We start from the raw sequence: 143002 nt of genomic DNA on the forward strand, positions 1-143002 counted from the left end.
TTGAACCCTCATACTACTACTCTCATCAGTATGCAAATAAGCAATGCTAAACTGTTTACGGGATTCAAACTTTAATCACTGACCCACTTCAACAAATGAGGAATGCCATCATGCTCCATGTGAGGACAGTGAATACAGCCTCTTTTGCGACTCAGTTGAGCAGAAGGCTCTCGAATTTCATGTTATATGCTCAGAATAGAAATGAGTTTCTTCTTGTCTGAAGCTTTATTTCTGGAAGATTGAAGACAATTAGTCATAATTTTTTGTTCAGACACTACCCTTCTTTATTAAAGATACGTCTGAAATATAAGGAAGAAAAAACCTGCATAGATAATCTGTTTGCATGTTTCAACAACAGAATAAAAATAAAACGCAGGTCTTTAGTCCGAGTTCTACAAAGCGATCCAGTAGCACCACCTGCTGCTCACAGGGAGCATTGCTGTTTTATAGATACACTACATAATACTTCTTATATATAAATATAGCTATTCCAAAAGCATCTACACAGTTTAACCTTTCCGAATGGATATGAAATGGGCTTCTAAACGGCTTTTATGCTTTCATAAATGCCATTGTAAGTGTTCTTTGTAGGAAGGACTTAGCGATAGACTTTTTGCAATGTAGCCCATAATATTTAATGCCATGAGATACATTTATTGGAAAAAGTCTGCTTAGAGGTCTTATTATTTTATTTGTGGAAAACACTTTGGCAGAAACGTACATCTTCTCTGCAGCAGTAGATGGTCTGGTAAACTACAAAGCCATTACACTGATTTCAGTGAAGGAGAAAATCAAGCAGTGATATTTTCGTATGAACTAGTGTGAATAAAATCCTAAAGCATTTCCAGAGATCCACTTGAGGTTGCATAAATGCAAATTAGTCATAAAATTCTCTGCTAAATAAGCAAAGAAAACGATTTTTTTTGTTCAAATCAAAGTTCATTTTTAAGTCATTAATGAGCATATAATTTGTCCTTTTCTCTTTCTCTGGTCCTCTTCCCTCTTGCCTTGGTGCTGGTAATGCATAGCTTTCCAGTGGGTTACTGGATTTTCCCTGTAGCTTTGAGCTTGCCTGGCATGCGGGATCCCCAGGAAAGGGCAATACCTGCCAGTGATGTCGCAGAGCAGAGATGCCCCACAGGAAGGCACCTTTGCCAGGCAGCAACTCTAACGCCAAAGCCCGCACCTTCCTCCCTGTCCCCTGAGCATCTCCTACACCTCCCCAGCGCACAGGTGCCATCTCCCCTCCAGCCTTACAACGCGGCACAAAGTTTCCTGCTTGTGGAGTTTATGGAAGAGGAAAAGGCCTGAGTCAGTCACTGCTAACCTTAACATCTTATGCCTTTCATTGAGGCTCGATGTGGACTTTTGCCTAGTTTTGCCTGGGTAGATAAAAAATTGCCAGCCTGCTGTTCAGTGTCTCCTGGGTTTGCCCAGAAGGCAGGTGGGTCTTTCCTGGCCTCTCTCACTGGGCAGGTACAACCTCTCACAAAAGCAGGCTCTGGGATTCATTGCCCTACTGTCATTATGAAGTTTTAAACCTCCAAGAGTAAAGGAATTTCAGCACTTACCACAGTGGGCTTTAGAAACAATACATCCTGCCAAGCACAGTCTACCACTGTCATTGACACAATTAACTAATTACAGCTGTAGGAACCCACAGCGTGCAGGAAACCCCTGCCAGCATGAGCCCTCACCTGGAAACGTGATGGGGTCCCTGGGTGTTACACCACCCCGCTGCTACCTGGAAGGGCTGGGCTGGCTCTGGCTCTGCTGAGGCACCATCGAGCACAGGCTGGACTGGTTTGCATGGACTCAGAGAATCATTTTGGCTGGAAAAGACCTTTATGAACATCAAGTCCAACTGTTAACGCAGCACTGCCAAGTCCACCACTAAGCCATGAGCCAAAGAACCACATCTACACATTTTTTCGAACACTTCCAGGGATGTTGATTCTACCACTTCCCTGGGCAGCCTGTTCCAATGCTTGACAACCCTTTCAGTGAAGAATTTTTTCCTAATATCCAATCTAAACCTCTCCTGGAGTAACTTGAGACCATTTCCTCTTGTCCTGTCGCATGTTACTTGGGAAAAGAGACTGACCCCACCTGCCTACAACCTCCTGTCAGGCAGTTGTAGAGAGCAATAAGGTCCCCCCGAGCTTCCTTTTCTCCAGTCTAAACAAACCCAGTTCCCTCAGCTGCTTCTTATAAGACTTGTGCTCCAGACCCTTCAGCTGCTTCGTTGCCCTTCTCTGGACGCGCTCCAGCACTTCGATGTCTGTAATTAGTGAGGGGCCCAAAACTGAACCCAGTATTCAAGGCGTGGCCTCACCAGTGCCAAGTACATCACCTCCCTAGTCCTGCTGACCACACTGTTCCTGATACAGGATGCTGTTGGCCTTCTTGGACACCTGGGCACACTGCATGTATGACATTAACCTGCAGTTAAGCAGCATTATCCAGTGAGAGAAGGCATCGAGATGCATACAAGGCAGTTAGAACCAAAGTGTGGTTAGGTCTGAAGGAACTCAATCTATTGCGGAAGAAGTTAGGAGATGGAGAGAAATGTAATTTTTAAATTGTGACATGTAGCTTCAAGTTTACTGATGAGAAGACAGCATCTAGCATGAATTGATGAACCGTGTCATTAGAGCCTAGCAGCACTTCAGTCAGAGAGGACGCCTTTACAGGAGGCAGAGCAGGTGGCAGAGCAGGTGGCACAGCTGGACCCCACCACACTGGTCCAGAGCACCCATCATCATAGACTAGCTTGGGCAAAACAGAGGAGGGCAGAGAAAATGAATTATTAACAAAGATGGTATTTTGAATGAGCCCACATCTGCTGCTGGTTTTTCTAATGTAGGAGCCAAGACTCAAAGTAGGAGAGGGTTTTAGTGGAAAGGATGAATAACTACAACTCCACTGCAGTAAAAGAGAGTAGAAAGACTTCAAAGACATCTCTAATGAGAGATCTAGACAGCCATCTCATGAATGCTTGTAAGGCATGCAAGAGTGCAGTCAGTATTTGCATCACTGATGCAAGAAAGCACCAAAGAGAAGTCCTGGATACTCATTAGCCTGTGAGAAAGAAAAATCCCCTGTAGCTGTCCCTGCATTCAGAATGAGTTACATCAGTGGAAACTGGCAGTCAAAAGTTAAAAAAAAGTTGATGCAAATGCAAAATTATTGAAAAGGTAAATAAGAACATGTAACTTGGTCAAGATAAAAGCCTGATTACAGAAGGAATGATGATTCAGCGTACTACTTCAATGCTGGGCTGCAACTGCACAAAAGCAGTTTCCATTGGGACTCAAGGAATAATATAGCACCTTCAAGAGCCCATAAAGTTTAGTGAAATAAAATTATGTGCAAAGGCTGTACAGTTTTATGATTAGGAAACCCTGAAAACAAAATGTACATGTACCATCTAATTCAGTGAGGTGTAGCAATTTCCAGCACAGCATTCTTCCTTCCTTTAATAATTAGCCTGAGTAATTCCATGTCAGCATATCACTGAAGCAAAGGACCTAGCTGTGTTTTCCTGTAAGCAACAACAGCCAGCTATAATGCTGAACATTTTAAAATGAATACAGATGCTCTCTGCCCAAAATAATTTATTGGAATCAGTTTGCAACAGTCACCAACAAAACACAGCATGGATTCTGCTCTACCTTCAAATTTTTTTCTGGAGTTTCAGCCTCCTCACTGCTACAAGACTTGGCCTGAGAAATGCTACATACAAAATCATCTTGTCTTCAGACAATCTCTGACTTTTTATTTTGAAGTTGGTGATGCTGTCCACTGCAGAAACCATGAACCTGGATGGGATGGACACGCTATGATCTGATCTACTGAGAGCAACCACATGCCAAATTTAGAATTAAGGAAAACTGGCAAGTTTAAAACTGAAGTTGTAAAGCTCTACTTGGAAACACCAGGTTAATAAACTGTTGTAATTTTTAACACTTTTTTTGAATACTTGTTAGACACTTTGCTTAAGAGCTGTAATATCTGGCTTGTTAAGACTATAGGGGTTACTTCAGGCAGCAGTTAGGTCATTATTAAGACCTATAATTAACTCTTCTCATCTGAGCCTATTACCTATCTGGCACAAAAAGCTGTGTGTAAAGAAAAAAAGGCAGAGGGCCTGCTATGTCCACCCTAGGCCCATTGGCTCAAATCACCCTCCAAGAAGCAAATTCGTAGACTTGGTGACAGACTTGCAGAGTTACTGAGTTTTTCTGCTATAGTCCCAATAAACTCCATAAAAAACCCCGGAAAACGGTAAACTTGCTTTTTCCCAGATTTTAAAAAAATCTATGCCACAAATAATGCTTGCAATTTTAATACTGGAAACTGCTAGCAAAGGCAGAAATGCAAATACTATGTTAAAAAAACCCTTCACATTTTGGAATAGAGCTCATGTCTGAGCTTTCATTGCCATTCAAGACCTATAGTGGACTTTTGAACTGGGTGGTCAGTCTTACAATATAGTGTTAGCAAAGAATTTGTAGTGACATTAATGAAATTTCTAAAATTGCCAAATCACGTAACAACTTAGTATATAATTTTGTAAATCACTTTAGATCTCTTTTTTAAAAAATAAAAAATACGCAGTTCAGAGAGGCCACCTGGACAATGTTAGCTGTCCAACAAAATTGGACTTTGCATACTAGCAACGTTTCTAGAGAATACAGGACAATTCTTGTAATTTCAGAGCACACAAGGCAGAACAGGTGTGTTCTTTTGTTACAGGGACAGTACTCTGTAACAAGAGGGGAAGAACTGAGCTGGTCACAGAGTCCTGGTAAATAATTGATCATATTACAGCTGACCTTTATCTTCTTCAGGAGTTTTCCCAAACATATCCTGTGCTTCGAGCCTAAAAGAAGTTAACAAGTTGAAGGACAAAACAAGCTTACTGCAGTGGTTACTGATACAGACTAACCTCTTACAGCACTTTGCTTTAGCAGACCAATATCTAGGCAGCTACTACTCTGAGCCTCAAAAATGTTCTGACATTTGACTAGTTTGCAGTTTATCTAGTTAGAGGCCAGCTTTGAAATCACTGTTGCTTGATCCTCAGTTCCTTATGAAAAGATTATCAGAACACTTCAGAATGTTTCTGATGGAGAACACAGGTTAACAGACTGCAAAGGAACCCATTTGCTCCAGTCCTAGACTGAGCTGGTGGTGGTGGTAGTGGGGACACACTTTTTAATATTGGAAAATACATCCAAGCCCCTCAAGTAATTGAATCATGGCAGAATAGAACAGACTAGGTCAGTTGAAAGGGACTACCAACGATCACCTAGTCCAACTGTGATGTACAGTTGGACTAGATGATCCAGTACTAGTACAAGGAACTCCTGATCTGAACAGAACACAGAAACAGAAAGCATTTAAGCAAGCTAACTTCCCTCAAAATGAACCGTCAGTACCTTTCTACTGCAGTGGCATCCTGTGCACTAGAGAGTTTAAAAAAAAAACAACAAACCAATCAATACAGGGGAACAGATTTCTACTCTTGCAATTCCATTTCTTGAAGAGTAAGACATACAAAAATAGTGACCCAGATTCTGCTACTTTCCCTAGCAATTTTCTCTGCAAAGAATTATCTTCTGCAGTATATTAACGGTATATACACAACCCAGACTGCAAGATGATCAATGCTGAGTAGATAGCACTCACTGAATAGTTAGAGCTTTCCCTCTTACTAACCAACAAAAACATCACTATTTAGTATGGTTCTTTCCATTTCAGCTGAATCAATGAAACAAAAAAAAGCTATGGACCTGTTCACTGTAATAATATTCTTAAAATAATTTTTGTTTGTAGAACTAAATGAAAAGCAACACCTTTTACTGCAGAAACAATTTTAATAAGGTCAAAGTGTACAAAAAACTACCAGAACAAATATTAGATAAACAGAAGATGAAAGAGTAATTGCGTTCTTACTGGACAATGTGTATTACACACCTCATTACTCATTTAAAAGAGCATTAAGACACTTTTTTTAAAAAAACAAGTTCATAATTGTCCATCACAGATGCTTATTCTGTCCATTCTACTGCTGCCCCAAATGCTGGAGTTGCATGTTTCAGGGGAGCCTGCAGCTAGAAAGGTTTAACTTATCTTTATTGATTAAATTAATATACTTTTTAACAAAACTTTAACGTGTTTAGATTTTTTTAAAGCTTACTTGCAAGTCACGTTTTATAGGCAATGTTCTTCCACCTAGCTTTGGTAGTGATTGATTTAACATTTTAAAGAATATTTGCTATTCACACAATCTGCATTAGATGTCTAAAATACCACGACTGATACAGAAGTTATTTTGTCCAAAAGGACTGTCAAAGAGGCTAAAAAGATATATTAGAACAATCATTGAAAGCCTTTACTGTAACATAGTCACCTCGAGTGTTGTAAAGCAGTTTTCTACAATCTTCAACTTTTCTTCAGAAAGCAGGTTTTCTTGCTTCAGTTGTCCAATAAGAGCTTCCAAGGATCTGAGTCTCCCCAAAGTTTTTATCTCCTGCATTTCAAGTAGAGTTATCTTAGAGTGCAGCTTTGAAATTTTTTGCCAAAGGTGATCTCTGTCTATGTCTTGTTTGCAGTATGAATGCTCAGTTTGTAATACTTCACTTCCACCATATGCATTCATATAGACAGGTTTATCTGTTTCTGTCTCCTCTGTGTCAAGAAACTCTTGCTTAATAGGCAGGAAAGTAGTATTTACTATTTCAGGGTCTTCTGGACTCTCAGCTGGCACAATAATAGCGATGACAGATTCTTCACTTCCGCTGAACTGTTCAATAGTTTGTGTGACTGTACTCAGTAAAACTGCATTTTCACTTGTTGGTTGTACTTCAAGCGAGCAACCTACCCCATGAGAGTCAGGATTTTCAACTGCATAGTCAGTAATTGAACCTAAAGCATTTTTCAGTTTCAGAGATGAATTAATGTAGTCAGGGTCTGTAAATTGCAAAACTGTAGCTGTACAACCTACTGGATCCTCTACAGAAGAGCAAACACTGGTAGCTTCCATGCTTTGAACTGCTGCTGCCATTAAAACAGGATTAGGTTGATGTATATGCTGCTTAGATGAACTATCAAGAGCAACACTGTCTGCCTGAAAGCCTTCTCTGTTTTGAAGTTGCAGGTTTTGAATTTGTAAAGGTTTACTCAAAACAGCTGAGCAAACTACTTCTGCTTCTTCACCTACATTTTCTGCACTTACAGGATTTTTCTTTGGCGTACAGGGTTCAAGTGATACAGATGCTTTCTCTGACACGACCTTTGTATTTGTTTCTTCTGTGTCTTTTGTCTTTAGCTCCTGTGGGCTGTTCTGAGAAAAATCTTTCTCCTGGAGGAAAAAAAAAACCCAAACATTGTAACTAGGAAATCACTTGAGCGTAAAAATATATGAAGCAAATCTCATTCTACACTATGGTACTGCATAAAGGATAATTTACATGAGCACTCTTTAAAAATTACACCAGAGACCTGAAAATTCAAGTATCTTCCATAACTTTGCTTTAGGTCCTAACTGTTGAAATAGCATTTTAAATCTCTAAAGGCAGTTAAGACGTCCCCCCCACCCCCCCCATTTTCAAACCCTACGGAACTTTACCAATTTACACAAGACAATGTAATTTTAAAAGCACTTCAAGAGAAATCTGTCTGACAAAGGCTAACATCCCTTATTACCACCTGAAATACTGTATTAAATATATGTCTGTTAAATATCAACAGTACCAGACTTTTGCATTAACGATGCAGTAACAGTGTTGTTTTAGAAAGATATAGGAAATTCTTAGTCATGCTGTCTACCCCACAGGAAATTTAATAAAAAAAGATTATGAACACAGGCTTGCTGAATAGTGAAATGTACTCATGCACAATCACATAGGCTGATTTTTAAATAAGCAATTAAGTTCTGACAACTAATCTTTGTAATGCATAAGAATGGAGAACTTTTTTTTTTGGATGGACAGAAATCTTAGCAGCAGGATACAATTTACACAGGACTTTAAACAGAAATTATTACTGAAAGAGGGACAATTTGAAGCTTATCCTTTTTTAGCCACCTTCTTTTCCCTTCCTCCACATAAACTACATCACCACATAGATGTTAAGATCAGTATCCAAACAAGCTTTTTAGTACGTTTGTCAGTGAAATAAAAATACACTAATAGTGAGTGCCTTATTTTTTTCTAGTAGGCTTGATTATGAAGAAACCAACCTGTGGAACTTGTACTCATGTTAGGCCTGTGGACTAAAAAACAAAACCAAAACTGCCCTGAACAACCAAACAGAACAAGAGTAACTTTAGCTTTGTGAACTAAATACAGGCCAAGCAAAAAAAACCAAACAAACCCCAAACCAAAACAGGGGGCAAAGAAGAGTCCAGGCTGAAAAAACAGATGATGATGCAAAAGATCATTTCAAAGTGTATATTCATAAGTACGTATGTAGTCTGAAGCATCCAAAATATATTAAACCTTGTAATTCAATTGTATATGAAACTTCAGTCTTAAACGGACTGAAAAAATGTATTAAAAAAATAGGATTCATTTTGTTATCTTTATCTTTTCAGAGGTAACACTTAATACCACATCAATCTTGGGGATTTTGAGAGAATTAAGTATTTCCTTTTCTCCATTCTACCAGCAGCTGAAAAAAGCCTTCTCAGACTAAATCTTTTACCTAGAGAAATCTCTTATGAAATATATCAGGGAAATGTTCCCCAAATCCTTGCCTATCAGGACTGCCATTAAGGCTGAATGAAAGGCACCAAAACACCCCTCAGGATTGAGCTGCTGGAAGACAGACCTTTACTTTCATTGAAAAGCTTCCTTCTCCATAAGCCCCTGCCCTCACACTCTTATGACAGTCTTCAAAATAAAAATCCTTGCAAACTAGTGTAGAATGGTTACCAATATTGAAATGCAGGCAACTAATACTGCTCTTGTATCACAAACATTCTTCATTTGGAAGAAGAAATAATATGAAATGTTTCCTGAAGAATCATTAAGCGTTTCTGAGAAGATACTCTTCACTTGCTCTAAGATACATAAAGCAAGATGGTGGTGAAATATATGCAAATATAGTTTTGATATATCTTTGATCAAAATTAGGTGCCTGTGTAGCACAGTATTTTGATGTAAACAATAGTACAAATCTGTGAAAGATGTCCTGGTTTTGGCTGGGATAGAATTTTCTTCATAATAGCTGGTGCAGTGCTGTCTTTTGGATTTAGCATGAGAACAATGCTGGTGGCACACTCATGTTTTTAGTTGTCGCTGGGTAATGTTTACACTAAGTCAAGGGCTCTTCAGTTTCTCAGGCCCTGCCAATGAGAAGGCTGGAGGGGCACTGGAAATTGGGAGGGGACGCAGCCAGGACAGCTGACCCAAACTAGCCAAAGGGATATTCCATCCCATAGAATATCATGATCAGTATAGAAACCAGGGTGAGTTGGCCAGGAACTGTTGATTGTTGCTTGGGGACTGGCTGGGTGTTGGTCAGCAGGTGGTGAGCAATTGTACTGTGCATCACTTGGGTTTTTGTTCCATTCCCTTTGGCTTTTATTCCTCTCCCCTTCCCTCTCATCCTTATTATTACTACAGTTTTTATTTCATTCTGATTATTAAATTATTCTTACCTCAGCCTTCAAGTTTTCCCTTTTTTCCACTGATTTTCCTCCCCATCCTGCTGAGGGAGTGGGGGAGTGAGCGAGTGGCTAGCTGGTACTTAGTTGCCATCTGGAGTTAAACCACAACAAAGACAAGATGTAGTCTTTGTGGGCTATGTTTAGCAGCCTACTCTCCTGAGCTCTTAGGTGTCAGAGAGGTTAGGGACAAGAAAGAGAAATGAGTAGTTTGAAACTAAAACATTCCAAAGCCAGTATTAATGTACAGTTAATAAAAAGCCTTAAAAGAACATTAAAATATAAGTAAGAGTAATTGCACAGGAAAAGCTTCTGTAGCTTCCAGATAAAAAAAGATACTGAACTCCAGGCAAAGTATGGGATGTTGTCTTCCTTTACACTATGGAATCACATACTCATATTGTGTCAGTCCTGCTGACAAAATGTTTTGATGGACAGGAATTCAATTTTTAAAATAAAATATGGATGTATTACAGATAATTAGAACATCCGTATTACATCAATAGTTGATTAGCTTTGTACTACAATAAGAAAGATAAGAACACATTACCTCATCATCTGGGGAAGCGAAAATTGTTGGTACAGCAGTATGTTTCAAGTATCGTATACCCCATCGCACATCAAGGGAATCAGGGGTAAAATGATCACTGCATAGAAGCTGGTGCTTACTTGGAGTCCATGCATCTCGTTTCATATTCCGTAACCATTTCTCCAGTCTCTCTTTATCATGAAGTGGAAATCTTTTTTAAAGCAGTTGAAAAAACAAAAAAAAAAACCACAAACAAAAAACCTGTTATTTTTTTCTCCGTTCTTTCTTCTTTTTAAACAAAGAATATCTCATTGCTCCTTACAAGGTAGTCTTTCCTTAAGAGACAATTAAAATAATCCTTTAAAAAAATTTAAATACTAATCAGGATGTCACTTACATGTTAATCCAATAATTATCCAAATTATTTCTAGTTAGATATTTGCTCTAGAGTTCACAGCAGAATTTCTGTTGATTTCTGCTAGTCGAGAGTTTCAGAACACATGGCCAAGATGTTTTGAAAGGTTTGATCCCGCAACACTTGCTCAGAAAGCAGTTCTGCTGAAATAAGATTAAATACTCTGACTTAATTTTCAAAAGTTAGGTCTGGCCCTCATTTTAGAAATAGTATTTGTGGGGCTTTTTTGTCTTACTAGACACAACTAGTAACAAAATCTTTTGTTACTGTTTTTTGTTTAACAGAGTACCTTTTAATACATCTCATACTTCAGTTTTTCTGGTAATTTTGAAGAGTGACTATTTCCAATACAGGAATTAAATTTTGTTCAAAAAGTAAATACATGCAAATGCAAAGCATTTCTATATTTTGTGTTTCAGCAATAAAGCTTTCTTTCAGTGCTAAGAGCCCACACAATTTATGTAATCTACAACAAACTTTTCAACCATCTAACCTATTTGAAGAGGCAAACGAAGAGTATAGACATTCATAGAAAAAAATTAAATTGGTTTTGAAAATATATGCAGTCAGACAAATTTCACAGGAAAAAGAACTAAAGTAAAAGAACATGGGTGAATATTTGCAGTTTACTTATTGAATTGCAAATGCAAAGGGAAATGAAAGGCTCATCATGATGCATATACAGTCAAGCAGTTATGGTAATGGCAACATGTACATTCAGACCACTCTTGGCTCTCATTTCTTATCAGACAGATATCTAGGTATTTGAAACGTGCTTAAGATTTCTCTGGTGCATATCAAGTTTATTTTAACTCTAGCATATAACCACATATGATACATGAAACATAACTTGAATACTGAGCAGTGTTAAATGACTACCGTTAAGAAAACAACATTCTTCAGAATCACGAAAATTAAAAAAATACATCTGTTTTGTATACATGATACTGTAAGAGACAGATTCATGTAGTCATTAAACCTGTTCTGATTGTAACTGTAGGATGTAAAAAGTATTCACTGTTGGCTGTATGATGGACAACGGAACATCCAGATGTGAGTAAGTGCCTACAGCCTCTTTACAAAAGCCATTTTGTGTTACTTGCTAAATAGAAATGGAGCATTCCTAATGCCATTTGTCTTCCATTAGCTCTTTTTTCCTTTTAATTAACAATCAGTTCCTTTGGTTGTGCTTATTACTATATATTTATGGAACTTTCATGCACACAAAAAAATCATTCTGCAGTGAGGTATTCCAACACAACAGAAGCTGGGGAGAGAGCCTGGAGTGTCACCTGAATACTATGAAAGGCACCCGTCAGGCAACTTCTCGGCAAGCCCTAGATCCCACCTTCAAATCCCTGAAGCTGTAGGCTTCTTCCAAAAGCCATACAGGGCAATGACTCTTAAGCAAGCCCACAGCGTTCCAAAATTGCAAACTCAGCTCATTTTCAGAGAAAGACACCTGAGATTCACAGGATAAAGGTGCCTATCTTCACCTCTACCCCAATCTTGAATTCACTGCCAGTCAAGTTTTCAAATTACCAAGGAAACTGAGTAAGGTTTTGATGCATCTGGCTCTGAGTATCTGCAGGAATGAAAGGAAACATGCTGGCAAGAAAAGAATAACCTGTGAAGGGCAGGTTAGAGGTTCAGGCTTTTCAAATCCTGACTACTTCGTGTATGCCCAACAGCAGCGTTACATATATTACAAGCATGCCCTAGGAGCAACAGAGCTTAGCCTGGGATGTTACACCCTGTCCAGGAAGGTCTTGAGAACATTTGCTTCCACTGCTGTTACCCTTGCAACATAGCACTCACTGCTTTCTCCAGTCAGCCAGTTTCAGATGGAAAACAAAATAGTCTGTAGTGACAACGTCTGACAGCAAAATGTATTATTTTAGCTTAAGGGCAACTTTGCCAAAACCTGCTCCTGCTTCAATAGTCCCCCTTATTCATCAACAGAATCTGTTCTCTGGTGTGAACATAACACACACACACACACAAATGGAAAGAAGTGGACAGAATTTACTCAGCAGTTGCCCCCACTGCACAAGTCAGAGCGGTGTAGAAACAAAACGAAGAAGCGTACTTAGGCCAGTTGAGATTAGATTACAATTAAAAATTTCAGAAGGGTCTCAGACCCAAACTCACAGAGCACCAAAGGACTTCTTTGGGATGGTAAGAGGCAACAGAATAAATCTTGCAATTCATGTCAGTAGTAGTTGCTAATGTAGGCCAGGAGAGCTCTATAAATCAAGTCTCAGCACCCTTTCTACAGGACCATTATACTCGCCATGCAGCACAATTCAATGGCTAGATAAGACAGCTGTGTTTTTGCAATCATCTTTATACCAATGCCATTTATGTGAATATGAATATTTATCAGCACTGAAACTTGTTTTGATCATCCATGTGGCACATTCTCTAAAGCAATATAAAAAAATTATTTCCCCACATTTTCGTGATTGTTTTATGATGAATCACATATTAAAGGCATGCTGGGAAAAAAGCTTTCCTTCAATCTAAACTAAAATCCCTTTCAAGGCAGTCTTCCTGTGGGTCTTCCTACATACCCTTCCTGATCTTGGAATAACAAAGACTAATCAGCAACTAAAACAAAACTTAGTTTGAGGCATACATTTTACTAAAACAGATTTTGAGGCTAGTCATAAAATTTCTTCACATTTTTCTTAAATGCTACAAAATTCCTCTTGTTGACAAATGCGTATCATGCTTTTATTCAACAGAAATGCATTAATATTTAGTTACCTGCACTGTGCTCCTCTCGGGGTTGTGAAACCCACCCTTCTGGGAATCAACAACCACACAACTGCCAACAGCGCAGAGGTCACTGCGGGCCTGGGCCGGTGACCAACCAGTTGGGTGGCCGGGGAATACTACGCGGCCACCATAAACCGTGTTTTGGCAACCGAGCCAGGCAGCTTCCAGCCAGCTCAGCTGCTTCCAAACAAACCCGCAATGCCTCTGTTCGCAGCGAAGGCACGACAATTCTAGTGGGAATATTTCATTTTAAAGAAACAGTATATGTTTCCTTTCCTGCTCTGTTGCCCTCCCCTCAGCTTGCAAGCTGTCAGCCACAGGACACGCAGCTCCCTCACCACTGAGCCACTGCCCCACTCGCGCCCGCCCTGCTAACCCCCTGCACAGCGCCGGCCGCGCTCCAAATACACGGGGTGACCGGTGCTACTCAGCTCTAACAGCCACACAGCCTCTGATTAGAAGCGCAAATTTTATTTCTTAGTCGAATCTCTTAGCTCTTCACTTCATTAATCGGCTGCGTCTATTCAATAGCCCTTCGGCGCCGCAGCACTCCCGCCCCACCCCCCGCAAGTACCTGCCCCTTCGCGGGGGGTGGGAGTGGGGGGGACTAAACACCCGGCCTGCCGACCCTTTCTCCCCACACCTTTCCCTTCCCCTCTCCCGCAGACAGGAGGGCGCCACCTCCCCTCAGCGCCTCGGCGACTACCAGCCCCAGAAGTTAGTCCCTCGGCCATGTACCCACGCAGCTCCTGAGGGGCCGCTGCGGGCCTCGCCGGACTCGGAGCCGGCCCCTTCGGCGTTCACCATCCCTAGGGCCACCCCCCCCCCCTCCCAGGCCTCTATCCCCGCCCCCCCCCAGCCACTCACGGGTAGAAGCTCAGCTTGCGCTGGTCCCTGGCGCTTTGGCCCCCTCGGTTCTTGCAGCAGGACGCGGCGCAGTACCGCGGCATGGCGGTGCACCGCAGCCCGGCGCGGGGCGGAACCACCACGCGGTAGCAGTGGGGCCGCGGCGGACAAGAGACACGGCGGCAACAGCCCCGCCTCCGCCCGCCGCCCCTTGTGCCGGGGGGGGGGGGAAGCCCCGCCCCGCGGCGGCAGCTGCAGCGGCTGCCGCTCGCGTGCGCGGCGTCACGTGGGGCTGAGCGGCCAATGGCGCAGCGCTTCGTGTAGAAATCGCAGTCGGGGCGCGGGGGAAGCTCTGCGCGAGCGCTGGCGGCGGTGGGGCGGGAGCGGTGCGCGGGGCGCTGAGGGGCAGCGGCCTCTGTGCTGGCGGCGGCGAGCGTGGGCCGAGGTGAGGGGCGGCACGGAAGGGCTGGGGCTGCTGTGGAGGGTCTTGGGGAAGGTGGAGGGATGCTGATGGGGGAAAGCGGACGCGGTGGGGCCGGAGCGGTTAGGAGGTGCTGTGGCGGCTGGGGGAGGGGAGCTGGGGGCGGTGTGGGAAAGGGAGGACACACACGGACTCGGTCTGGTGCCTTTATTTGCCCTTTGGGCTCTCCCTTCTCGCTAGGCCCGTCTGCTGTGGTCTTTTGCAAGCCTGGTCGACTTGGAGGTAGGGCAGCGTCGCTTAGTGTCGCTGGTATCGTTTGTCGAGCTCTGGCTCGGCCTCGCTTTGTGGTACGGCTCTGGCGAGGTTCAGAGGGGTCTGGCAAGGGAGGATGACGCCGGGGAGGCTCTGTTTCGTTTCCTTGATCTCCAGAAGATGCAGGAGCCTTCTAGATTTGCTTTCCGGTCAGTATAGGAAGCCAAGAAAAATACGAGCCCTGGACTTTGACAGACTCCTGTAGTTAGCTGTGAACTAGGAGACTTGCTTACTCATCCAGTTAGTCGTGATATGAGAAGCATTGGAGGACTTGGTAACTTTCTTACTGCTAATAAATAGCGCGTAAAAATAATCATATGACGTCGTGATCCCACTGGATAGTGCATTGCAATTCCTGCAGTCAGAGCAGTAGTGATGCTGTGGATTTTCTGAGTATGAGACTTCGTGGATATAAGCATTTCTTAAGATCTTTGTTAATTACTTTTAAAGAGGGATGGAATCGGGCATTTGCATTGCAAGATGGACGTAGAGTCTTATTTTCTATGAGTGACAGATTTTATTCCTAGTACATCATCCTTAAGCATCACTTCGGCATGCAGCTATTGATAAATGTTGATAGACTGATAAAGAACTGATTATCACCTCTATTATATTTTTGATCGTCGTTAGACAGTATACTACTTACACTATAAGCTGTTGTAGTTGAGAACTGTAACAACTTATTCAACAGAGTTAAATAGTTGATCTGTGTTAATAAAATCTCTAACTTTATTCCTAGATGTACCTAAATAAAATGTAGTTCTTTATAATTGTTAGGAAAGACGTTTTGTGGCATGAGCTGAATGTCAAGAAGTATACAGAATTAATGCATTTTGTAATGTGTTTGAAGTAACTACTGTACATAGCCTGGAAAGTGAAACTTACCTGTCCATTTTTGACTGAGAAACCGAGGGAGAAGAGGCATAAGCAGAATAAGTGTGTTTAAGAGACTTGATTTTGAAAGGGGTTGTGAAAGTAATTAGGGGTGGCAGGGCAGCGGTCAGGCATTTAACAGATTAGTTAATGGTAGCAGCAGTTAAGATGCTGACAGCATAATAAAATAAGTGTTTTCAAAAATGTAAATTGAATAATTGATGATAGTGTCAAAATATGACAATGTCTTTCTGATCATGTTATAAATTTAAAATTCTGTTTATATTGGAGTTCTGTTTGTACTTGATTTTCATTTACGTTTCATTGAGTTGTTCAAGGGCAGCATTAAATCTACATTATTTTAAAAAATAGTGAAACTTAAGTACTGATTATATTTTTTTTTAAGTATGGTTTAGAAATCTAGTTAAAACTGGGGGAAGTATAGCATAGAACTGTGTTACAGAAAACCTAATGTAAAACTGTAGAAAAAGGAAAACTTAGGTGTAATTCACTATCAAGAATAATAGAAGTTGAGAAGGTTAGGCAGAGCACAAAACTTTGAAGGAGTGACTTGATGTTCTTGGGCTTCAATTAACTTGGATGTTACAAAAGAGGATTTGGCTCTTAATGAAGGGCATAAACTACTCACTTTTTTTTTTTTTTAGCTTTTCATTGTTCAATAATAGTAGAAGGAAGTTAGCCGTTAGAGAATGCAGCAGGTGATTATACCAGCATGATGCAGGTGTGAGGTAATGAAGTAAAATAAAAACGATATTATGGGTGAGATAAAGACAGGCCTAAGTCTGTATCTGTAAAGCACATAAGGGAATAAAGTTCTGAAAGTGTGGAAGGATATACATGTGTGTAGTTCCTAGTACCCAGCAAAGTTTCAGGTTTGTGAAGAGGTGCGAGAAAATACGGGTAAAAACCTTGAAAAGGCATGTACTAAAAATATGTCTGTTATCATGCATGAAGAATACCAAAAAGAACTGTCTGTTTGGTATCTAAGTACGCTGACCAAAATACGATTTGTTTCAACTGCTGTTCCTTAACACTTGATACCATGCAGGCTGCTAGCCAAATAAATGCTTAAGAGGGCACGGGTACGTTAATTTTATGAGCTTTTTGCTTTTGCCTCACAACATTTACTTTAGCCCCCTGACTTAACTGTTAGAAATTGGGGTTTTTTTCCCATTTTTGGTGCTTGGGGTTTAATTTTCTTTAGAGGATATGGACTTCTGTTAAAGGCTTAATTGTCATATGTACCTGGTATCCAAAGGTTTTGAAATCTGTGACGAACGTTTGGGCCTCATACTGTCTAAAAGTATTCTAACTAATGGTCCTCAGACTGTAAGGTTAGCTTATTCAGCTTTCAGGAAGGTAATACCATTCATCTCTCCGAGTTGTATGGTATACTCAAATCAGTGTAAGCTGGTCAAGGGGACACGTTACTTCTGGCATGCTCAGGGCCTTGTCATACATTCTGCTGGTTAGATGACAGCCAGCATTCTGTCTTCGAACATTCATGTTTCTGTACTCTGCGTTTTAAATACATGCACAGGCCTTGGAAAATCATTCAATATTTTCTTCTGGTAGGAAGGGCTCACTTTGTCCTCGGAAAAAAATCATGAGAGATCATGTGGCTATGTTTTTTATGACTTAATTTATGCCACAGCTTTTCCCCTGAGTTCCAGCATCAATTTGTTTCAAGATACAACTTTTTGACAAATACATTGCTGAAAAAAAGGCACAATTTTAATTATTGTTGAAGCTGCTTGTCTTGTGTAGAAGACTCCTTTTTTGAGTTCAGTTTAGATGTTGAGAGCTTCATATGTAAACCTTTATATGCAATGGTACTTATCAGCTGAATTCTTTGATATCAAAGTTATGGTAGGTGTTTTTATAGTACAATCTAATACAAAAGCCCAGCCCATTGTAAAGGAAAATGTGCCCTACTTGACTGAACTCCGTACTCTAAATGAGTGTTTTACTTTTTATCATGTTCATGTTAGGTCAGTTAAATGACCTTGAGAAGCTGAGCATGAGCATGCAAGTCTTGTCTTCCTGCACTCACAGTTGGTTTCTAGGCCAGTTGTGTTTTCAGGCTCTTGTTACTGCACAAGGTAACTAGTCAATTGGTTTTCAGTATTGAGCAGGTGTTTGCAATCTGCACTTAATTTAGAGCTGCTGTGTTTATGGTCCTAGAACTCAAGGATTAGTTTAAAACTATAGTTCAGGTATGCCAGCATGAACTGTTTGACACAGTGATACGTATTGTATATTTAGCGGCTCTGTGGGAGAATGTACAGTTAAGAATAGGTGTAAAACAAAGATGAACATGGAAGTGCGCATGTGATGCGTATGAACTATGAATTTGTGGATTTTTAATTTACATATACTGATTATGAAACTAGGGGAATGGAGTTTGTGTGAAACAGTGGGCTTACATGTCTGTCACTGAGTGACTCCTGAAACTTACAGGTCTTCCTCTTCTGGCTTATGGTTGTGTCTATAAGTTGTGGAATGTGAATAACTAGCTCTTCAAGTATATTTTGGTTTTGTTCTAGGAACCAGAGAAATGGCCACTACTCAATCTGTCTTCACATTTGCTCTCTGCATTTTAATGATAACTGAATTAATACTGGCCACAGAGAGCTATTACGATATCTTAGGAGTTCCAAAAAATGCATCGGACCGCCAGATCAAGAAGGCATTTCACAAGCTGGCTATGAAGTACCACCCAGACAAAAATAAGAGTCCTGGTGCAGAAGCGAAATTTAGAGAAATTGCTGAAGGTAATATATGCTAACCTTAGTCTTAATAATTCTATACATGACTTAAACCTGTGAGCAAATGTGATAACTTGTTATACTCCTTTTATGTCTTATTCCGTGAAAACAGATATTATTTTTTTCCTTAATTCTACTTCTGTGCTGTCAAATGTCCAATATTGGTATCTGACTTGTTCTTGTGTCCTTGCACATAGGCCTTTTACACAGTTTATGTATTCCTGCTTCTTAGGCTTTTTGGTTTATGCCTCTTGGCACAAAATACACTTGGCAGTAGGACAGCTTTAGCCCTGGGAGGTTAATTCTTATCTTTTGATCTGTCTAGTAAGATGTAGCTCAGGATTACTAGAGCTTCAGGGGGACCTAACAACAACCTTCCAGTAACTACGGGGAGATTATAAAAAAGACGCGACAGGGTGCTTCAGTGGTTCATGGGGGGAGTACAAGAGACAACAAGTGAAAGAGGTTCAGAGTCATTATAAGGAAAATATTTTTCACCTTGAGGATAGGCTAGTGTTGGAACAGGTGCTTAGAGAGGTTCTGCAGTCTCCAACCTTGGAGATATTCCAGAAGTGAGTGGATAAAGCCCTGTGTAACCTAGTCTGGTAACTGACCCTACTTCTGAGAAGGTTAAAGACCTTCTGAGGTCACTTCCAACTTCTGAATTATCCTGTGAGCCTAGGAATGCACCACTCATAAGTGTTCTATGATAAAACGTAATGATGGAAGCGAATAATCAAACACAGAAGACAACTTGCTGAAAAATAAGGTGCTCCTACTTCTGCTCCCCATATTGTTACAACGTGCATCTATTAGTGTAGTTCTAACTAGGCTAATAATATTTCTGGGTTTTACCTTCTTGTCTGCAGAAGAACTCTTTTGAAAGAAAGGTTGTCATTAATGTAATGAAAGGGAGGGACAGTCTCTTTAGATACTTACTGCAGTTGTTAGCTCCTATTGCAGGAGGAACTGGGAACTCTTTAAGTCAGCATTGAATATATAGAATAATTGCAAGCCTTTGACAGATAAGAAAATGGAAGTGTTTAAAATTCTTAATGTTACCAGAACAGGCATATTATCTGTTTGTACCTTGGAACACTAGTAGCTGTAGTTCTGGATCAAAGGTTGGATGAAAACCTAATTCCATTTCAGGTATGTCCAATCACAAAATACAGGTTTACTATTGAACTTTTGAAAAAATGGTAATTTGGACATAGGAGAAATTAATTCCCTTTATCTCCTTGATATTTATCTTGTGGCTAGTTGTAACTGCGGTGTAGTTGGAACTCACTAGCTGGCTGGCGAGTAGTTTTGAAGACATTTCACTGTGTTTCTTTGACAGGAATGCAGCAGGCAATTAATTTTGTTAGGATGAGTTAGGAGCTCTGCCTTCCTCCTTCAGTCTTTCTGATTGTCATGTATCATTGCTGTTTTCTTTCAAATATAAACACTAATCTTTATTGCTAGTTAAACTATGTTTTATTACTGTGGATATTAAATTTTGAGGATATAATTTGCCCACATAGTATAGCTATTTTTATTATAATAAATAAAAAGTTATTTTGAAACAGCTTATTTTAGTTTGGGGAAAGTTGAACAAATACTGAGCTTGATTAGGCTTGTGTGTTGAATGAATGTGTTGCTTGAAATTTGTCCTGTTAACGGAGTGGAAGAAAGCTGTTCTTTGTCTTTGTGTATTTTTTTGTTTGTTTTAAATAGGAATGTAAATAAACTTTTGAAACTTTTTTTTTAATGGAAATAGCATATGAAACATTATCAGATGAGAATAAACGAAGAGAATATGATCAGTTTGGCCGTCACGGAGGACAAGGAAATAGTGGAAGCCCATTCCATCAGTCATTTAATTTCAACTTTGATGATCTGTTCAAAGACTTTGACCTCTTTAGTCAAAACTCACGGTCAAAAAAGCACTTTGAAAATCACTTCCGAAGTCATCGGGAAGCTCACAATCGGCAAAGACGTTCTTTCCAAGAGTTCTCCTTTGGAGGTGGACTGTTTGATGATGTGTTTGAAAATATGGAAAAAATGTTTTCGTTTAGTGACTTTGAAAATGCACACCGACATGCGGTGCGAACTGATACCAGGTTTCACGGATCCAGCAAGCACTGTAGGACTGTCACTCAGAGACGAGGAAACATGGTTACTACATATACGGACTGTTCTGGACAATAATATTTCCTTTTCATCTCTTCTCTTCTTTCAACATCTTCGTAATATTTCTTGGTTTTGTGCTAACATGGAAAAATTCTTCAGACTGTTTGTTCTAAAAAACACTTAACTGCTATAAAGAAATTGTAGATGAAACTAATCTTCAGAATAGAAAGAACAGGCATTTGGGAAGTAAGTGTCTCAGTAACTACCTAGAATGGGAGAGAAATAATCTCATATGACAGAAAAAAATCATATATATTTCTGTTTAGTTAACACTTTCTCTAAAGTTGAACTTCAACACAAGATATATATTTTTAATTTCAGAAATGTAATATAATTTTTTTCATATGCCAATTCAGGACTGTTTGAGTTACTGGTGCATGGATTGCAGCAGAGAAGATACTTTAATTTTCAAGTGCTGCTTTTTTTTATCATGTCTTTCCAAATTTTCACTTGCAGTTTTTACCTGATGGGGACTTACTCTGCAAGTTATCTAATTTACTCAAAATACCAGAAATATGATTTACCTGGGTCTTAGTTACTTTGTCCAGCATTGCAAATGTATTAAAAAAAAACTTTTTGAAGTTGGAAAACAACGAGAGGGAATATGTTAAGATTGTGCTTCACCTGGGAGTATGATGTAGGAATTGCTTTTACTTCCAAATAGCCAGATTTCATTGGCCTGAAAAGATTTTAGGTTTTGAATAACCCTTGACATATTTAAGGGATGTTCATGTATGTAATTTTGTGTGCATACAAGGTTTTGGGTTTTTTTCTTTCAAGATACAAATACCTCTTTAACAAGGTTTGGAAGAATATAGAAAACACTCTTCGTTTTATGCTTATTATATTACCATGTGTGCAGTGTAGTTTCCATAGCTCAGTTTATTGAACTTAAATACTCCTCTGTGCTCTTGTGAACTTAAGATAAGCTTGCCTACAGATTCCTAGTGTTTCTGGAAGGTTCTAAATAAAATACAGATAGATTGTGTTTAGATTGACAGGCTTATTACCTGTCAGCAGGAATTTTTCAGCATTGTGATTTGAAAGGTAAATTCTTACCATAAACACAAGATAAACCTGAGAATTACAATTGTATTTATCTAATGCCTTGTGGTGCTTACTTTGCTAATCAGGACAGTACTAATGGGTATCAGTTTCAGCACCATGGAAACCCATAACTTGTCTATAAACTGTTTAAAACTAAAAAAAACCCCAAACAACAAAAAACCAAACAACAACAACAAAAACACCAAACCAAAACAAAAAAACAACCCACAACAAAACTTCTGAACACTTGAACTGCTGTCAGTCCAAAAGTTTGGGTTTATTTTTTCACTAGTAATACAGGCTTAGTATATTAAATAAGTTCCCCTTAGAGTTTACTGTCACCCACCTATTCCTGTCCCTTTAGAACTGTGAGATAAGAATTTACCTTTCAGATTGATTGGATGAGCAAAACAAGCATTTTAAACAGCAGAGTTGTAAATAGGCTTTGAGTTCTTAAAATCTTTATCAAAAGAGGTTTAACCCTTTGCTTCAAAAATGGATTTTGAAAGCTGCCTATTTGCTAAGTAACTTTAACCTTCCCCTCAAGGGTATATATTATTGCTTGTTCAGTTTTCATTCACTAAATACTTGGAATGGATTGTTGCATTATATTAAGTGCTTTTTCTTTTCCATGTTCTTCTTTATTTATTAATAGACTAATACCTCATATATGGTCTTTATAAAAAGCCAGTAATTTGTGCAAGATTATCGGAATGTGCAATATTCTTATAGTAGGAAAAGTGCTGGAGTGAGTGTGTTTTATTTCCACCCTTTTTCTGTGCAAGTAGAAATTTTTAGTTTCTTCTGTGTAATTAATGTATGATTCAACCAAAAGTTCTAATTCATGTAGATTTCTGCATTTTTTAACATACATCAGTCCTGTGCATCACGTTATCTGCCTGATTAATATCATATGGGCATCCAAGTGAACAAATTACTGAAGTTCTGAATTACTTTCACAAATACCAATTTTTTTAGAGGGCATTTCTGATGCATTTGAGGAGAATTTTTCATGCTTTATCAGCTTTCAAAAGGTGGTCTTTAGTATGAAATGTAAGAGAGTATTAGCAAATGTGACTTGGGTATGATTGCTGGAACTTAAGAGGTGAGAGGCAACTCTAGAAGGAGGATGCAAAGGTAAAATGTTAATGCCTTTATTAATCTAGTGAGTATTTTCTTATATGTGGAAACAGCAGAATGAGCAGTTTTTAAGCGTGGGAGAAGGAATATTGAAGTTTCTTCTAGAAGCAAACCTTTGACTTCTCCAAAGGTAGTTTTCTCCAGTTAGGAACTCGGGTCCATTCCCTAATCTTGAGTTAGAGGAATAACAGCTAAAATGAGCACTGTAAATTGTAGGAAACACAGCCGCCCCCAAGACTTAAGTCTGTTTTGAGTGACTGTATGAGTTCACCATCTTTTAGGCTAAACTTTTAGGTAAAAATTAAGGGTTCTTGGCTGTTTCTAGGTTAGCTTCCTTTCTTTAAGCATGATTCAAACTTTATTCATATAAAGTGTACTTGTTTGCCTTAATTTTTGAAGTTAAAAGTATGAAATGGATAATAAAATGATAGACCTGCTAGTTTTCTAGCTGATAGTACCTTAAAAAGACTTCCGCCTAGTCTATTTTTATCTGCTTCCATATTAGTTCTCTTCATGGCTTGTCACAGGAAGACCAACAAATACTTCCTATTACTCCTGTGGCTTCTCCAAGTGACCTTTCAGCTTGGTTTGGTTGTTGATCCAAGGTCAAATCTTAGGGAGAGCTTGCCATTAGTATTGCAGAGTCTAGTGTATGGCTATCCGTATGATTTTTCTATGATTGGTATGCTTTGAGTAGGCTTCAGGTGAAGAAATTTAGGCAGGCTTTCCTCCGCCAGCAGTCTGCAGTTTCATGGCTATCAGAACAGAAGCTTGCAAAATACGTTGCACTTCTCACTTATTCATAGCTCTTGCACATTCTTCTCCTATTTATAGTGATCGCCTCATGGCAGGCTCGCCAGCGGAAGTCTTGATACAACCTTCTGACATCCCTGACTTCAGAAGCTTAAGTGCCATCTTTGATCTCCTTATCTTGTGAAAAGACCCAGCAAAACCTATTTTTTTTTGTGTGAGGGTGAAAAATACAATTAATTTTTTAAAGGCATTTATGCATATGTAACTCCAAATGGTTGAGTTTCTGTAACTTTACCAAAATTAGTGGGTTTCTTTCATGTTTGTTTTTCCCATTATGCTTTTGAAACACAGTATCTAGTGGAGATGAAAGTACTGTAAACTTAATTAGGGTACCATTACATTAAACATGTGACAACTGTTTGTGTGTGATGTCTTTTTTTCTTTTTTCTCTTCAAGATGTAGACAAAGCCAAATTCAAGTGTGTTGTGTGACACTTGTGTTTTATGGAACATTTTGATCACTATATTTTCCCTGAAAGCGCTGATGGGGTTGATAGGGGGGAAAGGAGTGAGGCTGAAAGAAATTGACTTAATTTTACCTGGTTTCATGGGGTTTTTTTAGAGATGTTGGGAATGGGTTGGAGTTTAGGTGTTACGCCTGTAAGTCAAGCGGACAAAAAGCCTGTGCAAAAGGAGAGGCATTTCTGAGAGGCAGTGGGTGTAAGGCCTGAAAGCCTCTGCCTTGAACTGCCCTGGCTCTGCCTGCTGTCTGTGCTCTGACTGCCCTGCTGAGATGCAGGAGAGCAGTACAACCAATGTGGATTGGCCTGGGTTGCCACTGAAAAGTGCAGCTTCTGAAGCCAAGGTTTGGATGCTGTTGTGCTGGTGTGAAAGCTGACTCCCAAGACTCTTGCTTTAAAGTTCCTGTTTTCTGGGTCTGATCCTTAGAAGGTGGAGGGTATAAAAATGTTGGGGTTCTGTATGTCTCATTGGGCCATTTCTCATTAGAACAGTCTTCTCTGGAACCTAAGCAAATCTGCCATTTTAACAATGCAAAGCTACTTTCTCCAACAAGTTTAGTCCTCAAAATGTGGAAGATCTGTATTATACTTTCATGCTGAGGTGTGTAGCGTTTTTTTCTAAATATTTGTAAAATGAAAACTTACATCAGAAGTACCTGTCGGCGTTGAAACAGAGGCCTTGTGCAGAGTACCTTGACTGTGCTGTGTATGGGGCTCATCTCATAATAAATGCTGTTGAGAGGATCATTTTGCGCTGGTGTCTGATGTGGTTGAGCCTGATGGGTCTGCCCTTGGGTAGCGAGTGATTCATACAGCCCTGCTGCTACCTTTGGTATGTGGGCACCTGTTTCTTTAGGGACTGGACAGAGACCAGCTGCTTAGAGGCTACTTAGCAGTTGTGGTATCAATTGACTTGTCAGTCTCTCCTAGCATGAGTCTGAATCAATTGTAGGTTAAGGCTATAATTCATCCTTGATTTCAGTTTGTTAAAAAAACCCCAAACCAAGCAAAATGCAAAAAGCCTTTGAAGTGATGTACTCCAAAGCTCAGGCACAGTGGAAACCAACATTTTATGTGGGGCATGTTACCTACGGAGCAGTGGCGTTAGATTCAATAGCATTTAATTTAAGAACAATGGTAACACTGAAACTAACGTTACTGCTTATGTCATTCCTGCTGTAGTTGCAGTTGCACCAAAAGGTGCTACAGAGGAGTTCCAGTTGGTAGGGATGACTGCAGTGTTCTGTGAAGGCTTTGAGACACTAGCTGGAGATGGTGGGACATGTTTTCCAAGCAGTTGTTCTAGGACAGTCCAAGGAATGAATGTACGCCTGGTATCAATTTTTATGTATATATATATTCACTTTTTTTTGGGGGGGGGGAGGGCTTTTATTTATTTCTTTTGACTTGTGTTGTGAGTCAGTTGAGAGTTGTGTGTTTCTCAAGGGTGGCAATAACTGATGAAGTTCTTAAAGGTATCCATGAGGTGCCTGACCCATCTTTGCTCAGCCTGACACCCGTTCTCCAGCCACAGGCAGGGGTGCTGGCAGTAACCTCGATCAGTGATGCCAGTGTCTGGCAGCTGTGGGAGTGCAAGCCTGACCTCAGAGCTATCTACTCCACTGAGGATGCATAGGGTGTTGCTGTTGTGTGGGTCTGATGCTTGGGCTTTGCAAATACTGCCCCGGGCTCTTTTGACTTGCAGGTGCAAGTGAGACTGAGCTGATGAATGTTTGGGGAAATGGATCATCTTGTGTTGAGGTTTTTTTTGATTGCATGGGGTACTTTGACAAGGAAACCAGAGTGGACAGAGGGGAATGAGGAAATCAGTAAACCAGTACTGTCTGAGTTAAGGTAGAGAGGACCTCTGTCAGTAGCTCATTTCATGAACATCTTGTGGGGCTGTAATGTCCCAAGTCCTAAGGTGAAGAATTGTGGCTAGCATACATCTGGAAGCCAGGAGCACAAGCAGAGACAGTTACGGGCTGGATGCAGAGGAACTGGATGAAATAATGTTTGCAATGATTGCTTTGGTGTTACGGTTCACCCAGCTCCTTATGCCTCACAGCACTCCTCACTGCATGAGGATGGCAACCTCTACCCTGGGGCTTCTCCAGGAAGTAGTCAGGATGAAAATAATTGTTCCTGTTTCAGGACCTAGATGAAGTATTTATGTGGCCCTCTGTTCTCCAGGTATGGCTGCCTGACTAGGGAGTGTGTGGTGGTGGTGGGGAATTGGCTTGGCTCCAAAGAAAGATCAGGAATTGTGGAAGATCTAGGTGATATAAGCACTCGTTCTGTAGCTTGGTTTCCAAAACATGGATCTCCTGTGATGCGAAATGGAAGCTGGTTTTAATAACATGAACTGTGGGGCAGACAGTACATGTAGCTGTGGGTCCTGGAGTAACTTCAGGGATGCTGCAGATGTACTGTAATATAGATGAGCTGCAGGATGGTGTCCACAGCCTGATCTGTGTGTGGAGGTAAGGGTGTTGTTTCAGAGTCCAGAACATCTACTCTTCAGTGTGGATGGGGTCAACCTGCTCTAGAAGCACAGTATGTTGAGTAGTCCACATCAGCTGACCCTGGTGCTATACTTGTGTTGCTGTCTTCTGAAACTAGTTTCCAGTTTTAAGTTGAACCCTCTTGTTAGACCCTGTGTTACTAGAATTTTATCTAGATGTGAGAGAAGACATTTTAGATGGTTAGCTGTTGATGATACTGCCTTCATCTCCTGCTGGCATGGAAGTGAATATGCTAAATGTGAAATAGGAAAGATGAAGTGAGCCTTGTCTGAAGGGTCCCACTTGACTTTAATCCACTTCACTTTAGCACCTGGCACTTACAAGATCTTTTTAGCCTTGAATGTGCAGGATTTTGGGTAGTGATCTAATGAAAATTTGTGTATTATGCCCACAGGGCAGGAGTAACATACCTTTCTCTTCTGCCATGCAACAATAGGCACTTCAGAGAACTCAAATTATAAAGCAGAGCTGAAATGGCTGTCATGGGGCAGTGTTCACCAGACTCCACCTGGCTGAATAGGGGAACCCACTGAAATGCCACGATGGTAATGCTGAGCATGCAGAGCTCCAGCTGAGGAAGAAAATTACTCTCTGTTCTGCCCAAATTCCTTAATGAATACGAACAATGATTTTGATTCAGTCTTTGTGATTTAACATGTACATTGGTGACATGAAAGTTGTTTTAATAGGGGTCTTTGGCCTGTCAAGCAGCTAACCCATGCTGGGGTTGATGGTTCCGCTACCTCTTGGTTGCTCAGACTTGGAGACAGGCGGGGAGGCGGGGCAGATGGAGTGCTCCATGTGTTGCCAGATCAGTATGCAGATGTTATCACTTGTGTACAAATAAGTGAAATAAGTACCTGTGTAGGTGGAGCATAGCTTGCTTCTGCTAGGAGCTGAATGCAGAGCTTGTGGCTTGTTGGTAGAAGTGTTATTAAAATCAAGAAACACATTGTCTCCTCTTCTTATACCCCTCTCCACCTGTGTTTTTTCTCCTTTTGATGATACTCTGTTCCAGTCCTTCTAGTTTTCCCATTTGGCAATGACTATAGTTATTATACTTCTACTTGCTTTGCAAGTCTCTGTCAGTTCATTTTAGTCTGTGCATACAAAAAACATTTTGCAACCCAACGACTTTTTTTGAAATGGTAAAATCCTTTTCAGCAATCTAATTTCCTCCAGCCTGTCTTTCTCCATATCCTGTTAAGTTAGCGAAGTACACAGCATGGAGTTTTGTACTGGTTTTCTCCTTTTATTCTGTCTGTGGGAGGACAAATGATAACCAATCTCACATAAAGCGGGACAGGTGCTGACAGATGAGATCTTACTGAAAATCTGCTGATATAAATTTAACCTACAAATGTTTTAAAAAAAAAAAAAAAATTGACCTGGCAGAGTGAATTTACTTTTGATCAGCATGTTGCATGATAACCTTGAAGGTTAAAAATAAAAACAAATCTCCAACCTTGCTCCAAACCAAAACAAAAACGCCTACTTTGGTGAGCCTGTAGACTACTAACTTGAGCAGGCTAACTGTTTTCTCTTACAAGATTTCTTCTGTGTTGATGGAAACAACTTTTAACACATGATAAATAACCAAGGATCTGTAAGAGATGCTGGAAGGAGGTGGCTGGAGCACTTAGACCTTCACAGGTAGTTTTACACTTGCTTAAAAACAAGGATTTATTTCAGCTTATGGGCACCTGACAAAAGCAACATATGGCACTTCGTGAAGTTATCCCCTTGTCAGCTGAGTTTTATTAACTTTTTCTAAGTCCTGTTTTATGTCTGCCCACGTCCAAGGTATTTGGATCAACTTACGTGTCCTTCACTGGCTATGAGAATGCAAGTAGTTAACTGTGAGTTATTGCTGCTTAGGCCCACAGTAACTTATTAGATGTGTTTGAACCCTGACCTGATTTACCCATGGTTACATAAATAATCTGAGATAGAGCCATGAAGAGAGGCCAGGTTTCTTGGCTTCTGATATTGTACCCTTATAATGAAGTTATTTTGACTCTACTCGGTCAGTTCCTGCCTCCTGAATCAGTGTCAAATTAACATGCTGCATCAGGTAATGGTTTTGGCTGTTACAAAACATGTTCTGTGTATGCAGAACTTCTATCAAAACATCTTTCTTCTGTTGTGATGAAGGTGGATCAGGAACTACCTCTGTTTTATGTTGATAGTAGTGTATTTTTTCACATGTGAATCTTTAATGAAGAAGATAAACGTGGTTATTTTCACATCTGTGGATTAAAAAGGATGCTGATGAAAAAAATGCAAATTCAACAAGACGATATGTTTGAAAAAGGGTGGATTGTGCCATAAATAACGAGTAGGTGTGGAGAGTGGGCTGTTTGGCACAGAGCATCACAGCTGCCCAGTAATTGGTCGTGATGTGCCAAGGGGAGTGCATTTGAGAGAGGGAATATGGCTGCATTATTGCATTTACATGCTGCAGGAATCATGTGGATATACATCATTTATGCCTGTATGTGCCATTTCCAGTAGCTGGCTGACTGTCACTTCACACTGACTTAAGTACTATAAAATAACAGCTGTCACACCTCATGAGAACCACAGTCTATTGTAACAATATCATAAATCTGTTTATTTGCTGTCCATAAAGCCTAAGGACCACAGAAACGTACTCTATGAAATAAACAACAAGCCATCCTTTAGTGCGTTTTTGTAAGCCATACAATTCTTTTCAAGGCAAATAAATATACAAATTAGGCTCAGAAAATGTATTCATCACCTAACATATTTTAGAAATAGAGACTTGTTTCCTCTGAACATGCTTGAAGGTTTTACTCCATTTCAAATCTCAAAAAACAGCAAGCAAACATGTACCCAAAATGCTGCCTGGGAGATTATTTTGCCTCAGAAAGATGGTTGTTTTGGTTTGGGTTTTTTTGTTTGTTTTTGTTTTCAGAAATCAATTGACATGCTGTTCTTTCTGTAGACATTATGTTTCTTCTTGCCGGAACCGTTACAAAGAACTGTTGTAAAAGGGGAAAAAAATAGTCCTCAAAATTTTGTTGCAGTAAAAATATGAAAGAACAGCTATAAGAGTGATATCTTCACAATTATTTCTTGTAGAAGTAATTTAGCAGTATCAGTGACTATTGTAACTTCCTGTGGAATAGTGCTGTCCTAGGGAACAAAACCTTCATAGCTGCTCAACTGAGCTGTAGAGCTGTATGAAGTGGAAGTGGACATAAACCAATACTAAAAACTTGAAAGAAGAAAAGAACAAGATTTGCCATTTAAGGCAGATACAATTGTGGAAAAATTATTTGAGGTATTTTCCTGTGCAGGGTTCTCAAGTGTGGCTTTCATAACACACTGAAGCAAAACATTAGTGATACTGCGTCAGATTTATCTTGTATTTATTATATGGCAAGTAATTCTGATGCTTCACTACTTATGAGTGTTTTTGAGAAACTTTTGAGCAGCTTGGATGATTGAACAATTAGTGGCAAATGGAATTCAAAGCAGGTGAATGTGAAGTGATGGTCAAGGGGTAAAATGAAAAATATTAGGCCTAGATGTGACCGTTACCATTGACAAGACCTTGTAGCTGTAGGGAACAGGTCCAGGAAAACATCAGCTCTGTGCTTAGGGGCAATAACCAAAGCAAACCACATTTTAGGAAGGAGTAAACAACAAAGAGAACATTGTTACGCCACCTTATAAATCCATGGTTTACCTGTCCCTTGACTACTGTGGGCAGCTCTGACCCCCTTACTTTCAAGACACCGTATTAGAACTGGAAGGGATTTGGAAAATGACAGCAAGGATAATGAGATGGAAGGGATTGCACAGGAGGATTCACTAGAGCAGATTAGCATTCTTCAGCCTTGAGAAGTGGCAGGGGGTATGCAGACACCTGCAGTCGTCAGTAGTAATGAGATAATGGGTAGGGGTTGACTGTTCACTGTCTTTTGGGCTACAAGGACCATTCAGTTCCAGGAAAATAAGCAGTTTGTCATGCAAGAGATGGTAGACTTATAGAATGTGCAAAAAAATAGGGTGCTGACAAGACTATGAGATAGATTCAAGGTGAAACGGAACAAATCTTGGAAGAGTTTTCTGTTGGGGTTTAATAAACAGATAAATCTCTTCAAGCTCAGGAATTCCCTGAGCAGAAAATATTTGGAGCTGTGGGGGGAGCAGAAGGGAAAACCACCAGATGTGCTTACCCTGTGCTAATCTTCCTAGGTGTTCATGTACGGGAACGGCTGGAGACAAGAGTATTAGATTTGAGATAGTGCAGACATTCTGATGTTTTAAGACTCTTACAATCCCATACTATATTTAAGTTTGTTAATCATTCTGTTGCTTTTTGTGATCGCCCTCTAGCTGGTTGGTATGTCTTCTAGCAAGTGTGGTCTTGCTGGTGCATTCCTGCTCAGCTCGGTGTAATGTTCTCTGTGCAGATACAGTTCTGTCTCCTGTTACTCCTGATTTTTTCTGTACTGTGGTTTTTCAGGACAAATTCTGACTGCATGCTTAGTGTTATTCATTAATGTTGTTAATGTTCTTTATTAGAACAAAGAACTTCAGTTGTTCTCTTGTTCGCCCATGTTAGTAATTTCTTACAAGCTAGACTACTGTGCCTGCTCTTCTGAGAGCTAGATTGTAAAATAAATGGATAACTGGAAGTGATACAATCTGAATTATACAGATCAGAATTAAAGAGAGAATTAAGTAATTAGATCAAGAGAAAAGAAAGGCAGATATATTTAAAGGAACAGTATAAGAAATTGAGTCTTATTTGCATTCCACATCTTTTTTTTACAGTTTGCTATGAAAATATATATGCAGGAGTATAGAAAATCCAGAACAGAGATTTGTTACATATCATGCGCCGATTTGACACCCAGGTCCTAGCTTGTGAAGTCAGACTGTCATGGAGAAGGTTTGGTCAGTGGACTATTACTTACGTAGAACAAGTTCAGCTAGTTTGGAGAGGCCAGCAGTTAGGATGGACTGCAGCTTCCTCAGTTAGTAAGTAGTAAGATATTTTCAGAAGTCTTTACCGTGTGTATCTCTTAGAATTACATGCATATTGTATTCTCCCTGAAAAGCCAAACACATGGATAAAAATGCTTCTCAGAAAAGATACCTTGGGTTCCGATCTACTTTTGTAAATGATCTTCTCTTCTACTTGGTTAGTTTTATAAAGACTGGGGACTGATTGCTCAGGGACACCTGAGATTGTCCCCTCTTTTTTTCTTGCTCTTACACGAACTCATACACAAACATGGATACACACTCAGAGTATCTTGTGCTGCTGTTACTGTGCAACAGTGTGCTCTCCCGAGTCTGTACCTCTGTGACACCGAACTGTAAGCACAGATACAGCCATACATAGCTGTGAGATACGGGGAGCACAGTCATATCAAAGGGTGTCCTGTCCTCCTTGCCATCCAGAATTAGTGTTTGTTTTGAGAGCAGCAAAGCAAGAGTGAACTGAGTTCCCAGAGTCACAGATATGTCCTAACCTAAGAATGGTGGAACAGAGGTGGAGAAATCCCAGCTCCCAGTGCAATAATGCTGTGTCAGGAAGGATTTCTGACAATAGATTTTTTTTTCCCCCCTCAAGGTTCAGTTATTTATCACAAGCTGCAGTTGTAAGAAGTTAATCCTCTAGGCACAGAAGGGGAGTCAATGTTTACCAGCCCTGTAGCTAATGATATACTGGAAGGGCTTAGAATGTTTTTACTCAGACAGAACAGCACAGTGACACAGTAAAGACCTGGAAAACAGACAGCAAACTTTGCTTTAGATATGCAGTCAGCTCCAAGGGAGAGATTCTTGGCTCTAAGGAAGAGACTCTTTGGAAGTTCATTTGGCATTGCTATTGCTTGCTCTTTACCGCCTTTTAAAAAGACTCAACCTGTCATCATGTGGACTATGGGAGGAAAATAATCAACACTGGCTCTTGGAGGGGTTCCCTAGTAGGGATTAGGAAGGTGGCTGGAAAGAGTTTGAGTAAACAGTCTCTGCGTGCTGGGTGTAGGTAAGTAACCTTTTCAACTCTACTTGTCCTTGAGCCTGGAGCTATTTGCGTGATTGAGCAAGAGGGATGACTGAGAAACAAACTAGGCAAGGATCCAGTTGTTTGTGGTCACTGCCAGTTCTTCTGGTTACTCAGAACAAGACTGGTAGGATTTAAGAAAAGCCCTGCAAGGTTGGTCATAGGGGTGGGTGTTCAGAAACTCTTCAGTCACAGCGAAGAAATGAGTGGTGGCTGCCTTGACTTGGTTTAGTTTAACAGACAGTGGAAGCTTTTCATCAAAAGACTGCTATGATCTAGTTTTTCTTTCCTTGGGCAAGGGGTACATGATTATTCAATTCCATGTGCCAGAGGATTTAAATGCAATGAATGACTTATATGAGAGTTTGGGCAGTTCAGGGCCTTTTCTCAGGGGCATTGTAAATTGGTCGGAGTTACTTCCATGTAAAGTATGGTGGAGAACTCTCAGGTCATTGCAGGCTGATGGGGCCAGAAAATTTGTGAGTCACAGGGAGCAAGGCTGGGAACTGATAAATTAGCTGAATATCATAGTCAGTTCCTGTCTCCTCAACAGGAGTGTGTATCTTTGTAACACTGTAATTGTCTGGAAAGACAGGTAGGTGATTACAAGTACCTCTTAACAGCAAGGTTTTAGGAAAATATATCGGTTAAAGAAGATGTAAAATGGAGATGAGGGTAGCAGTAAATGAGATGAGGAGGGGCTACAGCCTGACATCACATCCCCACTGAATACAAACTGTCCAGGAAGGAAGGAGCCTGTGTTCTGCCTGCACTTGCTGGTAGCTCTCAGGTTAATAGTTAAACCACCTCCTTGGCACCATACTTCTGTCTTTGAATGGTAAGGATAGTAATTTTGTCTCCTTTCTGACTGTCTTTTAGTGGAAAAAGAAGCATGCTTTTGAGGCAGCACAGTTCATGTGGGATCCACCTAAACAGCAGTGGGGGCAGGAGGCCCTGTCTCAGGGCAGGTTTGGTCCCTTAGCACTGGGACCAAGTTGCTGGACTTGCAGAACGTCTCCTTAGCAGAGGAGACCGCTCTCAGGTGCCCTCATCTGGCTGTTTAAGGTATGAAGATGTCCTTCAGCATCTTCTTCAAAGAGCCAGCAAAACCAGCCAAGTCCAGCCTGAATGCTTTCCTTGACAATGGAGCCTGAGCATGGTAGGTGGTGTATGTGGGTGTAGAGCTGGCTAGGAAGAGATAGGAAAAAGTCTCAGAGACTTGGAGAAAATCTGAATTATCTCTTTTAAATAATTCTGTGTGAGATGAAAAGACAGATTGTTTAATTCGTAGTTTTATTATAAACTAATGCTTTTCCTAAGGGAGGTAATTTCCTTCTATAAAAATTAATAGCTTTCCTTAGCACTTCAACAATGGAAGGAGAATTATCCTCAGTACTTCCGGATTTGCACTCCGGACTAATGAGAGATTAAACCTAGATTCTCAGTGTATTTTCACACATAACTTTGTGTGCTCCTGGTAGCTTGCCAGGCCTGTTTGGTTTAGAAGGACCATTTGAATGCATTGAATTGTTTGCTAAGGTTTGTAACTAGGAAGCGATCCAAAACAAGGAGCTGGTCCAAACACTCCTGAACTTCCTGGCAAGACTAACTTCAAAACTTTATGGAATCAAGGGTATGACCTGGCAGCCGATGGAATTAGCAACAGAGCATTCAGCAGCAAACTCTTCAAACATCTCAGGCACAGCTTTACTGCCAACTCTTTTTTATCAACTTCAGAGCTGCAATACTTTCAAAAGAGAATGGACCATACATGGATTTAAAATGCTGAAAGGTAACACTGAAAAAATTGATTTCTTCCCAATCCCTCACTGCAGCTTCACACACAGAGAGAACATACAGTGCATCTGCACAGGCTTCAGCAGCACGCTCAGAATATAAAGACCCCCAGCCTGAACTGTGCCAGCGCTGCCTTGAGTGTAGTCCAAGGAGGTGGGTTAGAAATGGGGTTGTCCTGTTTTTCTGCTCCTGATTTCTGGAGATCAGCCAGACCTTGGCATACTTGAAAGCAATTAGGGAAAACAAAACAAAACAAAAAGCAGGTCAATGTAACATTGCTGAGAGCCTGGCACAGACCATTTATCATCTGAATTAACCTTTCACACCTTGCCCTACTGAGATGACATCATTTTTTCTCTTCTTTGTGAGGAGAACCTGGGAACAAATGATTGCTGAGGCCACGCCAAAAACAGAGAAGGGGAAACAAGAACATATTCCTGGAGGGCAAGGTAAGAGTCAAGCTAGGGCATCCTGTCTCTGAAAGACTCTGAAAGCACTGCTACAGTGAGGAATAAATCTGGCATGCCTTCGGGTACTGATAGCCAACTCTGCCTGCATTTTGTTCTTTTCTGTCCATGGTGGCTAAAATCAACACCGCATAAGAAAGGTAATGAACCAGGAGCTTAACTAATTACTGAGCCTTTGCTGGTGAAGCCGCATTACTTTGTCTAACCCCACACTCTCTGTAGTGGCATTCTGCTGCTGCCAGGTCTGAAAAATGTGAAGTGCCAGAAGCGCTCTTCTCTTACATTAGCAAAGAGGAGGTTATTGATGCAGCTGGATTAAACTGGAGGAGGAAAGGGAGAGGGAGGTGGGTGAGACTCTTCTTTCGTGTCTCCAGACACAGTTACATCGGCAGAAGAGTATCAGCTTTCAAAGGGAAAGATGAAGAGAGAAGGGGGATAAGAATTAAAACACACAGCATTTTCTGAGGAGATTTTTAGATTAAAAATACCACATATTTGTTACAGATGGAATGGGCGTTTTTAGGTCTCATATAGGGTGTTTCAATGTAGTTATCCAGTTACTAATTGTGCAATTTAAAATCAGGACTTAATGAATTTGATGCTTTGCAGAAAGTCTGAAAAACTGAAACTGCAGGAAAACAGCATTTTAACGTTTCACCACTGGATGGAGACAGCACTCTAAAACTTGTGAGTAATTACTAATGGGACTGTAACAAAATTCCTTGTGATAAAGAGATTGAATAGATTAGTAGACACTGCAGCAACAAACAGTGGAACACCAGCTAGATTTATGGCAGAAAATGTGTTGAAGGAACATCTTTTAGATTTGTGCTTGACCTGTTTTTATGGTGAGAAATGAAGACATTTAGTTTAAAAAGATGAATTCCATTTCTGGCTCCGCACAAAGCTACGATGACGCGGACCAGAAAGAAACAAGGGAAGGTAAAGTGAATCTTTCTGGGGTCCTCTTTATCTTTTCCCAGGTCACAGTGTTATTTTTCCTGATAGGAAGATCCTTCAGCTTTGCGGGTCTGGCCTTAAGGGCTGGCTGCTGTTGGTGGCAGCTGAGCTTGCCCCAGCCATGGTTGTAGTGGATGTCTTGTTTGCAGTGGAGATGCTTCCCTCACTCAGGGACAGCAGGGAGGCAGTCACCAGGTGGGAAGCAGCAGCAGAAGCAATTCCCACCAGCCTGCAGGTTGGTAGGAAATCTTCAGAAATCATTGCAGTTCAGGGGTGAGCGTACAGGTGGGGGAGCGCCTGCCCTGTTAGGTTTAATTTCTTTCCTTGTGTATGTTACAGCATTTTTACACATTTTGTTCCTTCTTTGTGTGTGTGCGCGCGTGTGTGTGTGCACGAGTGCATGAGAGAGAGGGAAGGAGGGAAGGCCTGTGGTGGTTTTTAGCCCAGTCTCATGTAATCACGCTGTGCTTTTCTGTTTGCCAGCAATAACTTTTGAATTTGTTGGATGAATGAAAGATGAATTAAATGAACCAGAAGATAATGATATTCTTATAAATCCTGTGGAAATAGCCAGCCAGACAGACTGGAGACTGTTGAAGTGCCCTGACTGAAGGAAAGGCTGAAGTGTGAGCTCATATATTAGAGGACCCACCCTGGAGAGGGCTCTTGTAAGTGCCCCTTCCCTGGGAGAAGCTTTAATCAGAGTTTGCAATCAACCACAAGATGAAAATCCATAGGCAACCAGAATTCATCCGTTCAATAAGCACTAGAACTTTTCCTTAAAAGCAACAAACAGAAGAGCTGACCTACTCCATTACCATCTCTCCTCTGCCTCCAGGTCACAAAGTCTGTACAGAGTTTAAAAGCTGAGAATTTTCACAAATAAAAGCAGCAACAAAGAAAATAACCTCCACTGAGGCTGATTTGTCATATGTCTGCTTGTTATATTCAGGAGATGTATTTTCAGACAGCTCTGACAGTGCATAGTGGTTAGTGAAGTCTTTGGGGAAAGGGCATGGGGAAGGGGGGTTGAACATAAGAGTGTGTGACAGCTGCTCACGTATGCCTGTCACTTTTGTTCCCCAAATACAATATCTGTTGGAACAATTATATGCTGATTTACATGAAAATGTCTTAGTTTTCTCTGAAATCAAGGTTTCAAGTGTAATTCCTTTGCCTGCAGCCAAGCGTGATGTAGTTCTTTAAGAATAGATCCTTAAAAGGTATTTAGGTGACTTACTCCTGGGTGAAGTTCTCTGCCTAACTTCACCACCCAGGATCCCCAGGGAGACACCTGGTGCTGACATAAGAAAGCTGGTCAGGTTGATGAGCAGAGTCCTACACTGCTACAGAGAAAGGTACCGTGTTTAGGCATGAGGGGGAGCTGACCTTCTGCAAGTAGGATTTGTTTGCAGTGACAGAGAGATGTTTGCAAGCATGTGCCTTCTTATTTACTTATTAGACTGTTCAGCTATTGGATATGTTCCCACCTCATCTGTTATTCATCTGGTATGCTGTTTGCAGAAAGAGGTGAATACAGAAAGTTTTGAAAACTAGCTTTCCCTCACTATATTGTGGAGTACTGTGACTTGCAGAAGGCTTAGATTAAAGGGAACCAGGCTCAGGTTTCCTGCCCACCATACTTTTTGCTGTTTTTGAGAAAAGCCCTGATGTGGGAGCTGGTCAGGGAGGGGATATGCTGTTATATCGCCATTCAGTGTGAAATTATGGACTATGGCTTTTGTCAGGGGTAATAGACTTTGCTTCAGAGGAGAAGCCCTCTGAGGAAAGAAATGTGTCAAAAGCCAAACACTGCTCTAGGTGCTCGGTATGGCAGCAGGAAGATTTAGTAGACGGAATTAAAAGGCTAGATTTAGACATGAGAAATGGAAGGAGAGGCAAACCAGGAACATCAGGAGTATGTACTTATAGTGATGATGAGCATAGATAGGCTGTAAATGCATTAGGAAGATTATTTACGTGATTGGTAGAGGTAATACCAAAGGCAGGGCTCTGAGCAGTGAAAGGCAGCACAGGCTCAGCTCTTGATGGTGGTGAGACATGATCTGCAAAATAGTGTAGGAGCTTGCAGGTGATTATCTGTGACAATTGGCGTATATCTAAATGTTCAACATACCTTATTTTCCTGATCCCTCTTTCCTGCTCCCATATTGCCTCTGTAGCTTTTTTTAATGGGTATGTATGATGAACACTCTATTGGTCTCCTCTTCAACTTTGCTTCATGCAGCAACCTACAGCTCCACAGACACCATGTAGGGTGCCACATAGTCAAACATACTGGTTCTGCTCTGTGGGCTTCCAGGTGATTGTGGGACAGTGTCCTCGCATCTCTCTGAGTGTGCATTCTGCCATCACTCCCCAAGTGCCAAAGGCAGAGCTGAATATTCTCAGTTCTCTGCTGTTAGATGTCCCTTCATGCCAGGCAAGCATCACAAACCTCCATTGACATCTGGCTTTGCAACTGCTTAGCCAGGGCCAGGTAATACTCTGGGCTAACCGATCCATGTACAGGAGAGCAGGTACTTACGTGCAGGTATGGTTTCTTTGCTGATCTATCCCTGTGCTGTAGCACTGGTACAAGTGCCAAATAGACTTATGAAAATTTCCTTCCTCATAAGGAAGATCAGAGACCTTGTCTATAAAACAGTGGTAACTTGCCATTCACTGCTCTTTGTCCTGATGCAGAAATGCTGGCAAATGCACAAGGAATTTGTCACTAGCATCATAATCTCCTAACTGTAACGTGGGATTCTAAATCAATCATATCTGGTTCCCCCTCAGCTTTTGCTTCCTTCAGCCTGGCCCAGATCCATCAAGTGTGAAAAGCTTCCCTGTCTCACCAAATGACCACTCTGCATGATTAATCCTCAGGCCACAGCCATGAAGTGATCTGTCAGACCCATGGTTGTCCCGCACCTTCCGAACAGTCTCAACCAGGCAGCATGCCAGACTGATTAAGAAGTTTGCTTCGGCAAACAGAAAAATACCTGATTTTTGTGCTAGAGGGGAAAGAAAAAAGAAAAATATTTCACACGGAAAGCTAACCACAGGTTTTATTGTAGTCTAGAATGCATCCACGTGTACAGACAGCTAGGATATCATGAGTCTGCAGACAATAGTGTAGAAGTGGACATCTGCCAGACGAGTCATACCAATTATCTTTTCTATTCATATCCTCTATTGGAACTAGATACTTAAGCCAAATTTTCCTCTCAATAGTGCAAAAGGAGAGAGGGAGACCCAGTAATGTCTAATAACTTACTGCTTAAAGTGTTCTGAAACGGTAGGGTAAGTCCTACTGATGGCATCCAGGTATTCTGTCTTACTTAAAGGCCTTCCTGCTTTGCATTGCACTGGATCTTCAGGTAATTTATTAAGCAGTGTTATCATTTCAGCAGTTTTCTGCATGATGCATGATGAAAACATAGGCCTCGCTGTGTATGACATGGTAACAGCAGGACAATATTCTTGAAAACCTCCATGACAGCAGAAGTGAATCTGGATGCCTAGAGAGGAAGGTAGCCATGTGAATACCCCTGAGAATCCAGTTTTACTGCACAAGGTCTGAATATATGGTTTTGTTTGTGTTTGAATCAGGAATACAGTTTTTGTGCACTTGTCAAACTTACTCTCCTGTCTGGGTTTTAGAGCCATCCCAAAGCTTAAGTAACAAATTTTGAGTTGACCATAAACCTCCAAAATGAGATAGTCATTGTCCCTTGAATTGGCCCTAGATGCTGGAGAGTCTCAAACTACCAAGGTATTTTTCCTAAACCCACTTTTTCTCTGACTCGGAAGCTTTGCAAGAAAATATAAATATCTTCAAATTATTTTATCAGTTTTATTGGAATTTTGCATGAAAAGTTCATCTTAAAAAAAGCTGGTATCAAATTACAAACTCAGCTACATTCCGTAAAGTTTTTTGTAAGGAAGCAAGTAGCCGTGTTGAAGGCATATAGCTCAAAACAGCAGCTGGGATTTTCTTTTTTTTTTCTCTAGGGTGGTTACTTGCCTCCCTTAAAATTAAGGATTTAAAATCAAAATGGAGATAAATCTTGAACTGTACCTAGAGAACAGCATATATAAAAAGAATCATAAAGATTATTTCAGTCTGGCTCACAGCAAATTCCCATGCTTTTTCATGAACCTATTAAATGTTTCATTTGTTAAATATGCTTTTACTCATATATAAAATGCTAATCACATAGGATGTTTCCTCTGTCCAAAACTGTGCAGAGTACAAATGTAGACATATTGCCTTGTGTGATGTAGAATTTCTAGTGATGCCGTGTCTGCTTGCTTTATATTGTTACATTTCACTGGTTGTCATTGCCTCCTGCTGTTGTGTGGGCAACGCAAGGAAAACAGCAGCCTGTGTGCGGGTCCAGTGCCTGGGAACAGACCCATCCACAAAGCGGCTGCAGAGCATCTGGCCCTTTGATAACACTTAGTGCTAAGAAGTATTTCTGTTCAGTGAAGCTGGGTGTTTAGTGGTACACTAAGGGGAGAGGTGAGAGGGGTGGGATGTGCCCAGCACACTGCTCTGGGACTGCCAGAAGCAAGATCATCCTGAGCACGACCCTCTTTGTATAGGTTTTCTGCTAACAATAGGTAATGACAGTTGCTCCCAGGGTAAAAGATGACGAGTACTACAGCTATTGAACGCTATTTTCTGATTAGTGTCATTAAATAACCCAGAGAGATTTGTAGCAGTATTATCGTTTCCACTTGTCACTCAAAATTATGGTGGTATCATTGCAAAGAAGGAAAAGCTCCTGCTGTATTAGTGACTCATATTTCTGGTTTAGAAAGAGGAATTAAACCACCCAGCTCACCAGTCATTCTGCCTCTGCCCAGGCTTGTTGTTATTCCAAGAGTCGCAGGATGATAAGGTGATCTTTTCAGAGACAGTGACACCCTCTGCTTTCCTGACTGAGCCCACTCATCGTGAAGCCCACTCAGAATTGAGTCACTGGTTAAAAAATATTTTTAAGTAAACCTCAGCTGCCATACACAATGTAAGGCCCTCTGTTCTGCTAATGTTACAATTAGCCAAAGCCAGGTAGGTAGTCAGTGGGGAGCTACATACAGAGAATGCAAATACAGGGAATACATCCTGATGGGCCATACTGACAACAGAAGTAGGACAGAATAGTGCCATAGGGAATGCTGCTGCTTTGCACCTCACCCTGCTCCCTTTTGCACTGTATTTTCCATACATTATCTTGTGAAATGAATTCCTAAATAATGACAATAACACTGCTTTTAATTCAGTGATTTTTCTTCACAGAGCAGGAATTAAGATTCCAAACTGCAGGTGTTAGTGCTAATTTTGGAAAACATTAAGTACCTCATTGAGGATTGCAATGTAAGTGGTACCAATAAATTCCCACAGTCTCTCTGGTTCAAATTTAAAAGGTAAATGAATAAAATTTGCAAAACACTGTTTTTTGTATTGGCAGTATTGGGATTCCATTGTATTATATATACCATAAAAGAATGGTATGTCTTTACACATGTGAGTGTCTGAACTATGTGCACATATGTGTGTGTGTGTACATGCATGTGAGTGTCTATATACATTCTGTCATGCATATATAGCAGCTTCCTCTCCATGGCTATTATTTTTAATGGGTCACAGACACACAGAATGTAATAATTAGGCATGGAAAAAACAATTAGAGAGAGTTAATTCCCTTTTCAACAGGAAGTTATAATCCTCAGTGGAGAATGTGTACGCTACTAAGCTGATGCCTTAGAACATACTGGAATGGTTTCCTATGAGAAAATGCTGACAGGATTATTTGGTTTTATCATTCCTGTGCAGGATCTAATAATGCAGGGGGGAAGACCTGTCTGGAGAAAAAGCCACAGTTCAGCACAGTTTACTTCTTTTCGTTATACTATATAAATTATGTCTATTTTATTTTTGCCTTGTCTTACCTCCTTTCCTCTATTCACTTCTTTCTATTACATACAAAGAATAGAGCAAGATCTCCCTTTTTTAACCTCTGTAGAGGGCTTACTACCATGGGGCTCACATTAGAGCTTTTATGATAGGGTCATCCTATGTCTTTTCAACAATTTGACAGTAGGGCACAGTGACATGATCAACACAGGAGTAGCAGTGGCTTCAAAGTAAGCCTGGCTCAAGGGGCAGCTGAGGTCACTCATTTACACACCTTGACCTGAAAAGGACAAGTGAGACTTCAAGGGAGTGATTGCCACCCTTACCTAAAACCAGCCACACATGGAGTTTCCCTCACCACAGTTTTCTGGTGTGTATATTTGTCTGCAAAATGGCCTGGTTGGGGTCCAGATAGATGGACACTCCTGCTCTTAGAAAGTGGAGAGCTATGGCGGGCTGCGCTACAAGGCAGAGTCTGTGCCCCATGCCTCCTGGGGAGCAAGTTCCCAGGCACTCAACCAAACAGGAGCCTCTGATAAAAGCAGAAGAGTGAGCTCAACTTGTCTGAGGCCCCTCAGCTTGCAGGGACTCAAGAGAAGCTGACAGAAGCACAGAAGCAAATAGCATCAACAGGTGAATAAGTAGTATACTACCTCTGGTTGTACTGCTAGTGGAACCAAAGTCCACTTTCCTCCTGATACTGTGGTACTGCATATAATATCAGTTTCTATTCCAACAGTCCAGTGATTTAATTGCAAAATGAGTTACTTCTAAAGGTGTTTGTATCCATTATTCATGTATACATTGCATTTTCCATTAATTTCTTCTCCAAAAATTGTTTGAGAAGCCATACTGGGTATTGAGTATAATCTAGGAACAATACTTTATCTAATTTAATATTTACACAGGAGAGTTGTTTGAAGGTTTCAAGGTTTCCATATAAAGGCTATACTATATGTTGGATTATAAATTAAGCCACAGGCAAGTTATTGTATGTGATAGTTTGCACATGATGACTAAAGGCTGCTTTTGACAACTGTCTGAAAACCACTTCTAGGAACAACAATGTTTGAAATCTTACAGATTTAATCTTACATGAAGCCAACCTCCACCCCCCAAATACTGAAATGAAAATTACACAGATCAAATTCTGATGAAAAGGAGGACATAACCTCACTGATACCATTACATCTATAAAATATGTTCTGTAATTAGAAGGGATTGATGCTGTAGGCATGCTGTTGTCAGTAAATATACAATTGTCCTTACTCTGATGTTATGGAGAATTTGATTTTGTTTTAAGTGTATTGTCTGTCTTAGAATTGTCAGTCCGTGCAATTGTCATGGTTTAACTGCAGCCAACAGCTAAGTATCATTCAGTCGCTCGCTCACTCCCCCCCACGCCCCAGTGGGATGGGGAAGAGAATCGGAAAAAGGTAGAACCTGTGGGTTGAGATAATTGAGGTAAAGTAAAAAACAAAACATCACAACAAAACCAATAATAATTGTCATAATGAGGAGAAGGGAAGAGAGAGAGAGGAATAAAACCCCAGTGATGCACAGTACAGTTGCTCAGCACCTGCTGACCGATGCCCAGCCAGTCCCCAAGCAGCGATCAGTGGCTCCCGGCCAGCTCCCTCCAATTTCTAGACTGAGCATGATGTTGTGTTATGGAATATCCCTTTGGCTAGTTTGGGACAGCTGTCCTGGCTGTGTCCCCTCCCAGCTTCTTGTGCACTTGCTCGCTGGCAGAGTATGGGGAAATGGAAAAGTAGGGTAAGCATTACTTAGCAACAACTAAACCATCAGTGTGTTACCAACATTATTCTCATACGAAATCCAAAACACAGCACTGTACCAGCTACTAAGAAGAAAATTATCCTAGCTGAAACCAGCAGAGCAATATAAATTGGTATACAAATAGTATACATTGCAGTGAACATTGTCTGCAGCAAGAAAACTGGTCCCAAATGTATTTTTCCAAAACTAGACTGCAGGGGATGTGGTTGTGTGTCTGTAGATTTCAATGTGTTTGGTGTTTACCTATCTGGAGCTGTTAAGTGGGGTTCCCATATACATTTGCCTGGAACTAAGAATTACTTTGTAAGACTTTGATAGAAGAATGCTGTCAAAGTGGAAAATGTAAACTGCATTCACTGCCAAAGACCTGCACCCCTCCTGGTGTGTAAAAAGATGAATTCAATCTTGATTCAATTCCACCTGTATGTGTCATGTTACATTTTATTCTTTTTGGTGTCTAAGATCACAAACAGCCTAATTAAATGTCACTTTCTATGGAAGTCAGGTTTTGAATTTCATGCCTTTGAATGGACATGAAAAAGAATTCATTTTCCCACCCTTTACAGCATTTTTGTTCATTGGTTCTCTATTGGCTGACGTAATCATTTAACATAAAAAGGAAAAAATGCCATGGGTGAGTATAACTAGAACTAGAAAAGAAAAAGATAAAAAAGGAAGAGAAGACAAGAGAAGAGAGAAAGGAGAAAAGATGTTGATAATGTTTGTAATTCTTTTTCAGGTACACTAATGTTTCTTTTCTTTTCTTTTTCTTTCTTCTCCCCTCCCCTCCCCTCCCCTCCCCTCCCCTCCCCTCCCCTCCCCTCCCCTCCCCTCCCCTCCCCTCCCCTCCCCTCCCCTCCCCTCCCCTCCCGTCTTTTCTTCTTTCTCTCTTCTTTTGTCTTCTTTTCCTTTTTTATATTTTTCTTTTATTTCTCTGTGTGTGTGTGCAGAAGTGGTAATGGAACAGAAAGCAATAAGAGTGGAGAGTTTGTCTTTAATAAAAATAAACCTGTCTTTGGGTAGTGTAAACAGTTGAAAAATCAGCCTAATATATTCTTTAAGTAGAGAGACAGACTCTGGTTGCCTTCCTGTGCTTGGAACTAGTGGTATAGAGTGAGATACTGTTAGATTAGTTTGTGTTAGATTTGGAGCCAATTAATGGATGACTTCACAGGGTCACAGAATCACTGAGGCTAGAAGACATCTCTGGAGATTGCCTGGTCCAATACCCTACTCATCGCTGGGTCAGATAGAACAGTTTCTCAGGGACAGTTTTCAGCTGGGTTTTGAGTAGATCCAGCAATGGAGGGTGCACAACCTCTCTAGGCAACCTGTTCCATTGTTTGACCAGCCTCACAGTGAAAGTGCTTTTCTATGCTTAAATGGAATTTCTTCTATTTCATTTTGTTCCCATTGCCTCTTTTCTGTCATTGGGTCCCACTGTGGTGGATCTGGGCTCCATCTTCTTTGCTATGCCCATCAGGTATTTATAGACATGGGTAGGATCTCCATGAGCCTTCACCAGGCTGAACAGTCCCAGCTCTGTAAGCCTCTTGTGGATGTCAGGTGCTCTAAGCCCTTTATCATCTCCTTGGCCCTTTGCTGGACTATATCCACTGTGTCCATGTCTGGCACTGGGGAACCCAGAGCTGGACCTGCCACTCCAGATGTCTTACCAGTGCTGAGCAGCAGGGCAGGATCTGCTGCCAATGCTGCTTCTAATGCAGCCCCAGACACTATTGGCCTTCTTTGCTGCAAGGGTACAATGCTGGCTGATGTTCAGCTTTGTGCCCTCTAGGACTCCCAGGGCCTCTCCTGCAGAGCCGCTTTCCAGCTGGTTGGCCCCCAGCTGTAGGGGTGCCTGGGGCTGTTCCTGCCCAGGTACAGGGCTTCCTGCTTCCCTTTGTTGAGCTGCATGAGATTGCTGTTTGCCCACTTCAAAGGGAAATGTTCAACCTTCACCCTCCTTTCAAGCAGTAAAATTGACAATCAGGGAAAGAAACCCAAGCACCTGAAAAGTTTTTGTTCCTGCCAACAGAGGATTAAAAATAAACAAGGAAATGCAACCCATCTCTTGAGCTATAATAGGATTTACCACATGTACTTTCCTTCCTAGTGTTAGACTTTGTTGAAGTAAATCCCATTATACTTAATAACTGTACAGATTAGAGAGCCTTCTAAAAGAGACTATCAGTATTAAATAGCACAATTTGAATACCTTACATGTATGCTGAATCTGAAAATTGAATAAATAATAAGCATTCTTTAAAAGGAGTTTTCTATGATCAACATTGACATCAGTGTCTAGTGTTAAAAAAAATATTTTTTTTTTCCAGTGGAAGAGAAGTGGGAAAAAAGTTGCTGCCTACATTATTTGAAGACCTGGGAAAGAAGGATGAATAAGTAAACCCTGTGGAGAATCCACTAAGAAGATTATTTTGCTGTATGAAAATCTGGGTTGTTATAATTTGCACAATGTCTTAAGACAAAGAGTTAGAGAAGCAGGATAAAGTTGTTAGGTTGAATCACAGGAGAGGTCTTATGGTTGGAATTAGTGTAGAGGACACACAAGCAGAAGTAGCTTGAATGTGTATTTTCATGTAATAAATACTGGAAGTGCAGCCTATCTAATAAATAACTGCTGACTTGCACTTCTCTTAGCGGCACCCCTACAATCCTGATGGCTTCAATAACACTTTAGATCCATTTCAGAAACATCAAACCCTTCATCTTTTTGTTTAGCTTTTTCAGTTTGACATAACCCTTTTTTTTGTTACATGTCCTGAGGTTGTAAATCTTGTTTTTTGGTGTACTGATCCAACCTCACTGAAGAGAACTGATAGTAGAATTTGGCCCTAGGTATTTTGTACATCCATTCTCATTTTCCGTGTTTCATTTGTAACTACTACTTATAGAATTTTCCTTGGTGTAATGCTGGTTTATTTCAAATTATAATCTTAGAGCTAAAATCTAAAGGGAAAATGTGTGGAAAGGATTCCTTTATCAGAAGCCATTGCTTGTCAAAAATTAAACAAAAAGAAGTGAAACAGAATTACAATAGTGTCCTATCCTGCAACATCATCTTTTATTCAGGCACTAGTGGACACTAAAGAGATTGCTGGCTAAAGAACACATTATGTCTTAAAATGCTTGTGTCTGCCTGTCTGAAAATTGGATACAAAGAAAGCAATAGCAAGCCAGGAAGAGAACATGAACTGGTGTAAATTGATTTAGCACTGTGGAAGCCAGTAAGAAATACAACAAACTGAGCATCAGCCCCCACAACCTCTCAACAGTACAGCTTTCTGCTCAGGACACTGAATTTAACACTTGGAGTGACTGCTGTATTAAAGTAGACATGCAGCCACTCATTTTGCATAAGCAAAATTTTCTGGTATTTCTATAAGACTCTATAAGTTCTGTTGTTTATAGCAAATACTAAAAAGCCTATTGGGCTGACATACCTTTACAATATATCATAACTGCCACCTTCTGTTTAAAATGTAATTTTTATGAATTTACAGTGTAGTTTTCTCATTCAGGAACATTTAGAGGGCTAGAACAGACCAATGAGTGCATGGTGTACAAGTGGATATTCAGGCAAGGGCAATGCAAAAATTTAATAAAAAATAGAGAAGCTAAACTACTGAAAAGCTGAACAGCAGGCTTTATTGATGCATGTCCTTAATACCATGTCTCTAGGAAGAGCAGGCATAGAAATCTCAGCACATAATTAAAATTATTACTTAATTGGCGTAGCAGAGGCTTTAGGGAATAGCTCACACGACTGCAATATTGATATACATGGGTATAGCTGGCTCAAGAAGTTTGGGCTCATAAAAGAAGGAAAATATATTGCTTTACAGTTAAGAATATACAGAGAAAGAGGAGACGGGGACATAAACAAACACCAGTGAAAATCTCTGCTAACAAAAAGAGGAGAGAATGAGATGACAGTCTTTATACAGGCTGACTGTGATGATAATTTTAAAGAGGTAAAGAAGCAGCTGGTCCTTTTTTTCCAAAACTCACATTTATCCAAAAAGTAAGAGTTGCATATCTCCTGGTGAAGGAGCCCACTGGATATGCAGGTTGCTTCTCCTCTGCTAGGCAGGGGAGGCTTCCAGACTGGGTGAGAGCCCAAATTCATTTTGAAGCAGGCAGCTTTGCAATGGTACAGTACATGCTGCTAGGAGGAAACTTGGAGTATCTTTCATCTTCCTTTTCAGACACAGGAACTTCTCATATTGCACGTTCTTGCAATGGTATCAGGTGATGGATATCATCAGAGAGGCTATCCTGGGCCCGAGTAGCACTGCCAAACAACAGCTAAAAACTCCTTCCTAACTGCCCCCAAAGGAAATGTATAATGAAATCAAAGGCTTTAGGAGTGCCAGAAACTGTCAATCATCTGAGCTGTAAATTTAACCAAAACATATGAAAAGCTCTTGCAATATGCTGAAAGCAATTTCTTGACACTGGAACTTAAAATAAGTAATTAAAAATAGTTATTCTTGACTATGAATAACAGGGAAAAATTAAACAGGAATTTGGAGACGAAAGGCATGATACTTTAGAAAGGAAGGAGAAAGAACCAAAGAATAAAGACAACAAACAGCTAGCCTTTAAAAACACAGGTCATAACCTTTCTGCCAAAGGAAGGTTAAGGAAAAAGATTTTAGGAGACTTAGCAGCCTCAGAAAAGAAAAAAATGTGCACAATGTCTGGGAAAAGGATAAGGTAACAACTTCACTAAACCATGAATGCTTGCTGGGCCTGAACAAAATGTTGAACTGACAGTCTGGTATTGAGGGTGAGAAGACCTTGCATGCACAGCACCAGGAGTGCAAGAACTGAGACACGGGTAGCAGTGATGTAAAATGTAGGAGTACATTTCATCAGTACACTAATAGTAATGAAAGGACCAAGAAATAATTAAAGGACCCCAAACAGCTAAGTGCCAATTATGCTAAAATGATGGAAAGAGCTCGGTATACAGCCTGCTGAGGCCATCACATTGAGAGTGTGCTGGTCAGATAGTTAACACCATTAACGCCAGTGACAGGAAGCCTAGAAGAGCAGACTGGTGCAAGAACATGTTTGAATGTTTGCATAGCTGAGTGTCTTCACATGGAATGGACTTGAAAATTCTTCAAGAACAAACACAAACAATGCCAGAGACATTAACTACTATGCTGTAAACTTATTCAGAAAGGATGACATTCCAGAAAGGGCAAACATACTGCCTGTCTTCAGATGTATTAAAAAACAAAAAGGAAATTACAGACTAGTCAGCTCAACTTAAATGGCTAGAATGGTTGCAGAAGAAATAACCAAAAAGCTTGGAAAACAGCTAAATGACAAATAACAGCCAGAATAGATTTGGAAAAAACCATAATGTCACATCAACTAAATTTCTTTCTACGAAGAACAGCAGGCTTTTCAGACAGAGAGAAAAACAACTGACTTTAGTAAGCTGGTTGGCTCTCTGTCATATCCTGTTCTTCTAAAAAAACCCTAGGCAAAACCTGTCTTGATGAAATTACTGTGACATGAAAAAGGGACTGAGGAGCTGTGCTTACAAAATACATCTGAAAGTTCCTAGTCAAAGTGAAAAAATATTTCAAATTATGTTCTAAATGGATTTTCCAGTGTCAGTCACTACTTCCATCAATGATATTATTGAGTACATTTATTTCACATGCAGATAGTAAACTGGAAGGAGCTGGAAGAACTACAGTGGACAGTATTTAGAACTCAGAATAACTGGGAAATTGATGTGGATAAATGCAGTAAGTCAAGGATAGAGCAATAAGAACAGAAAAGGTGGACTGTGAGGGAAGAGTTAAGAAAGCCGAGAAGAGATGGTGGCATGGTAACACTCCTCAAATATGCAAAGGAAGCTCTGAAGAAAAAAGGAATTAATGGTCTCCATGCATGTTAGTATGAAAAAAAGCGGTGGTGGTTTTAAAATGGTAGAAGGGGGGTTTCTAGCTGCACAGCAGGAAAAACAATCTCTAATTAGTCTTGTTAAGCAATGGACATCTGTACTAAGAAGGTATTGGACACAGCAAACTTTCAGTGCAAACATGAGTTAGAAACACTGAGTGTTGTTAGTTTTGCCTGGACAAACACTAGACCAACCTCTGGAGTCTCTTCCACATCTATTTTGCATTAGAGAACAATCATTAACTAATACCAAGCTGTAATTTCATTATGTTTGAGGGCCAATAAAACTTTTGAAAGGCATTCAAAGTTTTAAAAAATTGTGCGGTATTCTTTTCTGTACCTTTCTTTCTATAATTATCTAACCCAATTCCCCTTGTTTTACCTGTAGAAAATTAACAAGAACAAAATAAAAACTGATAGGTATTTTAAACATCTCTAAAAATACTTAAATAACTTCCCATGCATTGATACTTACTCATTTCACCTAAGAAAACAAATGCTGTATGTTGTACTGAAAGGGGAACTGCGTTTTTGGTGGTGCAAAGCTGCTGTATCAACATTTGTGTTGATATTATGTACTAAACATTAAACCTTTCAGCTGGGGCAGCATGTTTGCTCCTTTGTTATCTAAAGCTAGTGGATGGAGAAATGGGTAGATGACTTCGAATAGGCAGCTGCTCTGCTCATCTGGTGAGAATACGGAGGAGGAGCATACACGTGGGCAGAAGGTGAAGGACACGAAGGGCTGTGCATTGCCTCTGAGGGCATGACGGTATCCAGCTGCAGGGTCCAGTGGCAGAGGTCTGTCTCATTTTACTCATTTTTATCATTTGACTATAGCCCTGAGTGGGGCTTATAGGCTCACAGATACGGCAAGGGACACACACTGCCCCTTCCCGTGGTGGGAGTGCGGTGGTGCTGTGGAGAGTGCCATGAGGCTGTGCACTAGGGGAGAAGTCAGGTGATAGCTGCAACGGCTGCAGCACTGCTGGGGGACCCAAGTGGGTTCGATAACAAGGTGTTAGTGAGAACGATGTACGGAGAAGTTTAGAGTGCAGAAGATAGGCTGAATGACCCAAGCTGTCTTTTCTGATGTGATATTCTGTAATATACTGAGTAGCAATAAAAATAACCAACCAGCAAAACTTTGTGATCAGGATCCTCCTTTGAGGTCTGTGCAGCCAGTTTTAACTGACACTCTATTCCTCCTGAATATGCTGAACTCCCAGCAGAATTCATTTGTTTGAGGTAGATCAGATAAGAGAATTTGCTGTAAATCATTTTATCGTAGGAAAAGGAACTAAAAGCAACACATGACAATTCTGGTTTGCTTTAGGTCAATAAATTTAGCTTTCTTTTGGAGCCAAGTTTTCTCAATGTAAAGTAGAAAAGACCTCTTCAGAGGATAAAAAACCTAATATACAAATGCTCTGATTTTATTTAGCATGGAACTAATTTACACATGCCTGACCTATAATTGTAAGTATCATAGCACTTAGATATAACATAGATATGTTTGCTGTGTTTTGGTGGCTGTGTTAGAATATAGCGAATATGGTAATCTCTGGAGTCAAACTGCTCCTATTTCCATGAATATCATAACACTATTGCTTTTGTTAAGTAATGTCTGTACAAAAATTTTGTCCTTTTCATTATTCTTTACAGATATTTTTGTAGTTGTATATTTAAGTGATCAAACAGTTTCAGAATTAAATGTGCTCCTCTCTTCTAGTGACTAGGATAAAGGAAATAAAATGAGACTGAAGTAAGAGAGGATAAGATGCAGGGGTGGCAGTTATGTCTCACTAATCAAGGGAGAATGATTCAGTTACACTGTTCCTTTCAATCTTTTGATTCTTGTTATTTAGATACATTTTACCACCTTTAGCTGAAATTGCAAATAGTAGGCTTCTGTGATAAACACCCTTTAAACATTTTCACTTGAATCTCTGCATCAAAACACCCAAACATCTGCTGCACATGATGAAATAAAATTAACCCAAATCCCATTTCATTTCGTGCTTTGTAGGCTCCCTGTCCAACTCAACAGCTTTGCCTGAGCCAAGGCTTAGCAAAATTCAGAGCAGCTGAGTGTATTTCAGACCCCTGTCTTCTGTCACTTGTGTATTTTGTGCCTTTATTTAATTTCAAAGACTTTCCATCTCACTGGCTTTTTGGTACAAAATTAAAACCATGGATAAATAAGTGTTTTACACATTCTGCCTGAAAAGAAACATTTTACTTGGTATTGTGATCTGGTTTAGTCAGCTGCATTAGGAGGTGTGGGAGGGTTAAATGTCCTAAGTGGCCAGCAGGCAGACGATAAAATTAAAACTCTGCTTGAAGTCTCTTACTATCACGTCAAGGATGAAATGAAGTGCCTGTTAAGCTCAAGAGAGTGTCAGAAGATTGAGGCTAGCTGGGGCTGCTGGGTGTGCACATCCTCCCTGAGCATGGGAAGGAAAGAGAGCAGTGCCGTGTCAGCTGTGTAAGCCTTGCATCTCTCCGCTTGTTACCTTACATGCCGACCCCTGGCTCAGAAACACCAGCGAAGACAAGCTGCAGCAGCCAGCAGGATAGCAGTCAGCTGGTCACCAACCACAGGCTTGTTTCTGTCAGCCCTGATTGCAGAGTCATAGCTGATGTTGTGTTAGTTAACATATCCCCTCAAGTCTTGTTCTAGTACAGCTCATTAGGCACTCCCCAGGCACTCCCCAGCTTTTTATATTGACTGAGATTCATGCTGCCAAGCGCATCTGCAGCTTGTAACATGCTCATTCTTTTGCAGGTCAGCTGTTTAAAAGGTATTTATGACATTTCAGTGGCTTATGCAGGTATCTTAAAATTACACGAGTACAAAACTTGTAAGGTATTACTCCATAGTGTGATACAAGTTAAAAAATGGCCGAGACCGGAAACAGAACTGCTTGGAGTGTTTAACTCAAAGACATTTCAAGCCTTTGTAAAAAAAGGAAGATCTCTCCACAAGCTATTTGTCCCTTCCTGCTTGGACAGTTTTTGTCTGGAAAGCTGCAAGAGCTTCTGGTAGAAGCCAACATTTTGCAAGGCAAGCAGCCTCACACTCACTCTTTTTTGAAAATAATTTCTTTAGTAAGAAATCTAATTTTCCTTTGAAATAGTCAGGATAGAAAATTTTCCACTAGTGTAACAGAGAAGAAAAAAATGGTACTGAATTCCTTGACAGATTGCTTCAAGATAACAGCCTGCTCTCAAGTCAGTATAAGGTGAAATAGTTACAAGTATCCAGCCTGGTAAGGAATTAAATCCCCGCTGAGCTCATTTCCATATGGACAGTATGGCTCCAGAAAACATTTTTGATAGCAAATGCTCCTTCTTTCCCTTTTGAAGAAAGCCTATGAATCCTGTTTTGATCCTGCGATAGTTTTAAGTTGATAGAAGACTACAGGTCTTCACCGTGTTGCTCTTTAGTTGCTACGGTGAAGGCCAATTTATCTCCTCATTTGGTAAAACTCGACAAAGATTTGGGCAGATTTCAGGTCTGAAAGAAAAGAGAAGACTTCAAAACCAAACACAATTTGAGAACGCCAGTTTGGACTTCAGTTAGTTTACATTGCAGGTAGACCATCTTGGAAAGAAAGGGTAAAAGGAGAAAGTTGGTAAGATATATCTTTGAAAGAGAGAAAGGCAGTTATCAGACTGTTGATTGCATTACTGGAGGGAGGGACCATCTTATGTGTGGCATAACTGCTAGCTCTGCTGAGTCTGTGGATTTTGTATCCAGTAGAGTTATGAATTTTAGTTCCCATGCTCATTTTTAGAAGGTATTTTGTGGGTTTTCCCTAAGCTACAGGGCTGAGGATTAGAGACAGAATGATTATTCTGTGAGAAATATTCATCCACTTGCAATTGCCTAATCCTTTATAGATTGCCTGGGTGAGTTCATTCTGCTGTGAAGTGTTTGCTTGGTTTCACTGACACGATTACCCTGAGAGTGTCTGATGTGCTGGCTGAAGAATGTAACACGCCTGGGTGTGCAACAGCAAGTCTGGCAGGATATTTAGGGTGGTACTTTGGGTTTGCTTGTGGAAATCAGAAACAATGCAGGCAGATGGCAGCTGTACATCCATAGTCCTGCCCTGCAGCCTCTGCCAGTGACGGGCATGACTTTAGGACTTAAGAGCTATGAGGGTGGTAGTAGACTGCCTGTGCAAAAGGAGTATGGACTTTTCAGGAGGTTTAAGGAAGCCGTTGTGCCAAGTTTGCACTCTGAGGGCTGCAGTCTGGCCCTTGTGGTGTAACAGTACGGGCATTTCACCAGGATGCCTGGGGGTGGACAGGGGCTCTGTGTGCCTGCCAAGCTGCCTCTGTGTGCGATGCGTGGGGCTCTCTTCTGAGCATGGGTCTGATTCTTCTCCAGGAAACTCAATGCCAATCGATCATTAAACAGGAGCAGGCCGTAGCCCCTCGTTGCCATGCTGTTTTGACCTGTCCCTCTTTTCCCAAGGGACAGCCAAGGAGAGCTGTAAAGAGGTCAGGTGGCCCTGGACAGTATGACAGACATGGTGGGAGGGCAGGGCCTGCCTGTAACTCCAAGATGTGTTTATACTTAATAATAATGAAGAATGACCCGTCAGCAGATGGAACTGTAACTAATTGCTGCTTTGCTGTTTGAGTTAATTATTTCAAGCTAAACACGTTTGTGACCACGCTAGGCAGTTTTTGTTTAGACTGTATTTTGGCTAGAATTAGATATCGGTTGCCGCAAAGATGTGAGGAATTAGAAACAAAGTTTGTGGGGCTTAATTAACTTTAAATTTATCATAGACCTAAGCTCTTGAAGAGGTCTTTGGCATCTGTTAAGCCATTTGATCTCTGAGGGGTGTGGGTGCCCTCAGAGTGCTCCATTTACATGCACATGTCGGGGCCCATGGGACACCTTGGCCATGCCAGGACTTCTGAGGCCCTTTGACTGCTTCTAAACATTCAGCTGTGCCCAGCTTACCTGCATCATGCCTGCTCCTCCCCTCCACTGTCCTAAATCGGGGGAATTATCTGTCAGCACCTCTGTTTCCAGGGAACTGCTGTGCGAGGGTGAACGGAGGAGAGGCAGACAGTTTAAAGCTGTGACACTGTGAAATATGAGATACCACATTTCTCCACCTCGTACAGCACCTCTCTCTGCTTCTACGAGGCAACTTAAAACAATCTGGGAAACATCTGTCAGCTTGGCACCTTAGTATCTAAATGGAGCACACCAGCCCCAGTGGAAATACTGCTGCTTGGCTTGGATATTGATCCTTAATTTTGTGTGGGTAGATGTATTTGAATCTGTTATTTCCTGAAAATATAGCATATCAGATGCCACACACTTCATGCTAGCAGTTTGCCCCAATGGTTATCAACCAGGACTTTCCTCCTCTCACTCACAGAGACCACGATCAAAGAAAAGGCCCCCGAAGGACACCTCCCTGGCTCTTCCTCAGACATGTGGATACAAAACAGTGTGGACACCGAATCTGTCATCCCGAGACTCTCTCTATGGACTGAAATGTCTACAGGCAGAAGGGGTGTGCCCCCAAAGTCTCCCTTGTGGAATCTGGCACCTCTGACAGTCCTCCTCTGTGGGAGGAATTTCCCTGAAAATCCCAGAGTGATAAACCTGTAACCGGAGCCTCTCTGTTGCTGTAGTGTGGCATCTCCAGAGACTGGGAGTCTGAGATGTCCTGGAACTGGTGAATTTGGAGCTGGACTCACAAACTGTAGCTTTGAGAGAAGGCCTACTGATGTCTTAAAGAAGGAGTAAAAGGACAAACAAGGGATCGGGATCTGGGGATGAAGAAAAGGTGTGACAAGACTAGCTACAAGGAAATGTTCCACTCATATGTTGAGGTTTGTTCTCTAGGTTTATAGCTTTTCCAGATGTGTGTGCACTCTAGGGAAAGTGTGGACTCTAGGGAAGTTTAAGGAGAAATGGGACTTGGCGTACCTTGCAAGAACCAGGCTGTCAAGCATGTTTGCATTGAAAGTTTATTACAAGGTGAGGTCCCCCGCTGTCTCTAAGCACGCATAGCAGGGCCATGCGTGAGTTCACATATGTCCACCACATTGTTGCAGCTGGGATCTGATTCATGGAAAAGGAGTGGGAAAGGGCTGATGAAACTGGGAATCCTCTATAGGGGTGGGTGATACCAGGAAAGTTATGGATTTGGCTATTGAAGGGCTGAGCTGACCCAATTATCAAACAGACCAAGAAGCATCTTCAGTGATGCCATTGGCCTGTGGCCCTCTGCCTCACTAGCTGAGGATGCCTAGGAGCCTCAGCTGTTTTTCACTGGGAAAACGTAACATGAAAAAGAGTGTAAGTTGCATGGATACACTAGGCTTGGCTTTTGATCTCCAGTGGTGCACTAAAGGTCCCATGTGGAATTATATATAGAATACAGATAAAAAAGTAAAGGCAACGTGGATGGAGTAGACATATCAGTTCTGCTCACAGTTAAGAGCTGCAGTGAGCTCTGGCTTCTGAATTTCCACACAGACATACTTTTCATAGAGAAAATACCATAAGGTGATACTGTTCTGAGATAGAGGCAATGGCACTACCTGGTTCTAGTGGAATAGCTTGACCTGTTCAGTTGATGGAGGGGGCTGAACCGAGTCCAATACTTCTGACAGAATAATATTCATGAATGCTCTGTATTTTGATTAAAGACTTCAGTGATGAAAAGGGTTCATTGATGTAGAGAAACTGTAGAGGAATGAAGGTGGGTTAATTAACATTGATAATATACAACTGTGGGCTGTCTTCAGGGGCGGTGGGTTGGCTGACGTGGATAATGTGCAGCTGTGGTTGGTTCTTCTAAGTAGTTAAATAGCTCTAAGGACTGTGTGAAGAAGAGCACTTGATGAAGAGAGACCTGGAAGAAGCAGAGGGAGGAGAGCGAGTGCCCTGGATGTAGGAGAAACAAGGAGAGGCCCTGAGAGAATGTTAGCCTGGCTGAGGAGAGGCTGGCTGGAAGAGGAGTCCAGAGAAGAAAGAACCCAGATGCAGCAGAGGCAAGAAGCAGGGTGGATTGGCCTGAAGAGGATGAAGAAACAGCACAGGCAGTAGGTGAACTTTTGAAACCTTGTCGGGGGTTGGTGGCTGTGCCGGGGCAAGGTGTGGGAGCTACTTATTGAAGTTAACCTGGTATTGGGTGGTAAAAGCCTTGTTGCAGCTGGCTAGTTTGGATAGTGCTGTGACACACTGATGCTTTCTAAGACAGGTAGTGTTAAAAAAAAAAAAAAGCAGCTGTAGGTGTTTCTAAGTGTGGGGACATTCAGACTGAGTTGTTCATATATGTTGTCCTATATGGAGTTTTTTCATGTTTTTCCTTTGGTATTCAGTGTCCTCTCACATGAGAGCTCCAATGTGGTTCAAGGCCAAGTGCATGTTAGTGTCTACAGAGTTTGATTTTTGGGCACGCTTAAAGCAAAGGTTCTTTCAAGATAGAATATTTGTCTTCAGTAGTCATGGCATGTAGTAGAATGAATAAATTCATAATGAAATTGTTACACTGTGTATGAGATTATTTTTACCTAGAATTCTTTGGGTTTTATTACTTCAGTAGTGTCTTAGAACTGTGTTCTAAAGAATTAAAGAAAGGTCTCAAAGTAAAATAAAAAAAATTAGAAAATTCAAGCAAATAATCAGAATGAATTTGTAGGACTGTATCCTAGTTTCTTTACAGAAACCAGTTGTCCAAGTAAATACATATTAAACATAGAAGGAAAATTATTTTTTTATTTTAATAAACTACTGTTATTTTTATAATCCTCTTTAAAGTTTCTGGCAACCTTCACATACAGCACTGAGTTTCTTGAGTGCTTTGTCTAATTAGTTTGCAGAGGACTGACAGCTGACATGACTTCCATTAATGAGTTCTGATACTCTACATTAAATTTTCTTTTACCTTGTGTATTAATTCAGTGCTGAGGGGCTGTCAGGAAGTGGTTGAGAATCCTTCTGGGATTGTACATTTTCTTGAAACTGAAGTGTAGGAAGATAATAAATCATGTGAATTTCTGGCACTTCTCCCCCTTTGTCATTAGACTTTCGGAGCAATTAAAGCCTGACAGTTCAGTCACACTGATTCACTTGTTTTGCTCAGAAATGAAATGCAAGGATTGGTTTTTATCAAACAGAACTTTTGTTTTTCTGGATTTTCAGTTGCATTTGTAAACAGCTCATTCCCCTGCTTCACTGATTGTTTTCTGTGTCATGACAGGTCTTTTTAAAAACATGTTTTATAATTATTTGTTATTTTTAAGAATAATCGGGAGAATTGATAAACTGTAGAAAGAGAAGAATATTACTAGCTACAATCAGTGACAATTTAGTGTATTATCTTATTTTCATAATCTAAAGTCAGAATGGTTATATTAAAATATTTTTGTTTGTAGGTAGAATTTCCCATAGAGTCTAAGGGAATGGAAGACCCAGCTTCAGTGGGACTTAGATGTCTAGCTTCATCTGAAAATATTATTCCTCAGTAAATGCAAGAACTCATAAAATAGAACTGTGTGTGTTTTCATGACTGGCTTCTGTCTCGGAGCTGATGGCAAAGCTTGCCTGCCTTACCTGTTAAGATGTGTTCTCTGGTTTTTCAAATATATCAAAGTTTGTTGGATTGAAATACAAAACACTCAGATTTTGGACTTGTATCCTGTGACCCCCCCCCCCCCCCCCCCCCCCCCCCCCCGTTCTCTTTACTTGCATAAACTACTAGTAACAATAAAGAGATCCTATTAATGGAATTGAAATCTAGGCTCAAATAAAGCTGCACCACCTTTATTAGATATATATAAATCCCATTTCTATATATTTAAGCACTTATAAAAACACTTATGGTATAAATTTATGCAACCATAAAGATGTGATAACACAATATTTTTATAAACAATAATGGAAGATTAAGAGATACTTCTAGTAATTCAATTTGAATTGGATGAGAATATCTTTGTGTGGACTTAACTCTGTCTTCCCACAGCTAAGCATCTCATCCCCACTGGGCTTTAGATAGACTTTACATTCTAGCCTGTCTACAATATATGTGACTTTTTTGGCAGTTGTTGCACTTGCCTTTTTGCAGTTCTGGTGACTGTCACTGCCTCATGTTTCTGAGACTTCCTTCAGCTATGTCAAGTATAATTTCCAGTATTAACTGGAAAAAAACATGAGGAGGGCCACTTAAAATCCCACAGAGTCTGTTATTTGCTGGCCCACTTGACAGAAAGGAGCTTTACTAAATATTGAAGCAGCATGTTTGCATAGCAGCACTTTTATTACCTTGAAACATCTGTATATGCTAAGAGGAGCATCCAAAAAGTACCTTAACTGATGTTCCAGAAACAAGTTGTATGTATGAGTTGAAAAGGAGCTCAATACAGCCCAAACCCTTTAGTTCATAATCTAATATTTCTATTAAAACCCCCAAAATCTTATTTTTATGATTCAGAGGGCAAGATGGTTGAAATATTTAGCCTTTCATGTTACTTTTTTTTTTGCAATTGAATTATGTAGTTGAAACACCAAAAAAGAACCTTTAAAAAAGATCCAGCAAGTTTAACATTTAATATTAATTTAAGGACTCACTGAAAAGTCAGCTGCATTGCAAATTGAACCAACTATGGAAATTATTTGCATTCAGGAGTTAAGAATTTAGCAGTTGCACAAAGCTTTCATGAAGTGTGAGTTGCATCTATAAATATTTTATATGCACCTGAACTGCAAATAAGAATTAGTTTTTACTTGAACAATGTATAAAAATGTCCTTATACAATATGTGTAATGTAACAACAGATCTTTTGGATATATATCATTAGATAATGAACGGTGTTCTTGTACAGTATAACATATGATTAACAGCTAGGTTTACTGACTCAATCAGATACTGAGTAAGGATATGTTTGTGTAGACTCTGCCATTTTCCCAGAAGTAACTAGTTCATAGGTATGTCAGTGATGTATTTGCTTTGGGTTCATAGTATATTTGAGTAGGTTCGTACCCAATGAACAGCTGCATGGAAAATACTCACTTAGGTCCCAGCCTTAAAACAGCTCATCCACAGAACTGATGTTACTGGAGCCCTATTGATAGCTATGTTATGCATGCCATGCTCCAGCCCTGCTCACACAAATTTGATTGGACTATATCACTAAATGTGATGGGGAAAGTGTTTGAACTTTTTCCCCACCACAAGTAATTAATTGGCATTCATGATATTACTTTAACAAGATTGAATTATTCAGGTGAATAAGAACATGGAAGACTGGAAATCAATTTCTTGAGTTAAAAGTGAAAGATCAAGTTTATAAATAAGGCCTACCAATGTACAGAATATGATGTACTTAATAATTCAGACAAGTTGAAGTTAGTTAATATTTTGGATGGGAGTGTTAAATGCCAAAAGCAGTTTATTAGGGTATGTGAATTCATGTGTAAAATAGAGACCAATATAACAATGGATAGTATGGTCCAATTTCAAAGCTGGCTGTAAGGCTTGATTTACATTTACGCTGCTTTGTAAAGGCAGGCAGACAACAGTTCAACTCAGTATGAAGATATACCTGCCAATAATATGCTAGTAAAATAGATTCCAGTTTTGGTAGCTAAGTTTTGAGACTTATCTTGAAATTTAAACTAATTTTCAGCTTCTGTTGCAAACTTATAGTCTGCAGTGACTCAAAGCATTTAATTCTATCCTCAGGTTGAGACATTAATCTCTAAAATCATATAACTAAAAGAGAACGCATCTCCTACATATAGCTGGAGAGATCTTGCTGCAAGAGGGAATCTGAGGACTTAGATACCTATTTTCAAAAAGCACATGAATTTCAGTGCAAATAATTGGCAGTGGTATAGAGATGAACTGATAGCTTTGCAGGACTGAGGGCAAACATGCAATTTGGACTTAGTTGTGGTGATCTCTCTGTGGGGGAGAGTAGGACTGCAGCAGAAGCCTGGATTAAAAATAATTTTTTTGTGAAGAAAAACCCTGAATATTTACATGTCAATGTTTTTAATCAGAATAATGGATGTATTAAATATGTAATTGGAAAGTTTCAGCAACACTTGTTTCAGATATTTCTGAAGGCTTCAAAAGAAAATTTCAGCTTGTTAATAAATTGTTAATCATAATTCCAACCATGACAGTCCTAGAAAGCTTTTTGCTGCAGGTTAACAGAATTGGATGTGTGGCTAGGCAACCAAAAAGATACTAAATCTTCAAGCTGATAACAGGGAGATGAACTGTGGTGCCCAAGAAGAGTTCTATTGACTTCAGCAGAGCTCTGGGCTTTCTGTGGTAAGATCTTAGCTATAGAATCAGGAACACATGCAACGAAACAACATCTCCAGGGAAGCTAAAATAACTTGAACCAACAAAAATTAAAATGCATGAATTCCCTCCATCAAGAAACAATTGTGATGTTTAATTTCCCCTCAATACCTGTTCTAATTTTTACTGTCATGATTAGTTATATTATCTACTTTTTAATTTTCCATTTTATGTCTTAGAAATGTAAATTCTAAATGTGATATTTTATTGAAATTATAATCTTATATAAACGTTATGTGATTTGTTGAAGTGTAATGGCATTGTATTATGTCTGCAGACTTAGAAATGTAATTATACACACATTTCCTAAGATAAAAAAAAATCCTAGAATTATTTTTTTAAAGGTATATATTACTGACCTTAGTGCTAATGTTCATTATTCCAGTTCTATGCTACTTCGGCAAATCAAAGGTTTTTTCTTCCAGGACCTAGATCAAACCTGATTAAAACTGTCAGCTTTTTCAGCCTACAGAAATAATTTTGAATGCTGGAGAGACTGAACTCTTTAGAAGCTTTTGGAGCATAATTTGATTTAGTCAGAGCCACCTCTATAATTCTCCAAAGTGTTTGAAAAGTAGTGGTTTTTCTTTGCTACAGAGTCAACTGGGGAGGTGTAAGCAAGCTATACTTTCCAAATAAGTATTGTAAGAACAGAATGGTTAATGTGCATAGTTTTCCCACAGAACTAAAATATCATTCTTCTGAAAAGTCAGTGTAAAAGTTGAAATAACAGTGATGCCAGAAAGTGTATATTCACTTTTTCCATGTACACTCAAGAATTTCTGTATAACTGGTCATCTGGGATAGTTTATAAGAAAAAAACATTTTGAAAGAGTTTCTTAAACATTGGTTGTTTCTTAAATGCATGTATTTTCCGTAAGTTGCCAGTGATGCTTATTTTTATTAGTACCTTTATGTAATCAAAGGTGATCACTCCAGGGAAGAATCTGAATAAATAGTTGGGTGATGGGAGGGAGTATGCTTGTTCTTATGGTCATTTAACCTGTGACACCTCTGTAGACTATCAGCAAGAGTGGTGTATTGGAGTTTTGTATATAAGAGATAGAGATAAGCACATGTTGGAATATGTGACTTGAGGGATCGCCTCCTAGACCCTACAAATATTTTATCACTCTAAAATGGCCAGCAGGTTTTCTAGCTCCTAGGATGTGGCAATTGAGAAAATGTTTAAAGTGATGGTGGTAGGTAGCAGTTACCTTGTGGGGCTATTCCCCACAAGAGGGATTATCCTATCACAAACTTGGGTATGGTAACTAGTAACTGTGAGTAATGTGGGTAATGTTATGTGGGTCACTAGGTCCTTGATGTACAGTGGTCTGCTAGTTTGGATCAACACAGGACCTTCCCTACTGTATTAGGGCTCAGGAAGAAAATGAAAGAGAGGGTATAGGAAATACAACTTAGAGCTGTGTAGCATGAGAATGCAAGGCTGACTTTATGCCAGTATAGGGATGTTAATGAAAAGTTTTAATCCAGTTAAAAACATTACTTGTTTGTAAGTACATAGTGAAAGATTAATATTTATATATTGTAAAAAAACCTATATGATGTGCTTGTTCCTATTCCTCTGAAAAGATGAGATGATAGAAATAGTGGTGAAACCTTGGGAGAAGACTAATGATAACTGTCCATTTAAAAAAAAAAATCCTTGTAGAAGCTAGTTTCCTCTGTAGTCTCCTTCAATTAGCACGAAACAATCATAGAGATATAATTATACTTCATTGAGGACCCATGAATCCAGGAAATGAAACAGCCCAGTCTCTTTAGACTCTACAACAGCAACGAGAGTTGTGCTTTGTGGATTCAATCTGTTTTCCTCGTGTCCCTGGCATGGATTGCAGCAGTTGTTACAAAGCTTGTCTAATAGTTTTTTAGCCATATTTTCTACTTACATGGAAATGAATTTGCTGCTAAAATTTTCTGGGTTTTTTTCTTGCAAACATTAGTATTCCATAGGAAGATGAGAGACAATTAGTGTTAAGAAGTCAGCATGTTACAGTAACAAACAATTAAGAAAATCGTGATTTATGAACCTCTTGGGGGGGAAAAAAAAAGCAAGAGTTGGACTTATGCTTAGCTTTCAGCAGGTTGAGAAAGCCGCAGACTAACTGGCAACAAGCAAAGCTTGGAGGTAGCTCACAAAATTTGAACAGATTGTTTTAACTTTTTGCTTTTATGGAGGCCTAGTATTTCTTTGTTTAAAAAGAAACAAATTTTTTTCTTAGAAGATGAGTAATTCAAATGAATTTTCATTGGTGTATTTAGACACTAGTGCTTCAGTATAATGCCCTTAATTAATGACTTTGGAAGGAAGACAAAGCAGAATGAAATTAGAGACATTCAAGACTGACTAATAGTTTGCCTAACTTTTGCAAGTCAACTGATACAAGGTTTCTAAACAGCTCATCAGAAAACAGAAGTTTCCGTAGAAAGTGTCACTTTCAAAAGCCTTTGAACATTTCTGTGGAAAGTAAGATACATGTTTGCATGTGACTCTAAAGAAATGACAGGTATGTTTAGCTGGTGTCATATCCACATTTATGGAATTTATAAGTACTGGTTAAATTCTCAAGCTGGAGGTGTCAGGCAAGCAATATGTATTTGGTAAAGTAGGTATTGCTAATTGGGTGGTTTTAGGTGAAAATCGGGCAGCAAAAGTCAAAGACAGAAAACTTTCATTGTAAGCATGTGAAGATCTTGGAATAGATGGATGGATAGGATTTCTGGTCAGACTGAGGACCTGCACAGCCAGTAACAATACAAGGGTGTGAGACAAGAAACCAGGATGCAGGAAAACAAATTTGGGCTGTGTTTTTCTTAGATTAAGACTGATTTCTCAAACTTGCGCATCCTGAGTGAGAGACCTGACTGTGGCAATTATGCTAATATCTTGATCGCAATATCTCTGTCCATTTGTTGGCAATATTAATTAGGCCAGGTAGAGATGGGGAGTTCACCTAGTGTTGATGTTCATGTCCTTTGTGTGGGTTACACAGAGCTAGGACTTGCAACTTGGTCTTCTCTGTTCCAGGCAACTAATTTGGCAAGTGGTGCTTCTGTGATGAGAAGACTGGTTTTCTGTTTACCATTTAAAAAGGCTTTGGCTTTGCTAACATCTAGAGAGAACTTCTTTTTTTTTTTCAATACTGAAATTAGTATTGAAAGGGAAACCACCTGATCCCCTAGGTGCAATGGCTGTATCTAGCTGAGACACAGCTGCTACAGCTCTGGTTGAAAGCTGTGGGTATATTCCTAGCACATCCACAGAAGGAAAGGAGCTAGAGGGAAAAAATGTCAGATGTTAAGTTTGTTGTAGCACCGTGTACCAGAGATGAGAATGTTTGTTTGTTGCTCTGTTGGGAAAAATTATGCTGTTTTTTTCCACTGCAAGAAAATACAAGGGAAAACTTCAGGCTCTTCTTTCACACTGATGTCACTATTCATGGACCAACAATCTCTCTTGTCTCCCTCTTTTTTCCCCCCTGTCTCTCTCCCCTGCCCCTCCCCTCAGCTTCAGTTCAAGAGAACACCTAAATGTGTGTGTCTGTTAAACGGAGCAGTTTAAGCTAATGTTTAGAACCCAATGACTGTTGGACAACAGCACACTTAAACAGATGGAGCATGCTGAATAGCTAGGCTGGGCTAAACCAGCCTTTCAATAAATAGAAATGGTGGAGTCAATGAAGTAACACTGGTGTCAGTGAGACTAAAAACTAGAGAATGGAATAAAGTTCCAACAAAACCTCTACTACATCATTTTCCTCAGACTGCTGTTTAAGTAGACTCACTCCAACCTGTTCTTCCTGATGCTTTTCTTTAGTTTCGTTAGTTTTCCTTCATAAAAGGGAAGCAGGTTGTTACCAAATGTCCTACTGTTGCTTCATTTCTACACGAGCAGAATTTTATAGCAGCAATGTCTGTGTTTCAGTTCTCTCAAAAAAGGAAAACTAAAGAATTTATCAAGAAAGAAGCAGAACCTGACAACTGCTTCATAGCAGAACAACATATCTGCTTTGTGTGGTATTTTTGCATTGTATTCCCACTGTGCACCAATACAATAAAGAATTTAATAAAATGCAATAGAGGGAAATATGTTCTCAAATGAGATGTGAAAACAGATGTGTTAATTCTGAAGAAAATGAGGGCATCACACTCGGTGATTTTTGGACTACAATGACATACACTTTACCACTGCTTTTTAACATTGTTCTTGTTCCATTGTTAAGACTGCAAGACTATTTCCTTTTAAATTCTATTTCATGTCACTTCCAAACTTAGATTTTAAAAATTAGGCAGAAAATCATTTAAGGATTATTCTGAGATTAATATTTTTCTGGAAGAAAAGAAAGAGGAATTTGATGTTATTACTATTTCAGTTAAGTGTGAAAACAGGTACAAAGGTGATATCTGCCAAAGTCACCTTAATACTATCACCTATCTCAGCCACTCAAGCAAGTGGGTTTGTTTAAAAAAAAAAAAAGATATCAGGAGAAAGGAGGAGAGCTGGTGGGAGAGAGACTGTTTTGGATAGACATGAGCATTCTGTGGAAAGGACGAGGTGATGGCCTATACTCAACTGTTTGTCCTGTTGCAGTAGATTATCTAGGTCATATTTATAAACTTGAAGCTCAAAAGACAGCTTTGGGATAAGTTTTGCAGTCTTTGAATTTTTTGTCTTGATACACAGACCAGAAAATAGTAATTGTTTATGGGGAAGATAGTGCTCAAGATATGTTGTGACTAATCATCCAGAAACTCAGGGTTTATAAAGCTGAAGTCTCCATGTAAACACAGGAGGAAGCAGGGACGTTTCTTGTTCATAGTGGAGATCTGTCTGCCTTTAGGGTCCAGGGCTGGCTGTACTTTGAAGATAAGTAGGATGGAACAGAAGCAAACAGATGTGAGGACATACATTTACAGTCTGAACTTTGGGTAGAGATTTAGGATTGCTTTGTGAGAACACTTGGCTGGGAGCTTACAACTGTTCTGAATTGCACAATGTGGTTTCCTTTCAAACATTATATAAATTGTGACAATATAAAATCTATTTTCTCTGAACTGGTAATTCTTGTATTTAATAGTTTGTGTTTGCTTGGTTGTTCTGACTGTTGCATTCTTGGCAAACGCTTCCACTTTGATAGTAAACTAGCCACTTTCATTGTAAAGTTGTAAAGATGGCTTTCAAAAATTAATGTTAAGTGGCATCCTTAGTAAAGGAAAGCAGTAAAGAAGCCTGAATGGAAGCATTTTAAAACTAATAATTGCTCATTAAGGACTCTGTCAGGTGGAAAACTTCTGCATTTATGTCAGAATTCGTAAATTTGTGCTTTACTCCTTACCAGTAGTACTAAACTAATTTGGAAGAATCTGGTATGTGCATTTCACCACAGAGCAATAGTAATGTTTAAAGGGAGGGTTTTGTGTAGCGAAGCTGTTCAGAATTTAATCTGCTCAAGTACACTGGTGAATGTCTTGCTTACAGGAGGAAAAAAAAAAAAACCATGGAAAGCCTTCTCAAAAATCAGACTAACACTTCTAAGGGCTGCTAGTATTTTGGAAGGATAATGCATATTCTTAATAATCTGCCAAACACACTGTTCAGGTTACATTTTGGAGTTGACTGTAGCAAGATTTTTAGCTAATGAACCTCTCTCATGCCCTTTATATCAATCAAAACCAAGTATACTTTGAGCTGATAGTGGGAAACAATCATAGGCACTTTTTTTTTACTTTATCCACCAAACATGAATTTTGATCCATGTCTTTCTATCCACCACTTTGACAGCACAACAATAAAATAAAGCTGGATTTATTTAGCTGACATCAAGACTCATTTTGTATTATCTTAGAGAAATCCATATTCTTGTGATGACTTTATCAAAGGTAGGAGATGACTGAACAATGGTACTACAAAATGAAGCTGTTATAGATATGAGTCATCTTTATTGGAAGAATAGAAATTGCCTACTTAAAGTCTTGAAATCCTAAACATTTAAAGTTTAACGCTACTTTTCATTATGCTTAGTATGACTTGTGCACTTTGATAGATGAAAATATTGCCCTTAATGCCAGACACTATTTCTGAATTAACAAAATGTCAATAGGTTGTATGGCATGATTTTCAATAAGCAGAATATATGTAAAAATAAAGGCTTTTGAAAAAGTATTGAAAATTGAGGTGATACAGGTGCTCATTGTGAAAAGAGCTAGAGGAATAACACACTTTACTCCAAAATAAATCATAACATTTCATTTCCCTAATCCTGAAAGTGAGGAAATTCTTTATGCTGTTACTTCGTTTTACTTGTTTTCTTTTCATAGGGGATAAATAATTCTGAGCAAGTTTTTTTTTATTGTTGGATTTAAAATATCTCCAGTTATGCCGCTATTTTCCCTGTTTAGGATAGTCCAGTTCTAATAGCTATGGGGTAGCGCAAAGAAACTGCTATGTCTGATGGGGATCATCTTTGACAAATCTACCAATAAGGTAGACAAGACTATGACTGGCAACAACAAAATGTTTCTAATTTCTGACTTAACACAATTTCCAGCTGTTTGACTGTCAAATGCACAAAATCATGTCAAGTACATCGGCAGGGTGATTTCTAAAAGTTAAACTCTAAGTTAAAATAGAAATCAAGACAGATGTACTCTTTGGCTCATTTATGTGGCTTGGGAGTTAAAAGAAGTATTATGCCTTTGAAGACTGGGACAAGATGGGAATACCACTACAGTTCGTTAATAAAATGATCTTATTTACAAATCGGAAAATGCTAAATGAAACAGTCCATTTGCCTCCCTAAAACAGCAGTTTTAGAAGTATACAGAAACTGAAATCCCTAGATATAACATTGGCATTTTCTCTTACAAAGTCATATGTCCAACATTTTACTCGCCCCAGAAACTTGAAAAATCAAAAATCTTTATAATAGAGTACCATCTGTTCAGATCCCAAACATGGTAGCTAAAATAAAAATATAATCTGGTGAGAAATTATGATTTTACAAAGCAACAAAACACCTTTCCAGCTATTTAAGACATATTCAAGCATTGTCCAGGATTTGATGTTATGTTTTACACAGCATAATATGTAGTAAATTGTTGCAATGTAAAAGGTAAAATGACAAATCCTCTTAGTAGAAAACAGTGACACTACTTCATGCTCTATCTGAAAAACATAAGAAATCTTCTACATTTACAAAGTCAATACTTATAAATCTATTAAACAAATTTAAAGTAATATAAACTGTTTCTGATCTCCACTGGTAGTGGATTTTGGATTTTCTAATATCTAATGTCAGTGAAGCTGGAAATTCTTATTTTTTGAACATTAGAAATATTTCCAAATATTTTGCTTGATATCTCTCTGGGGAAAAAAGCTCCTTATTTAGAGAAATCTTTCTCTTCTGGGTATGGCTAGACCTTAGTTCTGTGGTATTACAGTGTATTACATTGACAAGATAGAGGCAGAGTCAAATGTGCATGTGAAGGCTCATGAATTACACATTTAAAAACCAATTCTCAGTGAAGCAGAGGTGTAGTCAGAAAGAGGTGAAGAAAGCCTTAATAAATACACGTTATTACAACTGATAAGTACTTAGCAGTCTATGAAAATATTGGCAAGGCCTATGTGACAAAATAGATTTATATTCACAAAATAAAAAGAATGAGAGAACGTGAGCTGGTAAACTAGATTGGAATCAGTGAACTGAAAAATATTCTATAACTATTAAAAGGCTTGACTGTCTTTGTCAAAATAAAGTTTTTTACAGGCAGTAAAGAAAGATAAATGTTGCACTGAACTGTTGCAAAAACCTGTTTGTGGAATGGTGAAGAAAAATGCCTGAACATAAGAGTTGGGCACTATAATGTTCTCCAAGCTAGTCAAATGGCAGCTTTATTAGTTGAACATACTTTATTTTAAAAGACAGATGAAGAAAGCGACTGTATTCTAATCCAGAATCATTCACAGTGAAAATTAACAATAGCTAGCTACTCTAACCCTGATCTTGTACATTCACTGTTTTTCCTCCATTCATTGTTCTGTAGTTTTTCAGGATTCTCAGGAAAATTTGAGATAAGAAATTACTCTTGGTTCAAGTGTAGGGGAATATGCAAATTATATTTAAAGGTTATGGAATATATGGAGTAATTTGTATCATATGATTCAACTTCAAAGACTGATTAATTGTGAATTATTTATCATGACTTGTTCTAGGACTGATTTATCCTATTGCCATGGTTTAACCCCAGCTGGCAATTGAGCACCACACAGCTGCTCACTCACTCCCTCCTCACCCAGCAGGAGGGAGGAGGAGAATTGGAATGTAAAACTTGAGGGTTGAGATAAGAACAATTTAATAATTGAAAGAAAATAAAACCAAAACAATAATAATAACAAGTTATAATGAAAAGGAGGGGAGAGGAATGAAATCCAAAGGGAAGGCAGAAAAGAAAACAAGTGACATGTGACACAACTGTGACCGATGTCCAGCCAGTCCCCCAGTTTATATACACAGCATGACACCCCATGGTATGGAATATCCCTTTGAGTTCAGGTCAGCTGCCCTGGCTGTGTCCCCTCCCAGTTTCCCATGCCCCTCCAGCCCTTTTGCTGGCAGGGCCTGAGAAACCAAAAATGTCCCTGACGCAGTACTCAGTTTATCAACACCATTCCCATACAAAAGCCAAAGCACGGCATTGCACTAACCACCAAGAAGAAAATTAACTCTATCCCCATTGAAATCAGGGCACCTATAAATCCAATATTCAGGAAAATAGTTACCTCTGTCCATAGCAGTAGTCAGTCTAAATACTTGGTAGCATATTTAGTGTTAAAGCACTGGGAATCAAAACATGGAGACCTTGCAGAGACATACTGGAGAGGTGGTCTGTTTGTTCCCTTAATGCATAAAAGAATTGTGTGAATTTTCAAAAATACTTAAAGAAAATATAGAGTATTGAAAGGAGAAATGGTCTTCAGGCAAAGCAGTGATAAAGAGTACAATTTTAGAAAAGTTCCCTGGCTGTAAAAAAAAAAAAACCAAAAAAACCCAAAAAACAACAAAACAAAAACAAACAAAAAAAAAACCAAAAAGGAAAACAACCTAGAATCCATAGATGAACAGTATCTGACTACATTTTCAGTCCTGGAATTCAAACATAAGCTGATAGGTTAAAAAAAAAAAAAAAAAAGTTACACAACAGCTTAGAAGATTTGAGGTTAACCGGATGTATTACAATCCAGTAAAGCAGAACAAACTCTTAAATATAACAAAGTACTTCATATATGCCTCTAGCTGAAAAGCTCTAGAGAAAATAGGTATTTTAGCAACCTCACTAGTCAGGATAGAAAAATGACAATAGATAGCTAATTCAGAAGAAATACAAGAGTTTCAGACAATTTTATAGAGTGTTACATACTACACATAATATGCTTATTCAACAAGATCATGTGAGAAGGAGAAAGTTCCTTTTCTTGGAAGGAAACAAAGGCTATTGCACCTGAAGAGACTGAATGAACTGCTGATTATAGGGACCCGTTACAGTGGTAAGGATTGATGCAGAGGTCCCTACCAAAGTGCTAGTGGACTAGGGAGTCTGTTTAGATGAGAACATCTGAATCAATATTTATTCTGGGCTAACAAAGAAGATCCTAAGATCTGTGACACTCCTAAGCATGCATGGTCTAACAACCTTTTGATGTAGACACTGTCTAAATGAGAGTAAGGATTAATCGGAAACCTCTGGTAGAAGCTGAGCTGTTGCATTCCTATTTAAAAGGTGCTTTTGGCAAAATGGAAGGTGCTTCATGATGTTTCTATAGGTTAGGGAAGGGATCCAGGGAGGGATGTTCCATGTTGCTGCCACTGCTGGCTGCAGCCAGGGCATCCCTGGCCACCCAGAAGCCCTCAGATCAGAGGAATAAAGGTCAGAGTAGGCACAGAACATTGAACAACTCTCTTATGAGCTGATTTTTGTACACCTTCCCTCTGAAAAATAGCACTGTTCCAAGCATGTGGACTTTGTACTACCCTGGGAAATAAATAGCTAAATCTCAGTTGTTGGGAGTCATACTTTCTGAAAAAGTCCAGTTGGTCTATTAGTTTAAATGCATTAAAAGTGATATAAATAATAAAAGGATATTAATCCCACAGTATATTATGTATTTTGAAGCAAATTATATATTAGACTAGTGTAAAAAACCAAAAGATCTTAAAGTAGGCAGTATGGAGACTTTCAAGTGGGTAGAAAGGCTACTATTAAAATGCATACACTCCCCAAATTTAATTTTTTATCTCCATGTTCACATGCATTTTTATCACAGACAACACTACAAAGACTCAGCACAGTGCTCCTTTGAAAACAGAGTAGAAGGTTATGCATACCAGTATTTAATAGGCTTTCCAAGACAGGTGGTCTTGTGACTTGCAACGCAGCAGAGTATTATCATGCAGTGCGAGTGAGGGATGTTACGAAACAGTGTGAAAGCTTATTCAGAGCTGTGGATTAAAACGAGGAAAAAATAGTGTGAGGAAATTAATTTTTCAAATAGCTTCTGAAAAAGAGATAAATTCACACCAAGAAATCCCTTTGCTGAGGCTATCTTAAGATTACTAGATAAATATGAAAAATTGCAACCCTCTCCTTGTTTACCACTATAGATTAAATAAGGAATTCCTCCTTAAAGACCCTCCAGTATTTATTTCTGATTGGTTAACTGGGCAAACCACACAATTTGATCAAGTTTTTGGAGAGGAAAAATACTTTCTTTCTTAGCAAGAAATTAGTACTAACCCTGCACATTTTGAGAATTTTTTTTTTAATACCCTCCTATATGGTAGCCCTTGCTACTGTGCTGTGGATCTGAATGTACTAGGTGGGCACGAGCCCTACCATGTGTGGCAGTATCCTTTTATTGCTTGCAGGATTCAGCCACAGACATGCCTGCTAAGTGCTTTTCTAAAGTCAAAATATTCTTATGGTAGCTGTGGCTGTCAAAGAATATAAACAAGTCAAGGTCTGAGATGAAAGACTATATCTTTTACTGATATGTTCCTCTTTATATTGGTCGGTCTAATAAAAGATACCTTCTCCTTACAAGCCTTGCCTGTTAAGAGACTTTTTTTGCCTTGCAATACTAATAGACTTCAGTTTTTACCTGCTAGACTCTGAAATGCTCAAATATGAAAGGAGTTATTTCCTCTTACCCCCAGTGTATTCTCACTGGAAGAGTATGTTTTATTTAAAATGTAGGACATTTTGGGAAGAGAAGCAGCGGGCACAGTCATTTAATTACCTAGAGTGTTGACTCCTGATTTATATAGTGGGCAAAAGAAGTTCAACATACTGTAACACCGAGACACTGAGACAGTAGGAGTTGTCTTTTGCTATTTTAATCAATAATCTTACACAACTTCAACATTTTTCCTTTAGAAAATTTGAATTTTCAAGTAGATAGTGGATGCCACTCCTGACACTTTTTTTTTAATCTTAAAAAAGTTTTAACTTTGGCTTTAAGGAGTGCCTATATGTTTCACATATGTGTTTTGATTGGTATTCAGTTGCCCAGAGAAAAGAGTTCAGCTACCCAGCTGCCACCAGCTTTTCTAACTAGCCCTTGTGTGATGGTCATCTTTACCAGTTTCTTTTCCCTGTATCATGGGAACACTGCCTTTTTGGATACTTCTTGGAATAAAATAAATGAAAAAATATTAAGTACAGTGCAATTTTCTTATTGCATTAAATAAATAAAAAATAATCAAGATCAGTTTTCAAGAACATTTTAAGTTGGACTTTATTGATGTGAAGTAGTAATGGCTTTAGGAATTTTCTTTTTATATTTCTTACTGTAATCAACTTTTTTTCTGTTTCTTGATGTATAGTACTAAATTTAACTGTGGGAATATGCAGCCAATCATAAGCCATATAATTAAAAAGATAACAAGAAATGTCTTTATAAACTTCATTTTGCCTATTATCTAGTGTAGCATTTTTCTTAATAAAAATGAAAATAAAAAGAGAAAATGTCCTTATTAATCTACTCAAGTGCCAATTACTAATTTCAGTAGGAAAAACTGATGGCATGAGATGTTTCTGTGACACAGTGCATATAGTTGTATTAGATTTGTAAAACACAGAAATTAGTTTGCATCCCTTAAAATATTTTCTGAACTGTTAAGCTGCTCACACTGCTACCTCTGTTTCACCAGAATCGTTGAGGAAAAGCCAGATCAGTGGTCAGAGCTGAGCACAAGCACCGAGAGCTGAGTCTCTTGGGAGGGAGAAGTGGTTGCTGAGCCAGAGGGTGTCCTCAGGACCCAAACACCTTACCAGACTCTTCCAACACTCACCATATCCCTGAATTCACCTGCCTTCTCTCATCCTAGGCAAGTATCTACTCAAGGAGCTCAGCGGCCAGATACTGACTGTGTGGCTTTTGGTATTCCCCACTGACCCTGCAGGGCTGTATGGCACCTCACTTTAACCAGGCTTGACATATGTAAATGTCTACAGAAACAACCAGCCCCTTTCTGTCATAGCTACGTGGTTAGGTCAGACCCAGAAGCATCCCTCCACCATGCTCTTGGTGGGCGATGAGGGCAGTCTGACCCGCTCTCTCCCTGGAAGAACCCCATATACCTGGCCAGCTGTCTAGTACAGGTCAACATATCTGGAAAAGGACAAGAAGACCCTTCCTGAGTTGAAGACAAATAGATTTAGGTAAGGCTGTTTGCTAGGACACTCAGTCAGCAAGCAAGAGAACAGCTGTCATTCAATTTGTTTTACCTTTACAAACCAATTGTCTTTGCTTTTCTCATTTGCAGAGCAAATTTGGCAAACAATTTGGGCAAGCAATTTTGGCAAACCAAAGACCTTACTCAAAGCACAGCACCCTCCTGACCTCAGTGCCTTGTTGTTATCCAAATGCTGTGTAAACCACCTTGTTGCAGCACAAACAAACCAGTAGGCTGTAACAAGGCTTTACCATTGGTCAGATTCTACTGTCTGAGCTGTATCCCCTTCCTCTAGAGGTCAGACCACACCGCTCCTCCTCAGGGCTATTTAACCACTTAGCAGGAAGGAGCTACACTTGCACATCATCCACGTCAATCAACCCACTGCCTCTGAGGCAAGGCCACAGCTGCATGTTACCAATGCTGATCAACCCACTGCCCTCATTCCTCTACACCAGCTGACAGAGAGATAATTGGCTTTTTAATGCTGTGCAATGCATACCCTGCAGGGAGCAAACCACAGCTATCTCTGACAAGTAGTGCCAAGTGGTTCTTGTCTCCAAATGGCTTTGGAGATTATCTGTCCCACATCTCTTGAAGCTTCCTCAGTCCTCCCTCATTGGAAGAATTTGTCTAGAAGGCTCAGGGTGGTGGAATACAGGGAAGATCCCTTCTGTCTCATTTTCTCACATGACAACAGGTGATGGTGAAACCATAGAGTTGAAGAAGGGCAGGTTGAGAAAGGAGTCAGTAACACTGAACCTGGAAGATATCCTGGCTGTTGTTTTATGAAGAAGAAGGTGGCAAAGAGAGCTGAACCTGGTGGTTATACTTGAATCATGGTGAGCTGTATGCAATTCTAGTACTTTCTAAAGAAATCCTCCTTTGTTGGTTCTGAAATTTACAGATATAAATTGTGTTACAGATACTTTCTTCTATAAAATCTGAGATATTTTTGTACAAAAGCAAGTTTGAGAAGCTCTTTTTTCCACAGGACCATGTACACACAGACATCAATTGCATTGTCTTCCCTGAATGTACTGCTAGCATCCTTTGTTAGCACTCATGATTGGCCATGAGGTGGGCAAATTTGGGGTTAATTTTTTATCTGCTCTGTTTACTTTTCTGAAGTGTCACTACAAAAGTGCCATTTTTATGCTTATAAGAACATTCTCGGCATTCAACGTGGTTTAAAAATATCAGTAGAGATTCAGACAGCTTTTTGACCTTTTTTAATATCCTTGATTCTTAGTTTAGTGGATCCTTCAGATTAACTACTTTTTAGTAGTTTGGTTTTGGGTTTTTTTTTGTTAATGATAGCAAATTAGGATTTATTCATTCAATAACTATACCTAATGAGATGAAGATACTTCATTATTTTAAGGCTGCAAGGAAATATATCATTCTGCTTCTTTAAATGCAATACCTATTAAATAATTTGTCCTTTTCTTGCTACATTCAGATGATGCCATTTGTACAGAGCACTGAATCTACATAATGTTTATTTTTAAATTATTTTAATAGATTATTTAAATTATTTGCTTATTATTTTAGTTTAAATAAGGTTAAATATAAAAGTGTAGGGTCCTTATTTTCCAGAGTAGAATTCCAGGTTTATTTCAGACTGGAACTTGATTGTAAACAAAGCCAAATTTATTGAAGTGAATTCCATCTGAACTTGCAGCTGTCCTGTGTTTTGTTCACTGTTTTGGAACAATTAATGAAGAGACATGAAAGTCTGGAAAGGTAGTGACTCATTATAGGCATCTACCTAAAGAAAACAATGAGCTATGGGGAAATATTAGAGCAATTGAAGGAGGAAGAAGAGGTTAAATGTACCTGGCTGTACAAACAAAATGCAGACAAACATTTATTAATTTCAAACCCACTGCAAAATTTCTTTAAAGGAAAACTTGTTGCTTCTATAAACCATCCTTTCTTCATACTTTAACAAGTGTTAAGTATTGGGAAAACTTTTTTGGTTTTAAATTTTTTTGGACATAATCCCTTTCTGAGTTGAAATCTGCCTAAACCAGACCTAAGGATCATTTGTATTCCTAGCCTACCAATACTTCCAAATCCACATTTGTATGGAATAAACTTCTTTTGAAAAGGCAATAGGGGAGAATAATAGCTCTTTCTGTTAATGATTACCACGAGATCTTTTAAGCATAACTGAAGTAATCCATTTTTCATAACAGGGTGCACTTTTAATGCTTTGTTGAATCAGGATATATTATTGCCATTTAAGTAGAGGAGGCAAGTAATGCATTTCTAAGAATTCCATCTTTGAGAACTAGAAGCAATAAAGTACACTATTAATGACATTATTTTAATTTAAGTTTTCATATTAAGTAGTTGTCTTCCTTAATCATAATTCACCAGTTACACATTACAGGATTTTATAAAAAGGTATACTATAAGGCATTATAAGATATTTAAGGTATAAATTTGTATACAGAATGCTTCAGTGGTTACCTAGCTTTGTCTTGGTTATGCAGTTGGGTAGGATGCAAAGAATGTGCTATATCTGGTATCACCTCATCTGAGGATTTTTTTTGAAATATTTCTTGAGTCATTCTGGAAACCAAAGCCCCCTCTCTTTTTTCATCCCAGTACGATCTGGGAAGGAGGCAGCCCGATCTGCTCTGGGTCCCTTGGCTCTCGGTTCTGTGACTATCCTGGCAGTGGATAAGAAAGAAGAATTTCTGCTATATTCATGGGTATGAAGTGTTCGTAGAATCTTGCAGGTATAGCAGCCCTGCTTGGCATCTTGTTTTGATTTTAAACAACTATGTTTGACATTTTCTTTAGCCATATGGGTTTGTACATGAAAATGAAGGAGACCTGTAACCATGTGTTATTATGGGAAAAAAAAATCTCTGCTCTGTCCTTGCCAATTAAAATGTGATAATGGGTTTGGGCTACAAGAATAAGTTTCAGTTGCCTCATCTCAAGGTGTGGACTTTGTCTGACTTATGTACCAGGGGTCTAGCTGGCTGTTCTAGTCGTGCTTTTTCCTCTCCTGCTCTGTAGCTCCTTTGTTTCAGAATGAACAAACTGAGTATCCATTCAGATTCAATGAACAAGCCAAATGGACATAACCTCTGTGACTCTATTGTTTTATTAGATTAAAACTTGTAATCAAAACATTAATGTTGTGGCTAAAAATCACAGTATTACTGTCTTAATTTAGTTGTGTTTCTCTGTCTCACATTTTAAAATTCCTTGGGATTGTATAGGATAGTAAAAATTAACATTATTAATATTTTAGAGGTTTCAGTTAATAGATTTCTGGGTAATCTATAAAGGAGGAGAGCATCAATAAATAAAATATAATTTAAAATATTTTTTTAAAATTAAATTAATTATCATTTACATTCTAGTAGTTGATAGGTACTGTACTTTTAGCATGAGTTTTCTGCCCAGCATAATTTCCCAGAAACACTCTGCTCGGTTTGGTGAGATATAGCTCAGAGAGCACTGTTTCCTTCTTGTCTGGATAGACACCAGGTGATGCAGGTCATTGCTTGAATATTGACACCCCACTTGCATGGTTAGTTAGGACAGTGAAAGATGGAAAGCCAGTTTTCCCTGGAGGACACCAGACCAGGCTTTAGAGGAACCCTAATACGTGATGGCACAGACACTTGAGCACTTAGCACGTCATGAGTGCTTGTCCAGTACGCATATTTCTGAGAGAAATCATGTGGACACATTGTACTACTCTGAGTTGTTTTTTTTTTAAATTGGCAATTTCACTGCAGGTTGAGGAAAATGCCAGTACACTGTTATGTGTGTAAATCTAGATGGAGTTCTTTACTTTTATGGAAGAATGGAATAACTGCAAAATCAAAATGCAATTTCCTGAAGCACTATAGCAGATCGGAGAAGAGGTGATTAAGACAAAGGAAACTTAAAATGCAACATTTTAGTGCAATGTGAGAATACTAAGTTGATGCAAATCAAATTATGTCATCAGGGTTTCTCACACCGAATGTTGGATTCAGGCAGGAATAGGAAACAATGACAACATTTGAATTCAGTGGAAAATGCACTTTAAGTCAAAGAGTAATTTGGGTGGAAAATTTCCATCAGAACTAGCTTTAGGTAACTGAATTGCCACTGCTACAAATGTTTATAATTATTACCTCTAAATTTGCATGTATGCATTTGCATGTAAAAAAATCATTCCTAAAACTCTCCCCAAACAGTAATAGTGAGGCATGCTACTTTAGAAATGTCATAATTTTAGTGTTTATCTAAATGCTGAAGTTTCCAGCAGTGGAGCTATAGTCTGAATTTAGAGGACCAAACACTTATTAACGTGCAAAATTGCTTTAACGGATCTAGAAGTTCTCTTTCCATGCCAATATGATTTGCCTCATTAACATTACACTGTTGAATTCTTATCATTGCACAGGTGTAGAGTTGAAAATCATGGAGTTTCAAAACACCTGCTGTTTGGGCTCATCAAGCCATGATGATGTTCTTTCTTTGGTCCTTGATACTTTTACATTCATAGAAATCAGTTTAGTTTGTGACTATAGTTTTTATTTTGTTTCTGCATGAATGCAATTCTAGTCTTCAAACCAGACATTTACAGTGATTGTATTCAAAATCCTTTATGTGCATTCTAAATAATGCTTCAATTTAAGTTTAGAAGCAGGTACATTCATGGTAACAATTGATTGCAAGTCACTATTGCAGAATAGCAATGGAAGGTACGTTCAAAAATTTCAGTTATTAGTAGCATTTCAGGATTGTGACCTCAGTTTAGAAAACCATTAAGAAAAAATTCTTAGATGTAATAAAAATGCTACAATACTACTAGCATAATCTGGCTTTAAGAGCAAACCTAACATTAAACGTGTCAGAAGTATTTTCGTGAATATCAATGCACTGTTGAGGTAGCAGTTATAGTAATGTACTTTTTTTTGCTTCAAGAACTTCAGAAGCTTAGGAGTTTTTTGACTACTGGAATACTTAGAAGTGCTTTGTGGTAAAGTACAAGGACTAAAAATATTTTCTGAGCTAGTGTGTGCATATATGATACGTTCTCAAGTCTATGTTGGTCTTTATAGAAACTAGGAATAGATATAAAAGCATATCCATAAGATGTGGGTATAAGTTATACAAACAAATTGGGAAATATCATTAATATTTGCTCAGAGGTGACAAAATCTCTAAGAAGCTCTACCTTCTTTAAAAATAAAAATATATTTAAATCTGGATTTTTGTCAATAGCTAAAATCAAATTTCATTTAGAGAGCTATCTTGTTTAGCTTGCTACAGGGTTCTGCAGTTGTGAAATTTCTGTTTCTTGACAGAAAGAAGAAAAGAAAGTGTCTATAAATTATTTTGGTCAAAAAAGAAAAGTTATATATTTTATGAGGCTTTGTTTTGGCTATAATAGAGTTCTCCTTCCTGTCATCCAATTGTAAATTAGATAGCCATTAGCTATTCCTTTTAGGCAAATCTGGTAAGACTACATGTAATGTATTAGTGTTCCTTTTTTCTGTAATAATCCTATTACCAAAATATCATGGTATTTAACCAATTAACATAAAATGAAAAAAAGTGGTCATTCCTTTAGTAGTCTGCAATCATGTATTATAAAGAAGAAATCCCTACAGTTTGAGGTGAGAACTTGCTTTGTTGTCTTGTGCCTAATCAATGCTACAAAAGCTCTCTTATGCAGTGGGGTAGTGCCCTTTGTAAGCACATTATCCCACATAAAGAAAATTTTATTCTTTCAGGTGAATCTCTACAAGTCTTACCGTTTTGCTGAAGTAGAAGCAATTCTGTAGATGCCATCCTGCCTCAAGTAGATTAATCAGTGGAAAAGCATATGAGTGAATCCCTGTGAGAGCTTTTCAATACGCAGGTGCCCTTTTTAGGTAGCTCAAGGGGAGACCAGCATACCCTTCTTTCCTCTGTAAAATGAGGGTGCTAATACCAGCTTCAGTGGTGGACTGTGAGAATTAATTTATTAATGCTTAGAGTCCTGGATATTAGAGTCTGGATAAGAATGAATCATTGCCAGCATCAGTATTAAAACTAATTATGAGGATCTATAGCCAATTTCTACCAGTTTCCATGTTAGCATTTTGATGTATTTCATAGATTTTGTTGTAACTCCTTATGTAGAAAGGGGTGTAGTGAGTAATTCTGTAGTGCTGAAGAATGGTAGATTCACATCTTTATCGCCCTTTCATTTCTGGCATTTTTTGTGAACTAGTCTTTGTTCATATAAGGTGTTTTTTTTTTCACTTTCAGTTTGATCTTGTATCTCCTCAGGATTTTTGCAACACATAAAAAGAAGGTGTCAAAAACATATGCTTAGATCTGAAGGATATGCTACTGTGTATCCTTATCTACTGAAAGCCCTTCAAAATAATTCTTCTTCAAGCTTGTGGCCCTTGAACAAAGGATTACGTATATTGGATATATATTTGTTCTCATGTGGATTGGTGCGAGAAAATCCCATTAAAGCTAATGGGAGGTAGAAGAGCATATGTGAAGAAGGCAACATCCCTGAGGAGGTAATAAAGCTGTTCCATTTTCTGCCTACATAAAATGTCAGAGCCATCTAGAACTAATCTTGCTTATTATTAAGGGGAAAAAAAGCTTGAAAACTGCTGGAGAGTGAAAATGCAAGACTTCATCTGTATTCTTAAGTGTAATTAGAGAAAAAAAGTAATATTTAAATGATGTTTAATCCATGTTTGGTACATGCCTATACAAAGCTAAGATCATAATTGCCACAAACATTCTGTCATGGAAAACTAGGCATTATGTGGAGCAGCTGTGCTTGAGGACAAGTGAGGCAATGCAGCTACTCCCATTAATCAAGGAAAGCCATCTATGTTCCTACTCATTCCCACAGTATCAGCCACTGGTTTTTCTTTTATTCTGAGCGTGGGTATCAGATAGATGCTCATTTGATGAGTATTTCATTATAAATGAGCAATCTTTTCAGCCTGGACATAGACGCAATGCTTCTGGATTATTCTCTGTGTCACTGACACTTTAATGCAGGGCTGAAAAGCTTTTATATTAGTCATGTTCCTTTCTTGGGAGATGGATCTGCAGTGGTAATGATATTTTATCTTTCTTTCTTTCAGTAAAATAGCATGGGCGTGAGGCTGTCTCAACCAATTAAATATCAATTCATTTGAATCTTACACATGTCTAGCAATATCACTTTTAGACCAATGCAATTTTAATAGGTATCCTAGCAAATACTCAGCAGAAACAGGAATTTATACTGAATGTTTTGAAATCGATTGTGCTGTTTCTCTGATGGAGAAGCTGGCATTTTAACTTCTTGGGTCTTAAATAAATGTCAGATCTTACAAAATACAGTTTTTCTCTTTTAAATTCAGATAAGACTGTGGACATTCCCCATCTGTACATGAACTGGAGGTAGAGGGGGAGAGGAAGAGTATCATATACATGCTCTGTCCCAGAAGCTGGTTAGGATTGCTGTTTGAGGAGGGACAAGAATTTACATTATCTGTACTTTCCCTACCAGAAGTTTGATAGGGCGGCAAAAGTCACTCTGCCACACATAAAAAAAATTTCCATCCGCTAAATTATCTTCAGATTACTAGTTAACTGAAGCATGTGCAAACCATATTTTGCCACTCAAGAGATGGCATCTAGTTTCTCAGTTATTCATCCTAGTCAATAATGTTTTTCCTTTGCAGCCACCCTCTGGAAAACTTTTGGTGAGGGTGCATAACTGGTTTGCAGGTCCCCTGAAGAATTCTGCCCAAGAATGCACTCCTGCTTTTCAGCACCCAGTTCTCTGAAGGTAATTTAATGTGCTTTTCCCTGGCTTCCTTTTTCTTTTCTTTCCAAAGTTTTTATTAAGGTTAAAGTGCCGCTCTTCTCATTGACTTACATGTATTCTTTGTCAATCAACAACCCTGGTGTACATTGTCATGTTATTATATTAATGATATATTTGGTCCTAAACAATTGTCTGTAAATCTAATTATTTTGATTAATTTGTTTATTTTAAAACTTGGTTGCAAATATATTTGCACCTGCTGGATTCACATGGTAATTTTGGAAAGTATTTCAGAGGGTATATTCAAAACTGAGGTTAGCATGAGGTCAAGTGGGTGTTATCATTCTGTATGTCTTCCAGTTGCCTGACTTCCCAGGCTGACCATGCATACTTACTAGTCAGCAAAAGCAACCTGATCTGATTTTTCTTATGCAGTAAGTCATTATTACATCATTTTCCTGATATGATTAGAAAAAACATCCTATGTTTTAATTTTCAACTCTTCTTGTCATTGATGTCTTGTGGGGAATATTGATACACAGCTGTGGTTCTAGAGCACTACTATACCTGGATAATCTGTTTAGTACAACTAACTATTATTAGTCCAATTCATGACGTATATTGCTTATAAAAGTGAGGACATACTGTATTTGAGCTTTAACATACATCAAAGAGAAATGAGGCAATATTAGAAGCATTACGTATTATTTTTGACTCATTAAATGTTCTGCTCCAATACCTTACTGAAAAAAAAATAATATCAAAGACACTTTCTACTTTGGAATGTAACAAGACAGAATTTATGTGATTTATTTACACCTCAATTGAGAAGGGCCATTATTTCTTCCAGATCTGACAAAATAGCAATATGAAAATTCCATAAGAAAATCAACCTCTCTTTTACTTTTTGAAGGTAAATTTGCTCATCAGAAATAAGCAATAAATAAGATTAATATGTTTTATTGACCCAAATAATCATTCTAATAAAGTAACATCTCTAACAGGTTATTACAGTACTAGCAGACTCTCTGGTCTTGTAGAAACAAAGTAAATAATAATAGTTATGGATTTGAGAAAACTGCTCCAAGACAAAGACTCCATTTACCTTCCTAGTTCATCCAAGTTCTTTCATCACAAGCTCACAATTGCTTGTGAGCTATGTGCAGTTATGTGACCTATAGTCTATTTAGGATCCTTAATTATGTTTGTTAATATCATGTTTACATCATTTTAACAGGAGCTTTATGAGTGTTTAACACAAGAACTTTTCTTTATTTTTTTTCTTTTTCCAGCAAAGCCAAGTTTCAAATTTATGTTTTGGGGACTTGAAGTGCTAAAAGAGCTGCAGTATCTGATACTCATTTTAATCTCATAAATTAATTCATTGAAAGATTTAGTACTTCATTAACAAAACCATTTGACCCCTTCTATGTGAAAGCTAAACCATTGCATACTATCCTACATTTATTTCTGTCATATAAATGGCAAACCTCTTCAACATCTCACTTTCTGTTTATGTTATTAGAAGTGTTAATGCAGGCAACAATGTTTTATGTAATCATATTTTTTTTGGTATTTATATTATGAAAATGCCTATGAGGCATAGTCAGAGCTTTTTTACCACACAGATATTGCCTTCTGCTTAACGATCTAACAGAGGTTTGCAAACATATATTAATTAAGCTTCAGAAGGCCCCTTTGAGGGAGATATGGTAAGTAGCATTATCCTCATTATACAAATAATAAAGAGGTTTCAACTTGTTAAAAGTCACACAGCTATTTAGTTCTAGACATGGAATTAGAAATTAATTGCCCTGTGTCCTAATCATTCTTTTGCTATTCATTTTTTCAAGTATGATGGTGATAATAAATAACAAACTAAATACACAATGGATAGTGGATATCACAGAACAATCCCGATTGTTAGTATCTGTCCTTGGCTGCTTTGTAGCAGAGAGGTTAATTCAAATGTGGTGCTTTGGGTAACAAATACCAATAAGGGATATATTCTTTTCTCAGTATGTGTTTGTAAGTCTCATTAATGATAATGGAAGTTATGTGCCTGCAGGAGAATGAAAGAAGAATACATCTATCATGTCAATGATCCATGAAGTCAGAAGAGATTATATAGTCTACTATAAAGGCGCTGAAGGAGTCATTATAGCCTATTAGGTAAATAATGTGTTTTTTAAAAGTCTCTACATAGAATATGCATGTAGCTAATAAAATACAAAGCTCAGATGGAGCCACAGTATTATTATAGAATTACTGTGCTTTAAGATAGCGATCTCCAGCTGAATGTCCAGGCGGTGTTTTCAGAAGGACAAACAGTTTACTGCAGTTTTCTGATGGCTGTGCAACAGACATACATGTTGGAGCATGCCTGTAGCAACCTGCAATGGCAGGTGACAGCAGCCATACAACAACTGGGTGTGTTTTGACAGGCCCAGGAAGTGACTTGATACAAAAATTCACATCCAAGAATGCAATTAAGTTTAAAAAAAGGATAAATATTTTGTTGAACCAATACAGTGTCAAGACTGTAAGGCGCACTCAGTTGTCCCTATGGAGAGGCACTGGGAATATGCTACTTATGATGTAACTAAAGGAGAGATTTTGGGCACTTCTTTAAGAAGCCTGCAGCTTATCTTTTGCAACACTTAGCGGTGAGACACCTGGTCTCAAGTTGATATAAAGCACAGAGGTTATGGTGTGCAGGGTCCTTAATGGAGAAAGCTAAATGTCTTTGAAGCCCTGTCTCTGAAGCCATTGCGTGGAGTGGTGAGGTGCTTTATAGCTAGCAAAGAAGAAACAGGGTGTCTAGAAGTGTGACTAAACTTCCCTTCTCCAAGAGTTACAGCAGTCTTCTGGGTGCATATGTGGCAAAGGTGATTTTACTTTCCAGCAAACCAGAATCTCAGTCCTTGAGAATATCTGCAAAACGTCTGAGGCAGATGGGATGTGTCACAAGTTGTGAAGTAACTTGGCTGAAGTTAAGCAGCTGAGTAGAGCAGCAGAGCCAAGAATAAAATCCAGGTCTTTCAGCATCTGGTCCGCTGCTCCATCCCACAGACCACAGTCCTTTTTTAGTTCCTGAAGATTGTTCCTATGTCACATTACCTCCAAATGAAAACTATTCTTTTTTTACTGTGCCTCATCTATTCTGAGTGTGAAATTGTGCGGTAACCCAAGAAATATTAGAGAGAAGAACTTTATCTGTGCCTTTTTAATATGCTAACTATTGCAAAAATGAGATGCTTACATCTTCTTTTAGATACATCATTGAGATTCAGCATAATCATATCCTGGACAAGTCTTAACTCTGGGGGAAAGGGTATGTATTTAGAACTTCAAAAGCTAGTGTCTTTGCAACATGACAAAATGTGATAGCGGAAATAGATTGTTTCTCACCAATTGACACAATAGTTGTGAATAACAACAGAAAAGCTGTTTTCCAGGTATTGTCTATGTCTCCAGCTGAAAGAAAAAAAAAAAAAATGAAAAAGGAAAAAAACCCAAACGACAAAAAAGCAGAGGAGGGGAAGGAGGGAAGGGAAAGAGCTGTTTAGCAGCTCCCTGCTTATTTGGCATGGAAGTCATTGTTTGAAGTCAGTTGAAAATCCATGCTAGTGACTGCTGTTGAAGTGCACTCTTTCCAGCATCTGGAAGTCCATCCTATTAATTATATAAGTACTTTTGTTTCTATCATGTCTGCCTGCCGGTTTGCTTCTGTCAGCTGGCTGAAATTAAGTGTTACTGTTTGCTTATTTGGAAATTGGGAGAAAATGCAGAGGCAGTTACTTTTACAAAGTTGGGGTGTGAACCACGTGCACATTTCTGATGTAGTTTGTGTAACGTCTAATTCTATTGTGAGAAATTATTGATAAAAGTGTAGAATTAACTTTCATCAAAAAATGTGTGCCAGTATATTAAATGGTGATCTAGCACTGCTGTGCAGTGAAAGCTTTATCAGTACTAAGTGAAACCAAAGGTTTGCAGCCAAATATCTTGCTTGGATTCATCTGCTCTGGCAAAATAGCTAACTGCTGCAGTAAATTAGAAAAGATGCTGATTAATTCTGTCATCTATGTTCTTCAGCATTTGAAATTTGAAACCTATTCTTGTCTCATTAAATTTTGGAGCAGATTTGGCACTACAGTCAGAGAGGATCAAACCTTTAGATAGTGTATTTCTGATTAGAGACTGGGAACATACTATTCTGTTAGTATAACAGACTTCTGAAATCTGCATTTCTTTATATCATTTCAAATGAGAATTAGGCAGTTTTGTTGTATGAAGCTCATCAGATCAATAATGGAACACATGGAAGCTTGGTAAAAACTCGCCTAAATACATGTTACTCCCTTATCATTTTGGGTTAATAGGTCTTCTATAAAAAAGTGACTTCAGAAGCACTTAGAAATGTGATGTAGTATCTCAGAAAAATTTTCAGATTCAAATGGACATGATGAGAGGAGAAATGGAGGGCAGGCAAAGAGACTAGAACTCTATCAGCAGGGAGTAAGGAAGGAAGGATAGGAGAAAGGCGATAAAGAGACAAAAGTAGATAACCAAGGACATGAAAGAATTAATGAAGCTTGACAGGAAAGAGGCTTAGAATGAAAATAACATATCAGTGTATAAAGGCTTTCAGAATTTAATTCCATTTTGTGGTTCTACTGTTTAAAAAACCTTACATTTATGCTACTTGATTTATAACAGCAACTGAGGCAGTGGCTGAAGATGAAGTTATAACTGCTTCCATAGAGAGGTCTTGAAGTCCTCTTTGCCCAATGTAAGGGGGAAATCAAGAACTCTTACACCTGAGGAAAAACTATGGATTAACTTTTAAGACAATTTTTTTCAATTGTTTATTAAATAGTACTTAAAAATAATAATTCCAAGCTTATTATGGGACACTTCTCTTGGAAGGATATTGCTGTGTATATATAATTTATGTTTGCTTGATATTAACAGTTCTCCTTGTTTTGGCATTCATACTGTGGCCAAGTGCAGAAGTAGGAATTTACATGTGCAGCCAGTGGCCAGTTTTAAAGGAAGTTACAAGGCTTTTGCAAAAAAACCCTGAGCTTTTGTGGGCCCGTGACCTGGAAATCTTGAACTGATAAACTTACTGAGTGGGACACTTGTATGGGGGACACAGGGAATGTATTGTCCTAGTCTACAGGTTGCTCATTAATTAGGACTGGCTCAGTTTTTGACCGATCAATAGTTAGTTTTCATCTAATTTGTTTTAAGAAGCTGGACCCTTGCAGATGAAATTACATTGACATAATTTCAATGTAAAAGTTTAATAATGTTTAGGTAAAGTGCGATGCAAACAGAATGCTTGTCAGCTAGTCTTATTGGAATGCTTGTCATTGTGCCTTGATTAGTGTTTTTTCTCCAAACAGAGGAACCATCCATAAACCCTCATATTTCTAAAAGTAGAGATTAAAATAACAAGCAAAATATACCTGCCAATATTCTACATAGGAATCAACTCAAGAACAAAAAGTAATGCGTTTATAAATTTGCATCTTCCTGACAGTCTTCAGCTGTTTATCAGTCATGATAACACATGCCATATCTCCCTGAATCCCAATCGCACATTTGGAAATTGCTGTAATTTATCAAAGCTCCAACACAAGTCAAGTTTTGGCAATAAATGAGGTTTGAGGGGATCTAATCTCTATTCACAGCATGTTTCATTCAGCAGCAATAGAAGACTGTGACTTTTGCCTATTAATACTGCAGCTTTCAGAAGGCAAAGAAGAAATTAACAGAATATAAATTCATAAATTTACCTGTGGTTTGGTACTACATCAAATTTTCTTTTGCCTTTCTTTCTACTTACTGAAATGGCAGTCACCCATTAGCCTGTATTTCCTATCATAACACAAGACCTTACCCAGTGAATCACTGCATATTTGAGAACAGACCACAAATACTCCTTCATTAAAACAATGCATATGCTTTCAAAACACTGAGTTCGAAGAAAACCTGATGTCTTCAATATTCTGATCTAAATTTTCAAAGTGGCCATTATCTTTGGATGATGTTATTCTTTGCCCTGGTCATTCTTTTTTATTGCATCATTTAAAGAATAAATAAATAAAAAAAAAAAAGCATGATAGTATAAAAGTAGCGGTTTCCTCAAGTGATCTACTTAGATTGCACGATGGGGCTGGGAAAGAATTACCTTATTTTGTAAAAATTACATGATCACAAAGCATTCCTAGCTACCCTTTTGTAGAAAAGGCTACCTGGGCTAACCTAAAATCAACACAAATGAGCAAAAATTGAAAAGAGATAGATGCTTGGACTGTTGTAGGTTTTTCTTGCACGTGCAAAGGTGTTTTTTTGCTTGCAGTCATATTTGCTAGTTTGGTTTTAGTATCTTGTTTTGATAATGCACCCCTTGTGTATTTTATTTTCCCTCAGGTCCAGTCCTGCATGTATACCTTTAACTTATTAAAGAGATTTGGTCAGTAATTGCTCTGATAGGTGTGAAGTGAATCATACTGATAAATGTTACCAGGATCTATTAGATTTAATTCCATAACACTGCAATCAGATGATGAATTTCCTTACAGTGTCCTTCACCCCTGCTACAGAGTAGTAACTAATTTAATCTGCCACTAGATGTCATTCCTTTTTCATGCAAACATGAAAAATGTCAATTTCTACTCAAAAGTTTCAGTTAAAAACATAGGTTTTAAAATCAAAGAATTAATTTGCTGTATTCATACCTAAAACAATGTCTTTCTCTTCATAGTTTTCACATATGAATGGGGTGTTGTAAACTTACTGGGGACTTCCAGTAGATCTGTCTGTGCTTGAAAGATGTGAAAATATTTCACATGCTCAAGGAGCGTGTTGTTGCTCCCTTTTGATAACTAGTGATTAAGGATGGTAGAAGTTGATTCTGTTGGGTGAAATTCACGATGGTATCAGAGGGTCAATGACATCTATTTTTATATTTGTTCAGCCTTAAATCCTATTTCATTAAAACACAGAACCACTTTTGCTTAGTGTATGTCACTTGTCTGCTCAGAACTGGTTTCCTTGCTGTATTTTCTCACAGCCTGTCTGATCTTCTCAGGTTGCCTTTTATGACTACCTAAACTTTGCAAAGCAAAAGCCAATGAAATTCTTCAACCTTTTTGTGCCTTGCAGGAGGCTTCATTCTGGATAGTGACAAGTTCCTGTAAAGGCCTTTATTCTTTTGATTACCTGTGCCCATTAAAAAGTGTAGCCGTTCCTTTCTATTTTTTGAGATGAAGATTTCTGAAGAATTCAAACAGTCTATAGGAAAGACTGTTACATTTTATCTTCAATACTCATAGATTCACTTTGTAAAATATGCTTTTTATTTTTTGGGGAAAAAGATTTATGCAACATTATTTTTATTTAATAATATTTTAAGCTGTTCTTAAACATTGTTGAATATACACTACAATAATAGAAAAAACTTGCAATCTTTAAGTAAATAATTGGGTAGCCTTTAGCATATATTTCACTGCTCTAGTCACAGCCTTTCATTAAGGGTTCTGGGCAAGGATGGAGCACAATTTTTCAAGTATGCTCTGCAATCATTTAAATAACATTAAATGTAATAAAAATGTATTCAGTGAAGCATGACAATCTACATCCTCTATTTTCTGTAATCTATGATCGCAGCAGGGATGATGACTTTCTGGTGCTCTATGAAAATCAGATGCATTTGAAATGAGAAATGCAGTCATTGTTTTAATATGTGCTAACATATTTTGAACTGTCATAGCCTTTTAGACCACAGAAAATTTACTGTTGATAATATTCTACTAAAATATTAAGATGCTATGTCATTGGTATATTAATTTCCTAATACTTCTGTTTGGTATCAAATATTGGAAAATTGCTGTTAAATTTCACCTTACCTTCATTTTCATCTACTTTATCAGGCTGCAGGTCTTGTTGTTGAAAAGTGTAAATCTCTGAGATATATGTATACCATATTATTTAATTTCTTCCTTTTTTTGAAGCCAGATTACTTAGTACAAGATCAATGATGTATCAAATTTAGTTATAATACCAAAAAGTAGATGTCAGTCATACAATACCAAGATTAAAATTGAAATATTGCAGAATGTTTATAGAAAATTTCTGATGGCTGTATCTTGAAATAAGATAATTTTTTTTTTTCCCCTAGCATGGAAGAATTGCTGTTTCATTGCTGGGAAACATCTGTAAGCAACACAGAAACTGAGTTTCCTTGAGAAAAGAGAGATTAAATGAATCTCAGATTTGAGATTTGGAAAAATCAAGTTCCTCCATGGATTCCCTCCCTAATCCCTAGACCTGTTATTTTGGACTGTACTCCTTGCAAAATGACCCTCATGGGTCAGTGTTCTCATGTTTCTGATAGAAGTATGTTCTGTTAGTACCGCACTGATACAGGGTGGTCTGGGTCACTGGCTGCAGTTTGGCTTCTCTTTCCCTACCAGAATGAACTCTCCCATTGAATTGTTTCACTGTAGTACTAGAAAATCGTTAATAATTTGTAGAAGTGCCAAATAAATAACACTAGTGTGGAAGACGTTCTGTCATGATCAGAGGTATAGCCTCTTACTGAAACATCCCATTTCAATGCCATTTCATTTTCCTCTAAACTAGAGCTGTTAGATGTTTTATGAGTCACTCACCTACCCTCTAATTTGATTTGAGTACAGACTTTTACATGAAACTCAGCTTGTGCTGTGTCAGCTAGATCAATAGTCCATAAACATTCAACCCCCTTAGCTGGAGCTGTCAATTACCCAGAGAAAGGAATCAGTCCTCTGATTGCAGGTACCAGGTGCTTTTGCTTATTTCATCCCTGCTAGTGGGATTGCAACACAATTTAATATACTCTGACCATAAGACTCCTTCTAGGTTCCAAGAGTACCAGTATTACCATTTTCTTCCTCTTAAACATCAACACTGCCAGCATATGTCAAAAGCCATCCCATTTCCTAAGATCAGGATGCTGGCATTTAAGATTGTTCTTGTAGTGTACCTCACTGTTTAAAAAAATTATTTCCATACTTTCTCAGTATGAATTAAGTTTCAAATGTCTGCTCTATGACCATGAATTAGCATTTTTTCTGTTTAGTAGTTAATGTCCTCTCAATTAATATATGTGACACAGAGGCCTTTAATAAGTCAGTACTAGTCTGAGAATGTTTCAGAAAATTTTGTTATCACTTGGGGTAGCAGGAACTGGCCTGAAATATTTTATATTTTATGCATGTAGTTAAAATATCTTCTACTGATTTATAGTACAGAAAAGAGATTTCCCAGCATAGCTGGAGCAAACGATAGAGTTGGCTAATTCCCTGAAACACTAATCCAGTTCCTCAATCGTGGCAAATTCATCTTTCTTTCTTGCAAGTAATTCATCTCATGTTGAAATGGTCAGATTTAAATACCTTCAAAGAAGGATATAAAAAGCAGTTTGCATTCTGTCATTACAGAAAAATGTATTTGGTTCATGAGGAAAAGACTCATACAGGTAAACTACAATGATATTCAGCCCCTAAACACTTTTTCTGTTCCAACGCTTTCTCATTTCTTCTTGGAACTATGATAATGCTGGATAAACTGCTCTACTGTTTTTGTTTTACTTTTCCAAGATTTTAACCTTTTTACCAGTTTATTTTAATTTTAAATTAAAAAAAACCCACCACCTGATATGTGATTTTCAGACTGACTAAGTAGAGTTAGAAATACAACCCTGTCTTTGTGCTTTTGTTCCCTGTAGATGCTCATTTTCATTTTTAGTCAACCACATTTGAAAAGAAATTTATGGCCGCTCTTAGCCAGTTGTTGTCATGCTTGCTGAGGCATCTGTGTTTAAGAAAGCAGTAGGCCATTCAGGCTGCCTCCCATCAAGTGGGCCACTGGTATTTAAAGGGGGTGGTAGAAGTGACACCAAAGCTTGAGACCTACTGGAAGTCTTCTGAATGTGGTCTTTCTCCATTCAAAGTTTTCCACGGGAGGGACTGCATTTCCCAGGAAATCCTAGTGGAGGCATCAAGATTTAAGCACCAGTGATTTCCATGGATTACATATCCTCTTTCTAACAATGAAGTTATTGTATTCTAAAAAAACCCCAACCCCCCCCAAAACCCTTAATTGAACTGTGTGCTAGGTATTTTGTCTGTCAGCCCTGTTCCTGCAGTCATGAAATGTGTTTTCATTGGCTACCAGGGTGATGTAAACTGCTAATCTCTGTTCTGAATGTGCACGCTGTGGTAGGAGCCAACACCTGCCCTTGGTGCTGTGGTGGCTGGTCTGAATGCGACCTTTAGATACTGAGCGCTGAGCTGTGTATCTCCATGGATGGCTGCAGAGACTCATGATTGCTGTGCTCTGAGTTGGCTGGATGCAAGCCAGGTCTGTGCAGAAACAGTATAGTTGCATTAGTATAGTGCTGAGCTGGAACTAATAAGCCTTGGTAAATCTGAATGTGTTTCATACTCCTGAGTCCCTAATTCATTTTTTAAAATAGTTTTTTTACCCTGGATCAACATACATGCTTAACCGTTATGAAGACTGTTACAGCGATCCTTTCAAAGATTTTTTTTCAAAAAAGGACAGAAGAATAAATTACTTACCATGGTATAACTAACTCTTGATGCTGAATAATCATGGGAGTCTGCAAAATAGCTCTGTAATTAACATTATTGGATTAATATTGCTGATTTAAGTCCTTAGAAATACTGAGCATCGCATTCCTAATAAATCTAACAGTATTGGCTTTAGCCACATACATTACTCATGAAAAATATAGCTCTGAGATTTAAGAAAATTCATTCCTCTGCAGTTCTGAAATAGAGCAGTGATTTTTTTCCCCTCCAATCAATAAATAGAAATAACAGACATTATTAGCATTACTCTGAAACTACACATTCTTTACTTCATTTTAACTGGAGGTCTTGCACAAGCTTGTTTTATTTAATAATACCAGATGAGAATGTTTTGAACATCTAGAAAAGCTAACGTGATGTGAAAAGACTTTCTCAGTTTGGCAGCTAGACTGTAAATTATGAAGATGTGAGTACACAAAGGAAGTACTGTAGTTAATTCTATCAGTTTTTAAAGCAAGTCAAGTTTTTGATAACACCAGGGAGATGAAAAGGAGTATTTCTTGAGCAGAATGCCATATCAGCATGCTTTTTATCTTTGGTGTAGGCCATTGACTGTAAAATCATCAATCTCACATAGCATTTATGGTCAATATGTTGAAGAAATTAAAAACATTCCAGTTTAGAGAAGTAATGTGTAGATAACCTGAAGAGATGAAATGCTGCAGTTGTGATTTATTTATAGTCTTTTACAGTTTCATTTCTACTTCTTGCAAGATACTAAATATTGCTTCGAAGTATACTGCTATCATAAGCACATATATTTTGTAGTCTGTAAAAGATCAGTTATTATGTTGTAACTTGCTACAAATCAGCAGGTTTTATGCATATTGCATACTTTGCATTTGTTATCTGTTCTTCACTGAAACAGATTTGTAGGGTCATTATCTTCACTGGTGTGATCATATTAAGGAAGTGATTATTTTTTTAGTTTCAAAAATTATCTGAAGCAAAAAACATCAATGCCTATAGTTATAGGTGACCTTTTATATTTTCAGTATATAGAGAATTATTGCAATATTTGTTGTGTTGCAAAGCCCTATCAATATCAAAAACAATAACAATGCAAAACCAGGTTTGAACCAAATTCAGGTAACAGTATGCAAAAAGATTTTCTGGGAAGATTTCATTTCATCTGACTTTGCATGTGTATAGTGTGGATGTGTATATCTGAACTATTCATCCTAAGCTGCTTTAACAATTGATGAAAAGAAAGAGGCACTTCCAAGTGTGATTCATATAACTGTTTTTAGATATCTACTTTGGCATGAGATAAACTGCCATCAGAGTGTCTATTTACGTCCGTTAACTGTGAATGCAGCAAAATCGGTAGCTCAGATGTAGCCACCTGCATTTGCTTTCCATGGCTCCAGTGGTCTTTACATTAGGCCTTAAAAATGTGCCAGCTCTTTCCGTAGTGCTCAAAAGCAAAACTGCTTTAGCATACTGATACTACAGACGGCAAGAATACTTAATCACCTGCAAGTTCTCCCAAAATGTCTGTGAGAAAAGCTATATGTTTTGTCTGACGTTAAGTTAGATGATTATAATGGGTCTTTTTGACCCATTTTAATCACCTGAAAAGATCCCTTGTAGACAGTTTTGAAAACCTTCCAGGCTCCATTGCATCATTTTGTGGCAGAAACTGCCTCAGTTTTACTTTTGTGAATTGGGTGGGGTGTTAGCAGAACTGCTGCAATCAGTTGGTGTCATGTAATAAGGCCTCTGTGTTCCTCTGAGAGAATTCCTTTTTGTGTGGGAGCATGTCTTTTAGGAAAACTTTTCATTTTGGTTTTTAAGTGTCACTGAAGGACAAAGCTCAGTCCACAAGTGCAATATTCTTTGCCTTAGCAGAGCACGGATGGTTTCTGCCCCGAAGATAAACAGACTAAGAAGCTAGAAAACAAAAAGGGGAAAGGAAGGAAACTGATCATAAAGCCTCTTGTGCTTTCCACTTTGCAGAGCAGATACAGCCTTAGAGTCTCAGTCATGAAGAAGCACAGTGCATGTGCAATAACTACTTTTCCAAACAGTTAGTATTTTTTTTTTTTTTCAATGCTTTAAACCTCAGCCATACAATTCCATAACTGGCAGAAGCTGTTAGAGGCTACCTTGCTGCCACTGCGGCCTGTAGTACAACAACCACAGACTAAAGGCACTAAGGCGGTGAAGAGCCCAGAAATAAATAAAAGGATTTTGCTTCTTGAGCTTCTCTCTTTCAAGTCTGTTTAAAATAAGTCTTTGGTATGTCCATATTTAGGTATACACAATTTTTTAATTAGATCACGTAATTAAGAATAGAAACTTTTATTATTTACCTTTTCTACTTCTCTGTGTAGAGAACATGTATTATGCAGTAACCATATGTAAGTTCTCTTTTTGAGAAGAGCATTTAGGCTACAAAACAAAGATAATGTTTACTGAATTCAGTTCCTAATCCCTTAACTTCGCTTTATTCTGAACGAAATTGGCATGCAACATTTCTGTCTTATTGTAGTAACTTTTCATAAGACTTTTAATTATTATCATAATAACTAAATCCCACCTTGCAGAGGTACAGCTGCTATATAAAAGGAAGACAATACAAGCTCCAGTGCTTTTTCTACTTGACAACTAAAGTACATGGTACAGTGGTTATAATTACAGTCTGGAAGAAATGTTAGATGAAGAATTAGAGCCACATATCCCTAAAATGTCAGGCCTAGCAAATCAACAGATATTTCCCAGGTATTGTTGAGACTAGGTTTAACCATGACAATATCAGATAGTAGTGCCAAAATTTATCCTTCTTCTGTTAGTAATTCTCAATAAATATCTCATGATACATGACGATATGTATTGCAAAACACATATTATTCCATTATTATGCCATTCATAGTATTATTCCATTCTTTCTTTACAGAATACAGAACTCTGAAATGTAAGAAAAGTAACAAAAGGTGTGAAAAGTCTCTGAGATCAATAATTTTGTAAATAGTAATATGAGGGTTAAAAGAGCCAATAAACAATATTGCTTGAGAAGTGTAACTTTTTCAGTGGTTTACATTAAGTCTGCAAAGTGACTCACCTAAATCTGGCATAAATAAAATCGATTATAGGTTGTTTCTTTGTGGCATGGATCACAGACTTATGTCATTGGTAGCCTTTTTCATGCTAGTGTGCTACCATGATAAAAAGAAAATACAGGCCAAAAAGAATAAGAGTAAAGAATGAACATTCATTTTCTGAAGAAGTGGTGTTAGTATTTCCAGATAATTTTGTTTAAAAAGATTAAGAAAAGTAATAGGTACTAAGCCATTAACCTTTCATTTCAACAAGAACTTCTGTTTAGTCCACAGGAATGTTTTGCATATGCTTCCACTGACTTACCTGGCATAAAGAAAAGTATAAAAAAAGTAGGAAGTCATATTTTAGTTTGTATTGTGTAAGTCTTTTACATTCTCAGGTGACAGGGGAGCATGAAATCTGTCAGCAGAGTTCCAGAAGAATATACACTTCCAAATTCGTTGAGAATTGAACCTGAAAATGTGAGATCCTTTCAGATGCCACAAAGAAAAAGTGAGAACACAGAATTGCCTGTTATCTGTGTCTCTAAACAGGAGAGGCATGGATTTGACAGATGGACCACTCGATGGATAAGGAATTGGCTGGAGGTCAATGGTCCAAGTGGAGACCAGTGACAAGTGGCATTCATCAGGGCTAGGTACTGGGACTGGCACTGTTAAACATCCTTGTTGGTGACACAGGCAGTGGGACTGAGCACACCCTCCACAAGTCTGCTGATGACACTCAGCTCTGTGGTGCACTTGACATGCTGGAGGGAAGGGATGCCCTCCAGAGGGATCTTGACAGGCTTGAGCAGTGGGCCTGTGCAAAACTCATGAAGTTCCACAAGGCCAAATGCAAGGTCCCGCACCTGCGTTGAGCAATCCAAAGCACAATTACAGGCCAGGTAGAGAATGGACAGCCCTGAAGAGAAAGACTTGGAGGTGTTGATGGTTGAGAAGCTCAACATGACCCAGCCATGTGTGCTTGCAGCCCAGAAAGCCAACCATACCCTGGGCTGCATCAGAAGAAGCATGAAGGTTAAGGGAGGTGATCCTCCCACTCTGCTCTCGTAAGACACCTGGAGTGAATTTGTTTAGTAAAGCCACACTAGGGGAAGCAAAAATCTACATTAAAAGAAAGCGTGGTGTGTAAAACCTGTATCAAAAGAACTTTTAGCTCTTTTATTTTTATTCTAGGTTCTACTTTTTATTGTAAGTAGGTAGAACATGCAGCTAAAGTCAATGTTCTGTTTTTGACATCTAAATGAATAAAAAGATGACATTGCAAAGTAACACAGAAAGTTGTTTTGTTTTTTTTTTTTATGAAGTTTCACATTAGTTTGTGTGAATGGTATATACTGGGACTAGTCATTTATCTTTTTTCTCCATTCCACTAATTACAGTGACAATAAAAATACTCTTGGAAGCTTCAGTATCCTGTTTATCCACTCTTGAAAGTAAGCCTTAGCTTTTGAATTACTCGGGCATATGTGAAAATATTAACCTGCCTTCTCACACTTTTCTATTCTTCTTTGATTACTCAGAATCCTCTAATTGTTCAAAAAAAGCACATTTGCAGTGTAACGTAATTTTTTTTTTACTGTCTTGTCTGTAATTCCCAGTTGTGGAACTGATAAACATGTATGGATAAATACAGTTCGTGCAAATGTACAGTATATAGATACATATATACTCAGAAATTTAGATACTGGAAGAAAAGTATTCAACCTAGTTCCAGTAGATATCAAACCAGACATATTTAAGGGGAAAGAAATTAAAATCTAAATTTACAGCTCAGTGAAAAGCAACCATATGTATAATGGATAAATTTAGAGTACCCAATTAAGATTCTTAAATGTTTTATATTTACCCAAAATGAAGATCTCAGTGGGTCTAGGGCAGTTTCTTGTTCCAAAAGGAAGCATACCAGTGCGTATTGGCTAGCTTAAGTGGCACATTGGCACTAGCACAAACACTTCACTTGTTTGATGCGCAGGTTGCATAGCATGTTAAACCAGATTTTTCTGGTCTTAAAGGTCCTCATATGAATTGTCTGGCTGTTCACTGGGGGCAAGGTTAAAGAGAGATAGTGCTTGTCAACTTGTGAATTACTTTGACCGTGTACATCAGTTTATCCCCTGATAGCAACTGAAGAATCTTTAGGATGACACCATCACTAGAAAATAATAATCACAACTGCTGTTCATGCTTTGATATTCAACTGAAAGGCACTACAGCATTTACCATCTGTCCAGAGTTACACAAGACCAGGAGAGTTTATTGCTGTTTTAGAACCTGGGAAGCTTCAGGCATAGACAACTCAAAAAAGAAGCCACAACAGCCCAAAGAGATTTGCAACAAATTTGAGAGATTAAAATAAAATGTGTCCCCATAATACAATCATGTAGCTCATAGCTGATTTTAACATTAATTATCTCACTGTATTGTGGATTTTTCACAATTCTAAAAGAAGTGGCTAGTGGCTGTGGGGTGATGAGAAGAAATGGTGAGTCACGGCATCATAGTCCTTTTCCAACTTCTTTCATGAGAAGAGATACCCACTCAGTTTAGAACATCTTTCTCAGTCTCTTCATGCAGCTTTGTTAACAACGTGTGAAGGCAGCAACCAGTCAGGCAACCACCTTCTTTTGCTCTCCCTTCCCCCTTCCACTAACCCTTCTAGCTGCACAGGCTTTCCACTTCCCACTGGTGCTGGCTTTAAGGGAACTACCACAGGAAAATAAAAAAGTCATTTGTGCCTACTGTTTTGTTGGGGTTTTTTTTATCTATTCTATCATCTTTAATTGATTTTTTTTTTTCCTGAGAACAGAACAAATTAATCTGAAAGAAATGGCCCAGTAAAACTAGGCTAAGGAGAAGTATTATCTCCTAATGGTCCTTAATGTAGTATAGCTTAGTACTAATTACTCATTACCCAGGAGTCTGGACTGCATTCAGTGCACACACTAATTCCCATTACTTGTGTGCTCGGAAGGCACAACACTAGAGGCATTAAGAATTAAAGATATTTTTTCTCTTCTCATTTTCTCTGTTCATGGACTTAGAAAAGGACCAATAGGGTTAATGAGTTACAAGCCATTGGAAATAATCACAGCATTTCTTCTGCATTTCCTCTCCTTCCAAGCTGATTTTGGAATGCTAACCACATGCATTAGAATCCAGGCATTACTTTAACTTACCATTTTATTCTGCAAAATGATAAGTGCACCTCAGATATGGCTGTGTTTCTGATTGAATTTTTAAGAATATAAATTTCAGATGGTCATTTTCTGACAAGCATATAAAGAACCTTACTTTGAAGACTTTAATCTGTGTTAAATAGGGATAAAGTTAGGCTAATGAACTTAGAAGTTACTAATAATTTACTAAGAAGCTGATGTGGCAGACCTGCAAATAAGGAAACTGCAGAAGCCTCCAGTCCTTAAACACGGGATGCTGAAAAATTATCAAATCCGTAGTTAACATTAAACCCAGCACTAATCAATATAAAATTTAATGCTTGATTTACAGATTGATTATATATCAAAGCTAAAAGAATGAAGGCATGAATTTATAAATATCCTTGTAAAGGAACTGAAAGATCAGTTGGCAGTTTGGCAGTGCTACTGTTACTAGAAAACCCAGTTTCTGAGAGTTTTACAAGGACCTCATGATAATGAGTAACTAGAGAATCAAAGTAGTACATAGAATTCTGTGTAAATGAACATTAAAATTGTGGAAAAGCTCTTAAATATTTAGATACAATACTAGACCATGAACTAAATATTTCCATTTAGGAATAAGAACTAGAGTATTTCAATGGAAACGTACAGTGCTAAGCAGGGACCAGCAAATGGAATCACAAAAAATGAACAGAAGATAAACCAGAAAATGGCATTCCACAACTGTAGAAAACGCGTGTTTGCATCTTGGGTACTGTTTGCATTACTGCTTCCCTAGACAAGGATGGCAAGGGTAGTCAGAGAGACAGACTGGCTTCAGTGTGAGGAGTGGCTAAAGGGATTACAGCATTTAGCCTGGAAAAAATGGTTACAAAAAGAAAGTGAGAAAAGCCTGTAGAATCGTAAGGGACATGAAAAAGCTAAGCAACGCTAAGCAGAGATTTTAAACTGCTTTTTCATAAACCAGAAAGAACCTATATGATATTAAGTTGATTCAGGACACATTTGTATAAAAGACAGCTGTGGAACTCTGACATGCTACACTGTGGATGCTAACATTTTTTGCAGATTGTGAAAGTAGTTGAACAAATTAATTGAAGAAAAAATTCCTCACCAGCTAACAAGGTAAAAACTGCCACCTCAAGGTTAGGATTCCTGCACTTTAGTTGCCAGAGGCTGTATTGGGAAAGTATCACAACTGCTTGTCATGTTGTTATACCTGTCTCTGATACCTGCTATTGTCTACTATCATAGACAGAGCCCATGGATAGAATAATGTTTTTGCTGATCTAGGTTGATCCTTTTTATTATCCCTTCTTTTATCTTAAAAAAACATCTGCTTTAACTGTCCATGAGCTTAGTCTTTTTTAGTCCATTGACATCTCTAGAGACAGATTTTTTTCCCCAAAATTAGCAGCAAAAGCACAAAATTTAAACAAGTCTCTTCCCAGCAGCACATGAACAATTTTAATGATTACTTTGCTATATACCATAAATTTTTATATATTTATGTATTAATAATCACATAGATCTCAACCAAGGTGGCTCCAATTCTAGCTCACAAACAGAAATGTGTGATTTCAATCTGAAGCTTTTGAAATACATGGATTCAGTTCCTGGTTTCCTAGGGGGCCCAGTGATATTTAGTAGTATTTAAAGGAGTGAAGGGTACTTTTCACAGCTGACATTTGGCCTTTGAGTATAGGAAGCTAATCTCTCTATGAACACTTTTGGGTTGATGAAATTATTTGTCAGGCAGAGCTTTAATTTACTTGCTCTTACAATGTGTCTAACCAATACAGCAGATTTATAGCATGGTATGCCCCATAGTCCTGCTTCCCAGGTCATCTTAATAAGGAAAGCTTCTGGAAAGTGTTTGCACTCCTGTCCTGCCTAAGTACCACAATTTTTGTCATTGGAAGTCAGTTGAAGTGGGGCCAGAGGAGACATGAACCTTTTGACCACAGTCTCCATGTATGTCTGTATGCACACCCAAGTCAGGTCGTCTAATGCCTCCCGTGTCCCATATGTGTGTATATATAGCCTGACTTAATATGACTCCTCAAAGAAACTAAAGGGTTTTTTTGGGGCTATATTAAATGGCCTTATAGCAGCATCCTAAGTCGATCAGCTAAGGTTGTTGTCAAAACAGATGTAATATGATAATCCCCTTCCTAGAGTCTGATCCAAAGCCTAAAAAAGAAAAGGGGAAAAAAGGGACTTTAGGCCCAAGAGAAATTATTTTTTCAGCATTACTGTGTTTTCCAGGCTGATAACATGAAGGAAAAGGAAGATGGGGACAACATTCTTCACGAGTCAGAATAAATTATTATTTACAGGCTGTTTTCTTATGAAGCCCTTCTCCAAATAGAGACCACTAAATCAAACGTAACATTTCGTTCACATTTTATGTAGAATCACCTGATTCCATTCCTGTGGTGTCTTTCCTGAAACTAGGCAAAGAATAGCTTACAGACCTCAAGGTGATTTAAGACCCATAAAAATGTAAAGAGCAGGAACTTCAGAACACGGGAGAAAATCCATTGATAAAGAAACCAGAAAACAGTCCCGGCCACAAAACCTTTTTATTTTCAGAGAGATGTAATTTGTTCATGTATTTTGCAACAAATATAGAATTCCTTTTCTGTCTAGTTGACAATTCTATAAGCTTAATTCTACATATCATTTGTAAAAAAAGTCCCATTTTTTGTATAGGAAGACATACAGTTAATCTTGCCTTCACTTTAAAAGCCCTTTCACTTAATTGTATTTAGAAAACCCATACTGAGCTGTGACTGAAATCTATGGGAGCTTTACCATTTACTTAAAGGAAAGCAGGATTAGGTCCTTATTGATTCAGTGTAATTAATATGTATGATGCTTCTGGAGCTAGTGCAGCTTCTTCAGACATGTTTTTATAGCTGACTGTAGGAATATAACAACAAAGATCTGCATTTCTTTGCATATCATTCAACAAGCATTAAGTCCGTCAATTTTTCCTTTTCCATTGTCAGATCTAAACAGAGATCTTTTGATATGAGATTACTGATGCTGACATTAGCTGATCATTTTAAAAAACAACCTCAACATCTTGAATGCACCTTTAAAAAAAGGAAAAAAGCACATGGCTTCAGTTCTGAATAGAGGAGTAATCATTCTGTTTTATCTGTAGGCCAGAATGCACAATTCCAACCTGCTTTCACGGAGGGGAATTTGGTGATGTGTGTTGCTGCCCTGAGGCAAATTTTCACATTCTGTACAGCTCTGACTATGAAGCGTACAAAAATATTTAGTTTTGCAGTGCCTTAGGGGGCTTACTTTAATGGGTTGGTTGGGAATGCTCTCTATTTCTTCATAAAAATAGACATGAGAAAAAAATGCATGAGTTTACAAACAGCTCTGGATCTCTTTTATTAAACGTTATGTTTACCATAGAAACATGGATTTCTACGGTGTGATAATTTTTTCAGGTTTGGATACTCATGATGCATCCAGTCATATGGTATGTCTCCATATCACTCTTTTGTGCAATTTTTATTTATATTCATCTGTTATTAAAATAGTATACATGCAAACATAATAGTTTGATTCAGAATTATTAAAGATGACATTGATTTTACAAATTCTAAACCAGCTAGCTTTTGTTGGAGTATTTAATGCATTTTGTCCTGAAAATGGATCTATCTTGGACCTAAAAGGTTCATGAATATGTACACAGAATTTTCATCCTTCACAAACTTTGTAGCTCTTCTGGGATTGAACTGGAGGCAACTGAGGTGTGGTCTCCAAAACCTCTTGTGGTGCTTCATCCTTGCTGGTTACAACAGAGCTCTTGCAAGAAGGGTTTTTTGTTCTATTTTGCTACTCCCAAATCTGATTTGGTGAAATTAAAGAAATATATGAAGTTTAAATATAATCCAGCTAAAATCAGGTAAATACAGCTTTTTACAGCACAAATGGTGGTTAGTATGATCAGGGTGCTCAACACTATTATTTGTTATTATGGAAGCCAAGCCTTTATTGTGTCACTCATTATTTTATCAAAATAACTGCTGAAACAAACATAGACAGGTTTTTTTGAGTGTGATTTGGTAGTCATGTAGTGTCAAGGAATGCAGAATCACATCTAGTTCTACGATGAGCTGCAGACCCACTGTATCCTGCTAGGCTTTTATCTCACATTGATTCTAATCTAATAGGTTTTGCAGATAAATCAGCGAACCTATTTGATTTCAGATTGTGTTGTACTGAGGCCCTGACCATGGTGACTTTTACCAGGCAGAAATTCCAGTGTCACTGCATCACCCAACAGACCATGCAAGATGCCTGCAAGCAAAGAGGGATTTGATTCCTCACACTTTTCATTAAAACTTACTCTGATAATATTGACTATAGTTATGAGCTAAACTTCTGAGTAGTATGAACAGGTGGTGTCCTCAATATGTTCCAAATAGATTCCAACACACCACGGACCAGCCTGCAATACTCTCACCCACACTGAGAGCACATTTATTTCTACACATACTCTTTATCCACTGGAATTTCTTGTTGAGTGACACGCCATAGTGTTTCATAGCCTAAGTGTACAATGGCTTGGCCTATATGAGGTGCTGGCATTTGGCTTTTGAGCTAGCTCTGTGAATAATACCTTTTCCTGCTGTATTCCCCTAAATTTTTCATTATCCCTTTTTTCCTATGAGTAGATGAAAATAAGGATCCCTGCACAGGTATATAATGGCTTCTTATAGGCTAAGCAACCCTGAACACCTATCATTTAAGGGCTGATGTATATGCTACCCTTTTATAGGTATATTCCACTTACCACTGTGGAGTGCTTCTAACTTTGCATTCTTGTGTGTGTGTGTGTGTGTGTATGTCCTTTTCTTTTTCTTTCTTTTTTTTTTTTTTTCTTTTGAAATATTTCCTTGAACTCTCTTCTTCCAGAGAGCATTTGTGTAATTTTCAATTTCACTTTTGCAGTTTCTCAGGCTCACATTCTATATTTTCTTTAGATGTAAAGGAATAATAGTAGGTTGTTAGTAGTGTATTGTTTCAGGATTATTAATATGTATGATGCTTTTTCTTACCTTTCTTTTTCAGTTCCCTGAAATTTATTTTTGTAGTTACTTTCTGGCAGGCAAAAAAAGGGATGGCGCTGTTTTCAAATCTTTGGAGTAGAAGCAGAGAGTGGGGGAGAATATTAATGTGGAAAATTCAAGTGTAGAATCACAAAATCTGAAAGAGAAAAGAGAAATAATATGAGAAAAAATATTAAATGTCTGTTGATCCTTTCTAGTGATACTGGAATAAAATATGAAACATACAAGGGAATTTGAGAAACTGAACTATGAAAGATGGTACTAAGTAAATGTTAGGGGAAAATGACTTGTAATTTTGAGACTGGAGAAAACTTCAGAATACAGCATTATGAGATGGAGAACATAATCCTGAAAGTACAACTTTTCTCCTCTGAGAAAATGAAGATTAAGGAAATGGCATAGCTAAGATGGGGAAGTATGGTGAATCTGTCTCATCAACAGAAGGATTACGAGGCTAACAGGTAGACTTCAATTTCCCATGACAGGGACTAGAACACATTATGAAGTAACATATTCTGAGCTGAGGAAGATATATTACAGGGACAGGTAAAATTTAGACTGTGATCTTAACCTTACTTGCTGTGGTTACAAAAACCTTCAAAACATTTTTTTCTGTACAGATAAAATGGATGTAAAGCAGGGACCTAAGTCTGAAAATGATGTGATAGGATTAGATACACTGAAATGGAACCATTAGACGAATAGAACAAAATATGATACAATTTGTACTGGCTTTATAAGTTAAAGCATAGACTGATTAATTTCCACTTGTGCAAAATAAACTTTGGTGTTAGGAATCAGCAGCTAAGTGACAGTAAGGTTGCATTCCTGAATCTAAAAGTAAAGATCGACAAAACACTGAGTTCAGAAACTTTGAGACATGGAAAAAGGTTAGTAGTCTGAAGTGTCCTATAAATAACCAGGATAAAAAGCTGGAGTAATACAAATCAATGAACCTTTGTTAATATTATACTTCTAGCAGAAATGTTAAAACCAAATATTGACAGTCAAAACCACTGCTGATATAAGTGGAAAAGTACTAAATAATTTTTTTAAAAAGGAATTAGTTAAAAGTATTTACAGCTAGTGCAGTCTAGACTTTAACAATATTCTAGAAATTCATTTAGTTAAAAATGAAAGGTTTCCATCAAAGAGTAGGAGGTGTTTGTAGAGATCTTTGGAGTCAGTTGCATATTCTGGTTTGTATGTTTGTCACGAGGCTAATATCAGGATAGACCTAAGAGCTGTGCTGTGCTCTCTGCCAGCATGTGAGCTGGCATTCAAACTTTGTAATGACTGGCTGTGGTGGGCTGGCCCCAGCCAGCAACTAAGCACCCCCCAGCTGCTTGCTTAGTCCCCCCCACAGATGATGAGTGAGAATAAGAAGAGCAAACTTGAGAAAAGCTCAAGTTGAGCTAAAGACAGTTTAATAAGTGAAAGAAAGAGAGAGGAGAAAGGAGGAGAGTGATGCAAAGGCAATCACTCATCATGTCCCACAAGCAGATCAATGCTCAGCTTGTCTCTGAGCAATGGTGCGTTTGGAAAAAACAACTCTCGAGATTTTTGCTTCTGAGAATAACATTATATGGCTTGGAATATACCTTTGATCAATTTGGGTCAGCTGTCCTGACTGTGTCCCCTCCCAGTCTCTGTCCACTCCCACCCCAAGTGCTGGTAGCGGAGCAGAGTGAGAAACAGAGAAAACCTTGAGGCAATTGCTCAGCAATAGCAAAAACATTGGTCTATATCAATGCTGTTTAGTCACAGATCCAAAACAGCATCATACAGCCTGCTGTGAAGAAAGTTAACCCCATCCCAGCCAGACCCACTACACTCTGTCATCACAGGAGCTATAGACTGTGAAATGTTTAATGGCAGTGGTGTTAATCTGGGCCACCCAAGGCATAGACACCAATGGAAGTTATTACCAGTGATAGTCACTATCATACAAAAGATATTCTCAAAATACTTCATGCTAATGGCAACTCTTAGGAGAAGTGGATACTAAAAGAGCTGTAAACACAGCTCTTCATGTGTCTTTAATATTCTGCTCAAATTTCATTTTGTCCCTTTCATCCTTTCTTCCTTGGAAGGTAGGCCTTGCCGACATAAGTAGTCTTACGTGCTACATGATGGAAAATAAGGGATTACCATTGAAGATCTAACCAATCTTCCAGAAATCCCTATCCCTGACTGCCTACTCCTTCCTGCTGATGGAACTTACTGCTCCCCTAGGAGGGCAGACAGAACAAAGTGCCTGCTTGTGCCTTAGCCACAGGTTGCAGAATCTGTCATCTATCTTAAAACCATCTCTGCATGTCACTTAAGTTAAGCTGCAGAATGCTGTATCGACACACCTGAAGCACAAGCACAAAACCTTTACAGCTGACTATTGCAGAGGGAATAATTTTTAAGAGAAGGAGCCAGAGACTCCTTGGACTGACACCTTAGGTTTCACAAGTGCTTTTCTGTCTGTGCCCCTATATAATACATTAGAGTAATCCATAAGTTATCCTCACTTTCTGGGTGATCAAAATGGTTTGGAAAGCATTATGGGCTGTTTAATACAATTTTCAATTCCTATAACATTTACTAATTTTTAAAACAAATGATGCATCTCATAGCTTTGCATCTCTTCATTCATCAACTGAATGATTAAAGTTCATGTCAATTCTACTATGGTAAACAGGCAAATCAGATCTTTACCTATACTGGAACAAACAAGACAACTGTCCTTGCCTGAAGGGACAATGTCATTGCCTTGAGCTTATATCTATCATTACCATCAGTTAATTAGAATGAAGAAAAGCTTTAAATTCCCTCACTCTGATTTATCATTCAGAACTTCTTCATGCATTACTACAACTGTCAATCATTTCAGTCCTTCAAAAATGTTTATAAAAACTATCATAAGGGTTTTTTTCTGTAGGGTTAAACAGCAGGAGGTAGCAAGTACCTTCTCTTTGTGGACATTTGAGTTTTACCTCAAAAATGCTTTCTCAATCTCTTCCTAATCTCATTTCCTCTGTTGAAATAACGTCATTTTTTCATGATGCTTCTCCTGGAGAGGCAGTACTCTGCTATTTCAGTTACATATATTCCTAAAAAGTTCTGATAAACAAAGAAGTAAAACCATAACAATACTTTACCAAAACCAATTATTTTAAAAGTATATAATAAAACAGTTATGTCATTTAATGTAATAAAGTATTTACTTCTGATATTATTTGTCAAAATGAACAGAACTCAAAATTCTTGATCCTTGAAGTCTTAAAACCATGACTTTGAGTCAACAAAGTCCAAAAAGCAAAGGTGAGAGGTTTCTCCAATCACAAAAGAAAACAGTGGGCTTTCACTGGCATTTTTTCACTTCCTTTGATTTGTTGTGGATAAATATTTTCTTTCTTTGGGGATGTGAAAGAAAGCTGCTGAAATTATAGTATGTGATGTGAAACTATGGGTGAGTGAAACAGCAACCAGCTGTGGAAATGCTAGCTGCTGGGAAAAGGCAGTTACCATACAAAATTAATTCCCATTCTACACAGGCCAAAAATCACCTCTGGAAATTATATCCTCTGTGTAAACTCTGTGGGTGTTCACATATACACATAAAATTCAGCAAACAAGAGGCTTGCTTATAAATGCCAAATCATTCTACTGTAACCTTGGTTCTTTATAAATACATGCTTGATTATAATCCTGGAGTGGATTGCTAAGAGCAGAGAACACTGAAAGCTGTTTTGAGCAACCTTTACCTTCTATTTGTAGTGTTCCAAAAATGAAATGTCATACACATCAACATCAAACAAAGCACTTCAACAGGAACCCACTTTGCCACAAAATCCACCATAACAATCTCTCTGATTTTTTTAATATTTTATTTCCACTCAAAAAATGTGGAATAACTACTTTTGCAATAGTAGTGTTAACAATGATGTCTTTAGATTCAGAGAATGAACAAGCTGTACAGAGTTAGCAGTATCCTTTGCTAGACCCATGGTTGAAGCTGGAAGGAAAAAGACAATGTTTCAGGCACATAAACCCTCCAGATGTAGGTCAGGCGTAGAAGCAATATAGTTCAAGCTAAGTATAGGCTGGGAATAGTTACTCTCAATTTAACTTAGTTATGTAAATAAGACAATCCAAGAAGAAAAATAGGTGTGTGGTATCTACGAGATGGAAGGGGAAAGGAAAGAAGCTATTTCTGGATCACTGTGAAAGAGACACAGGCACACATCGTTACCTTCTACAGCTGGAAGCAGCACAAATAAAAAGGTGCCATGAAACCAGTGTTTATGCTAAATCAAATATTTATGGTGTCCAGTGGAATGAAGAACTATAGCTCATAGCCTCTTCTGAGGTTTAAGTTGTTTTGAGTTTACTGTTCTTCCTTGGATACCAGTACTGAGAGGTCAGGGATGGTGTAGTTGTTTACTGGAAAGTGTTTCCCCTACTGCTAACCAGGTGTTTCTGTCCCTTGTTGTCCATCTGTTTGTTTATTCTGCTTTGCAGGAGTTGTTTGGTTTCATCCACTTGAAATATTTGATGCATCAGGTGGAAGGATTTCTAAAATGTGAAAACAGAGACTCTGATATCTCTTTTGGAGTTAGAGTGGACACCCTAATGGTACTGGATATGTGTTGAGCTAAACCAAGATAAAGAATTTTAACTTTCCTTCAACTGTATGAAATTCAAAATAACAGGCATAAATTATCCTAGTTCCAGAATCTCCCACTCTTTCTGGGAAGTAGAGCTACTTATTATTATGTATTTCTGCAAACAAAGGTGACAGACTCTGCATACCTGTTTTCATTTCAGTTATGTGGTATTTTGCTAATAGTGCAATATTGTATATCCAGCCTGAATTTGCCTTGACTTTTTCTCCATTACTTGGTCTATAAAATTAAAATTTGAGGAAAATTCTTAATATTTACTAAGCAGTAAATCCAAAGGAGACAGGTTTATGATCACTGGTGTTAGGCTTAAACCATTTCTATAATGGGTTTATTCCTCATCAGGAATGCCACAATCAGCAATTTTTCAAAAGCTCAATTAGAATAAATGATCTTATAATTCTACCATCTATAAATACTAAAAAATAAAGAACTAGCTGCACATGAACTTTCTGATTGCTGTGCTAAGCCAAATAAGTGCCATTTTCACTTTCAGGAACAGATTTCATTCTGACTATTGAACAGTCATATCAATACTATAAAGAAAATAACACAAATGTGTGAAAGATTATTTAAATGCAGTAAAACAGGACTTGTGCACTGAAGTAAAGAAGAGAAAGCATGAAGGAGACATATTTCCTAAAAATGAACACTACCTAATCATATTTACCTAACAGTTAAATCAATGTAGCAATTGAACTTCTTTCCAACAGAAGAAAAAAGGATGCCTAAAACAGAAGTATTGCAAAGTAGAACCTTGGGAGATTTTAGAATAGAATAGAATAGAATAGAATAGAATAGAATAGAATAGAATAGAATAGAATAGAATAGAATAGAATAATTTCAGTTGGAAGGAACCTACAACAATCTGGTGCAACTGCGTGACCACTTCAGGGCTGCCCAAAAGTTAAAGTGTGTTATTAAGGGCTCTTAATGCCTCTTAACGCTGACAGGCTTGGGGCATCCATCACCTATCTAGGAAGCCTGTTGCAGTTTGACCAACCTCTCAGTAAAGAAATGTTTCCTAATATCTGGTCTGATCCTCCCTTCACACACCTTTGAAGCATTCCCATGCGTCCTATCACTGGATACCAGGGAGAGGAGATCAGCACTTCCCTCTCCACTTTCTCTCCTCAGAAAGCTGTAGAGAGCAGTAAGGACCCTCCTTTCTTCCAAAACAGACAAACCCAGAGTCCTCAGCTGCTCCCCACATAACATTCCTTCCAACCCTTTAACCAGATTTGTTGCCCTCCTCTGGACACAGTCAAGGACTATCACATCCTTCTTAAACTGGGCGCTCAGAACTGTACACAGTACTCAAGGTGAGGCCGCACTAATGCTCATTATAGTGGGATAATTACCTCCTTTGACTGGCTAGTTATACTGTGTTTGATGCACCCCAGAATGTGGTTTGCCCTCTTGGCTGCCAGGGCACACTGCTGACCCATACTAGGCTTGCTGTCAACCAGCACCCCCAGATCCCGCTCTGCAGGACTGCTCTCCAGCCGCTCCTCTCCCATCTTATACTTGTGCCTGGCCTTACTCCATCCTAGGTGCAGAATCTGTCATTTGGTCTTTTAAAATTTCATTCCAGCAATCATCTCCCAATGCTCCAATCTATCTGGATTCTTCTGCAAGGCAACTTGACCCTTAGGAGAGGCAATAGCAAATCACAATTCGGCATCATCAGCAAATTTTCTAGCAGTGCATTCAACTCCTGTATCCAGATCATTGATGAATATATTGAACAGAACTGGCCCTAGAATTGAGGCCTGAGCAACATTGCTGGTGACTGGTTTCGAGTTAGATGTAGTCCCATTCAATACAACCCTTTGAGCTCTGCCCTTCAGGCATTTCTTTGCCTGGCACACCCTAAACTGACTCATCCCACAGCTGGACAACTTATCCAGAAAGGTGCTGTGAGGGACAGTATCAAAAGTCTTACTAAAATCCAGAAAAACTACATCCACTGCCTCCCCTTCATCCACTAGGCCTGTCACCTTATCGTAGAAGGATAAAAAAATAATTAAACAGAACTTTCCCTTTGTGAACCCATGTTGACTGTGCCTAATGATTGCATTGTCCTTTAAATACCTTTCAGTAGCACCCAGCATGATCTTCTCCGCCGTATTTTGAGGAGCTGAGGTTAGACTAACAGGACTGTAGTTTTCTGCGTCTTCCCAGGAACTTTTTCCAAGGCTATATAGGGACAGGAGAAGGAATAATGGTTTTGAGAGGAAAGAGGGTAGATTTAGGTTAGACATTAGGAAGAAATTCTTTACTGTGAGGGTGGTGAGGCACTGGAACACTTGCTCAGAGAAGCTGTGGATGCCCCATCCCTGATAGTGTTCAAGGCTAGGTTGGATGAGGCTTTGTGCAACCTGGTCCCCATGGCAGGGGGGGTGGACATAGATTATCTTTAAGGTCCCTTCCAACCCAAACCATTTTATGATTCCCTCATGCCCTTCTTGTAAATTGGAATAACATTGGCTAGCTTCCAGTCAGCAGGGACATCCCCAGATTCCCAAGATGTTTGGTAGATAATTGAGAGGGGTGCTGCCATAACATCTACTAGCTCCTTCAGTAGTCTGGGATGAATCTCATCAAGTCCTATAGACTTATGAATATTCATCTAATACAGCTGGTTCCTTATAATTTAAGTGTCCACAAATGGAAAGTCAAAGTTCTTGCAGTTGTGATTCTTCAGCTCAGAGCACGGGGCAGCCCATGGTCTAACAATATTAAATGCTAAGGCAATAAATACATTGAATATCTCTTTTTCATAATCCTATTTGTCAAGTGACTATCTTTGTCAAGTATGTGTCCAATATTTTCCTTTGACCTTACTATTAACATATTTTAAAAAGCCTATTTTATTGTCTAACACAACATTGCACTGGATAATTCCACTGTTTTGTGAAACAAAATGCTATGTGACCCAGGAGGTTTTGTACTAAGCCTTCATTAATTTTTCTTGCATTGAATAAACATGAGGGGTGAGATTCAGCTCACCTAAATGCAAATGTCTACAACTGAGCTTAGGTCAATTTTGTACTCAGCAGATAGCAATACGTGTTTTCAGGGTGAGATTCATTTGAGTTATTTTAGTTGCCTATTTCAAAAAAAGATGAAATGTGCCCTAAAAGTGTCCATTTTTTCCACCAGCTATGAATGGAGGATAGGATGAGTCACTTGGTTGAAGAGGTCTATAGTATCCACAGCAAGAAAAAAATGAATCCCGGACACTAAATCTTTCTGGCCCAGAATTAGACCCTCTACTTCCACCTCTGGAAAAACTTTCCTAGAAAAGCTGTCAGACTTGGAAGTAAGTGCAAGGACAGATATGGAATTAGACCCTTCCTGACTGCCTTGCTTGGATCCATTTTACCTGAGTTTTTTTCTAAAGTGAATTCACAGAAATATTTTCATGAGCCAAGTTCTCAAGATGTTTGATGTAGTCAGGGCTCTCGTCATAAGGATGACATTCCTATAAGCACGTCCTGATGCTTCATGCTGAACAGCATCTTACTCCTCAATTGTTCCATTATACTAAGTACGTGCATTCATAAAGTGAGAAGCAAATTAAAATAAGTTAAGTGGCACCATTTGGCTCTTGCTACTTATATTCCTTTATGATGTGAAAGAAATCAAACTCATTTTCAGTAGTGCTCCAAAGTGTCAAATACCTCTGTTATAGCAAGATGTTTATGTAATATTTGGGTTTCCTTAAATGATCCAACATAAATTTTATAAATTATTAATTTGCTGTAAAAATAATTTATATACTTTCATGACATTTCTTGTTGAAAGTGTCATGCAGGCAAAGGTCAGCTTCCAAACATTGCCAATAGAAATCACTTCAAAAGAAATTTACAACAATAACTATGATTTTTTATTATATCTAAAATGTCATGGTGGCACATAAGAAACCTGCCCTAGCAATTCCATTGTGTAAATCCACTAATGCCTGCACCTTTTCTTACATTTTCATTATCAAATACAAATTTCACACAGGAATAAATGTTGGCTAGTAAATTTTTGAATGTCATAAACATATTCATGAGTTCTACTCTAAATATTTTAGTACATCATAAAGGGAATAGATACATCTCTTATCCATAAAATACAGATTTATGTCCCAGCAAACCCCCAGTTTTATAACTCTACTAATACTATAAGCTACTTTAAATCCAAGCTCAACTACGATACATAATAAATTGTTAGTTATGCTATTAGGTCATGCCAGCTGCAACACAGTGTTAAGACCCAATAAGAGATGACTGTAATTAGTGTAATTTAAACACATTAGCTAAAACCTGCAATAAATATTTTAAAAGTTATGCACTTGTCATTTTTAACTGAAATAGCACAAATACACCAGATACGTGTGTTTGTATTGACAATTGCACAGAATTTTAGATTTTAGATCTTTTAACTTTCCTAGGAGTGCACGTATGACAGTCATCAATAATTCTTTTACAAAGTCAGCCCTGAACTTCAGTGATTAAATTAAATTCCCTGTGGAGACCCACTATACACATACCTTAAGCCTGACTTAAGGGCAGTCTGCAAGTGCAGATAAGCAAATGAACGTATACATCATTTCTGAAGAGGATTCATAGGCTAGTCTTTAACAATTATATGAGATGATTAACAGGCTACCAAGCAGTCTGGACAGAATGTACCACATGGATATAGTCACTGGTATCCTGCCAAAAGTTCATGCACTAAAGGAAGTCCCATTAGCAGAGAGAAATGAAATAAAACCTGAACTTCTCCAGATGGTTAAAAAGATCATGTTGAATAAATTCAGAGACCAGCTGACTGGTCTCACTGTATGGCTACTGTTGTAAAACTAAATTGTCTTGAAGATTAAAATAAAATCATCAAACATGGTCTCAGTTAAAAGGTCACATCATGCTTCAGAATACAGATTATCTTCAGCATTTTTATATGAATTAAGAGTTCCAGCAATCTCAGTCCTGCAGAAAAAACCCAAAGTACCTTATCTGCAGGAACACCAGTAAGACTCTGGATATCTTTTTTTTCTTTTTTTTTTTTTTAGTCTATTTTATAATTTAATTCAACTTCTCATCACAGTTAGATTTTATTTATTTTATTTATATGCTGGTCATCTGGAGTGGATTAGGATTCTAACAGTTAATGTCTGCTGACTATAATCAGAAAACCATAGACTGTTGTTACATTTATATCATTTGGAGACATTCCCTTGTGATGTCAGTACAAATGATTTATTTGGACACTGACAAAACTCTGCTAAGTCCAAGGACCAGTTCTTTCTCCTTGGTAAGGTGAAGCACTAACGTAAAGTTTCTGACCTTGTGCACCAGGCAACTGGAGGATGCACTGAAATGCCTCTGTCAGGGCAAAATGTCTAAGAAATGGGTCAGCAATGGCCAAACAGTTGATTCTCATTGTGTCATCTTTTAGCTTGCATGAAGTGGACACTTCTGGTTGCTTGTGGAGAGCTGCTGTGGGGATGACACTAAGTAACTCTGAAAGACATTGAGAGACCTACTAAATACCTCAGAGTCAGAGAATGATCAGATATTGAATCTGGACATATCTGTTTTAACTTCTCATAAATCTCAGCAAAGCTCACAGGTATAAAAGGGTGAAGAGACCTTACTTTTATTTACAGGATACTCTAGATTTATGATGAGATGGACCACAGCTACAAGATGCAGTATAAGGAGCTCTCATGATTTAAGAAAAGAAAAAATTACCATCAGTAACCTGCTTTCATATTTGCAGTGAATAAATTTTTGGACAGTACTTATCCAAAAATTACCGCTTCAATAGGTAAAGACAAAATTTGATGAATTACCTGTGGTTTGCATGCAAAAGAGAGACACTGTAGTTTTAGCAGCATCCAAAATAGCTCTGTGTGTATTAGACACATGAAAGAAATCAGCTTATCTTCTACAAACGGAATAAAAACTATATAGACACGGGGTGACAGCAATTCCCCACAACACTGAAAATCAGACTGATCTTAGTAAATTTTTTCATTGTAATTGAGAAAAAACCTTACTTGAACCTTAATAATTCATACTACACAATATCAGCATATTTTATTTTGGTTATTATATCTACAGAATTCAACAAATTTCCAGGAACAGGAGTACCACGTAATCTTTGTCATTTTTCATAGAGTTAAATGTTCTGTCATTAGGAAGGAAACTTATTTCAGAAATACACAGAAATATGTGGAGGTACTTAAATATGTGGTATAGAAAAATGTGGAGGTTATTTTTTTATGATAAATCCCATATTTTCAAGCATTTTTATTCTTTAAAGAATAAATTATCCATAAGAAATTTGTCATATAAATGATTTCACTTGCGATATAACTGGGCTGTCTTTTAAAATTAAATTTGTTTTCAATGAGATCATTAATATCTCCTTGATAAAAAGATTACTCAATAATTTTGCTGCTACCATGTAAGTGATTATAGGTGTCACTGTGCAACTTCAGTATTAAAAAGTCATATTGTCAAGTGGGTTTAAAAGTACTTATTCTCTAGTATTGTGATATTTCATATAAAATTAATTAAATAATTCAAACATTAAACTGCTGTCACCGTATACTTAGGACAAAAGGAGTCACTTTGTTGAACCTTCACATACAGAGTCTGTATTTCTGCATTTGAGCTGGTAGAAGAACGCCTGGAAATATAAGTTGTTCCAGCCATGACTGGAAATTTATCTTTGTACCCTTACCAACTGGGGCATGAGGAACAGAGAGAGTTTTTTAAGTAAATATTCAAGCCTGAATCTTTAGGAATGGCTCTGTGTTGAGTTGGATAGGCACCTAAATGGGAATTTTTTTCCACTTCAGGAGCTGCTTAAACATTACTTCGTTAAAAAAGACTTTATTGGTGGGTGAAAGACAGCCACATATTCTGACCTTTAAACTGAGAACTGAATCGTAAGACTGCTGAAGTTGGAGGACTTGTTTTTTTCAGGATATGATAGCAGAAAGTCAATCAATCTTAAAATCAAGAACACAATTTTGTGGACATATATGTTACCTTATAGTTGGATGCTCCTGGTTTAATCTGTTCTTTTTCTTGATTAAACGACTTGAGAGAAAGTGTGTGATCAGCACCAGTGGAGCACAGCCAGGTACCAGCAGGGAACAGATTGTTAGGGCTGTATGACAGAGGGAAAATGGGTCGTTAGCATCTGTGTCAGAGAGGTCAGTGGAGACTAAGGTCACTGTCATCAGTGCTCATCTAGAAAAAGACCATTAACTACCATAAGTTTTACACAGGTTTATCTCTACATATGCTCTACTGCATCCACTATATGAAATAGCCTCGTGGAAATTATGTGTATGAGATCATATAGTCTCCGTGCACCAGAAAGGATCTCACACACAGAGTCAATAAGGGACAGGAGCATATTTTTCAAAAATAACCATTGGCTTACCCATCTTGATCCTCAGGGAGGCCACAGAAGACCTTCACAAGAAGAAACTGGGGACTAAGTCTTAACTCCAGCGGGTACTAAAATGTATGAACTCAAGACACACACCACTTTTACAGTATATTCTTTTTCTCCTTCCAGCTCAGAGTCAGTTTCATGCTTCTCACCAGTACAGACAAAATTTCAAGTTACCATCCCAACATGAGGAGTCAGGTCCAGAGCAGAGCAGTTCTGCTCTGGCTGTGGGAAGGGAAGTGAACAGAGGAGCAAACCTGAGACAGAGAGTTAATGTGCAATCAAAGAAGCATCTGCAAAGAAAGTCAGGTATATCCTAGGATGTATCAGCAAGTGTAGCCCAGATGTCAAGAGAAGTGATTGTTCCCCTCTATCTGGCACTTGTGAGATTGCATCTGGAGTACTGTCCCTGGTTTTGGACTCAGTGCAAGAAAAACATGCTGCAGTGAGTCTTGTGGCAGGCCATCCACATCAGGGGATGGAGCACAGGTGTACAAAGGGAAGTTGGAAGAAATTGATTTGTCCAGCTGCAAGAAAGTTAAAAGGTAATCTTTCTGCTTCTTCAGCTACCTAATTGGACGCTTCTCAGATTAAACAGGTGAGGGACAATGGAAACAAGTTGGGTATGGGAAATTCTGACTAGAAATAAGGAACAATTTTTTCACCAGGAGGGTGGTCAAACACTGGAAGAGGGTGCCTAGTGGTTGTGGATCTCCATACCCAGAGATAATCAAAACAAAATTGGGCAAGGCTCTGAGAAACCTTATCTAGACTGGCCCTAAGCAGGAGGTCAGACTAAATGACCTCCAGAGGTCCTTTCCCACATAAATTATTCTGTTTCTATGATCCCTAGGAACTCAGGGTGGTATTCCTATTGATAGGAAAGGGAAGCACTAGCACTAGCAGTAGAAACTGTTTTCTACTGTTTTACCTAGCTCTGATATAGGTAAAATAGAGCAGCTGGGCTTTTAGGTATCTTTTCTGTCTTCATGATCTGCTGTTCTAGCCAAAGCCATTCCTATCAAACCTCTGAACCAAACCCAAAGATCTTTCACTGAGTTTTGCTGCTATGTCAAATAACATGAAAAGACAGTATTTCTGAAAGCTTTTCTTCACTTCTGACTATATAAGCTGCTAAAAATCTTGCACTTCTTGCTTTTAGACCTTTGTGATTTTAAATACTGTTTCTGCTTTTAAAAATAATAATAATTATGATAATAGAAATAAGGGAAATAACATCTGCTCTGTTTTGCAAAAATATGCAGTATGTGTATATGCATATATACCTATTGGTAAAACATTTTCAAAGCTTGAGATGGCAAGTGCTAAATAGATCTAAACTATTTCAGATACCGTTGAGTTAATATTTGTAAACTTAACAGTGTCCTATCCAAAGATGATCTACTGAAAAAAGTGTGCAGCTTACACATCCTTTCATTACTGTTTCTGTATAATTTTATCTAAAAATACACAGCATAATGTGCATTAGGATAGTCTAATGACCAATCCATCAAGATAACAATATTATTTAGATATTCAAATCTAAACTGAAATGAAACAGAAGCATTGAGCTCAGCATAAGACATTCCACAGAGGGTGCATGAAAGAAAGAGACAAAGGATTGACAGAGACATAGCGGTAGAAACAGTAGGTTACTTTCTGAAATGACAGGAAGATAACACTTAGATGAAATAGTTCCTGGTTGTTCACAGGTTTCACAGCAAGTACTTGTTTCACAGGTTTTTTTATACCAGATCAGGATTTCACCATAATGTATCTGGTTGTGATGTTACTACTAGTTACGTTTAGATATTTTTGTATTAGTTTTTGAACATTTAGGCTGCTGAGTTTTTTGTGTGAAGTGCAACCTACATAGTGAACGTTCTGGGAGAACTGCCAACAATAAATTGCAATAATCCAACCTTGTTGTTATAAAGGCATGAATCAAAAGCTCAGCATCTTGCTGACACAGCAATCGTCTTAACCTTGTTATACTCCTGAGAAGGCAATATGAAGTCTTATCAATATTTTTGATGTGGCTCTCCGAGGAAAGCTGAGGGTCAAAAATGACTGGAATTAATCATGAAGAGCATTTCTTTGCAGGATGTCCAGCAGCAGAGCTGTGATTTCATATTAAATTGTCACTGAAATGAGAGACATAGCTGCTTGCCTGTGGAAGCACAGCAGGTTGCAGGCAGCAGCCAAAAAATTATATAAACCCCAGTGAAATAAAATAAAAGCTGGTATTTACATTTTCACTGATGATTATCTCATTTTAAGTTTGTCCTGTAGGTCTTTACAGACCAAATGGAGTCTGTTCCACATTCTCTGAAATCAAAAGTTTCCAGGAAGCCCATATCTGGGTCTTTACAGTTAACTCACCATAACAGTGGGGGAGTAGGTTCTATTTGTTTCTTAAGAATATGTGATAAAATCAAATCAGATGAACCTAGACAACTTTCAGTAACAGACTGACATCCAGTTGAAGATTAAATGCTTCTTAATTTACATTTTGGTTTTATTAGCGCAGTAGTCTTTTTGTCTTTACGTATTGTAAGGCACAGCTACTGTGGTGCGGTACGTAGTATTTTTCAGTATTATTCAAAGACTGACTTGACTTTGTATTAACTCACCACTTTAGGCCTGGTATGGGCTTGATCTTAGCAGGAACTGATTTTATGTTGTTTTCTCTGAGACAGAAATTGTCTAGAGGTGAGGTGACTTCTGCGCATGGTAAAAATCCTGTATAGGCACTTTGAAACAGGCCTTTAGGGCTAGTGGAGGCAATTGCATAATTTGATGATGTACTGGTATGATATGGAAACTTTAGCTGGGAAGCAGTGAATAAAGAATAACTTGACTGTACTAAAAGAACCTAAAAGTAATGTCAAATCTACTTATGGTTTGGAGTAGTGGAATTAAAAACAACTTTTTCATGTCAATTAGTGTCATAGGTTTCTTGGTGAAGAACTAAGCATAGTGATGATGTTTAACACTTACCCTCCCTCTCCTGCCACATAAACTCTTCCTGAGGGAGACTGAAGGTGTGAGCCTGAGGATGCAGAGGGATACTGGGAGGGTGAGCACAGCACTAGGGCAAATACTAGGAATTTTATGTGTATAAATCTTAATTGTATTACCAATGAGGCTCTTCTATAAATTGATAATCTGGACTATGAGTGTTAGGACTGTTGTAATTGGACTAATAACTGTTTGGTTTATTTTGATTAGACTAATAAGACTTCCATTAGCCTAATGAAAAATTCTTAGATCATCATATAAGGTGTTCTTGTACTAGGAGTTTGCAAGTAAAATATTCCAAAATTCTAGTCCTGATTCAACAAAAATATTCTAACATTCCTTTGTTTGATATTTCTAGACTTCCTGATTTCTGATAAAGTTTGGATGTATTTAGATGTCTGTTATTGTATACTTTAAAATTTTTGATTCTATAGACAGAAGAATGTAAAAAAATCTTGAGAAGCAAATATCTTTACAGGCAGGGCAACCTGTTTCCAACTTTCCCAGTCAAGACAATGGAAGATGGACAATGGGTTTTAGGCAAACCTTTCCAAGTTTCTGTGACAGGCAGTGGGTTGAAGATACCATTATGATATGGGATGTATAAACACACGCTTTTTCAGGAAGGTAGATTTCATTGTAGCTACTTTGAAAGCAAGATCTCCTTGAAAATAGTTTTCTCCAACTGCTGGTGGAGCAAAGCATTGATGAAGAAACCTTGTTGTATGATTGGAAGTTTATTTTTAAAAGGATGAGGTGTCATTGTTGGGACAGACCAAATGGGTCTGTGCTTAAACAGATCCAACTGCCAATGATTCACAACTTGGGAGAGTAGATGAGCGTGCTTTTTTTTTTTTTTTAAAAGACCTTACAGCTATTGCATTTGGTTTACGTGGCAAGGTTTTGGAAGTAAGGGGGCTACAGAGGCCTCTGTGAGGGTCAACCCACCACAGCTATGCATTTTCTTTTTGTTTTTTTAAATCCTCATAGTTTACCATAGGGTAAGAATTGGAAGGCTAAGGAGGCTGTCATCTTTGCTCAGGTTCCTCTTAATCTGAGTGTCAGCAGGGGGAAATGGGAGCCAATCAGTTCTCAAAATTTCTTTTGCCACTTCATTAAATCTTCCAAACTTTTTGATTCTCTGAAAGATGGTGGCCTTGAATAACATGGAACTGTCTGGAGTGAATATTTATGTTTACAGGATTACAGTCCCCTCCAGTAACCCCAGTTCTCTTGTGTTTCAAGACAAAATAGAGCCAAAGCCTCATGGCCATTCCATGACATATCTGTTTCTGTGGGAGGTGAGACACTGGATGACATCTCTATTAGAAGCTGACTGGATATTTCTTCTTAGGCAATAAACAGCTGCTTAACCTGCTTTTCATTTTCTATAAAAACATTAGCATTGCAGGAGGTCTGGTATATATTCTTTTCTTGAAGTACAGGCTAATGTGGTCTCACCAGACTTGAAGGGACATGCTCCAGGCAAGCCAGATTCATCCAGGTTCTGTAGCAGATAAGCAATGTGGAAACTAGTGGAGGAAAAATGATGCTGGCAAGACATCAGACCCCAGAACTGACCTTGGCACAGACATAGATAGCTCTTTCAACTTATACTGTAAAGACCTTCAGCTATGATCAGATAACAGATATGTTGATTGCAAACAGAAATCAATAGAGAATGACAAAATGTCTTTCAAGAAAGAGGTTAAGAAGTCATTTAGGTAACATTAGAGCCCATTATTTTAATGAAAAACTTATGTTCCTCTGAGATCTGGTCTAAGGTTTTCAATATGAAGTGGAAAGTACTGTTAGTTTTCCTCATACACAGAGGAACAAATTGTGCTCCTTCATGGTATGGAGATCAGAGCTGTACAAAAAGGCATTTGTTAAAATCTTTGCAACTACTGCCTACAATAATTATTGTTTTCAAAGGATACTCACCTTGAACACTACTGACTGTCTTCCTGACATCTTCTGAGGATGGGAAAAGATGTAGGAAGAATTTGGCTGGATCAGAAGAATTTGCTTCATTAGCGCTACACAGTTCTGGGGCATGTTATAAGAAAGCCACTGCCACTGGATCTCTGCAGAGGGTGGAGGTGAGCTTGTATTTTGCAAAAGCAGCCTCCCTCAGGGCAGCTTTTCTTACTACCAGTGTCCTTCACCTCTGCCCCACTGAACTAGTTAAGTCCACAGATGGCAGAACTCCTTGTCTAACAAGAAAGAGCTTTTCACCAGCAAAATAGTTCAAGTTGGAAACTGAGTTACAAAAGAAATGAACTTGAGTTCAGGCAGTAAAAACAAGATTTCAGCTGCTCTTGGAAAATACAGTGTAGAAGAGGTCTACATGAAAGACTTCATCTATGTGGAAATAAAGTTCTTTTGGAGATGTCTTTTTTGAAACAAGAACATAGTTTTACACTGGATACAAAAGAGGTTATAAAGAATTTCTTCAATATCACTTCCTAAGGAACCTATAAAACATTCATGTTTATCCTTTAATTTGAATTGCAATGAAAAACTGATTATAGATACATTTCTATGACTGTTTTTAAAGGAATATTCTGTAATCTTCTGTTCTTAATTAGGTATGGTTTATCACATCCTTGTGTATTTTGGTGACTAGAAATGGACCTAAGCATGTGTTTCAGAATTTTGTTAAACTTCAAACTTACTCTATTTCTCGGTTACTTGTTGTTAACTAATATGGATGGTTGAATCTAGCCTACAGATATAGGTTTCAGCTCAGAACAAAGTAATTTTATTATTTTCTTAATAAGCATAAACACTGGTTCAAAAAAATACATGCCTATTTTCATCTGTCCTTCTAGTGTCAATAAAACATACATTTTGAATACTTTTATACTTGCACTGAATTGGTTCCCGTTGTATCTTTTGACTAATAGTGGTACAGAAGTAAATAGTAATTTTGCAGCCCAGTATTTCTTTTAATTCATTCTGGGAACTGGGAGAAGAGGCAGAATAGAATGGCAGTGCAGAACAACCTATGTTCTAATGATAGCTTTTTTTCATCACTATTAATAAGACATTTTTGCAACTTAAAACTGATTTTGGATGAAAGGGGATAAATTCTATGATCTATTAGATCCTGTGATGCCAGTAAATAGCCTGCCAATTCCCATTCCCCGAACATGTTATAGCAATACAATGTCCCCAGATGCTGGATAGAAAACCAAACTACAATCACTTACCAAGCAGAGAAACTACTGAGATACAGTGCAGTATTCTCTTTGATTTTTGTGGTAAATTACTAAAGACTACAATAGAAGTTGAGCCGTGTTAATAACAAAGCTATTCAAGGACTGCATATAGTTCTTCCTGTCTCTCCTTCTGGAAGATATTTTTTGTATTTATTTTTACTTTTCTAACATTGCTTATAAAACAATACCCCTTATAAAATAGTATTCCAACAATCAATTCTCTTTTTCAAGTAAAGCAGGCTTCCCTAGAGGTATTAGCAACTGTAAAGACGGTAAGGAAGAAGCCTGCTCTGCCCACACATGGCTTGTATACTATCTTTGCTTCTACAAGGAACAGAAGACCTGGTAGTGAGTATTGAGCTAATTAGATCCCTAGAGTCTCCTGACACTGACTGAATAATGTCTCAGTATCTAGGGTCTCTTTCTCCTCCAGAAGCTACAGAACAAGGCAAGCACTGAAAATCATTGCTGGATTTTCTTTAAATTTTCTAATGGGTTTAATATGTCTGTGCTACTGTGCTAAACTTTAATAATAAGTTTTTAACAAGCTGATACATATTTTTCAAATGTTTGTGCAGTATTTTTTTCCCCATGAAAATATTCTGCAATATCTCTCTATTTGAAAAAGATTCACAACAAGTTCATGGTATTGCAATAGGATTGGATGGGATAATGAAGGGAATATGTACCCTTGGAAAGATCTGGCAGCACAGTGGATTTTGGCAGGAAAAGGCAAAGCAATGTTATGTGAAACTCAGTGTAACTTACTTACTAGTACACAATCCACCTGAACAGCTCATTTAAGATCCTGCAGACTGCTTTAGACACCCTTGCTAAACACAACTTGGCGCTTAAGACTTTTGTTTCTCCTACCTATGATCAAGTGCATTGGCCTCAAGAAGTAATTTGTGGGCTTTCTTCTCCAACCTAATTTTATGAAGGGAGGACTCCCATTGCCCTTTAATTCTTAAATTTAAATCTACCTCTTTACTTTCCACGTGATCTTGGGCTTTGGCACTTGGAAGTATCTCAGAAGACTTCTGATGAGGGTGCTCTTGGCCTGTTGAAAGCCCTCCTACCACCTGCCCCTCACCAGGAGATACCCAAGGTTCTTGCCCTGCCTAGCTGCTCCCTTCCCTCTTGCTGCACAGTGCAGGGAGAAGAGGGGCTATGTGAGACATGTCTTCCCCCTCATTTGTCCATAACATTCTTTTCAATGTAGAAAGAAACCCCTTTGCTAGTAATTGTTTTGAAATCGCTGCAGGGAGAATTGGGACTCATGGCCTGTGCCGTGTGCTATTCTGCAGAATCTGCAAGCAACCTCTGTTTGGACAAGGCAGTTCTTACCTTCCACAGGCCTGCCTTTCAGATGATGTAAATGTACATATCTCCCTTAAAATTAATTAAATTTAAATTGACTTACACAAGCGAGAATTTGGCTGCCTGCTGTATTTGCAGTGAGTCCCTCATTTTCACGTGACCAATGGATGCCCATGATCTAATAAGTAGCTGCTCTTTGCACAGAACTTTGGAGCAAAGAGCCTCTGCTGAAAGGCAGCTCCTGCTGTCAGGTTCCAGAGGTGTCTACCGGCAGTGGACCCACCCCTCCCCATTGCCTCTGCATGTCTCTGTGTCCCTCACCCTCCTGCTGCTGGTTCTGTAGAGCCCCGGAGCCTTGCCAGCCTGCAAGGGGAGAGCAGGGCAGGAGATGGGCAGGAGGAGGAGTTGACCCTTCCCAGAGGAGACAGATAACATCAGTAATTAAAAACACTGAGAGGTGATATGGGTCGGTGCCCCTTCTTCTTTTGTTCCAGGCAGCAATTGACGACATATTTACAGTCTTTACCAGAATCACAGGGTTTCCTCTGTGGATTCAGGAAGCAGCAGATGGGGACCAAAACAATGTCTAGAAGATATTTCTCATGCTACATAAAGTAGAGCTGTTTGCTAGAGTAGTAAATGTGTGCCTAGCGCTGAAGATGGATTAGAACATGGCTCTGAAGGCAGAAATTGATTTGACTGTGCTCTGACTGGATTTTGGCAGTAGAGCACTTGGTGCATCATTGCCAGTTTCTCTGGGTTGCTTCACAGTAAGTGACACTTAAGCTCGCCTCTGATCGAAATTCACAGACACTTCCAAAGAAAGCTTTCTAAAGAGCTACTCTGCTTTGCATTACGAACTTCATGAGAAACATCCCTGTGCGTATCAGTGGAACAGCTGAAGCCTACATGGCAGAACATTTAGGCGTGCAGTTATAGACATGTTTAAGTGTATTTTCAAATGCTTTGATGAATCTGGCCCCTTGTTTGATACTAAGGGCTGCTGAAGGAAAGAAGACCTATTCAAGCCTGTGCTTGGGCTAGAAGCTATTCGGTGAAATTTTGTCTTCCTGAACAGATGTAGAAAGCCAGCAAAGCACTGGCATGGCCTCAGTAGTTAAACCCTGGAGGGTAGTATTTGACCTGTAGCATGCAGAATTGTAATACTCTGTCACAAGAACCAAAAAAGGATCCAGTTATGGAATCATTGTTTTGGGAATGTAAACAAGCTGCATGGATTTGGGGAATCCAGTGCATGCCTCTAGGTTTGTTCATCTCCCCTTAAGAAAGGAATGTTCTGCCAACAATAAAGCTGTTAATAAACTTTGATCCTTATGGTTTTCCTTCACTGTAGCCCTACTGAGATATTAGGAAGTGCTGGGGACCTATGGAAATGGTCACATTTGTTTATTTTTACTTATTATTAATAAAGGTAGCTTTTACATTCAAACCTACTGCAAAGCAGAGGTTATAATGGCTTTTTGTATTCCTGCAGGAATCTCAGGCACATTCTAATCACACTCCAACCTACTAAAACACTGTTAATAAAGAATATACGAAAGGTCATTTCTAGAATTCTTTTAAATTTCTTCTCATTTCCATTTTCAAAGAGTTTAATGACAGCAGAAAAAAAGAGATTAGAATTCAAAGGAATTGTTAGGGGTTTTTTTGTGTAGGATTTTTTTTGCTTTTTATGGTGGAGTAAGACTCATTCCTTTATGCTGGCTTCAAATGGGGTTTCTGTATGCTTAAAGTTAATGATATAAAGAAATATGCTGTAGATTTAGGAAATTATTGTAGGATCCTATTATGCTTGTAGGCATTCTTGAATTGTTTATTTCAAAGTCTTTTTTCCTGGTTACACCGTATTCACTGACATACAGAAAAAGAAACAATTGCATGTCTCTGGAAGTGAGCAAAAATAAAGATATTTCGAAAGATAAAAGTTTCAGATCCTGGGAAAGAAACACTGGCTATTATACAGTGCCCACATTTTGCTGTTGTATTGTCTCTGACTGGGAGCAAAGATTTTAAGTAAAACTAATGACAGCTCTCCTACAGCCTTGGAATCCCTGTGTATTTTGATATTTTCTGTACCATTGCAGCTAGCAGCTAAATAAGTTAAATGCAACTGAGAATTAAACCATATACTTTCATAGGGAAAAAAAAACCCAAGTACTTTTGCAACAAAAAATTGTGAACTTCCTGAGCACTGTGAGCAGCTAAAGTAGGAAGGATAGTTTATACTCTAGGCTTTGACACTAGGATATTTCATATTTAATTTCCTGAAACATGTATTCCTGCTCTTGGCTGCTTAGAGTGACAACAAAATGAAGTACAAAGGCCTTGGATATAATATACTGCTCCCATAGTCCTGGAGTGGTCTCTGCAGGCTCCAGGTAAGTGCCAAAACCTGCCAGGATATCAGCTATACCACAATTAATTTATTCCATATTGCTCCCTTTAACGATCTTTCAGCAGTACCAAACTGATTTCATTTCTACAGCTACTGTTCTTCCCTATCTCATCTTCATTCTCCCTCTCAGCTTGAATTAAATAACAGAGATGAGAGATTTATTTTTGATAGCTCATTGTTATAGAGGAGATAGCTCTGTGGCATTGTGTAATATAAAAATCTTCATTACATAGATATATTTGAGTGTATTCTTCTTGAAAAAAGCCATGTAGTTGAATTAACTCTTAGTATTCTCAACATATAAAGCATCACTTTGATTCTGGTACAGCCCAAGAAGCACTGCTGAATTGCAACAGGGAGGGAAAAGTTGCCAGCAAAAAGGTAGCAGACTTGCTTCCCATGGTCATCCTGACACACTGTAATAAAAGTCATTAATCCCAGTTCTCATTTATATTGGAGTGACCATACAGTTGTACAAAGACATTTCAATATGCAATCACTTGACCGCATGTTGAATTCACATTGAGAATGCTTGTGTATTGTGTCCTACAGAGCTTTTGAATCAGAGGTGCCAGAAACTCACTGCTAGACCACTAAAGCTGCTGGAGCTTTTCTGATGCCGTCTTCAAAGAAAAAGTGCTTTTGGAGAGCTGTAGGGAGTAATTGCTTTTTGGCATGTTAGATGGATTGAGACAGCTAGGGAGTTGTATTTCTCAGGAGGCGACTTTATGATTTAGTTGTGTGTATACACCCAAACTCTAATTGACATTCTAATTCTGTACAATCAATAAGGAAAGTACCCTGTGTATGTTCTGCTCGTTACAGTGAATCAATATCTTTGGCTAACTTGCACCCACCAGAGCAGAGATATACATAAAGATGGGAGAACTCCAGGAAGCAAGAGCCAAAGCAGGCATAACAAAAAGTCATGCTTTGTCCCAGCTGCATGGATTGCTGTGAGGAGTGGCAATCACTGACAGCAGAAAGTGGCAAATACCTTATTCCTTTCCATATTGAGCAAAGGAGGTGAAACACACATTGCGTTCTCACTGCTGAAACAGTCTCAATCCCCCATTTCAGTCTACAGGAAGCATCATACCTGTGCCCTGCCCCAGGTGCTTCTAGTGGGATAGCATGGTCACACCATGTTTCCTGCCCTGAAAGGTACTTCAGAACTCCAAAATAATCCATTAGTTGGTTTTAATTGCAGTAAAACCTTCCCGAGCACTTGTTTCTTTTATTAAAATTATTTGTGTTATCACAGTGCCCAGAAGTTCATTCAAGGTGCTGTGTAAGTAAAGGATATAAGGTTATAATGACAGATCTTATTTCAAATAGTCTCAACTGAAATACAACACAAGATTCAGCTGATGTGGATAGACGTGTGTGGGATGAAACAAATTGCTGATCCCAGGCAGGCTGTTGTCTATTTTTATTTCTAAATAGTACAGTAAGAGAAAGTTTAAGGAGAATTTGAGAAAAAGAATGGAAAATCTTCACGGACATCTTTCCACATGTGAAGAGAAACATATAAAATCCAAGAAGTATCTGTTCCAAAATGTAACAAAACTGTCAGACGGGGGGGGGGGGGGGAGGCAATGCTGTTATTTCAAACTGGAGCTGATAGGGCGAGAGTAAAGCAAAAAGGGCTTTGACAGTGAAGACTATCAGCTTGTATTTGACATGAAGAAGGGGCAGCTAATAGCTCAAAGGGACTCAAAGGGACTCAAAGGGAGAAATGACTTTATTAATCATCTTTAGAGCAGCATTGTTCCACATACTGTTGAGAATATGGGCTGTTTGACAAGGTAGGTGGCTGCGTAGAAAAGACTGATCTTAAAGATGAAAGAACGTGTAAGGTTTATAGTCTGAAAGCTAGAACTGTCAGTGAAGCCTGAGTCAAAGATTATAGACCTGAAAGACAGACAGATGGACAACTGTGCAACAGAACTGAAAAATTAAGATAGGGAAACTGAAGGAGAAAATGAATTCATCTGATCTCAGAATTTCTGCCACAGATATTTCCTAATATAGGAGAAGGGAATGGAGGAAGTAATGTCAAAGGTAAGCCACATCTAAAACCACCAAAAGAAAATTATAATAGGAAAGATAAGGAAAAGAGTCAAGGGGAAACTTAAAGCACAAAGGGAATAAACAGCTCCGTCAGTGAAAGAGAGGAGAGGAAAGGTGGAAAAATTGATATCAGGAAACAATACGGCAAGGCATGAAGGGAGGGCTGAGGTCACAGTAAGAGAGTTGAAATCAACAACAAAAATATGGTGCTTGGTGGAAACCAAGGGAACAACTTTTTGTAGTGAATAGAAGAGCTCTAGGCTGAATGATGGGATTAGACTGAGAGAAATGGGGTTATGAGCTGAAATGGTTTATTGCCTGAATACTTCAAGGGTAGTACTGAAGGAAGGTTTTGATTCCTATTCCAAGGATGATTTTAAATTATTTAAAATAAAAACCTGATTTAAATATAAAATGCATATACTCTCCAGGTATCTTTACCAGGAACTAAATTTCTCAGTTTGACTTTAGTCATACTCCCCCTCTTTTTTCTCCTTTTATCCTCTTGCTTTTTGAAAACTTGAGTTTTAGCAAAAGGAGTGAAGACAGTACCTATTCAGGCCAGTTAGTTGGAAGCCTAGAATTCATATTTCCATAGTCTGCTGCACTAGAGATGCTGCCCACTGATCCTACCACAGTTCTTTTTGAAGTTTGCCAGGCAATTCAGTGTTCCCACACAGGCTTGGATGGTATTTGAAGTTTAGGCATCAGCATTCCCAGAATAAGCATTTCTGTACATGGGTGTACCAATGAAGTTAGGCAAAGCCCTGCAAAGTTTGGGACTAAATAGAATGGTATCTAAATAACTCATTTGCCTGGAGAATGTGACAGTCCCAGAATGCAGATGGCTAAGACTGGATCCCATTCAAAGTATTTGATGTGCGTATAATTCTGTCCATGTGCTTGTGACACACAGTTATTCACCAGTGAGCCTTTTACATGTGATATCAGATTGTTTTGCGTGACTCATCATTTTAAAACGTTGTGAAGTGGGATTTTGAAAGTTTCTGGTTATTATTTAATTATTTAAACAGAGGAAGTAAAGGTTTATTGAACTACACAAGCTAAGAAAGGAGTGCAATGTAATTAAACTTTATAGCTTATAATATAAGTAAATTGCTTGTGCAGAGCAGGAAGCTTTCCCCCCTCTATTATTCAGAACATTAAATACTGGCTACTACCCAAGAAAAGGTAATAAGCAAGATGGGACAGTGACTTTATCTGATATGTCAAATTCAGGTTTCCTTTGAGGGAGGGAGCTCTAATCTTTGTCTCACAACTCCCAGAAATACCAGGAGCCATATATTTGAGCACTGAGCTGCTATTTTTCTTTCCTTGTGTCTACAGCATGGCATCATTTTGACATTTTGCCTAAATACTTAAATCAAAATGGTTGTCATTACTTATGTGGTACACCCCACAGCACAGAGGGAGGTACATTTTTTTTCTGACATGATAAAGCCGTTAAAGAATCTCTTTTTAGTTTAAGTGTATTTAGCCATATGGTAAATCAAATAAAGTTTTCAAAATTCCTTGAGTCTTTATCCAAGTGAACATAAAACAAGATACTCAGTAATCTGACAGTTCAGGTATATGTATATATATATATATATATATATAAATAGATTAGCTAAAACCATGGTAGGTGATTTTTTTTTAAAAAGTATCTTACATGAATGGGATTTTTGTCTCACTTCTGGGAAAACTGAAGTAGCTAAAATGCTTTAATGCATACTTAAACCTATCTCAGCTCAGGTTTTAATCTGATATTGTGATTTTCCCTTTGCCACTTCAATTTTATTTTCTCTTATAGTGATCCACATTATCTTTCCTGATAGTGACTATCAGTTGATACCCACCTATACTACGATCTTCATTGCTTCATATTTTTTATATTACAGCTATGAAGGAAAGTATCAATTGTTTTAAGTTTGTTTTTTTTTTAATGAGTTCTTCATCTCCTATAAATTTTTTAAACTCAGAGTTGAGAATATGAAAAAACATAATCCTAACCTGTATTTAGATTATTGACATGTGGTATAATATTGCATACTTGTCAGTACTTAAATTTAAATATTTTAAAAGTATACATCAGATATGGCTGTGCCTATAAATGCTTAATTCTCCTTGTAAGCTCTTCTAATTACATTATTCCCCAAAAAAAGATTGACATATTCTTTAGTTCTCTTTAAAAATACAGCAAATTCATAAGTAGAAATAGGCTATTGTTTTTGCCCCAATTTATTAGATCCTTCCTTACTTCCTTCCATAGGCTGTCTGCTCCATGGATAACTAACATTTCATAGAAGTTTCTGCTCCCATGGAGGCACTGCGTGGACTCTTAGTATCACCTCTCTTTCTATATCCCTCTCCAGTGCTATGGAAAATATAATTTTTAGCAAATATACTAACTTGTGCCAAACACAAAACGTCATAGACATTTTTTTCTGATTGAAGGACAAGCTAGGGCTGCTCATAGACAAATGAGCTGGATTTTGACAAATCCTAACCCCTATGCTGGATGTTAATCAGTCTCCTTACAAAACATCCTTGGAAGGGATGTCTGCAGAAATTGAAGAGGCTCTGCTGCTTATAGTATGTGGTCATTATGTCTTTGGATGTCTGAAGCACACAAGGTTTGGACTAATTTAGGTCCTGGCATGGGTATGAATGCAATAAAGCAAATTTCCTGTGAAGTTTTAATATCAGCCACTTGAACCAGACTCTTGCAAAAAGATCTGCTTTTGCAATACCAAAATGTGTAATGCCAAAATAGCTGACCTAGTTTACTGAAGCAGAAAAATAAATAACACCTTTTATTCTGAGATCACAGCTGAACATGAACTTATTTGTGAAACTGAACCTATGTGTATGCATTTACTTGCTCCTATGTAGAACTCAATTCTCGCTCTCAATTACAGCTTTTGCTTTTGTTAAAGCAGTAGTTATGAAGTTTATCTGTTTATCTTTCAAGGCCCTTGTGGGCAATGTATACGATTATTGGCAGAGGAAAGGGAAGAATTTCCAAACAAAGAAAAACAATGCCTCAGGCGTTATCAAGCCATCTTGTCAAAATCTGTTATGCTACAAAGATCTTCAGATGTATGTGATATTCCTGCCAATAGTGCTGAGTGTTTATACAAGGGCAGATTACTCCCCAGTGTCCTCTGAAGATGATAGTGACAACATGGAACGGACTAACTTTTTTCAGCATTTGCTTAATCCTCAGTCAATGTTAAGTTTCATACTTCGAGTTCAATGAATCAAAACTGAATGCTAATAATTATTGTATTTGCAATCCCAGAGGCTTTACAACCCTTGAGACAGAGCAGTAGCATTCAATTAAAGAGGGATGAAACTCAGAGAGCTGCCTTGTTAATTGGCCCAAATATCATGCAGTTAATGGAGTGCTTTTAAGGTTTCTGTGAGCTCATGATATGTGTGAGTGATAATGTTGCTGCAGACTCCATTAAGAAGGGAAGAATCTTTATCAATACTAACAAAAGCAAATAGTCTAAGTGAGAAGGCTGGCACACATTCCCAGCATGGAAATGAGCTTAGCCCTGATTCTCTTTTTCTCTGCCTTGATAACTTTTAATATGACCTCTTCTTTGTAAACTTTTTTAATCCAGTGGAGAAAGTCAGTGGCGGTTAAACCTTCCCATGGTAGGGATGAACTAAATGTTTGTGGACCCTCTCACAGTTCCTTATACCCACATACAAAACCATATATCAGTACCAAGAACTGAAGAAGATCCTCCAGCATTGATCTTTAGAAGGCCAGCTGCAACAGCTCAGTGTCTTGGGGTGATCATTTGCTTTTGAAGAAGGGGAGAAGATTAGATGGCAGATTTGTCAAAGGAGATATAGAGGGACCTGCTTTAAAGGAACAGCAAAGCACACCTCATCAAGAAGAAGCTTAAGCAAAGCTTGAAAAAGATGACAAGTTTTGTGTTCTTTTCCGCACAGTGTTTTTACAAATGTCCGACAGTACAAACACAATCACACAACCCCTGGTGATAACGATCTACTAATACTATTTGTTTTTCTTTGCCAGGCACACTGTAAAGCCTGTTTGCTGTTATTGAGAATATAACCGTCAGTTTAAGAGCAATGGGAAGTGTGTTATAAAGAGGATTTTTTAAAACATCTGTTTAAGGGTATATGATATGGTAGAAAGAAGTATGAGTTTTAATTACTGAAATGTACAGCCCATGCCCATGTATAGCCCATGCCCCCCCCCAAAACCCCCAAAACTTCCCTTTCTTAACTCTATACAATTGTTAGCATGTGTAAATACCATTTTTCACATCTGATTTTCCTTGACTAAAGAATGTTTTGGGAAAATCACCTTGAAGGGGGGTGGAATTAGAGAAAGTTGGGTCCTAAGAGAAGTGTAGCATTACAGAAAGCTTTTTTAGGGTTACACACAGCTATCATCTTCAGGATGGTTGGCATGCATGGAATCTACATCACCACAGTTCCCCAAGCAACCCACGCTGCCAGTTCAGCACATGTTGATAGGAGTGACGGGGGATGGAGTGGAGATGCTGTGGTCAGGCTCTTCTGTGCTCCCTGCAGGAACGGGAACTCGATGGCACCACACAGCTGATAAATGGACTAGTCCTGGACTGAAATAAGTCCAGGGTGGGGAGGGGGGAGGGGAATGTTGTTTAAACTGGACTACCCAATTCTGATTTACTGTTCACAAAGCTAGGTCAATCTGACTCACTCTAGAGTTGTTATAAATGAAGTGCCTTCTAATCAAGGGAGTCAGCCTTGGGGAGGCTGAGAAACAGAACAGATAGTGAAAAGAACACCATTATCTAAGCTATGCATAAAGAAGCCTTCAACTGAGGAAAGTTCTGGGTGTAAGAGGAGGCAGGCTGATAAGGTGTTGCAATACACTGACATCTGGAGAAAATCTGTTGAAAATAAGACAAAGATAATTGTGGTAGTGGGAGATCATGACTACCAACTCAAATAGCCCCTTCAAAAGAGGGCAAACCCCCACTTGAGGAGAATGTGTAGTTAGTAGCGAGCTAGTAGAGTTAGTGCTATCTGAGGATGCGTACAAATTTACAAGACGTGAGAAACTTGTAACCAATCCTATGTATGATGAATGAATAAGCGATATACTATGAAGTATAAAAAGTGGACAGATGAAGGTAAAAGTTAGGGAAGACTTCATTGTAACTTCTGGGATCAGTTGATGGGGTGAACCTGTCTTCTTCCCCCATAGGGACGCCTACGGTGTAAGAACTTTGTCTTATGCATGCTTAATAACTATCTGATGTTAGCTGTTATTAGTGATTATAGTTTAGTTGTGTGTAGTCTCATTGTATATAATTTCAAGCTTACTTTTGCAGACAGTCTCTGTCACCAGCAATCACGAACCTTAGTTTGTCACGCTTTTTTATTAACAGAGTGTTATTCTGTAAACTGTTAGTATTAACCCTTTGTGGAAGCTAGTATTCGCCGGCAGTGGGTAACATATTCAAATGAAGTGGGACCTTCATAAAGACCCATATGCTGTTGGCATGTTTCCCTGAACAAGGCAGTTGAATCGCCCTCTGATCCATTGGGACTGTTCAGTGAAGGGTCCCTGTAATGGGATGCTGACAGACTGGTCAGGCAGAAGGGTCTCGGCTTTCCTGGGACGCTGATAGACAGATCAAATACCCAGGGCTGAGGGAATCTGCCGCCCACCCTTTTAGTGACATTTAAATTAGTGTAGTTGGCAGGATTGCCATGGATAAACTGCACAAAATACTGTGCCCCTTCCTAGGCTGGGAAGGAGTGGGGTCAACAGTTTTGGAAAGATGAACAGAAAGTGGTAGAATGCATTGAACAATGTCAGGCTGAGCAAAAGTTTAAAGAGGGAAAAGATAAAGGTGCCATTTGTGTGGTTTTAGGAGCCTGTTTAGCTTGTGCACAGAAAGAAGCTAGAGATGCCCCTGCTTCCAAACAGATTTCTCATGTAGAACCTGCTGCTTTGAAGTCAGAGAATGAAGTGTTAAAGTCATCATTAACCTCTGTGAAGGAGGCAGGAGAGAAACTTGTGACTGAGAATGACCACCTTAAAACTGAAAATAACAATTTTAAACCTGAAAATAGTAATCTTAAACTTGAAAATAAGCACCTTGAAACTGAAAATAAATGTCTTAAAATTGAGTTGGACCACCTTAAAACTCTGCTTGAGTTAACAGAGAGCAGGATGAAACATCTGCTGGAGGAGCAATCCTGTGTTTCTATCAGGCAGATTTGTGAGTCAGTGCATTACATGGATTCCGAGACTTGGAATAGAGATGTTTGGAGTGAGGGTGATGATGAGATTGCGGGTAACCCCTGCTCTGCCTCTTGTCCAGCCTCCTTACTACCAGTGGTTAAGACCAAGACTGCTGTTAGTAGAGATGACAAAATTCTTATTACAATGCATACAGTCCCTTGGACACCTGCTGAGTTGTTAAACTTGCAAGAAAAATATTCGAGGAAGTTAGGTGAGTCTGAAGTTGAGTATGTAAGGCACATTTCTCTTACAGGAGGAGATCAGGTGTTTCTGAGTGAGAAGGAAGCAAGAGGTCCTTGGGGTCCAGGAGTGTTTTTAACTTAACTAAGTTTCACCAGGAGATCATTATTACTCTTGAACTGCACAAGCTATCTACTGGGCAGGAGGTATAAATCCTCAGGAGAGCAGAGAACTGCCATTAATTGAAACCAGTAGTCCCTCTGAGTTAACTACATCAGTGCAGAAGGAGCATGCATACAGGCAGTCCAATGCAATACTCCAATGCAATCCCCCACTGATCTGGGACGGTTAACCCCTCTCATTCCAGGACTCTTGGAAAGTCTTAAGATACATGTTGCAGATATTCAAAAACGCCTGCAAACTAATAAAGATGGTGCTCGTGGTTGTGGATGGGGTCAGCAGAACCATGACTTCACATGAGATGAGCTTGCACAAGTATTAGTTTAGTATGGACATCTCATGGGCTATACCATAAAGTCATCCACAGAAAGGATGTCAGACCATACACGGTAAGTCCACTAACTTAACACTCCACAGCCTAAATTTGATGAAGCATTTAAAGAAAGACTGAAATTCGATAAGGACTGGAGTGACCTATGGTGTCAAGCTTGGGAACTGGGAGTCCCCCCGTTCTGATTACGGGGTGCCTTTAAGGATGCTGTCTGCAATTAGTCCAATCTTTAATTGCAGCAAGGGAAAACAGAGGAAATAAGGGAAAACAAAACTGGTGTAGTCTTTTCACAATCTCAGGAAAAGGTTCTGCTTCAAAATGAATATTTACCTTCTGCACCAAGACAGGACATGATTGATCTGTTGGAATCCCTGGCAAAAAATACCTTGTATCCCCAGGTAGCGGTGTGAGCCACCCTACCCAGTGGATACAACCAATATATTGGCTCTCTGAGAAATACCCTGAACCTTTTCTTAGTATTCCGATTGGACATAGAAAAATTTGTATAGACTCTTTAATTGACACAGGAGCCCAAATGTCACTAATTACTGCTGAAATGGCCAAGGGATTGAACATAGAACCTGGCCACTGCAAAGTAAAATACACAGGGATAGAAGGAATAGTTAAGGAAACTCCAGTCTCAAAAATTAATTTATGGCTACCTGCAGAAAAATGGATGACCCAAGCTGAAGTATTGGTCAGGGCAGCTGATACTAACATCCCGGGGTTTGATCTGTTTTATGTTCAGTGCTGGGAAATGCCTGATGGGACTGTTTGGAGTTTTGCTGCTCCAGGGATGGGAGATGAGGAAGATGATGGGGACCTCCAAATAATTTTTGAGAGCATTTTGGGGCAAAATGGACGAGTGAAATTATTTTGTCTATTGCAACCCTCTATACCTTTTCCTCACTCTCAAGTTACAAATGTAAAACAATAACCCTTGCCAGCAGCAGCAAACTCACGGATTGATGGGGTGGTAGCAGACTTGGAAAGGAGAGGTATTATCACTCAAGCACACTCTTCACACAAATCTCTGGTTTGGCCAGTTAAAAAGCCCAATGGGCAATGGTGCCTAAGTATTGATTAAAGAAAATTAAATGCTAATACTTCCCCTTTGACTGCAGCGGTGCCTAAAATAGCCAAACCAGTAACAGATACAAGGACCCTCCCATATTTGGATGGCTACCTTAAATGTTAAAGAAATGTTTTTCATGATTCTGCTCCATGACCAGGAAAAAGCACAGTTTGCTTTTACCTGGAAAGGGACTCAGTATGTTTTTAATAGGCTTCTACAAGGATACAAATACTCCCCAACTATTGCTCACAATGCTCTGGAGAAAGTTTTAACAGAGATGTCCATTCCACTGGGTATCACAGTGTATTAGTATATTGACAATGTTCTGATAGGGGGAGATGATAAAGAAAGGGTGAAGGAAACAATGGAAAAAATCAGGAATATATTAACTGAATTGGGATTGAAAGTTCCAGAATCAAAGTGCCAAGGACAAGCACAAGAGGTTCAGTTCCTTGAAGTCTGATAGATTAAAGGAGCTTCTTCTGTCCCCCCAGATACTCTGGAAAAGATAGGGCATGGACAGGATCCCACTAGTGTGAAAGAGCTACAGAAAATCTTGGGAACGCTGGGTTATTGGTGTAAACATATTCCTGGTTTTTCTATTATTGCTTGCCCCTTATATAATTTGTTAAAAAGGAGAAAATTATGGGGATGAACTAAACAGCATAAAAATGCACTGGAGTTATTAACAGAGGAACTGAGGCTATTCCAGCAGCTTGGTTCTATCCATCTGACTGATCCTATCCATGTAGAATGGTGGTTCAGCGAGCATGGCTCCTACTGCAGCCTGGGGCAGAAAGGGCCAGAAGGGCCAGAAAGGCTACTGGAATTTACCTCTGACTCTGTCAACGACACTGAAATGAGGTATTCAGACCTTGAGAAAGGTTTGTTATCTCTAGTGTGAGCAGTGAAACAAGCAGAACCAATAATGATGAGACAAATTGTGGTTGTTTGAGGGCCTTTCCATCTCATAGGTATAGTCCACAAGGATACAACCCCACCTGCAGGTGTTGCTCAGAAACCTACAGTTCATAAATGGTATGCTTATTTGGAAGGTATTAATGAAATCATGCCATTTACTGAAGGTAACATTAAGGTATCTAAGTTACAAAAGGACATAGATGGCACATTATTGTTCCAACCAACACCGAGTAAACCCTCCCCAATTCAGGAGGCACCTCCTCTGAAAGAAGATAGTGACCTTAAGGGAGTGTGGTTTACTGATGCATCGTCCTACAGACAGGGCAATGAATGGCATTACAAAGCCATGGCGTTGGAGGTGGCCACAGGGGAAACGTGAAGTGAAACAGGTAAAGGGAGTGCACAAGTACACACCCCATACCGTCCTCAGGCCAATGGCATTGTTGAATGAACTAATGGCTTGGTAAAAAGATTTGCTAAAACCCATGAATATGGGTGGCACCAATGACTGTCTAGTGCCATCTATCATCAGTTGAACAACAGATGGAGTGGAGGTGGTAGCCAAAAATGAAAGCTTTTTGCACATCTACCTACAAATGGTAATATGGTCAAAAGCTGAGATTCTGTCATTGTATCTATAGTTTGTATCTGCCCCAGCTGTGGCTTTCTGGTCACCTCACCTTTTGTAGGATTTGTATGTATGAAACAAAGCTTATATGTGAAAACAGTATTGGTATAAACAAGTGAACCCATCAGACTGGTTAAATTTCCTAAGCTTGTGGTGTCAGCCTAATTTTGTTCCCATGAAAATCAGTTGTAAAAATCTTACTTCCTTTGCTTCGGGGTAGAGCTAATCCATCACTAAACACTTTTGAAAATCCCATCTCTGGTGCCTCAAAATCTCATTATACTAGTGAAGGGCAGAAGTAATTGCTCATAGTATAAAGCAAAGTTAAAACCAAGCTATGAGAAAATAAGGACTTGTGAAAATGTGGAACGTGGTCAAAACACCGTTTAGAAGAGAAGGTGGAACTACTTTGTCAGTCAAGGATACAACTTCTTGGTTTCTGAGGGAAACAATGGATTATGCCTGAAAAATGAATAACAATTAAAAAGACAAAACAAAAAAACAAAACTAAAATCCACCAAAGTCAACCTGTAAGTAATTAAAAGTTTTGTACATAGATTGATTTTTTAAAACAATGTTATTTTGAACCTTGGATCTCTGTGCTTGTGACAAGCATTTGTCTGGAATAATGAAACACTGAAGTGCAATTAAAATCAATGTCTTTCTTTGACACAAGCCCATTATATACATTGCTTTTGGTTTCTCTTAAAAAGACAGTACGTTCTGAGAAGCCTCAAACCAGCATCTGCAGTCAATTAATGATGTTTGAAATGTGTTGACAGCAATAGCAACATGACTGGTTTCCCTCCTCCAGAAGAAGGTATTTGATCAGTGTGGCAGTTTTTGTATTTTGTCATATTTTATTTTATTTTATTCTTATTATTTTTATTTTATTTTATTTTCCAGCTTACTTTACAGCTACTTATTGTATGCTACAATCTAATTTACAAGCTGTCTAGCTGACTGCTCAGTGTAAGTTGTTATTCAATGTAAATAATGGTGTTTCACCTATTCCAAGAGAATAAGGCTCTATTGTGTAGAATTTTTTTTATTTAATTGTGCTCTAACTTACCCAGACAGAGCAGCCATTTTTAGGTATTACCTGCTGTCACAGAAAGCAGTCATTATTTGAACTTGCAATAAAATGCAATTTTTAAATTTTACAGAAACGTGTACATTCATGGATCGATACTTCTATATCAGTCCCAAATATGAAGAAAATTCAATAAAGAATGCAAGACTGCATAGATTAAAGATAAACAATGCTTGGCAAAATGTGAAACTTGTCTCGCCTCCCCCCCATACCATGTGGCCACCTTTAGTCCACATGGCAAAGACTAATCTAGGTGGGCATAAACTCTGCAGTTGCATAGAAGAAAATGCTTACATTACTTAGCTTTAGCATTTCCGTCAGGCAAACTGTCACCTCATCAAAGTCTTTTGCAAAACTGTCAGCATAGCAGTCTGCTTAAATGTTAGTCTTCCAGCCATTTGGGGATCAAATGTGTCCTCCTTTATGCCACTTTGTGTATTTTTCCTTCACACTTCATGTACCTATCCTGTTAGCACTTGTGATGGACTCTTGACATTTTTGGTTTGCCATGTGGTCTGGAAAGTAATTTTTTTCCTGTTTCCTGGGAGTGCTGAGGAGAGGCTAAATTCCAGAGGTCCCTCAGCCTTTGGCTTTAGAGGACAATATTGTATGTATCAAAGGGGGGAGGAAGAAATCCCTGGGAATAAATACAGGCTTACCTTCTGCAGGAGGAGTTTCTTCCTAACCTACCCCAGTTGTGGTTTTTTGTTGTTTTTCTTTTTTTTTTTCCTTTTTCTTTTTTTTTTTTTTAAATGCTATCTATTGCAATCTGCATAACTAGAGACCGGATATTCCTAAAATGCATTTAGGCTTTGAGCCATTTAAACCTGTTGACCTTTCTAGTTTGATATCATATTCTCTTCTTTTAGAGATCTCATTACAGAACTTAATCATTTGTGCGCCTGGGTATTTTAAATATTTGACTCCATTGGTTCTCACAGAATATCTAAGATAGTATGAAATTAGTATTTGCAATAGGATCAGGTTGTTTTATTTATTCAAATTCAGGAAGTGAGATCCACCAGAAGAATCCACACATAAATATTATAACAAGCAGTCAATAAATCAGTAAGAATTGTGCCCTGGCAAGGAATGCTGCTGTTTACCTAGGTGTAATTTAGTCTGAAAATGCAAAGGTTTGTTATCATTAAAGAAGTGAAATTTGACAGCCTCCTAAAAGGGGCAGTGGGGGCAACTTGCTTCCTCCTTCTCTTTTTCCTAGCCCTCTCTAGTTACTTTTAAGGAGAAATTTGTTAAGTTTTATCAGAGAGATGTTTGTTAGGTCAGATGTTTTTTAGCTTTTCTTTCTAAGAAGGTGTTATTGCACTGACTGGGAATTTAAAATTTAAGAGGACTTTTGACCATTTACAGAAAAGAGATTTTAGTTTAATAAACTGGATCATCATTCGAAATTGAGTGTTTCAACCCAATGAAGAAGTAAAACTTTTTTATGTTTACAGGACATCTGATACTTTCTGAGATAAAGCAGAAGCTAGAAACAAGGAGACAAGAAAAAACAGATGGATTATTGTTCCTTGAGAAAAAATGTCCTGATAAACAGCATCCTAAGTAGTTGGAAGAGTACCTACTAGTGATTGCAGACAGTTCAGAGACACTTCTTCAGAGAGCAAGTTAAACAGAAACTCTTTTCAGCAAAGGACAGATAGATGTTGCTGTGTCAGAAACTGGATTATGCAATAAAAGAAGCAAAGCAGCAACTGAAGCTAATATCACTGAATAAAATGAAGAGCCAAATGCAGCAGCTCAGAAGGACCTTACTGAAAACATAGAAAACAGGACAAAAAGCAAACCTGCCCCCTTCCCCTTCAAGGAAAGAAACTGAACATTGAAAGGAAATGATAGAATCACAAATGCAGCAAATAAAGGAAGAGAAAATGGAAGGTAGGAAGGAAGAGGTCTCCCAAACAAGAGGCAATACAGCAGGGGCTTATCATGAGCTGACAGTCACATTTTTGAACAATGATAGCTGGAATCAATTTACGCCTGAACATCTTCCTTCGTGATGCTTCATTGTTGCTGTTCAGGATGCTAAGAAATGATACACCTTGAGAGACTTCTCTTTGTTCACTTCTTAACAGCTCTGTTCTTACTCAGAATCCTTTTGGGAATTGACAGCCATTTCTAGCAGCAGTTCAGCCTTTCCACTGCTGTGTACTGCAGGGGTAATGGCACTTGAGTTCTGGGCTATTACACAAGATCATGAAGTTGTGGTGGGCGGCTGCTGTTTTGTGTACGAATGTTTCACACCAACTTTCTAAGTAATAATTTCATTTTGCTGATTTTAAAAAATGGAAATCAGTGATTTCTAATGGAAAATCTTTCCTGACAATCCAATCAACTAAACTAGGGCACCCATTTAATTTAAAATTGCTTCTACAGCATTACTTATTTGCCACCATGCCTATTTAAGTTTGCCATGGGCAAGAATCATAAAGCTTGTGTTCTCAGCAAAATCTATGCAAAACTGTTAGAGTGCTTTTAGAATCTTTAACGCTTCCCTACCGAAATATCAGATTTAGTGGGGTGGTGAAGTGGGGACTGGAAAGAAAAAGAGAGGAAGATCTGCACTCACGCCTACAGGCTTATACATAATCTTACTTATATCTCCCCCAGAGAAGTGTACTTGTCCTTTGCCTTACTGTTGTATAAAACTTCAACTTTTCTTATGATATTTTCTTGCTATCGTGGGGAAAAATTCAAAATGTACTCACATCAGTAGTTCACTCCAGTGATTTGACATAGGTATTGTCGTTTGCCACGCATTGATGCAGCTTGCATGATTCTTCATTGCTGCCCCGCTGCTGCCTTTTCAAAAGGCAGCATGTCTGGGAGGGAGCTTGCAGACACAGAGGCGGTCTGAAAACCTCTGTGCTGCTTGGAGCTTTGCTCTGTTACTGTAGGGTGAGGGGAAGAATGAAAATTCAAGTCAGTTAGCAAGTTATGTGTTTTATTTTAACTTCTATCTTTGGCATACTTGTTTGGTCTGGAAGGCTTCTTGAGGAGTATCTAGGATTCATGGTTCACAGGCATCCCTTTTAAATTGTGGGAAGCTACACCTAAGCTGCTGAAATGCCTCCCTGCTCTTATGGAGTTTTCAGTAATCTTCTCTAATATGCTGAGGCTGGGTTGTTTAATTGGTTATTATTTTTGTTTCCTTGACTGAGCTGATATCACACTCTTTAACAGCTTTTGGGTGGTTACATAAGTTACAGCATATTCTTTTGTATCAGGAATGAGTTTTCAGCTGGTGTGGAATAAGTGTGTGCATTACTGCAAAGCCTAGTTCACACTCTGAGCAAAAGTGTGTACTTGGAAAATATAGCATTAAACTGTTTTTGTACTGCTGATGAGGTGCTGGGGTAAAGCAGGTTGCATCTGGCTGGAAAACATCTCACATCAACATCATAACAGGGTTATGTAAGCTTGTAGTCACAGATACAGATCACCAGTGCCTCTCCCTCCCTCACACTTACGGGCCGCCTTCTGCATTCAGCTAACCTCCCCATTTTATAACTGAAGAGGTCTCCAGATCTGGCACCAGGACCTTGTGACCTTGCAGGGCTCCCAGCTGCTGGCACTTAGCTCATCCACAGCTCCCTCCCATGGACTCTCTGGGAAGGCGGGTTTCTGAGAAGAAATTGTGGCCTGAAGGTTAAAAAGTAGAAAGGCAGGGCCTTGGAGAGAGGATGCTTTGACAGTTCGGGGTTAGCAAACCACACCTTATCCTGTGGTTCCAGACCTAAGAAAAATAACAAACTTTTCTTGTGTGCAGACACAGTGAATCCCAAAGCACCCCAGCCCCTCTGTGAAAGCCTCCAGCAGTGGGCCAGGTGGAGGCAGTGATTTCCTTGTAGGACATAGATTCTATGAGACTTGTGGAAGAGAGGGAGCAGGAAAAGTGGCTGGAGCCCCACACAGTCTGGGAAAAGAGAACTGGGCATCATCCTCCGAGGGATGGGCTTGGCCCTTACTGCAGCCAGCAGCAGAGCTGCTGATGCTGTCTTTGAGCCATGTCTTTGAGCTGGTGTCAGACACTGGTGAGCAAGGCTGTCTTGGTGCTAACCTGAGCGTCTGTGGAGGCTGGTAGGGAAAATGAGTAAGGTGGTCAATGTGGTCTCCAGTATGCAGCAAGTTTCCTCAGTACGGAAATTCCTCAGGTGAGGAAATAAAAGTGAAGTCTTTTTCACTCATTCATGGGTAGATTTCTCATCTTTTTTGCGGAGAGTGACTTTCCTTCCTTTTGCAGAACTTGACTGGTCTCTGTTCTACACTCACCCTCACTTTCACTGCTGAGCTTGTTTTTAGCCAGTTCTCAACAATTTTAATTAAAGAAAATAATGACACTGTAGAGATTTGTTTTAAAATAGTCTACCAAGCATAACTACATTAAACAAAGGAAAGTCAGAAAACAAAGAGGTCTGGC

The 143002-nt window shown here is 38.6% G+C and overlaps 2 protein-coding genes and 2 long non-coding RNA genes across 9 annotated transcripts; 3 read left to right on the forward strand and 1 right to left on the reverse strand.

Moving 5' to 3' along the window:
• Nucleotides 1-5862: 5862 nt before the first annotated feature.
• THAP5 (THAP domain containing 5) lies at nucleotides 5863-14437 on the reverse strand. Of its 3 annotated transcripts, XM_055808759.1 has the most exons (4): nucleotides 14269-14381; nucleotides 10603-10760; nucleotides 10227-10416; nucleotides 5863-7369 (listed from the first exon to the last, which is right to left on the reverse strand). In XM_055808759.1, exons 3-4 carry the CDS (start codon nucleotides 10368-10370, stop codon nucleotides 6401-6403), a joined length of 1113 nt encoding a protein of 370 aa, XP_055664734.1. In that variant the 5' UTR covers nucleotides 10371-10416; nucleotides 10603-10760; nucleotides 14269-14381; the 3' UTR covers nucleotides 5863-6400. The 3 variants fall into 3 exon arrangements, with proteins under 3 accessions (XP_055664734.1, XP_055664733.1, XP_027649245.1); XM_055808758.1 differs by lacking the exon at nucleotides 10603-10760 and having other exon boundaries at nucleotides 14269-14437; XM_027793444.2 differs by lacking the exons at nucleotides 10603-10760; nucleotides 14269-14381 and adding an exon at nucleotides 13390-14156.
• A 103-nt stretch (nucleotides 14438-14540) lies between these two features.
• DNAJB9 (DnaJ heat shock protein family (Hsp40) member B9) lies at nucleotides 14541-24175 on the forward strand. Of its 2 annotated transcripts, none has more exons than XM_055808491.1 (3): nucleotides 14541-14692; nucleotides 18421-18648; nucleotides 20405-24175. In XM_055808491.1, exons 2-3 carry the CDS (start codon nucleotides 18432-18434, stop codon nucleotides 20833-20835), a joined length of 648 nt encoding a protein of 215 aa, XP_055664466.1. In that variant the 5' UTR covers nucleotides 14541-14692; nucleotides 18421-18431; the 3' UTR covers nucleotides 20836-24175. The 2 variants fall into 2 exon arrangements, with proteins under 2 accessions (XP_055664466.1, XP_005242160.1); XM_005242103.4 differs by lacking the exon at nucleotides 14541-14692 and adding an exon at nucleotides 14866-14950.
• Nucleotides 24176-25734: 1559 nt separating this feature from the next.
• LOC129784822 (uncharacterized) lies at nucleotides 25735-36982 on the forward strand. 2 transcript variants are annotated; one of them, XR_008747944.1, is made up of 4 exons: nucleotides 25735-32833; nucleotides 33731-35097; nucleotides 35725-35802; nucleotides 36559-36982. It is a non-coding gene; the product is annotated as an uncharacterized LOC129784822 (long non-coding RNA). The 2 variants fall into 2 exon arrangements; XR_008747943.1 differs by having other exon boundaries at nucleotides 25735-35097.
• Nucleotides 36983-50288: 13306 nt separating this feature from the next.
• LOC114013476 (uncharacterized) lies at nucleotides 50289-96687 on the forward strand. 2 transcript variants are annotated; one of them, XR_008747900.1, is made up of 5 exons: nucleotides 50289-50554; nucleotides 81584-81690; nucleotides 83738-83841; nucleotides 84944-85003; nucleotides 89864-96687. It is a non-coding gene; the product is annotated as an uncharacterized LOC114013476 (long non-coding RNA). The 2 variants fall into 2 exon arrangements; XR_003556478.2 differs by lacking the exon at nucleotides 50289-50554 and adding an exon at nucleotides 77662-80416.
• The last annotated feature ends 46315 nt before the right edge of the window (nucleotides 96688-143002 follow it).

This window comes from Falco peregrinus, chromosome 6 (genome assembly GCF_023634155.1).
Source record: "Falco peregrinus isolate bFalPer1 chromosome 6, bFalPer1.pri, whole genome shotgun sequence".
In the NCBI taxonomy this organism is placed as follows: Eukaryota; Metazoa; Chordata; class Aves; order Falconiformes; family Falconidae; genus Falco; species Falco peregrinus.

Bases quoted from the DNA above. Each gene is read 5' to 3' on its own strand.
- THAP5 (XM_055808758.1), bottom strand. From the start codon at position 14,351: ATGCCGCGGTACTGCGCCGCGTCCTGCTGCAAGAACCGAGGGGGCCAA. The intron at 10,417-14,268 runs GTGAGTGGCTGG...GCTTTAAAAAAG, and splicing joins CGCAAGCTGAGCTTCTACCC to ATTTCCACTTCATGATAAAG. The intron at 7,370-10,226 runs GTAATGTGTTCT...TTTTTCCTCCAG, and splicing joins TCGCTTCCCCAGATGATGAG to GAGAAAGATTTTTCTCAGAA.
- DNAJB9 (XM_055808491.1), top strand. From the start codon at position 18,432: ATGGCCACTACTCAATCTGTCTTCACATTTGCTCTCTGCATTTTAATG. The intron at 18,649-20,404 runs GTAATATATGCT...TAATGGAAATAG, and splicing joins ATTTAGAGAAATTGCTGAAG to CATATGAAACATTATCAGAT.